This window comes from Mobula hypostoma, chromosome 10, assembly GCF_963921235.1.
Source record: "Mobula hypostoma chromosome 10, sMobHyp1.1, whole genome shotgun sequence".
In the NCBI taxonomy this organism is placed as follows: Eukaryota; Metazoa; Chordata; class Chondrichthyes; order Myliobatiformes; family Myliobatidae; genus Mobula; species Mobula hypostoma.
The window spans coordinates 116971351-117115529 of NC_086106.1; the positions used below are offsets into that span (position 1 = coordinate 116971351).

General features: G+C 42.5%; 3 protein-coding genes across 7 annotated transcripts; 1 reads left to right on the plus strand and 2 right to left on the minus strand.

The window, feature by feature from the left end:
• Positions 1 to 1376: 1376 nt before the first annotated feature.
• Positions 1377 to 50544, minus strand: LOC134353136 (transcriptional regulator Kaiso-like). Of its 5 annotated transcripts, XM_063061080.1 has the most exons (7): positions 50425 to 50544; positions 18633 to 18675; positions 12694 to 13002; positions 12346 to 12505; positions 12025 to 12195; positions 3594 to 5417; positions 1377 to 3512 (listed from the first exon to the last, which is right to left on the minus strand). In XM_063061080.1, the coding sequence occupies exons 3-6, from the start codon at positions 12931 to 12933 to the stop codon at positions 3625 to 3627; spliced, it is 2364 nt and encodes a 787-aa protein (XP_062917150.1). In that variant the 5' UTR covers positions 12934 to 13002; positions 18633 to 18675; positions 50425 to 50544; the 3' UTR covers positions 1377 to 3512; positions 3594 to 3624. The 5 variants fall into 5 exon arrangements, with proteins under 5 accessions (XP_062917150.1, XP_062917151.1, XP_062917153.1 ...); XM_063061081.1 differs by lacking the exon at positions 12694 to 13002 and having other exon boundaries at positions 1377 to 5417; XM_063061083.1 differs by lacking the exons at positions 12694 to 13002; positions 50425 to 50544 and adding an exon at positions 50147 to 50165 and having other exon boundaries at positions 1377 to 5417.
• A 1188-nt stretch (positions 50545 to 51732) lies between these two features.
• Positions 51733 to 90260, plus strand: nkap (NFKB activating protein). Its single transcript, XM_063061449.1, has 10 exons — positions 51733 to 51868; positions 57941 to 58342; positions 65696 to 65776; positions 66328 to 66398; positions 75654 to 75770; positions 78255 to 78300; positions 84406 to 84512; positions 85168 to 85246; positions 87206 to 87355; positions 89776 to 90260. Exons 2-10 carry the CDS (start codon positions 57990 to 57992, stop codon positions 89948 to 89950), a joined length of 1179 nt encoding a protein of 392 aa, XP_062917519.1. The 5' UTR covers positions 51733 to 51868; positions 57941 to 57989; the 3' UTR covers positions 89951 to 90260.
• A 697-nt stretch (positions 90261 to 90957) lies between these two features.
• On the minus strand, positions 90958 to 110511 carry akap14 (A-kinase anchoring protein 14). Its single transcript, XM_063061451.1, has 6 exons — positions 110462 to 110511; positions 109898 to 110012; positions 101942 to 102036; positions 97233 to 97412; positions 94824 to 94876; positions 90958 to 92522 (listed from the first exon to the last, which is right to left on the minus strand). The coding sequence occupies exons 2-6, from the start codon at positions 110004 to 110006 to the stop codon at positions 92438 to 92440; spliced, it is 522 nt and encodes a 173-aa protein (XP_062917521.1). The 5' UTR covers positions 110007 to 110012; positions 110462 to 110511; the 3' UTR covers positions 90958 to 92437.
• Positions 110512 to 144179: the final 33668 nt, after the last annotated feature.

Below are 144179 nucleotides of genomic sequence, written 5' to 3' on the forward strand. Positions count from 1 at the left end.
CACGGCTTCTGGCTTTGAAGTGACCGGAATGCTATCAAGATTCCCAATTAAATGAATTTGGAAAGGATGCAGGCTTATAAATGGAAATCTTTTTAGTATCACATCAACCCCCAAGTCAATTTAAAACTGCTTACATAACAAGCAAGGAAACTGTTCTCAATGGAGTGTTTAATGGACTTCAAATCCCTTTGTAAACACTTAATATTTTCAATCAGCAGCCCTGCAGATCAGAGTAAAGGCAGCAGTTAAATCTGCTAATGAGCCATGCAGAACAGAAATGTCTGTTCAGCTCCTACTGTGTAGAATGCTACGCTGCATGTTTCCTTTCCTGTTGGTTATTCAGTACAAGTCTCTGATATACTTAGATGAAAAATAGAACTACTAATTCTTATGCAGACTAATTGGTCCATTCTAGTGTTTTTCCTCCATGTCAGGCTCCTTCATGAATTCAGTTGTGTTTCTTTGTTTTGTGGCTACCTGCAAGATGGATCTCAAGGCTGTATACTTTGAACACCATACTGATATTAGATTATTATACCATGGTTAATTTCAAATGATTAAATAAATATGAAGAAACATCTCTAGAGAATCTAGCTCATGGATTATTACCTATGGAAGGGAATTAGCAGTTAACATTTCTGGTTGAGACCCTTGATCAGGATTGGAAGGAAAGGTATCAGAAACCAGAACAGGAAGGTGGGAATAAGAATTCTGACATTTCCAGTCCTAGTGGAAGTCAACTGTTTTTTTTCTGCTCTGCAGATGCTGCTGGACTTTTGAGTTCCTCCAGCATTTTGTGTGTGTTGCTCAAGATTTCCAATATCTGCAAAATCTCTCGGGTTCATGAATTATAAGCCCGGACATAATGCTAATGCAACCTACTCGATGATAGGAGGATACATTTTCTCAACATCTAACATGTTTCTTGGTCTTGAAGACTTCTGTTGGGTCATCCGTCTGCCATTTCATTTCTCTAGAAAAGAACATTAGCCTATTCGGCATTATTTTATATATACTGTATATCCCCTTCAGTTAACAGTATCATCCTTGTGAATCTATTGCACCTTCTCCTGGTGACCTGGGGTACAGAGAGATTTTGAACGTTTGTTACACACCAAGAAACACCCTAGCAAAGTGTGTGTGAGTGGGGGAAGGGGTGGCCAATACTGTACATGAGTTCCTACTCTTAACAGCTTCTTGTCCCTTCAAGAGAAGAAAAGGAATATTTTAAATTGAATTACCATCATGGCTACTCTGAAACAACAGGAAATTGTGCATTCGCCATCAGAAGAACATCTGTTGCAATGACATTCTATTTTTTGAATATAAAGTTATTCAAATGCTTTACCAAACCAAACAAAGTGCAGATACGTCAATATATTCTGAAAATTTTATTATTTTTTCATCAAAAGAGCAAATACAATAAATAAACTTACATTCTAAGGCTTCAAATTAAAGAAAATAGAAAAGTGACTTAACAATAACCTATACTAATGAAGAAGCTTTGTTACAACTATATTTACATATTAGTAGTTTTATTATTTTCACTGGTACAAAAGCATTAACCTTGCTTGCACAACAGGACAGAACATTATTACTTTAGAACAACATGGTTTTGCCAATTTGCAGGTAATTCAAAAGAAATATTTTTATGCAAGCATAAAAAGATTTTCTATTCTGCAGTTTTGTTCTAGTCTATGCATGCAAAACTGTTACAAACAAAATGATAGGCTATTCCTTTTACAATATTTATTACTTTTTCTATATGTCAAAAGACTTATGGGACCATGGTTTATTTTTTTAATTAAAAAAATGAAGCAATATATGTACAATATTGACCCATACACTTAAGGGAAGTCAGTGTGCTGATAAGATTTTTTTGCTAAATGGATGTTTGCTACAAAAGACATGTTAAATTATGTTAGCCTACAGTACTTAATGTGAGAGTTTCTATGAGATGCATTACAGAGAATATCAAGAAAGCAAGATCTTTTTGCTTATAACAGTTCACAACTAAGTAACAATAGACTGGGATAATGACGTGCATAACCTCCGTGACATTTTGACCATTAAAATAAGCTAAGCTCAATAATTACTGTCCAGGATTTGTTTTTAAAGCATTTTGGGTGAAATTGCATGTAAAAATGCTGCATCTGTTGTGTTAAAGCCTTGCAATCCCAACTCGCCTGTCCAAAACTTCAGCAAAACATTCATTAGAGCTACAAATAAGTCCTTAGGCATATATGAAAATGATGTTATTACTCTATGCAAATTGAAGCTAGATTTTTTTTAAAAGAACAGAGACTCTCAACTTCACAGTAGAATAAAAACAACCAGGGAATAACATTTGTAAAATTGGAATCCAGCAGATAAAATTATACTTAACATGCATATTTCAGATAATGCAAATATTGAAGATAACTGTTCATTTCTTGAGCTGTTAGATTTAAAAGCTTTCATCCCAAAGTACTGCATTAGCATCTAGTTTAATAAAAAATAATCAACAGAACATAAATCACAGTAATGGCCAGTAAGGAATCTACTTTGTATTGGGTTGTCCATGATGGACTAAACAACTCATAGGTTCCATAATTTTTTCCTGACCCATTTATTTTTCCATTATTCATTCTATTTGCATTAATCCAGTTTAATCAGGCACATTCTTAATTCAAATAACACATTAAATTGTGAAAAGAGTGATTGATGCTGCAAGACCAATGATTACAGAATGAAAGGAAGACGAGCTTTACTGAATTAAACTATATTTCCCTAATGTGGATATAAGCTTGTTATCATTATCTCCTCCCTTCTAAACCTTAAAACAGAATTAAGCCATTGAATCCTAGTGCTGGTAGGAGAAATACTGGTACATCCAACATTTATACAAATTTCACTCATTAATTTTCACCTATTCATCACCACTAACAAAAGTTTAGAATTTAGGCTTGCTCCTTTTTTGAAGCTTTGTTTAATGATATTGCTGCTAATAGTTACACAGTAATCTGGTGGTCTTTTGTGCATCTTCTTTTAAAATGCTAGGAAGTCACTTTAGGAAGAAGGGTTTTGTGATTGGTTTAGCATGTAAAACAGTTTCACGTAATGCGTAGAAAGATGATTGATAAGGATTTGCCAGAACACGCTGAACAGCAGCCTTTTACCTCAGCCCTACAATGTGAAACCCGAAGTGCTAGCACATTAAGTTTCCATAAAATCAGTTTCTGATTAGAAATATGTAAAAATAAACATCTGGGTAATGGCTGCTAGATCACCAAAGATGAAAATAATTTCAATGGTGCACATTGTATATGAATGTCCGTTGACTTCTGGCTACTTCTGACGAAATATCTGCATCTTTGTTCAAAGCCACAGCTACATTTGGCTTCACATTTCATGATGCATTCTACAGGGACATCATCACGTTTAACAGAAATGCTTTTTCTTCGATAAAAAACGACCGTAGGTTACCCACACAATGGTCCAGCCACTGAATCATTTGCCTGAAACACAAAATGCTTAACTGGTCAGTTAGTACAATGCTACCACCAAAGGTTGGCTGTCAGCAGTTAACCTGGCATTGCAATCCATTTTCTTACCATGTTTAGTTCCATCATAGTCTCAATGACTTCAAGCCATTTCTCTGAAGGACTCTGGTATAACAAATTCTAATTCGGAATTGCCATCTAAGGAATTGTATCTGTAAACTGGGGTTCCTTCCTGAGGAAAAATATCATCCCAGCTAGTGGGCTTGCCACCCCCTATGGTTTCCGGGGTCTGCTGTGAAGCTCCTTCATCCTCATCTCCTACATGATACACAATTCCATCATCATTAATCTCGGCCATTGCGCCCGATGCACTTGCAGTCAGGAACCCATACTGCCTGATCTGTAAGGTTTTGCATGGCAGTAAACGGTAAAGTTTTGAATCGGTCTCGTCTTCAGCTGCACTCTTTCCAGTCTTTTTGCTGTGGACGGACCTAATATGTGAAGCCATCACCTGGTAACTGATGAAGGTCTCACCACAGGTCAGGCACTGGTATCGCCGTTCACCAGTGTGAAGGATTTCATGCTTAGTACGATACTCTGCAAGAGGAAACACTTTCTCACAGTAATGACAAGGATATTTCTTCTCCCAGGAATGAACGTTGAAGTGCCTCCTCAGGCTAGTCAGGCATGCATATGATCGCTTACAAACAATACAAACGTAAAATAATCGGCCATCTACAACTAACTCATAATGATCTTGTTCCCTTTTCATTCGTTTTGCATCCGGAAAGTTCTGCTCATTGATGTACATGGGTCTTGAATTATTTATATGATTACTGGAATTTTCAGGCACGATCTGAATGCTTGAGTGGCCTCCACCATCTGATACCTTGTCTCCGATCAGAAGCAAGTTCTTGTCGGGGGATCCAGGCTCTCTGTTCTGCTTCGGTTCACGGTTGGTTAGGTCGTCTTTGTTTGGAACCACGACGTGGTACGTGTTAGGGTTTGTGTCGATATTTGCATAAACTCTGCAACCTTTAGCCAATGTGTCAATGCCAGCCATTTTATCTTCAGTTACAAGGTGGTTGCCATCTTGAGGATAGTTCACATTAGCTGTCTGTGTACTTTGTTGGGTACTCATAGTATTTTGCTCAGTCTCTGGCAACAGAGTGGCATGTTTTGTTTGCGTTCTTACATCATCAGAACTCACTGGTATATTAGGAACAATGATATTTGTTTGCATTGAACTCTTGCTAACTACACTGCAGCTTTGCTTAGGTGGTGAAATTTCACTGCAGAAAATGACATCGTCATTATCCTCTGAGTCTTCACCACCGGGAGAGACATTACTGTTACCATTCGAATCCCTAAACTCTGCACTGTGTAGGGAAAAAGCATCCGTTATTCGAGGTCCTAGACCTCCTTCCTCAACGTGTATAATCAAGCATTCAGGTTCCACTGTTGCATCAGCAGCGATCTTCTGTGAGGTCTCAGCCCTGGAATCTGTCACAGAAGCAGCACTGTTGACAGCTGGTGTTAGTCCTTTTAACTTTGAAAGTGATTCCCCTAAGTCAGCAAGGAATTTTAGCCCCAGGGCCTGCCCAGACTGAATCAACTCACTTGCAAGTTCGGCATTCACACGGATCAATTTGGAGGTGTAGATAAAATTCAGAACCTCTGCAAATACCTCAGCTCTGACGAAGCTCAGTTCGAGGATTTGTCCGTTTACATTGCTAGTGCCGTCGAGAATGAAAAGTTGATGGAAGTAGCTACTAGCAGATGACAAGACATTCTTATGTGCTCGGAATTTGCGATCTTCCACAATTATCGTAATATCACAGAACAGTCCTTGGACCCGCTGCTCATTAAGAGACTTCAACAATGCTCCCGAGTGATGAATGTCAGTTGCACTTATCAGTTTTTTGCTCTCCATAACTATATCAAAAACAAAGATAATATTTCCAATGAAAATGAGTTGGCTGACAGTCTGAAGTTAAATCCTGCTAAACGAACAGATTTATTTCAAAAGTTGTACAACTGTAGCAATAGTAATAGTAATAGTCACTTGTCAAGAGGTTCACAGGAAACACTGGGAAGCCTTTTCTGCTGAACTCCCATATAAAACAGTTTTATTCATTTTACTTGCTTTTAATTGTCTAAAATAAAAAGAATCAATGCAGCATAATATACAGAATATGATGATGCCATTTTTTGAAAACTACAGTACATAATTTTGAGGGCAGGAATATAATCCCACAGGAATACACCAGAATATACGTTTACAACAATCCCATACTGCAATATATTTCCAGAGTTACATCCAGGTTTCTTTTTCTGCTTATCTTGTGGTTAAAACGCTAATTTAAAATGTTTCACTCAAGGATGGATGTTCTCCCAATCAGAGCTGCCATTCCAGTGACATATCTACATTTAGTTTTAATGTCTTTACCCACTGCCAAATCACTGAAGTTCCAGTGAAACTCCTCAGAATCTCTAAACATTTGAAAGAGACTAAGAACGTTAATTTTTTACGAAATAATCAAGATAGGGATTTCTGTTAAACTCCTGAGGGGACAAATTTTCCCTCAATCACTTGTTCGAAAAACAAACTGGAACATCACTTCAATATGAAAGTACGACTTGCAGACATTACTATACTTGTATGTTTAGCTTAAGAGTCGAGAATGAATTTCTACTTCCTTCTAATTTTCTAACTTGCTTTGCACTTCCCATTTGCTAAAATAATGTGAAAGTTAAATTTCTACTGGGGATCACACCCATACATAGTTTCCCTGATATCGCAGACCAAACTTCCAGCAAGAGATCATAAGAATCCCAATAGTTGTGATGCAATATATTCAGATCAAGACAATGAAAAGAGTTAAAAGATGCTTGTTAGGTAAGTAATAAATGGCTATCTGGTAGTACTGATGATAGGTGAGCAAACTCATGAATAGATTGATGTTATGTAAAATTAATGCTAATATACTTCACCTTCTTTGGCACTTAAACCTACACCCATCTTTCTATAATTATACAACTGTTTTCTCCCCATTTGAACAGTTATTTTAATCTGCTTTTGGCTACCAGTTTGTTTTCTGCTGCTGTAGCCCATCCACTTCGAGGTTCGATGTGTGTTCAGCGATGCTCTTCTGCACATCACAATTGTAACACGTGGTTATTTGAGTTTCTGTCACCTTCCTGTCAGTTTGAACCAGTCTGGCCATTCTCTTCTGACTTCTCTCAGTAACAAGGTGTTTATGCCTACAGAGCTGCTGCTCAAAGTTCAAAGTACATTTACTATCAAAGTGCGTATACACTGGATTAAAAAAAACTGACATCATTCTCTGTGAACTATAAAGACCGCTATGCATGAAAATCCTTGATCATCAGTTTCTGGGATACTCAAGCCACGCTGGTCTGGCACCAATAATTATTCCACAGTCAAAATCAATTAGATCACATTTCTTCTCCATTCTGATGTTTGGTCTGAACAACAACTGAACTTCTTGGCCATGTCTGAATGCTTTTATACATCGAGTTTCTGCCACATTATTGGCTGATTAGATATTTGCATTAACGAGCAAGTGTACAGGTATACCTAATAAAGTGGCCACTGAGTGGAGTTCTTGTTATTTTTCTTTCTTCCACATGTCACTTTCTGCTAAAAGCTCCATCCCCTCCCTCACCTGCACATTTTCAGTGTCCATGTTTCCTCTCAGTGCTGCTGCCCCTTATTTTATCGAGGGCATTGTCTGCAGTGTGACAAAGTGAAGCTAAGGGACAGCAAGTGGATGTAAAAAAGAAGCAATATCAGTGCTGCTCCTTCAACTGCGAGGAAACAAACCAAGGAAAACAATGTAGGAAGGGAAAGGGATGATCACAAATAATTTGGAGAAATGAAGATATGTTGAAGTCTGATAAGCAATTTCTGAAATCAGGAGGTAAGAGAAGGCAAACCCGAAGATAGCTGATCTTTGGAAGAGGTTTGAGCAACTGGGCAGAGTGCATCAAACGTGGGATCAATGAGAGGTGCAAGACCATGTGGAATAATGGAGGCAAAAGTATTTCTGAAATATAATGCAGTTAGTTTTATGTCCTAAAACTTCTACAGTGATAAACCACTATCACTACACTTAATATACTCAGGTGTCCATTAACAATTAAAAGCAAGTCAGAATACTGGGCTACAAATGTAATTACATCTCACACACTCCTTAAAACATCGGCAGAAAAAATTATCACAAAAAGCATTTGCTAACTACCCTCACATACTGACAGATTCTGTTGTAAACATCAGAGTGCATGGCACACTTAGTAATGGAGCGGCCAGAGCATGCACGGGTAATATCAGTCCACATGTAATGCCCACTTGTTGGTTCCCTGTGAAATGAATCAGGGAAAAGGTATGGTAGTGTGCCAGTTAGTATAACACTTTACAGCACCGGTGACTGGGGTTCCAATCCTGCCACTGTCTGTAAGGAGTGTGTATGTTCTCTCCGTTGCCATGCAGGTTTCCTCCGGGTGCCCCGGTTTCCTCCCACAGTCAAAAGACTTAAGGGTTAGGATTGTTACTGAGTTGTCAGCAAGCTATGTTTGCGCCAGAAGCCTGGGTTGGGGGCTGCCCCCAGCACAATCCTCACTGATTTGATCTGATGCAAACGATGCATTTCACTGAACATTTTGACATACATAATCCTAGTTTACAGTTTGAATAAAGGATATCTCAGGTGCTCTCTACTCAACAAGAGCAGACCCTCATTTGACTAGAAACCAGCAAGAACTCAGGAATATAGATCTGTCAGAACTGTGTGCTTCCAGAAAGCTCAAAGAAGGGCAGACAGTACTTAGGTGGTGCAAGAAATTTACACATGCTCCTGGAGCTCATGGTGAATTGCAAAGTTTATCACAGCCTGGTATATGAGCATCAGCAGAAAATACTGATAGTCAATACCATCCATCAGAACATTTCCACCAACATGCAGTCTGTCCCTGCCATACATCAGTAGGAACCCTGGTTCACAGGGGACAAGGACCACAGCTCCTCGAGTCTCAGCGCAGGGATATTCGCGAGTGCAATTGTAATCACAGGTGGCACTAGGAGGCCAGAGAAATGCGCACTGAGATCTCCAAAATGAAAATCCCATATACCAGCATTTGGCCAATAACCTTCCATGACTTGGAAATTCAACTGCTTATCCCAATAATGAAATATTGCGAATGTGCCTATCTCCACCAGGCAGTGTGAAAAAATTCCAACCATCCATTTGGGTGATAAAGTTCTTCTTCAGATCCCCTGAAACTACTTAAATCTATGCTCTTTGGTTTTAGAGTAACACACAGAAAATGCTGGAGGAACTCAGCAAGTCAGGCAGGTTCAGTGGAGATGAATAAAGAGCTAACGTCTTGTTCCGAGACAGATCTCTACTTTTAGATGCTTCTGCAATGGGAAAATAAAATTACTATTATTGACTCCTATCTATATCCCTTAGTATACCTCCATCAGGTTTCCCCTTAGCCTTCTCAGTGTGCTGTATGAAATGATAATGAAGTGAGCAGAGCCTTGACATAGAGAAGGCATGAGAATGAGGATGATGGCAGACCATAACTAAGGGAGCCCTCTCTGGACATACTTTCACAGCACAGTTTAAAGCCTCAATATTCTTCCAGGGACCCCACTCTAATAGCACCCACAAGAGGTAAAACAGTCTTTGCCCAAGAGCTGGCAAGAGCTTGCCACATTGAAATGCAGAGCTTAAAATGGTAAGTTAACATTGTATCACAGCAACGTCTGGCAGTGGCCAAGCTCATCAAGTGGAAGTCTCAATGCTATCATCAGTACTCATTCCTTTGAGAAAAAGATCCTCGTGATCACTGTAGATCATAAAACAATTTCAATCACTTAATTAGGAAGGCCGTATCTGAATGTTGGAGGCAATGCGGTGGCCTAGATTCAATTACCACCGCTGTCTGTAAGGAGTTTGTATGTTCTCCCCATGATCATCTGGGTTCCCTCTGGGTGCTCCAGTTTCATAGTCATAGTCATAGTCATACTTTATTGATCTTGGGGGAAATTGGTTTTCGTTACAATTGCACCATAAATAATAAATAGTAATAGAACCATAAATAGTTAAATAGTAATATGTACATTATGCCAGTAAATTATGAAATAAGTCTAGGACCAGCCTATTGGCTCAGGGTGTCTGACCCTCCAAGGGAGGAGTTGTAAAGTTTGATGGCCACAGGCAGGAATGACTTCCTATGACGCTCTGTGCTGCATCTTGGAGGAATAAGTCTCTGGCTGAATGTACTCCTGTGCCCACCCAGTACATTATGTAGTGGATGGGAGACATTGTCCAAGATGGCATGCAACTTAGACAGCATCCTCTTTTCAGACACCACCGTAAGAGACTCCAGTTCCATCCCTACAACATCACTGGCCTTACAAATGAGTTTGTTGATTCTGTTGGTGTCTGCTACCCTCAGCCTGCTGCCCCAGCACACAACAGCAAACATGATAGCACTGGCCACCACAGACTCGTAGAACATCCTCAGCATCGTCCGGCAGATGTTAAAGGACCTCAGTCTCCTCAGGAAATAGAGACGGCTCTGACCCTTCTTGTAGACAGCCTTAGTGTTCTTAGACCAGTCCAGTTTATTGTCAATTCGTATCCCCAGGTATTTGTAATCCTCCACCATGTCCACATGGACCCCCTGGATGGAAACAGGGGTCACCGGTACCTTAGCTCTCCTGGTCTACCACCAGCTCCTTAGTCTTTTTCACATTAAGCTGCAGATAATTCTGCTCACACCATGTGACAAAGTTTCCTACCGTAGACCTGTACTCAACCTCATCTCCCTTGCTGATGCATCCAACTATGGCAGAGTCATCCGAAAACTTCTGAAGATGACAAGACTCTGTGCAGTAGTTGAAGTCCGAGGTGTAAATGGCGAAGAGAAAGGGAGACAAGACAGTCCCCTGCGGAGCCCCAGTGCTGCTGATCACTCTTTCGGACACACAGTGTTGCAAGAACACGTACTGTGGTCTGCCAGTCCTCCCATATTCCAAAGACATACAGGTTAGAAGGTTAAATGTTCATACAGGTATAATTGCGGGCTCACTGAGGCAGAAAGGCCTGTTACCGTGCTGAATCTCTAAATAAAATAAGCTCTTCATTGTATAAAATCATAGTGTTGTATAGGTTATGCGAGGGATTTTAAAGTTCCAAAGTTATTAAAAAGAGCTTTTCTTTCTGGATAAAGATGGCTACTGTATGTGAACCTCCCTGAACCAATACTGTATTGAGTATTGTTTTGTAACTAGACTGCAAGAATTCATGATAAGCACTTCCCCATCAAAAGAAGTTCTGATCTCTTGTCACCTATTGACTGGACACTCTGACATCTGCAGGACAGAAAGTCACCAGTGGAGCACCACCAGAGTTCCTTCGCAAGCACTGCAGTGAGGCTTAAAGGAGGCTCTTCACCAAACTCAATGAAACTTCGACCGGATCAATATATTGCTGACCTCCCCCTTGACTCCTAACAGTAACAAGTAGTAATGAATAAAGAGAAACACAAATCCCCATGATGACACATCTCTGGTTGCCATCTTCTTTCAATGGTCATGTTAAGTGTTCCTTTATTTTACAAATCACAAAAATCAGAGCTAAGCAATTAAACGTCCAAGATTATTATACCTCCAGACAATAACTGCACCATACAATCTTTTACCAATCACCCTTACACATTCTTTGAGTGCTTTTCTCCAAATGGTCTTTATCCAGCCTACTACTTCTACATCTGGCTCCGCACTGCGATGCCAGCCAAGCTAGTGAACCATTGCTGCCTTTCAGTGGAGGAGGTTGCAGATGTCCGTGAAGGGCAGTCACAAGCAGCTCTGGGCCTCGATGGCTCCTCCATGGGCAGGAGTGAGAGTGGTGGGAGCATGAATGAGGTCGTTCTGAGAGAGGACAGCCTATTCCTACCCCATGGCCCACTGACACCCCCCCCCGGGGGCCACTGCGTCAGCCAGCCTAGCAATCAGCTGATCGCAACAGTGCCTTCACGGCCTCAAAGCCCCTGCCAACAGTGGAATCCAGAGCCACGATGGCGGCGGTCTGTGCTTGACTGGCCGCTGTCTGAGCTTCCACCGCAGCACTCAGTCTCTGGGTGGCCTCCGCCTGCGCCGCAATGGAAGCTGAAACTTCCGTCATCAAACACTGCATGGTGGTTGGGTCTGCCAGCGCTGACATGGAACTGGCCACCACTTCCATGCTGGAAAGAATGGGCTCCAGACTCCGTGCAAAGACTTGTGCAAAGTTGCAGCTGGACTCTCCCATGTTTCTTGACATCTCCCGAAGGCTTTCGGGCAGGTCCGACAACGCCCCAAGCATGTCCACGTGCATTTTCATCAGTCTTCGCCTGTATGCTGCCCCGTCAAAATCATCATCTGAGTCCTCCACCGTGTACAATCTTGCCCTCCGGGAAGCTGGTGCTTGAGCTACCCGCCGCCCCTGGCCTGGCAGAGGTCCACACGTACCCAGTGACTCGCCACAAATAGACCTCGCCTCTAAACTGTCCTCCAGAGACCGCGAGGTGCCAGGATCCAAGCTGGTGGATGGGAGTGACAGGTGCAGTGACGGCGTGTCTTCTTCCTCTGAGCCCTGCAGCTCATCAGCTTGGGAAAAGCCGGGCGGTACGTCCTGTGCGTCTGAAATGGGAAACAAACAAAAGCATGGTCACGGTGAGGGAAGGGGGCAGGCAAGGGGAACACATTTGAAGCTTGGTTATTGGGTATAAAATCTCGTGGGGGAGGAGGAAGGGGCTGAAACATGGAAGGATGAATTGGATGGGTGCATACCATCATTATCAATGATCTCCAATCCACTGGCGGCCACTGGAGGTGTGGCATCCCAGCGCATAATTGCCAGCACTCTCTCTTCCAAGCAGCTGAGCCTCTGGCCACGGGCAGGGGCCCCTCTAGACTGTTTCTGTTGCTGGCGGTTGCGAGTAATCTTCTCCTGTAAGAGAGAGTGAAGAGCATTAATGAGCGCGTTTCAATGCAAGAGTGTGAAATGGCCGCCACAGTTGAATAGTTAAATGAGTGTGAGATGTGTGTGTGTGTGTGGGTGGGTGGCAGGTAATGGTGAGTATGTAACTGTAGGAGTGCATGTGGTGGTAGATGGGATTTGTTGCAGTCTCCACTGACCTTGACCACACGTGTGAGGTCATTAAACTTTTTGCGGCATTGGGACCAGGTCCTCGGGGCGTCACTCTGAGCATTGATTTTCCTGGCCACTTCCTCCCACTGGTACTTCATCTCTGTCCTGAAGGGCTTCCTGGGTCCCCTACAGTACAGGATCTCCCGGCGGTTTTCCACCTCTTCCACTAAGATGTCGAGGTCCGCATCCATGAAACGGGGTGCCCGCTCCCGTGCCAGTGCTGCCATTCTTCTGTGCAGTGGCTCCCAAGCTCCACAATGCCTTCCAGCAGTGGTTGGATTCAGTGGTCACCTCCCCTTGAAGAGGTGCAGGCATGACGTCAGTTTCAGCAAGTGTGCAGCACTCACGAAATTACTCACGCTTAACACTCGCTAAAGGGATAAGCAACACAATTCGCTCATCCTAAGCATATGTGCTCATGCATGAGATGTGTGCATGAAAACTATGCACCGATAGCACCAAGATAATCTGGTGCAGTCCCCTGCGTAGCACCATTTTGGCACAAGTTTCCAGGGACAACTAAAACAGGGAATTCGTTAAATTCCTGTGTTTTTTTTACATTGAAACCTAAAGTCTGTATATCTGTGATTTAAAACACAGAACTAAATTCCTTCAGGGGCCCCTCAATCTCTCTCGTGCCTACAGCAGAAGCAGCTGTTTTCACTGCTTTGACTGAGCTTCTGTCCGTTATGGCAGGAGAGCTGAAGGCCTATGGAAATTTTATGCCATGAACATCCCATCTTTTACTCAGACCATGCCAAAGAACTATTTAAACAACATTAATCAGGCATTCTTAAAACATGTTACTAAACACGTAATTCTGCTTACGATCATTCACGGAATCTACTGTACAGTCATAACTAATGAATGAATATTTGCTATATTTGTTACCAATATCGCCTTGTAACCACCTCACTTTTTAATTGCTGTTTTTCTAGTTTTTATTTTTCTCTTTGGGTGTTATTTGACTCACTGCAGCACTGATAGCAGATCATTTTTGTGACTGATTCTATTAATCTGCATTTCTCACTCTATTGTTGTTATTTAGAGAGAGCACAGTAACAGCCCTTTCCAGCACAACAAGCCCACACCGCCCAATTACACCCATATGACTGATTAACCAATACTAACCCATACATCTTTGGGACGAGGGAGGAAATTGCAGCACCCAGAGGAAACCCACACTGTCATGGGGAGAACATACAAAATAGAGACAGACAGGAATTGCACCCAGGTTGTCGGCGCTGTAATAGCATTAAGCTAACAGGTTGTACCGTCCTGCCCAAATCTCGCCTCGTTCCTGCAAAACTCCACTGTTTCTATATCATTCTCGAAGTTTGCCTCTTACTTTCCTTTTGCAAGAAGTTGAAGAGCAATACCCACAGAGATGGATGAGTAATCATCAGAAGAGCATCAGGTGGGAACGGCAGCGCAGATGAACAACCAAGTCAAATGAGCTGAGAAACTCCCGTGACAAAGATAAAGCACTGATTCTTGGATCAGAACTTGGGGGAAAGTAGTCAAAGAACAATGGAGCTTAGGGGGTCAACAATGGAAAGCTGAACATTTGAGGTCGGGGAATAGAACATGGTTGAAAGTCTGAAGATTCTTCTGAACATTTGACAGTTTACAGTTTGAGACAAAGCAATCTGGAACCATGCCAAGGCTCTCTGGCAAAAGAAAGACAGAAAACTGGTAAATTACCTGGTTGCTATAAATTCCACCATTGTATAATTATAAAGAAACATGGGGGAATTTAATGGGGACGTGAGAGGGAATGTATTGACAGATCTACAGAACGTAAAATGAGGGAATAAAACTGATGGGATTTCTCTGGCATTGATGCAAAGGGCAGAGTGGCCTTTTGTTTTGTAATCTGGAACTAAGGAAAGCATGGAACTTCAATGTTCAGGAGTGGCCTGGGCCAGGAACATGGAATCCTTTTTGAATGTGCAGAATAATTAAGGTGGCTAGAAAGGCTATTTCCAAGAACAAATAAACCTAAGAAACATTCATCTGTCACTGGCAAAATAGAGATACTCTGGTACCTATGGCAGTGTTGACAAGAAACAAACCATCTGTTGGGGACATGGAGATGAAGTACAGTAAAAATATCTTTGAATGGAGGTAAGAATCATTTAAGCAGTGGCCACTGCACCTTACGGGAATACACAGCATATTTTAATAGAACAAAATCTTGCATGTCTGAAGAATCTATTTTACATTTTTAAGTTGACATTCATTCTTAAAGCACCAATTGGACTGTCCATCCTGGACAATAAATATTCTGAACACAATAGCTGACAAAACAGTTTTGGACCCTCCCAAGGAAACTCCCAGCATTCCTTTTATTTATTTATTTAGAGATACTGTGTTTCCAGCCAACGAGCCGCAGCGCCCAGCAACCCACCTACTTAACCCTAGCCTAATTACAGCACCGGCCGGCTGGTGGCATAGTGGCATCAGCACCGAACTTCGGAGCGAAGGCTCCCGAGTTTGAATCCAGCTGGCTCCCTTGCACACTTTTCATCTTTGTTGGGTTGAACGTCGAGCTAGCAACTCGGCCTCGTAAAAATAAGAAAGCCTGCTTAAAAAACGCCGTCATGACAGCGTACCGATGACTCCACCTGGAGTTAAGGGCTTTCTTCTTCTAATCACAGGACAATTTACAATCACCAATTAACCTTCTAACCAGTGCATCTTGGACTGACTGTGGGAGCACCCGAAAGAAACCCACACGGTTCATGGGGAGAACATACAAACTCCTTACAGGTGGTGCCCAAATTGAACTTTGAACTTCGGAAACTCTAAATCAGCATTAGCGTTGCACTAACCACTACGCTACTGTGACACCCACAGTCGTCTCTTCAGATGTCTGTCTTCTCTTTCACTCCGTTCTCTCCTTCTTCATGTTCACGCATCACTTTACCTCAGTTCTGTTATCTTTTCACTCCCAGACCCTATGAAACAATTTTAGTCTTTAATTTACTATCTGTTTTGCTAGTTTTATTCTCCTTCATCTCCCATTTTCTCCTCACGTTTCAGTAGCCAAGAAGTTGCTGAGGCAGGTAGGTGAGCCAAGATGGTACACACTCCAGGAATGACATAAAATTCACTTGAGGTGGAGGGATAAACATATCTGGAAGCACTCTTGGTGTTTAAGGAAGAAATTGGGTTAAATTAGGGCTCGGTGAGCATGTTGCCAAGTAAATATTTGTAAAAGAGAGCAACAAAAGCTGAGCATCAAATCAACATAACAGGTGGGAACAGGGTGAAATGAAATAATAGAAAAATGGTTGAGCTGGACAGAAGTGGCAAGTAAATCAGCACTTGTGATCTGCCCTCCTAAAGTATCTGTTCATTCTAAGATCATAAGACGCAGGAGCAGAATTACGCCAATCAGCTCAGTGAGTCTGCTCTGCCATTTCATCATGACTGATCTATAACCCCTCTTAACTCCATTTTCCTGCCTTCTCCCTTTGACATCGTTATTATCACGAAGCTGCATTCAGTCACCGCATTGTAAATATAATTCAAATTTGACTATACAAATTAGGCAAGTATTGAAGAGAATTATAACTATGTATTGATTAGGAGTGAGTGGCTGCACTGGGCCAGAGTACATTGGAAAGGAAGTAGGAATAAACAACGCTTCAAACACTCAGCAGGTCAGGCGGCATCTGATGAGAATGAAAAGAGATTTCATCACATCTAAAATGTTAACGGTTTCTCCTTGCACAGATTTTAACCAACCTGCTGAGTGGCCCCTCTATAAGATACACCTGCTCATTAACACAGATACCTAATCAGCCAATCATGGGGCAGCAACTTGATGCATAAAAGAGGTTCAATTGTTGTTGAGACCAAATATCAGAATGGAGAAGAAATGTGATATAAGTGACTGTGAAATAATTGTTGGCACCAGATGGAGTGGTTTGAGCATCTCAGAATCCACTGATCTCCTGGGATTTTCACACATAACAGTCCCTAGAGTTTACAGAGAATGGTGCGAAAAACAAAAAAAAATCCCGTGAGCGACAGATCTCTGGATAGAAATGCTTGTTAATCAAAGAGGTCAAAGGAGAATAGCCAGACTGATTCAAGGTGACAGTAACTCAAATAATCAGGCATTACAAAAGTGGTGTGCAGAAGAGCATATCTGAATACACAACACGTTGAACCTTGAAGTAGATAAGCTACACCAGCAGTACACCTCACTGGGTTCCACTCCTGTACCTAATAAAGTGGGCAAAGAGTGTATTCCATATTTTAATATCTGGTTTTCCAACCTCCCCGGTATTCGGCTTTTGTCAACTGGAATTCTGCACAACTCAGGTTAAACAATTGAAGCAAATATAAGCAAAATGTCTTTGTGGTGTACAAGAACCACAAGTATGCCCTCAGGGTATGGAACAAAACGACTGGAGTGGATGAAAATAGGTTTATCCTAGTCACTACAGGAATATAGTTGGATTGTTTGGGGGGGGGGGCACACAGATCAGCAAATTCAGTGAAATCAAAATAAAATGGGTGTCAACCACAGCGAATCAGGAGAAACTGAAATATCATCAACAAAACCAAATCCAGCAAATCAACCAAAGAAATACTGTAAATTCATGTATAGGTAATGAATATATTTTCCAAAAATTTACAAACCTTTGTAAGACAAAGAAATTGGATTGTGCGCCACCATTTTTCTTGCCATAATACGATCCAATGTCAATGGAAAATTATATGCAACTGAAAAATTCACAACCTTGTGCAAAATGGATGAAAGCTACGCTTTTTGGTTTGATGTGGACCGTGCCTGCGAACACACAGGAGATGCACAGTGACATCCAATATACTGCATGGGTATGCCAGGTCTATAACATCAGTTACTTATTCAGGGCCCATCTATTTTACAGGCCAGTCGTGCATAAGCAAGGTTTCACAGTGTCTGCTTCTGACTGAAAATATCATTGCTTTGCATTGGTAATATGATTTAGATTTTCTTTAAAGTACATAGTATCCCAATCTTCAGTACACCCCCATTCTCCATCTACAGTACGATCACCAATACACACATGTACCCTTTGCCTGAAATCCACATCACTCCTGGCAAATCTATCAATCCAAGAATAAAGCAGCAACACTATTTCAAGTCCTGCCAAACCATGACTTCCAATTACACACCCCAAATATATTTAGCCAGAAAACTACCAAGCATTCCTCTCCACCTCCCATTATCCCTTCTCAATGATCAGCAATGACCCCTACTTTTCCAAATTCTCCAGCCCTGGGTCATTCTCCCCATGACCTCAAGGAACCTAACCACTCAACTTTGGCCCTACATCAGAGAAGTACATAAGCAAAGGCCTGGGATAACCCTGAGCCCTCCTGTATTGCCCATTTACTGCCCTACAGATTTGCACCTTTAGGCCAGCTATCCAAGATTGACCTATTTTAGTCTGAATAGATTATCATATTCTGTTTCATGTTGCATAGATAAACATAATTTATTTAGCTGAAAAAAAGAAAAATGCACAAAGCAAGGTCACCAATTCATTTGGGACACTGGTGCCAATTGCCAATTTAGGATAGGATGGTTCAGGAAAAAGACATGTACTGAAATTGCTCAGTTTCCCACTACATCTTCACATTTAGCTTTAGATTTCGACCACATTTATCAATTGGTGTATTAATTTGATAGGTCCACATTTCACCACTTTCCAATTTTGGGACTTGCAGCACTTAAGGAGTGACATCTCTGACAACCTTGAGTGAGATCTGAGGCAATGGATACGATCTAGTCTTCTAGGTAATTGAATGTCAACTCATTATTCAGAAAAAGATCCAAGAAATTCTGTACATTGAAATTATTCCCTCCAAATAAATGAACCAACATGTGGCACTTAAGCAAGCAATTATTGGGTTTCATATTTACCTTGTATAATTATTTTCTTAGGTCAAGTTTTCTTTGAAATAATCTGCAAAAAGCACAAATATACTTTAGAGTGTAACTGAAGTTTCCAAAAAACAGTAAAAAGTCAGAAACCATTCTTTTCAAATAAACACTACCATGCTCGCATTAAAAATTGAATTATGGATCAATACAACAATCAAATTCATTCACCTCTCAGCTTATTCTGAAACAATGGTGACAAAGGTAAATTAATTTTTAAAAAACTAAAAGGTTTTCAAATTTCAGTTCAGCTTCTGGGACCATATCACATTTCACAAAGTATAATGTCATTACATTGGATTAATGGACTAGGTTTATTTAAATTCCTGCACTTTTCTTATCTTGGTGATTCCACAGCAAAATCTCAACATTTAAAACAGATTTTACTGTGCCGCGCCTTATAAATTCATGCTTAAAATGTCTTTTGGGTAGTAAAGACGAAGTAAATATTTCATGGTACTTAAGGTAAAACGTGGTTCTCTGGAAAATGGAGATGACTGGAATATCCACTCAGTGGCCACTTTATTAGGTACAGGAGTGGAACCTAGTGTGGTCTTTTGCTGCTATAGACCATCCACTTCAAGGTTCAATGTATTGCGCATTAAAGATTCTCTTCCGCACACCACTGTTTTAACGTGTGGTTATTTGAGTTACTATCGCCTTCTGTCAGCCTCAACCAGTCTCGCCATTCTCCTCTGACCCCTCTCATTAACAAGGTGATTTTGTCCACAGGACTGCTGCTCACTGAATGTTTTTTGTTTATCACACCATTCTCTGTAAGCTCTAGATAATGTTATTAGTGAAAACTCTAAGAGATCAGCAACTTCTGAGACACCCAAAGCACCCTGTCTGGCACCAACACTCATTCCACAGTCAAAGTGACTTAGATCACATTTCTTCCTCATTCTGATGTTAGGTCTGAACAACTGAACCTCTTGACCATGTCTGCATGCTTTTATGCATTGAGGTGCTGCCATGTGATTAGCTGATTAGATATTTGCTTTAACAAGTAGGTGTACAGGTACACCTCATTAAGTGGCCACTGATTGTAATTTCAATATTTTGTTTTTAACTTTCTCCTTCTTGCCGTTCTTCACGCTCTGCTGGGGTATACTTTCAAAGACTAATCACACCACACCTCCTCCAACATACATACAGGGATAATATACCTTATTTGCAAGATGTTTACAGATGTCATGCTAGCAAACAACTGTACAGAGCACTGAAGTCCTCTTGATAAGAGTAGCCATCTCCTCTGTGTGAGCATCATCAATGAATGATATGAAAAGGTAACAATGTAGCCAACGTTTATGTATTGACTCAATAAACTAGAAATACAGGGCTTGTCAGCTAAACAGAGGTGAGGATGGCTGAACAAAATTGCATATAACTTTGAAGAAAAGGTAAGAGCTTTACAATGTTATTTGTAAGGACCAAGAACTGTTGCTCCTGTTCCCCCTATCACCACAGATTATTCCCTCACTCATCAGACCCAGTGTGAAGGATCAGTTCAAAGTCCCAGTTCTGCACCAAGAACTGCAATTGGACAATCACATTTTCACCAGCAGGTACAAAGAAAAATTACCTGCAGAGCCCTGAATGGAACTCTTTTGGGTAAAGAATAGTCAAGCCTAACTGTGCTAGTAGTGCAGTCAAAATCAAAGGAAATACAAGGAAATCCAAACTTCCAGATTTTGGATGGAAACCCCACATACAGTAATTCCCATTGTCTATTTAGATCCCCTCTGATAAAGCCCAACCTATTAACATAGGAGTAAATTTGCTGTAGTTAGTCACCACTTTCTACAACTGATGCTTCAAAGAGACAAAAGATACATGAAGTAAAAGATTAATTTTGTCACATGTACATTGAACCATTGAGTGAAATGTTTCACTTGCAGCAAATCAAATCAGCAAGGATTGCGCTGGGGGCAGCTCAGTTTTGCCACAGTTCCAGTGCCAACGCCAACACAGCACGCCCACAACTTCACAAGCCTAACCATGCCTCTTTGGAACGTGGGATGAAAGTGGAGCACCCAAAGGAAAGCCACGTGGCCATGGGGTAAATGCACAAACTCCTTACAGTCACATGAATCGAACCCCAATCGGTGATCTCAGGTGCTGTAAACCCAAGCACGAATTGCTACACTACCATGCCATCCTTACCTTTACACAGTGCCCTTCATGTAGAAAAACAGTCAGGGTACCTCACCGGTACATAATCTGACAAAATTTGAGGTGAGCGCAAGGGGGCTGTCAATAGAATATTTTGATTTTCTGTGATAGTTAAAGGCATTGCAGCCATGGAGAGGATAAGGAGACAAAGTGAAGAAATTCAGGGATCAGAATTGAAGCAGTACAAAAAACTTGGATAGTAACAGGGCCAAAAGAGATTCCAGGTATAGAGAGGGAACACAAGGCTAAGAATTTCTAAGAGTTTCATAGTGAGGATACATAGGATAGTGAGTAGGAATTAGTGTAGCTGCAAGTACTGAGGTTTGCAGAGGATGAAAGACAAAAAATTGTTCCAAATGCTATCGGAATGTTTATGTAAGGGCATGTAGTTCAAAATATTGTTTCAAACAGACAGATCGGGCAAGTGTGATTTTTTCAGGCATCTCATTCAGTGCTCCAGGCACTTACTCATGTTGCACTGAGCTATGCAGATGTGTCAATTAGATTCTGAGGAAACTGATCTTGAAAGGTTTGGTGTTTCCTGCTCCATAGATGCTGCCTGATCTGCTATTCATTTCTAGTACTTTCAATCATATTTTTGTAATTAGAAGTTCAAATTTATCAACAAAGCATGGTGTATCGTATATAACCTTGAGATTCATCTACTCGCAGGCACTCACAAAACAAAGAAACACAATAGAATCACTAATAAAAACACACACAAGTCCGCCACATATCCAATTTGCAGAAGAGGACAAATCGTGCAAATAGTGAAAAGAAACAGAAACACATGGAACATGAACTGCAGAGTTCCCAAAAGTGATCCACGGCTGAGCCGAATGAAGCCAGTCCAGAAGCCTGATGGCCACAGAGCAACAACTGCTCCCGAACCTGGCAGCGTAGGACCCAAGACTCCTGCGCCTCCCGCCTGATGGTAGCAGTGAGAAGAGACGGAGACCGGTCAAACACAGGCAGACAGCGCTGAACACCTGTTCGTTTTCCGCTCTTGTCCTCGACGATTTTATTCTTGTCTGATGCTTTAATTAGCACGGAGTATTGGGAATGACCCATGCGTTCGCCTTCTGCTGTCAGTCCTCAGTGCAGCGTTTACTCCCAGCAACGGCCATCCCGGCCGTACCTGCACTATTGAGAGTATAGTTTGCCAAATCCCCCAGGAGACGGCAAAAGTGCCAGATTGTTTAGTTGGTTCAAAAGTACATCTTTAAAAGGGAAATTACAGGCTGCAGACTGCAGCAATCATAGTTCAGAAGAAGTAGATCTACTGGATAATCTAGCAGTTTTGTGCGCTGTCCATAAAACGTCACCATTGGTCACCAGTGCCATCTTGCTCCACTTTCACAACCAGCAGTATTTTGGTCTCGTATTCTCTCACTCTGGTTCTTGGGAAAGTGAAGGTAGGAGATTTCAGCCAAAACTGCAGCAAAGCTCATCCAGCGTTTCCAGTTTGAGGGACTGAATGGTATCAACTGGGCTTCCCGCTCTTAATCACATTCAATTAGTCTCATTGTGAGGTGCAGCAGCTTGGAAATTATTTAGGTTATGCTAAAATCACAAACAAGAGTTAATCATTTGAAAAATGCACCTGGTTTCTTATTCCATTACAAGTTTTGACAGAAAAGCAGCTTACGGCACAAACTGAAATCCACATTTTTCCCTAAAACAGAGAACTAATTACTATTTTGAAGAAGTTGCCAAATGCTAGAGGAACTGGACCTTAAAATTTAATAAATATAACTGACAAAGGATTGCTTAAAACATCTGGAAAGAAACTTCGAACAATAACGGGTAGGAAAGCTAACACCATGATAAATAACCACCATCATAATTGCTAAATTTAGTCTATGAAATACAATGGATTCAGATCTGGAACAACTGTTTTTCCTTTTTCCAACAAGAGCCTTCCACTGCACGTTGCCTGGCGACGTACTCATGGCTGCACCTGGCGAGGGGCTTAGCTGAAGTACAGTAGACATGGCTTACATGTTAATAATTTAAAGGTTAAGCGAGTTAGGGCTTTTTTCTTTGGAACGAAGACAGATGAGAGGCAACTTGATAGAGATGTATAGGATTTTGAGAGGCATAGACAGCACCCTTTTCCCCCAGAGTGGCAAAAGCTAATACCGGAGGACATCATTTTAAGCTGAGTGGGGAAAGTCTAGAGATGTCAGATGTGGGTTTGTTTCACAGTGGTAAGTGCCTGAAAGCACTGCAGATAGTAGAAGCAGATACATTAAGGAGATTTTTTTTTCATACTTATTTATAGCATGGTAACAGGTTCCTGCGGCCCAACGAGCTCGTGCTGCCCAATTACACCCACATGAAAATTAATCTACTAACCCATATGTCTTTAGAATGAGAGAGGAAACTGGAGCACCCTGAGGAAACCAGTGTAGTCATGGCGAGAACATACAAACTCCCCACAGACAGTGGTTGGGAACTGAACATAGGTCGCTGGTGCTGTAAAAGCACTAACTACAAACCCCATTACCAGAAAAGTTGGGATATTTTCCAAAATGCAATAGAAACAAAAATCTGTGATATGTTAATTCATGTGAACCTTTATTTAACTGACAAAAGTACAAAGAAAAGATTTTCAATAGTTTTACTGACCAACTTAATTGTATTTGTAAACATACACAAATTTAGAATTTGATAGCTGCAACACACTCAACAAAAGTTGGGACAGAGGCATGTTTACCATTGTGTTACATCACCTTCCCTTTTAATAACACTTTTTAATCATTTTGGAACTAAAGATACTAATTATAGTAGATTTGCAATTGGAAATTTTGTCCATTCCTGCTTGATATAAGACTTCAGCTGCTCAACAGTCCGGGTCTCCGTTGTCTGATTCTCCTCTTCATGACGCACCATACATTTTCAACAGGAGACAGATCTGGACTGGCAACAGGCCAGTCAAGCACACGCACTCTGTGTCTACAAAGCCACGCTGTTGTAGCCCGTGCAGAATGTGGTCTGGCATTATCCTGCTGAAATAAGCATGGACGTCCTGGGAAGAGACATTGCCTTGATGGCAACATATGTCCCTCTAAAATCCTAATATACGCCTCAGAGTCAATGGTACCTTCACATACATGCAACTCACCCATGCTGTGGGCACTGATGCACCCCCATACCATCACAGATGCTGGCTTTTGCACCTTTCGCTGATAACAATCTGGATGGTCGTTTTCATCTTTGGCACGGAGAACTCGACGTCCATTTTTTCCAAAAACTAGCTGAAATGTGGACTCATCTGACCACAGCACACGGTTCCACAGTCTTTCGGTCCATCTGAGATGAGCTCGGGCCCAGAGAACTCGCTGGCGTTTCTGCATAGAGTTGATGTACGGCTTCCTCCTTGCGTAATACAGTTTCAAGTTGCATTTCTGGATGCAGCAACGGACTGTGTTGAGTGACAATGGTTTTCTGAAGTACTCCCGATCTTGCGTTGAGAAATGTTCCTTTTGAACTAACAATTCTCTCACGAGTTTTGGCACAAAGGGGTGAGCCACGACCCATCCTTGCTTGCAAAGACTGAGCCTTTGATGGACACTACTTTTATACCCAGTCACGATACCTCACCTGCTACCAATTAGCCTACTTAATGTGGAGTCTTCCAAATCGGTGTTACTTGAATATTCTGTGCACTTTTCAATCTTATTTTAACTCTGTCCCAACTTTTGTTGAGTGTGTTGCAGCCATCAAATTCTAAATTTGTGTATATTTACAAAATACAATTGAGTTGGTCGGTAAAACTATTGAAAATCTTTTCTTTGTACTTTTGTCAGTTAAATAAAGGTTCACGTGAATTAACATATCACAGATTTTTGTTTTTATTGCATTTTGGAAAATATCCCAACTTTTCTGGAAATAGGGTTTGTAATTGCTACATTACCATGCCACCTCTATATAAGAGTTTAAAAGAGTTTAAGAGAGTTTAAGAAGGATGAAAGAAAAATGGAGGGTTATGGGTTATGTAGGAGGGAAAGGCTACATTGATTGTGGAGTAGGTTAAAAAGTGGGCACAATATCTTGGGCCAAAGGACACTTTCTGTGCTGCGCTGTTCTATATTCTAATTTGATTGTACAAGCAAAAAATTGTTAAGAATTTGCAATCATGAATGCCAACAAAAAAGTAGGTCGTTCTGACTGGATGCTAGATTGAAGAATTTCTTAACAGAGCTGTATTTGCTATGCAGCACTGATTTTAAAACAAATGCATACTTTAAACAGGATGGAAGAAGATAGTACTACTTTTTAACAGAACAGTAAAATCAAAACTTCACTGAGAATGCTGAAATACTATGATATTTTAATTTACTTGGTGTATTATTTAATCAGAAGACCATCTGGTAGTTAAGGAATCTGCAAAGCTCCTAGGTTAGTTTGGTCACTGTTTCAGATTTTCCTTGGTGCTATATGTTGGCAATGAAACTTTGGGTAATTACTGACTATTACTCTAAGGCATGACTTGTATTATAATGGATTTACTTATTTATTGAGACACAGTGTGGAACAAGCCCTTCTGACCCATCAAGCAACTCCAGATTTAACCCTAGCCTAATCACAGGACAATTTACAATGACCAATTAACCTACCAACCGATAAGTCTTTGGACTGTCGGAGGAATCCTGTGCAGTCACGGGCAGAGCGGCAGGAATTGAACCGGGTCGCCTGTACTGCAAAGCTTTGTACTAACCACTACCCTATAGTGCCACCCTATTACCTCACCAGGCCATGAAATTATTTATTTTTCAAGCCTCTAGTCATAATGCACTGGAGGCCTGAAGTAGTTTTTTTTTACATATCAGACTATGATGCACACCAAAAGGCCAGTCACTCTACAGAGAAAAAGTCTTTCTAAACAATCTGCAGTTTCACCTTTGCCAGTCTTCATCAGACCAAGGCACATGCACCTCTTGCTCTTCTCCCCTCTGTCTAAGTGAAAACTAATGACATCTGGCCACCGCAATCGAAATACAATGTAACGTGAAGGCAGGAGAATCGGGTTAAGGGGATAATAAATCAGCCATGATGGAATGCAGGAACAGACTCAAATGGCTGAATGGCCTAATTCTGCTTCTATGTCATCAAGACAAATAACTAACACCCGAGAATGCCTATAATTATTATTTTTCCAATTCCTCCAAGTTTCTGCAGCAAAGTTTCAAGATGGTCAGTGGGAGCCTCCTTGTAGGTCTCCATGCAACTGGGCAATTTGGAATGTAAATGTAAATAGAGAGTACAGGAGTACGCCACATGCATTCAATCTCATATTTTCCTTTTTTTACCTTCTTTATAGGAAGGTATTTCACATTTCAGCAAGTTCTCCAAATTCACAAAAAAGAAACACATTACTTTGTCGAACATTTCAAATGAATAGGTTAAGTCATATTAAGTATTTTAGAACCAGTTAAACACCTATAGTAGGGGGTTATAGTGTCATGGTGTCACAGAAATAGGCCTTTTGACACACCTAGTCCATGCCAAACTATTATTCCACCTAGTTCCATCAGCAGGCACCTGGACCACTGCCCTCCATACCCCTCCCGTCCATGTGCCTGTCCAAGTTTCTCACAAATGTTGACATCAAACCTGCATCCACCACTTCTGCTGGCAGCTTGGTCCACATTCTCACCACCCTCTGGGTGAAGAAGTTCCGCTTAACATTTGACCTTTCACCCTTAACTCATGACCTCTATTTTTAGTCTCACCCAACCTCAGTGGAAGAAAGCCTGTTTGCACTTATCCTATCTATACCCCTCATAATTTTGTGCACCTCTATCAAATCTCAGCCAATTTCTTGTTGGCTCTATGAACTGTATCATCCAACATAATAAAAGCTTCAATGTTGAGTCCTCAATGTTGGCGCACAATGTTGTGCCAAACTAAATAAATTAAGAAGCAAAAGGCCAATTAAACTATTCCCTAATGCCCACACAATGGCCATATCCTTATAATTCCATCATATTCATGTGCCCATCTAAACATCTCTTAGAAGTCCCTAAAGTATCTGCCACTATCACCACCCAGGCAAGTCCATCCCTGGCACCCAACACTCTCTGTGTAAAAAAACTTACAACACCTCACATTTCCTTTGAAATTACCCCCTCTCACCTTAAATGTATGCTCTCTGGGATTAGACATTTCAATCCTTACAGTCAGTTTCCAACTAAACAAAAGGACAACATTAGTCACTCTTCCTGAACCTGATTAAAATTAAGTTTCCCTTAATCAAAAGGGATTATGTGACAAAGTCAGCTGAGGGAATAACCTTGAAAAACTAAAATAATTGTAAGTATCTCAAAACAAAATGTTGCTTAACACAAGACAACTGGAGAAAAATCTTGACAGGACTATTTTTCACTTATATTACTAACTTGGAGTAAATTACATGTCAGACCAAGGTGCACATCCAAAAGCCAATCAAACTGCTGAGAAACGGTATTTCTTAACAATCTGCAGTTTCACCCAGACCAAGACACATGCACCTCTCACCCTTCTCCCCTCTGTCTAAATGCTACCTAGTGAAATCTGCCCACTGCAATCTGAGTAAAATTCAATGAGGAGGCAAAGCAAACAGCATTATGAAGGATCCCACGCACCCCTCATATAAACCCTTCTCCCTCCTGCCATCTGGAAAAAGGCACCAAAGCATTCGGGCTCTCACGACCAGACTATGTAACAGTTTCTTCCCCCAAGCCATCAGACTCCTCAATACTCAGAGCCTGGCTTGACACCAACCTACTGCCCTCTACTGTGCCTACTGTCTTGTTTATTATTATTATTTATTGTAGTGCTTGCACTGTTTTGTGCACTTTATACAGTCCTGGATAGGTCTATAGTCCAGTGTAGTTTTTGTGTTTTTTCTTACGTAGTTCAGTGTAGTTCTTGTATTGTTTCATGTAGCACCGTGGTCCTGGAAAATGGTGTCTCATTTTTGCTACGTTCTGTACCAGCAGTTATGGTTGAAATGACAATAAAAAGTGACTTGACTTGACTTGAGAATGGGGTTGGGGTGCATTGATGGAACGGTGGAACAGACTCGATGGGGCCAAATTCATTCTATATTTTATGAACAATTTTCTAACATCTGAGTATGCTTTAATTCTTCCAATTCCTGCTTTGAATTAGAGGAGAACAGGAAACAAAGACCTCCAAGTTTTAAAGATATGCTGGAGACAGATTTGATGAGTTTAAAAAAGTGTTGTAATTAGCGATCCCTTGACCTTAAAAGGAGTTCAGGAGACAGCCCTTCATATGTGTATGCAAGCATTTGGTTCAGTAGATCAATAAGTTAGTTAATAGGAAGAGTATACCAAGTCCCCTGTTTAATCTAATAAGTAGAGGTATGGCAGGGCACGTTAGACCTACAGAATGCACATTCAGAACAACCACAGTGTCTTCAGCTGGAGATGCTCAACCCACAGTTTATCCAGCTTGAGTACAGCTACATCAGTACAAACTATTTCATTGTTTAGTAGACAGCACGTTTCAGAAAGCGGTCACCCCAAAGGTCAAGAGAGTGCTGACTGAGGGGGTCTGAGCAACTGACATGGAGACAAAGACATGCGTAGTTCAGGAAACCCCCCCCAAGGCTAGCTTACTCTTGGACTAGTATTCGGTTCTGAATACTGATTGCAGAGCATTCTTCTAGGGGTTGGTAGCCAAAGCCAGATCATAGCACCAAGGGTGTCACAGCTGTACATTGAGGAAAGAGAGTTCACAGAAGCAGTAGGTATACGGCATTGTGTAGTTAGGAGAGTGGACAGGAACTTGTAGGGCTACAAATGTAACTCCAGGTTGATATATTGCTTTCCCATTGCCAGTTCCAACATCTCAATGAGCGACTGCAAGAAAATTCTGAAGGAGGAAATAAATAGCTAGAGGTCATGGAGCAAATCAGAACTGTATTTTATAAAGTGAATAAAAGCAATAAGAAGTAGAATCTCAGAAGTAGTTATCGAACATTACTGCACAATATATTTTGCTGATCTTTTAAACTACTCTAAAATCAATTTCCTATTAATTAATGCACTCCATAATTACCTGTCTTTTATTTCTAGGCCTGCTTTTTTCCCTTCTGAAACTTTCCTCAGATTTCTATCCTGCTGTCAACCTGGTGTAAATTCTCCCCAAAAACTGTCCCAGGAAACATTAACACAGTTGAGATGCAGCCCCTTCCGATGTGCATTGTTTTCCACCTGTCCCAGACCCACTCCTATTATCCCAAGAATCCTATTGTCTTGCAGCATCTTTCTAACCAAGCATTCATGTGTGCTATCATCCACTTCTGCAGCCATCGCAAGGGGGGGAGAGGATGCCAGTGAAAATAATCCAGAGATTGTTAAAAAGGCATATGGAGCACTGATTTTCATTAGTCAAGGGACTGAGTTCAAGAGCCACGAGGATGTTACAGCTCTACAGAACCCTAGTTAGATCATACTTGGAATATTGTGTTCAGTTCTGATTGCCTTATAATAGGAAGGATGTGGAAGCTTTAGAGAAGGTTGCAGAGGGCGAATTACTAGAATGCTGCCTGGACTAGAAGTCATGTCTTATGAAAATAGGTTGAGCAGAAAGTATAGTGTACAAAGCAAATGAGCTGAAAACACTTAAAAACACATGAAAGTATGATATTATCACTATTGTGAACATGGCTTAAGGAGTAAAAGGAATGGCACCTTAACATTCATGATTACAGGGTTTTCAGGCAAGAAACCAGAGGGTGCCAATATGGTTCAAGAAACAATCAGAGCCGTGAGAAGGGATGATTTGTTAAAACCCTCCTCAAGCAATGCTACGTGGGATAAACTAAAGAATAAAAAAAGCAGTTCCATTCGGACTGATATATCCTTCTTAGAAGTGTATTATAGACGAGGGAAATGGAACAGTAAATTTGCAGTAAACAGTAACTTCTGGCAAGTGCAAAAGTATTTGGACAATAATGGTGGGGAATTTTAATTACACAGATGTTAATAGACAGCACAAAGGGCACAGAATTCATACGCTGCATTCAGTATAGCTTTCTTAACATCTTAGAAGTAGATAAATTACTGTGCAAGGATGAAATAAATTCCAGAATGTTGCAATAAATAAAGAGCAAACTGCAGGTGCTCTGATCATCATTTTGTAACCCCTCCAGCTAAAAAAAATTATGATGGTAATGTTGTACCTTTGTTTAGAAAGTGTGGAATGGAGTAATTACAGGTAGTTTAACTTTATTGATGGAAGAATTATTGGCAACAAGTTGAAGGAAAAATATAACATTCATTTAAGAAATGCAGATTACCCAGAAACAGTCAATGTGGATTTACTAAGGGGAGTTATTGATCTTTTGTTTCGAGGTAAGCCAGAATAAGCCCTTCCAGTCCTTTAAGCTGCGCTGCCAGTGACCCATTTAACCCTAGCCTAATTGTCCTGTGATTAAACAAGGGTTAAATGTTGGGGGTTGCCAGTGGCACGGCTTGAAGCTTATTCCACGCTGTATCTCGAAATAAAATAATCATGAGACAATCTACAATGACCAGTTAGCGTACTAATTGTACATCTTTGGACTGTAGGAGGAAACCTGCACATTGGGAGGAAACCCATGCATTCCACAGGGAGGATACACAAACTCCTCACAGAGGACTTCAGGATTGAACTACAAGTCCTGATGCCCCGAGATGCCCTATTGTGACTACGGTGGCACCCTATGGCTTACAAACTTGATTAAGTGTTTTAAGAGGTAGTAAGGAAAGCTGATGAGGACAGGGGCTCTGATGTAGTATTCATACATTTCAGCAAGACATATGACAAGGACCTTTAGGCAGGCCAGGCAGAAACGCGAGAGATCTAAGCCACTGACTCAGTAGCAGGTTGCAGGGTGTAGTGATTGACAGTGGGTTTTATGACTGGGAGGATTTTACCAGTAGGTTCAGGTCCTCTGCTCTATGATTAGACTTCAATCATTGATATATGCAACAAAAATTAACATTCTCAAATGGTGCAATAATTGGCTCGCTCATTAACAGGAAGGAAGGCGGCTCTCAACTTCAAAAGATATAGGTGGTCTAGTCAGTGGGCAGAAAAATGTTTAATCCACAGAATTGTAAGGTATTATATTTGGGAAGGTGCACCAAGCCAGGGGATCTATGGAGTAAATGGGAGTAAGTTGAGAAGTCTGGAGGAGGATTCGGAAGGGTATGTCAACTTTAAGGAAGCAGTGAAGGTAGATAAGGTGTTAAAAGTTACCTAGGTTGATGGTCTTTATCAACCAAGACACTGATTTCTAGAGCAGGGAGATTATACTAAAATTATACATAACATGCTAGAATAATGTAAAATATTAGACAAGGCACCATTTGTGTATGGTATACAGAACTGTGCAAAACAATAAGCCACATATAATTAACTAAGGTGCCTAAGACTTTTGCACAGTACTATATTTGTCAAAGTGGAGCGGAGAGTGAGCTAGTAAATCTGGCAGGAGCAAAGAATGTTGGGAATGGCGAGAGTGGAAGGCCGCTGGAGGAGTGTGGGAAGGATGACAGAGAAGGAGTGACAGGGAGGGGTGTGATACGGGTACACACACACCCAGCCCTGATACAACAGGCAAAGTCATTGGACTCTAAACAATTGGTTTACTGATCACTGGTGCTTCCCGCTCCCTCCCCTTTTCCCAACCATGATTCCCCTCTCTCTACCCCCTTCCCACTCTCAGTCCCAAATAGAAACCCACATCAGGATCAGATTTATCAACACTCACAGATGTCATGAAATGTGTTTTTTTTCTGTGGCAGCAGTACAGTGCAATACAAACAATTACCACAGTACTGTGGAAGAGTCTTAGGCACCCTAGGCATATATATGTGCCTAAGAATTTTGCACAGTACTGTACAGTTCAAACCACCACATTGCAGGAAAGATGTGAATGCCTGGACAGGATGCAGAAAATATTTATGAGGACTGGAAAATTTTGTCAATGAAGAAAACAGGATAAATTGCGACTATTTCTTTTGGAAAAAGGAAGGCTGATGGGAGACTTAATCAAAGTGTTTAAATAATGAGAACCCCAGATAAACAGGAAGAAATTCTTCCCTTGGTGAAAATCCATGGGACTTAAAAAATTAAACAAAATGGGAAAAGGATCACAGGGGATGTGAGAAAAATCTTTCATCCAGATGGCAGCGGGGTTCAGTAATTCAATGCCTGAAATGGAAAAATATTCAACTCATTGTCTACTTGAAAAATTATAACTGCAGGGCTATGTGATAAGTGGGTAGCTCTGTTTCAGCGTGGATATGCTAGTATGAATGGTCACAAGTGTTCCCTGATTGTACAAATTTGTGTTCAATCTACCAAGGAGCCTTAGGTTCAACCAAGATGACAATCAATAATAAAGCATACACACTGGTGCCAGGATAAAATGGAAATAGGGTAGGTTAATTAGTCATTGCAAACTGTCCCGTGATTAGGTTTGGATTAATCGGGTTTGTCGGCTGTTGCTGGGGCAGCGTGTTTCGAAGGAGTGGAAGGGCTGACTCTGCACTTTCGCTAAATAAAATAAGTATAAACAGGAGTATAAAAAGTGGCCGAGGGATTTAAAAAGATGAACGATTTTAATCCCTGAATATAGGTTTATGTTCCATTAATTTTAATCATACCTTGTTGCTTTATAATGCTTAGAGTCATAGAACACTACATCACAGAAACAGGCCCTTTGGCCCATTTAGTCTGTGCCAAACTATTATTCTATCCTATTGACCTGCTCCTGGACCAAGGGATTGTTATTTGAATGAGGGTAGTCATTCTTTAAAAGTTAGCCTAGGCAAGAAATCTGATTATGATTACTGTACATCACAAACATGCCTAATCTTGTGCTCACCAATATATGCAAATATGGCTAACAAGAATAAATAAAGGCATCCGTGAGTCTTGCAAGACCATGGATCTGCGCTGGAAAGTCTTCACTCTCCATGGAAGACCGGCAATTGCCCATGCTGCAAGTCTCCCCTCTCCATGCCAACGATGTTGTCCAAGGGAAGGGCATTAGGGCCCATACGGCTTGGCACCAGTGTCGTCGCAGAGCACTGTGTGATTAAGTGCCTTGCTCAAAGACACAACACGCTGCCTCGGCTGGGGCTCGAACTCACGACCTTCAGATCACTATTCGAATGCCTTAACCACTTGACCACGTGCCCACACAACGAGAAACACCTCATACAATTGGAGGTGGCAACCTTTGCCCTAAGATAGAAGCCTCAGGTCAAATGAAGAAATTAAGTATATTCCCCAGCAAAGATGCACTGGGCCTTTTTTATTTTCATGTCATGGTTCACCTATTCACTACCTTTATCAGCTAATTCACTTCGAAATTAGTGCATTTATTTACACTGTAGTCTTGTTTTATGTGATGCAAAACATAAGTTACAGAAGGTTAATTTATATGGGTAACATCTGGTATCCCAAAATAGTCCTTGTGTAAAGTGATCTACACTTGTCCAACTGGACTCAATTCAGAAAGACTCCAATCTGCCAGATCTGATTGGGTATTATTTGACTCACTCAAGCAGATGCTGTTCAAATAAACATCACCTGCATTGAACATAAATGTTCTTACCATTCCAAAATATAATCTTACTCCAAGCTCAAAACCACTAACATTTATTACATAGGACAGAAATGTTTAAAACCTCAGTGGAAGATTTATATCAATGAAATGCCATATCATTTCCCACAGAACTCCATCCGAACACTTCACATTCAGTGAACTGCAACAATCTATGATGCAAGCGAGCAGTGCAGCTTTTCCAAGCACTCTCTCAAATAACATTTCTACCATTATTGCTTGACAAGCACTTAACGAAAGAGAGATATAATGGCTTATTTAATCCCTCATTCAAACAATACCTTGGGCAATAGAGCAATTAAAATACAGGTGTCCCCCGCTTTACCAACGTTTGCTTTATGCCACTTCGCTTTTACGGAAGACCTACATTTAGTACCTGTTTTCGCTAACTGAAAGAGGATTTTCACTTTTACAAAAAAAGATGCCCGCTTTAAACTTGAGAAAGTTTACCCTGAGAAAGACTACCATGACCGTGAAGACTTGCGCGGGCAGGTGTGTGATTTTTTTCTACAAATCGGTTTTGGCTTAATCTTCCCGATTCTGTTTAGTGAAACTACACTGTACATACATTATTTCTACTTTATATAGGCTGTGTATTTATCATATCATTCCTGCTTTTACTATATGTTAGTGTTATTTTGGATTTTATGTGCTATTTGGTATGATTAGGTAGGTTATTTTTTGGGACTGGGAACACTCAAAAATTTTTCCCATATAAATTAATGGTAATTGCTTCTTCACTTTACTTCATTTTGGCTTATGAACGGTTTCATAGGAACGCTCTACCTTCAGATAGTGAGGGAAACCTGCAGACATTCTTAAACTACACTAAAAATGGATTTTCTTAAAAAACCCTAAAATCACCTTGAAAAATAGGCTTCTTAAGATACTAATAGAACACTCTTTCAAAGTTACAACTCTTGGACAAACAGTATTGCATTAGGTTTTCGGGTATCTTCTGATCGTTCCTCTCATTTGTCCTTTAAGACACCACCTACATGTACTGGTAGAGCCTAACATCAAAGACTACAAAATAGTTACACCACTAAACTGCAAATCATTTAGTCACCAAACTAACCCAAAAAAAATTGCAACTAGGACTCTCTTTCTTTGTTAGACCATAATACAAAGGAGCAGAATTAGTCCATTCAGCCCATCAAGTCTGATCCACATCACTTTCCATCTCAAACAATCTGCGGGAAGAACTCAGCGAGTCGAGCGGCATTTACGGGAGGAAAGGAATTGTTGATCTTTTGGGTCATACCCTGTATCAGGTTCTAATGCTACCCATTTGGATTAATTTAAGTATCTGTCATCTAAATTAGCTAGAGGTTCCCCTTCAGTGACGATCAGCTTCCAGAAAAGACATCCAGCCTCACCTTCAGAACAGGTTTTGACTGTGACCTTCCAACCAAGTCATAGAAGTGATAAACATTTTCTACTATCCAGTGTAAACCAAACTGAAACATGCCAGTACCAATATTCCTCTACCCTTCTCAATTACAGATCTCAGACAAAGGACTCAGTCTCCATAAGACCTCAAGACATAGGAGCAAGAACTTATCAACCCTGCTTTAAATATACCCAAGGACTTGGTCTCCACAGCCGCCTCTGGGAATGTATTCCAGAGGTTCGCCATCCTCTGGCTAAAGAAATTCCTCCTTATCTCAGTTCTAAAGGGGTATCCTTCTATACTGAGGCTGTGCCCTCTGGACCTAGACTCTCCCACTATTGGAAACATCCTCTCCATGTCCACTATATCTAGGCTTTTCAATATTTGATAGGTTTCAACGAGATCACGCCCCCATATTCTTCTAAAATAATTCAACAATTTCAGATCAACATTTTTACCTCGTTTCTGCATTCATTCCACATGCCTCCAGCAATTTCATAAAACAGTACAAGAGTATAGGCCCTTCAGCCCCCAATTTTGTGCTGCTCCAAGATCAATGTAAGTAACCCTTCCCTCCAAATTTCATATAATCATTTTGCATGTACACCTCTTCCAGACTTACACCAAGGTACTATTCTTTTTCACTCTGCACTATCACCTTTCTTGTTCATCTCATTCACAGACTTTTCCTTTTTTACAAAATCCCCGTTTTGTAACATTTATTTGAGCTCCATCTCATGTCAGCTCGTATGGAGGTCAGATTGTGAACCACACGTCAACGAGTAACTGCTCAATGGATTGGAGCTTTTCAACCCAATTCCCATCAATCACTTAGGCCATGTCCTGTAGGTCCTTTATTACTGTATATCTTCATTAATGATATGCAATATTGTCACAAACCAGCAGAAATAGATATGAAATTGAGTCAGGTTTTTATAAATAAACAATGAAATTTATTAACCTCTACTCAAAAGCATCGAAAAGTAAACAAACGACTAATTTAAACGGAAGTCAACAGTGTTATGCATCTATAGTTATCAAACAGTCGAACTTAAATACAATTCTTAACAGATCCTACCTTAAGCACAGTATTAAGGTGGTAGTTTAATAAGTCCATATGACTTATGAAATAAATGAGAGGAGTTCCCGAACCTTGCGAGGAAGAAAAGAAGAAACTGCTGATGCAGATTCCAGCCGAGAAATGCCTTGTCAGAAGATACCAGGAAGAGTGAGTTTTCTCAAGGTAACTGACCTTTCGCCGGAAGTGGTCACTGCACAACACCCAAACCATGTAAGGGTTAACAAAATTGCGTGCCACGTATGGATGGTACCAAGTGTCAGTCACCCCTGAAATGCACCGAATGCCACTGATTAACCCCAATCCTTAGGGTTCGCTCAAAAGTTGGAAATTCTTTACACTCTCTCTCTCTCTCTCTCTCCCTCTCCTTCTCCGATTTTGTAACCACTGACTGTAACTCTCAACAAAAAAACATCTACGCAACAAACTGTGGTTTCCCTTTTATACCGGATGGAGCCTGCCATCACATGACATCACATCACATCACCCCGCTATCATGAGACAATTACGTCATGCCCATCATGAGATAATGACCTAATGCTCACCAGATAATTACATCATGCTCACGGGATAGGTAACAATATCGAAAGAATTTCTAACATGCACCAAATTTGCTTCTCTTCAATTTTACAGTTAATTCAATAATTAATGTCTGCACCATTTCTGTAAAAATTCTGGATTACTAATCATTGGATCCACCCTCTAACCACACAATCCATCCACCCAAATCCCAGACTCTGTGCTTGGCAACATCCAGTGGTACCTTCCACTGCTGGAAGCAAGTTCATTGTCTGTCACTTTAAGTCCCACCTGCTTTCTCTTGCTCAAAACCTTGCCGGCACACTCCCCTGTCTTAACAAATCCCTCCGAAGTCCCACCTCGTGATAATGCCCTGGATCTCCTCACTCATTCCGGACTCACAGCTCTGCACTTCATCCTTTTCCTGCTGGGTGCATCAGTTTGCCTCCTTGTGAAATGTGCCAGATCTTTCCTAGCAGAGTGTGAAGCGCATTACTAATGCGAGTTACTGTATTCCAAGTTGGCACTGATACACACAGAATTCATTGCAGGGGCTGGCTTTTCACCAGTGCAAATTTGGATTCATACCACTGTAACTTAACTGTCTGCAGACTTCACATTGAATCACCTCAGTCTTGACTCACACTATTTGCCCATTCCCTCTGAGTAATTCAGCTAACACCTGGTCCTCATATCATCAACCATTCTTAGAGACTTAATTTAAAATTTACGTTTCTTCTGGATTTGCAAACTATTAATTGCCATGATCTGACTGAGCAGAATGGAATGATTCTTAATTTCCGCCCCTTACGTTTAATAAAATCACAATTCACCTGTGCAATGTGTAAAAAGAGAGCTTAATCCAATCACAGTGAAAAGATTCAACTGGAAATTTCATCATCTAAGCAACGAATTTAGTCATCTATGACCAGAAACTGTGCATAAGCGTCTTATGACAGTGAATATAAGACCATAAGACACAGGAGCAGGATTAGGCCTTTCAGCCATTATGGCTGATTTATTATCCCTCTCAACCCCATTCTCCTGCCTTCTCCCTGTAACCTCTGTAGCTAGAATGCACTAAAACCCAGTAGACATCCTATAGCACCACACTGCCAGAACATGCAGACTATATTTTTAAATATTGCAAACAAAAATTGTGTTGAGGTCATATAAAGGCCTGATCACCATTGTGAAGCTCATTTACGCTACAAGTTTATCTAAAAAGCAGCCACACAGGGTCGACTTCATAGGCCCGGCTGGCATACCACAATACTGCTTTTAATTCAGACTGTTCACTGGAAGAGAAATCAGGCTTCAGGGCAAATTTAACCATTTAGGGAAAATGAGAGGTCAATTTTGAGAGCAAAAGCAACAAATAAAGAGGAACAGATCTAGTCCTACCGGTCTATTCTTCACAGGTTTAATAGACAGCAAGGCCAGAACAATTGTCACGTGATTAATAATTCCATCAGCGGCTTACAATAGTAAATAGAACATAAACACAAGAGATTCTGCTAACGATAGAGATCCAGAGCAACTGAATAAGTGAAGCAGTATCTCTGGATGACTAAACAGTGGACTGGAAAGGAAAGGGGAATATGTCAGAATAACAAGGTGAGGGGAGGGAAAGGGGGACAAGCTAGAAGGTGATTGGTGAAGCCAGGTGGGTGGGGGAGAGGGAATGAAGTGAGACGCTAGGAGGTGAAGGGCTGGAGAAGGAATCTGATAAAAGAGGAGAGTGGACCATGGGAGAAAGGGAAGGAGGGACACCAGAGAGAGAAGCTAGGCAGGCGAGGAAAAGAAAAAAAGAGGCCAGAGTGGGAATAAGAGGAGGAGGGGGAAAGATTACCAGAAGTTGGAGAAATCGATGCTCATGCCATCAAGACATGCCAAACAGAACATGCTACAGCCTTTTAAAAAAAAATTATGCCTCGTTGTACAAAAGGAAAAGGTCAAAACCTTTTTGCTATTTTACCAATGAATTGAAAGACTGAATGTCAAGATTCAGTCCCATGTGTGACAATTGCAAGTCACAACAGCAGAACAAATTGACTACTTTCCTAAATCATTGTGGTACTGACAAACTTTGCTTAACAAAATTAGAAGAACATAAGCAATGCCTAAAGTTCAAAGTAAATTTATTATCAAAGAATGTATATGTTACCATTTTCTACCCCAAGATTCATTTTCTTGCAAGCATTAGTAGGGAACAAAAAAAAACAAAATCTATACATGAACAGAAACAGACTGACAAGCAACCCATGGGCAAAAGAAGACAAATTCTGCCAAAATAAAACTGCGAATATGAGTTGGAGGAGATTTGGTATATGGCCAGACTCTCGCAAATGTCTACAGATGTACCATGGAGAGCATTCTGACTGGCTGCATCACTGTCTGGTACAGAGGCACCAATGCACAGGATTGAAAACAGCTGCAGACTCCACCAGCTCCATCATGGGCACCAGCCTCCCCACCATCGAGGCCATCCTCAAAAGGCAGTGCCTCAAGAAGGTGGCACTCATCATTAAAGACCCTCAGCATCCAGGACATGCCTTCTTCTCATCACTGCCATCAGGGAGGAGGTACAGGAGCTTCCGGACACACACACAATGTTTTAGAGTAGCTTCTTCCCCTCTGCCATCAGATTTCTGAATGAACAATGAACCATGAACAATACCCCACTGTTTTGTTCTCTTTCTGCACTATTGAATTTTTAACATTTCTTAATGTAACTTATAATAAATGTTATGTTTTACACTGTACTGCTGCCATAAAACATCAAATTTCACAATGTACATCAGTAATAATAAACCTGATTCTATTTCTAAGCTGTAAAGGGTCCTTGAAAGTGAGTGAGTCTGTAGGTCCCCCAACATCACTCAGCTGGATTTCCATTTGTCCTCTTCTCCTTCCTCAATGCTCCAGTACTTTAAGAATCAATACCCTTGCAACTGCTGCCGCAAACATCCCAGTACAAGCCGAAGATAACAGCAGTTGCGAAATCAAAGGGGAAAAAAAAATAGACTTAGCTTTTCAAAGGATGAGTGGAATTACCATGATTAGTTACAGCATTGCACTTGTTGAGAAGCCAGCCAGTGGTGTAACAGCACCAGACTTCAAGGCCAGTGTTCCCTGGTTCAAATCTGGCTGGCTCCGTCCATGCTACGTTGAGTGTCGAGCTAGCAACTCGGCCTCATTAAAAAAAAACAGGAAAAAATGCTAAAGAAGGGCAAAGTTGCCACCTGGTGCGCCACGAGGCGTGGAAAGAACCAACAACAACAACTTGTTAAGAAAGCTCAACCACCAGACTATGAAAAATGCTGCCAGTTTCTCTAACTGCACTGTATCTGCTCTGAACAAAGCACAAAGCAATCTCCTACATGCTTCGCATCTGTTTTTCTTCAACTGTGGATTCCCCTCCACCATACCTGACAGAGAAAAGAAGTGTCAGACCGTAAGAGATATGAACAGAATCAGGCTATTCACCCTGACTAATTAAGATTAAGAATCTATCAACTTCCACCTTAAATATACCCAATTACATGGCTTCCACAGCTACCTAGAGAAATGAATTCCACAGATTCATCACCCTTTGGCTGAAGGTATTCCTCCTCAACTCCATTCTAAATGGATGCTCCTCCATTTTGAGGCTGTGTCCTTTGGTACTAGACTCCCCTGTTTTTTCTCTCTTAATCTCAGTCCTCTCCTTCAAAGGTTTTTGATGATTAACATATTTGCTTCAGATTTCCAGAATACATTACACATTTCACACATGCCAGATTTATTCCTCGTACCCTTTTATTTCACCCCGTACTATTATCCCTTTTGTCACTTAATCTTTCTATTTCACCTATCACAGACTTTCCATTTTTGTCCTTTCCTCTTTTTCTATCTCTTGTTTGAGTTCCAACCTATCCCAGCTCTGATGAAGGCATCCACCTGAAACATTAGCTCTCAGGATCTCTCACCTAAAACAATATCTCTCCTCACAAATGTAGCACCTGGTTTTCTAAAGCTTTTAGGTTTAGTTTAGAAGTTCCAGCTTCTACAGTATCCTGATTTTGTAGGAAAATGCTCCTTTAGCTACCATCCTCCACTTTTATCCTGAGCAACACACACAAAAGCTGGAGGAACTCACCAGGGCAGCACCTCTGGAGAGGAATGAACAATCAACATCTCAGGACAAGATCCTTCACCAAGACTGGAATAAAAGGAGGTAGGGGAGGGGAAGGAGTACAAGCTGGCAGGTGCTAGGTGAAACCAGGTGAGAGGGAAGGAGATGAAACCAGCAAAGTTGAACAATCCTGAATTGATAAAAAAAATTAATGAAACTAGATTAGCAATATAGCAATCTTAGCATTCCAATAACATCCCAATTTGTGGAACTAACTGAATAGCAATACTAAACTAGCAGTCAACAAAAAAGTCACCCCCTTGACTTACAACCCTCTCAACTAGCCTAAACTAAACAACTAACTAAACATGAATAGGTAATTATACTCATTTGCTTCTACCATGCCCCAACCCAGGTGACAGATTACCATAATAAACGTGCCACAAAATACAAGAGAGACAGAAAATAGATACGTGCCTCCAATGGACAGAAAATAGATACATGGGTCCAACATCACAGCCCGTTAATTATTACACCACAATAATTACAACAACGTACTGCTAAAATAGGAGACAACAAATCTTCAAGGATAAACATCTTAACATTTATACAAATGTCCTCATTCTTTCTTCTTCCAGACAAATCATGCAACAGTCATCCAGGCCAGAGGACCGCAGTACAGAGTGATCACCACTCTCTTTTAGCTCAAAGTCATGAAGCTTCTAGAGCTGAAACTCCTCAAACCTCTGCCATCTGTAGAAGACAGATCTTGGTCCTAGGCCTTTCCAGACAGCTGGTCTTGATGCACACCTGCTGCACAAATCCTCTTCTGTCTGGAAAAAGTTGAATGACTCTTCCCATGATCCATGAGTTTCAAGGCGCTGTGTCTCCTGGGAGGAGATTGCATTTTATACCTGGCCATTTCTGACGTTCTTATAACTGTGGTAAATACTCCTTGACCCACTTCTTGATTATGTACCTCAGAATGATGTCTGAGATATGAAGATCCTTTGCCAGTGTAGCTGGATGTTTAGACTGTTCAGGCATGGCTGCCCCACTAAGCCATCCACCAACTCTCAAGACACCATCTTCACGTACTATATTGAACTTGAAAATATGGCTGTTCCTTTTCACACCTTCCCCCCCCCCCACTTTGCAAACTTGAGAATTCATCTCTTTCTTTGGCAAAACCCAATGATCACCCTTTCAGCCTCCCTGAGCGCCTCCACCGAGAGACAACCTTGGCCAGTCTGATCTTTGGCCTTCGCAGTCTCTCTCTCTCCAAAGAATACCTTTGTTGTTCTTCATCCAAGTCAGACTGAGCAAGAGTGATATTCAATTGCTTCCTCTTCCGAGTAAGAAACAAGAGCAGGTTCCTAAATCTAAGAATCCATGCCATTGTCTTCCTCTAACAGGCCCAAGACAAGAAATGATGAATTATGTGTGCAACTCTTTCCTCTACAATATGGCTTGCCATCGTAGCAGTGGTGAGCTTCATATGATGGATGGAAACTGACTTCAATGGAGCTACCCTCGATTTTCCTATGATAAAAGACTGGGCACCTGAGAGCACTTGTTATGCAACAATAGGTAGGTCACTGCTCCACAGCCAGCTTCGCTTGCGTCTCTGAAGTGGTGTAACTGTGCAGCAGCTTCTCCAAAATTCAGGGGTTTCAAACATCTAACAACCTCAAAGTCTTCAACTGGCAGCGTTCTTCCAGCCAAGCCTTTTCTTACATAGATCTTGCAGGATCTTCTTAGCAGAGACCACTGGACTGAAGATTGCTAACGGACCATAGATGGAATTAACTGTGGAGTTTTCCGCTGGTACTTCAACTGATTCAGTATCTGCCATGATCACTGCTGGTTCTTTTCTGAATCTGGTTATGACTCCAATCAGTGAGCTAGTACGAACAGGTCCCTGTAAAAGCTGAGCATTAAGTGATATTCCCTGAAACGTCACTCCGCAATCAAACAACACAAAGATTCCCTTTTCTGGGATGTTAAATGCCATGATGCGGAATATACCAGACCTTCCCATCACTGTGTTCCAAATCCTCTGCTGGCACTCTTTTGGCATGACCTTTGGTGATGACATCCTTCAAGGAAATTGTGTAGTCAGTGTGAAATGACAAATCCTTCTTAAACCTCTTCCTTCGATTTAGAGTACGCTGTTCAGAATTTTCCTATTCTTTGGCATGATAACCTCTTTCTTTCTCAAAGGTAAACTAATCTGGAAGTGGCCATCCACCAGTTTTGAGGAATTTGTTACCAGCTCCATGAACTTGTGGTCTTCGCTCGACAAACCAAACCTGAGATTCTGTTAACTGTCAGCTTTGGCTGTGTACAGTTTCTTCCATCTCTATGATCTCCTTTCAGTGGCCCATTCACAGTCCAACCCCACACCGTTCTAATTGCATAGCGTCCATCGTTAACACTGCAAATCATTTGCAATAGCTCCAATGCTTCAGGCACATTTGTCCCCATTAGCAGTTCAATTTCTGAATCAACCTCTGGTAAACAGACATGTTTCAGGTGAGACTATCACTGAAAATCCCTGTCTTGGAACATTCCCTTTGTGGTCAAACATACTTTCTTATGTATAGATGTTATGTAGTTCACATAAATTTTAACCACCTAAGCCAGCCACTTCCAATCCTAAAAACAATATAGCTTGTCATGATCTTCTATTGGTCCATGGTACATAACAGAATGTGTGTCCTTTTTTCCTGAGGTTGAGTTTGTTCAGGAGGCTCGCTGTGCAGAACACTGCTGTACTTCCTTGGTCTCGGAAAGCATAAGTAAACACTGTCTTGTTACCCTTCTTAGACTTCACTTGTATGGAACTACGGGTAGTTTACAATCATGATCACCAGCCCTGTAAGGTCATTAGATACCAGGACACTACTCACTGCTGTGTCCAATTCTATCACGGCTTGTTTTGATTCTGCACCCTTTTTGTTAGAGTGAATATGAAGTATGGAGGGATACTCGCTACTGCACATCTTGCATAACAGACACTTCCTACACTCTTTGCTGATGTGTCCTGTACACAAACCGCCAAAGCAGACACCATTTTCTTTTATGGAGGCAATCTTCTCACTATGAGCCCCTTTCTCCAGCTGAGGCCATGCATCCAATGTACGTTTACCCTCACCGAACAGAAAAACCCTTTTGGCAGGCAAGACCATTCCTTTCCATTAGATCTAGGTTCAGTTTTAGCTTTACTTCTCAGTGGCCACAGTAGTGGTAAAGCTGCTTCCTTTAGCGTTAGAATGAAGTTGTGACTTAGCTTGTTCACACCTTTGCTTATTGCAGGTGATATAGTATCCTATGTATTCCTAAACATCAGGTGAGCAGCAATCTTTACTTGTCTTTCAATAGAATCACCAATATCAACGAAAGTAATCTTATGGTTGTGCCTTTCTTGCAGTTCACAGGCCACCTTTCTCCATTTATCCCTAAACATATGGGGCAATTTCTTTACAGCAATCAATATATTGGCAGGCATGTCTAGCTCACACATGTACTGCACTTCTTCCACGGCACTGCAACAGCCACTAAGAAAAAAAGATTGTAGTCTTGAAGAGCTTTCACATCTTCAGGTTTCAATGGTACCCAAGAAGGAGCGTTTTGCATATAGGCAGACACAATTTTCTGTTTGTTACCAAAATGCTCCTGCAGTAAAGCCTTAGCTTTCAGATATCCTTTCTTCAGGGTCAACATGCTGGCAACTCTAGTGTACTGTTCAAGGAAATAGAGGCAATCTCTATAGCTGTCAGTCTTGCCTTCAACACTATTTTCAAAAGCCCTCATGAATGCAGAACATTGCAATGGATCACCCTCGAAGATTTGAATCTCTCTTTAAGGCAAAGATGAAATGTGTTGCTGTTGTACCAATAAGGTTGTGATTTCATTTTGCTTCCTCATCTCAATACTATTCTGACTACTTCTATCTGAAACAAGATGTTTCCATGCTGTAAGTGAATGTCCCCATGAGCACTTTGAGCTGTTGGATATGACATAGCTTCAGAGTACCTTATTAATGCAGGCTGAGAAAACACCCTGAACTATCCCTTAGGGGTTATGTTCATGTTTCACAGACACTTGAGGAACAAATAAATCCAACATTGACATTGAGTGTGTTGTGTTTTCTCTGTGCCTTATCAATATAGGAACTCAAATCATATGACTGCCCTGCTGAGCAGTTCTGGTACTCGCCACACTTGAAGCCCTTAGCACATTAACTTTGGCCACCCGTGCGGCAATTTTTTCCTGCATCTTAAGCTGCTCCTTCATTTTCCGTCGCTGTTCCTCTTTCTCTTCCAGCACATGTTTGTCCTTCAATAATTGTTGCCGTGTGATTAATGCAGCCAAATCAGCCTCCATTTTAATATGTTGCAAAGGAGTTATTAGATATAGAAGATGCTCTGCTCTGCAGCAGAACTTCAAGCACTGACATTTGACAAACTGTCACTGAAGTCTATGTCATCTTGTGGGTTCTCTACTATACACCTAGTCAAAAAAATAGCTTGGAATTTGAAAAGCATTGTCTGATGGAAGGAGAGACACATTAACTTGATGCAATAACATGACCTTCAATCTTTGATTCAACCATTGTTTCCCATCCCCTATGAATGCACTACAATAGTGACCAATGCTTGAAAAACATCAATTCTGTCTTTCCTGCTCGAGCTTGGGAAGTAATGAGATTAGCATGTGATGTTGCTTAGCAACAACTTCACAGAGATCTTTCAGGACCTCAAGACAAGATGGCACTCATAAGGCATTTTTTAAAATTTCATAAGAACAAACCTTTAATTTTTTTCACATTTGTTTCATACTCCTTTTGAAGGCTTTCAATTAGATTAGCCTTAGCTTCAGCTTTAATTCCTCTTTTGCAAGCCTCAACTGCAGGATTGTCGGCACCAATTCCATACTTCAAATCACTCATGTTACTTTCTCTACGCATATGTCTCACAATTAATTCTTTGTTCACCCGCAGCACCGGTGATATTCAATCTGATAAATGTAGTCAACAAACAAGCTGTAACTGCATGCACAGCACTACATATATGAATTGATGGCTTTGTGGCAAAGTTTGCAGATAATATGAAGACAGGCAGAGAAGTAGGTAGTGCTGAGGTAGCAATGCGATTATCTAATTGAAAGAATCGGCAAAAAAGAAGCAGATGGAATACAGTGTGGGGAAATGTATGATAATGCATTTTGGTAAAAGGAACAACAGTGCAGACTATTATTTAAATTGAGAAAAAATTCATACATCAGAGGTGCAGAGGGACTTAGGAGTCCTCGTGCAAGACGCCCAGAAGGTTAATTTACAAATTGAGTCTGTGGTAAAGAAGGCAAATGCAATGTTGGCATGCATTTCCAGGGGAATAGAATATAAAAGCAAGGAGATAATGCTGAGGCTTTATAAGCCACTTGTCAAGTCGTATCTGGAGTATATTCAACAGTTAAGGCCCCATATCTCAGAAAGCATGTGTTGTCACGAAGAGTCCAGAGGAGGTTCACAAGGATGATTCTGGGAATGAGGGGGTTAACATATGAGGAGCAGTTGGCAGCTTTGGGCCCGTACTCACTGGAATTTTGAAGAATGTGGGGGGATCTCATTGAAACCGACTGAATATTGGAGGGACTAGATAGGGTGGATGTGAAGAGGATGTTTCCTATGGTGGAGTATCCAGAACTAGAGAGCACAGCCTCAAAATTGAGGGGTGACCTTTGAGAACAGAGGTGAGAAGGACTTTTTTTTTACCAGAGAATAGTGAATCTGTGGAATGGTCTGCAACAGACTGCAGTGGAGGCCAAGTCCGTGGGTATATTGAAAGGGGAAGTTCATAATTGTTCCTGACTGGGCAGGGCGTTGAAGATTATGGCGAGAAGGCAGGTGTATGGGGTTGAATGGGGTCTGGGATCAGCCATGATGATAGGCTGAATGGCCTAATTCTGCTCCCATGTCTTATGGTCTTAAACCAAACCAAACAAATAGCCTTCAATTCAAACATCAGCAACCAGAATATTTCAGAACTTTAATAAAACAAAGCAACAAACCCTCAGGCAATTCAGCAACGGTCCCCAATGGACAGGCAATGTTGACCATCCAAAACAGTGTTCAAACCACAAATACACAGCATGAATCAACAAAAGGTAGTTTACCTGCAGCAAGCTGTTCCACTTTCGACAAGAGGATCGAGGCAATCCTTTGCCGTAAACTGGTGTTTGTTTAGTATAACTTATTTTTTTGTTGACAAAATGTAGCAGTTTCTTGAAAGCAAACCAAAACCACAGAGAGACTAAGCCAGGCTACTCGACACTGTATGATGTGCTTCCAAATAACAAATTCTCAAATTCGAAGAAGGTACGTTTGAACCTTTATTACAAAACCAGCAAAAAAGAACAATCTTGCACTGATAACAAGCTAACAAAACTAAATTAGTGATACAACAATCTTAGCGTTCCAATAACATCCCAATTTGCGGACCTAAGCGAATAGCAATACTAAACTAGCGGTCAACAAAAAAGTCACCCCTTAGCTTACCCCCTTTCAACAAGACTAAACTAAACATGAACAGGTAACTATACTTATCTGCTTCTACCACACCCCAACCGAGGTGACAGATTACCCTAATAAATGTGCCACAAAATACAAATGTACAAGAGAGACAGAAAACAGATACATGGCTCCAACGGACAGAAAATAGATAGGTGGCTCCAACGGACAGAAAATAGATTCATGGCTCCAATAGACAGAAAATAGATACGTGGCTCCAATAGACAGAAAACAGATACATGGCTCCAAAGGACAGAAAATAGATACGTGGCTCCAATAGACAGAAAATAGATACGTGGCTCCAATAGACAGAAAATAGATACGTGGCTCCAATAGACAGAAAACAGATACATGGCTCCAACGGACAGAAAATAGATACGTGGCTCCAATAGACAGAAAATAAATACGCGGCTCCAACGGACAGAAAATAGATACATAGCTCCAACGTACAGAAAATAGATACATAGCTCCAACGGACAGAAAACAGATACGTGGGTCTCTCACAGCACGATCGTTGCTGATTTGATTTGATACAAACAATTCATTTCACTCTATGTTTTGATGTATATGTGACAAATAAGGTAATTAAAAAATTTATTCCCTTTCTCCTACCAAAAGGAATTACTCAATATAGATCAGCAGCATATGCAAAAACAACAAATTTCAAAGAAATACATCTTTCCTATGAACTATTGTAAGTTTATTATCCTGGATTCATACAAGTGATTAGAGAAAGCATATAACTACTTTATTGCCGTAATCTGCTTTTTCTCAAGGGATTAACAACAATCATTGAGTGCTGACCAACCTTCTAATCTGGCAGCCTTCAAACTTGATCCCAATCTGAAACGTTAACTCTGCTTCTCTTTGCAAAGAAGCTGCCTGACCTGCTGAGCATTTTAGTCATTTTCCGTTCTGTTTCAGATTTCTAGCATCTGCAGTTTTTCAATCTGCATTTTCAATGGGGGCCAGCAGAAACTGTAACCCCTCCCCAGATGGATAGACTTGTTAAACTGGTTTCCCCTCCTCGGCCAAAATCATAATTAGTGCTCCAGCCAGTGCTGTAGCAAAGAAAGGGGTTCCTCAGCAAAGAACTTGGAATCAATCATGGCCTTTCTTTCAGATTTCCCACACCATATTTAAAAAACAAAGTTGCCTTCCTAAATGATTTAGGCTAAGAGTACTGCATAATGGACTTCCTCACTGAAAGTAACTACTCAAAGCAAACTATTAGTCATCATTGAACATTGAATGTTGAATGGCCTCGATAGATTGGACGTGGAGAGGACATTTCTCGTGGTGGAGCAGTCTAAGACCAGAGGATACAGCCTCAGAATACAGGGGCATCCATTTAGAATGAGGATGAGGAGGAAATTTTTTAGCCAAAGAGTGGTGAATCTGTGGAGTTCCTTGCCACAGGCGACTGCAGAGGCCAAGTCATTGGGTATATTTAAGGCAAAGGTTGATAGATTCTTGATTAGTCAAGTCACAAAGGGATACGGGGAGAAGGCAGGAGATATAATGAAATGATGGAGTAGACTTGATGGCCCAAATGGCCTAATTCTGGGCTCCTATATCTTAGGGCCTCAGTCTAATATTTTTAGCACTTGTTCTCAATGTAAATTACTGAGATTTGACTTTATTTCCCTTAACACAGAAAAACTTTACAAGATGATGTTTTTGACAAAAAAAAATGTAAGTGGATATTTTGGGCAAATCTCAAAATCAAAAAAAAGACTTGCAAAAAAAGAATGTTGGAAGAATGGACAACTACACCAAGCTATTAGGGTTCAGATATGCCAAATACTAAAAAACAGGCATAATCAAGAACAATTTTTTAAATTCTAAAGTTCAAGGAGAAAGATGAGACTATGAAGTCACTTGAGTGAAAAAGCATCAGTGGATCAAATGTTAAACCAAAGCTAATGAACAAAGTGCTTGCTGAGTTTAATGGCAAATTGGTCATGTAATTGGACTTGCATATTACATGAATTGAGAAGACAATATTCACAATTCTCCATAAAGTGTCTAATTTGCTTCTGCATATTAAAATAATTACAGGAGTACTCAGCCCTACTATGATCTATGCTTTGTTGAGGTTGGACTAGCAGATTCCTACCCCCTCCAATCTATTTACCCAAAAATGAACATAATTAGCAAACTAGCATATCAATCACTCCACTTACCCAATTAATGACGGATCTATGCACACAAACCAAAATCACATCCCATGCCTTGACTCCCTCCTGCACATGGCAAGTGCTCCAGAGAATTCCATTATCTAGCATAGGCTACTTTTAAGATGGAGACATGTTCAGGGGGATTCGGATGGCCAGCTGAAAGTTACTGCTGAGCGTACGTTTTATGTGAAAGTAACACTGCAGTTAATTAAGATAAAAATAGCTTTTCTTGTCCCCATTGTCTTTTCCAATACCAGTACTCTCACGCCAGTCTTTTTGTGGCAACCCTATAGTTATATAGTTAAAAACAAAACATGTTCTGATTTAAGTGATTTCACTTAAAATTATGTATTTTAAATGTCCACGTTGGTGCACTTTACTGAAAAGTTTTATTTAGGAAACATCTAAATTCTGCAGCAAACAATACCCAGATTTGGAATTTTGTTAATACAGCAGGGACACTTTTGGCACACGTGAAGTACTAAAATAATCATCTGAAGAGGATGTTTCTCCAGGGAGGTGTGTCAAAGTGTTCTGAAACAATTTGCAAAGGAAGATAATGAAAAATTGTAAAATATTTGGAAGAATCCTAAAGTCAATGCCAGTATTTAAAGACAACACCTCCCAAAACAGTGAAAGGCCTAAAGGCTTGTAAGAGATTTACTGATTTGTAAAACATTATAGAAAGGGGAGATTGTGACTGCATATTTTAAACCTTTGACTGGACTTCCCTCTAGTGCCGTCTGCACTGGGGGGGGGGGGTAGTGCACAGATAAAGCTGCAGCCCTGACAGGAATCAACCCCTCCCCCACATACCAGATACCTGAAATCCATGCTGATATCAAACATCAAGAGGCAGATAGTGACAATAGTGACAGGTTTTTTCTCTTCCTGGTTCGGTAGAGGTGGCAGCGCGGCGCCCATCTTCCACCAACGCCACTTTTATCACACCCCCCTCCTCCGCCTCGGCTCGGGTTTCCGAAACTCATTTCCATTGAGACGAAGCAGGCAGGAAGTTGCCGATGATTTAATTTATTATTTTCTTTCGATCCCTTCTCTCTCTTCCCCGCCCTCCCCTTTCTCCTCAATGACTGTACTTACGGTTCCTCTCGGGCCTTGACAAGCAAGCAGAAGAAAGGAAAAAGAAGAAAGGGCCCGTGCTCGCCGGCCGCGCCGCGCTGCCCCGCCGCCGCCACCAACGCGCTCCGCGCCTGCTGGGGGCGCTGGCGAGCAGCCGCCAACGCGCTCCGCGCCTGCTGGGGGCGCCGGCGAGCAGCCGCCGCGCTCCGTTCCTGTGGGGGGCGCTGGCGAGCACCGGCCGCCGCGCTCCGCGCCTGCGGGAGGGCTGGCGAACAGCCTGCCCGTCCACTTCATAGCGGACCACAAGCGCAACTGTGCTTGAAGGAGCCCATGGATGTTACACCGGGCATAACTGAAAGCTACGTGCTTGTTATGGTAATGCTGTTCTACAGGACTGCACGTTAAGCTAAATGCCACAATAATGTGTATCAAATGCAACGAGAAACTATGTATGTTGTGTGCACTTTGGGCTATGTGGTACATGGAATGTGTAAGCAACGAACAACCTGCCGGAGATATTCGGAGACACGGGAAAAACTGCAGATGGTAGAAATCTGGAGCAACACACAGAGGCGCTGGAGGAACTCAGCGCGTCAGCCTACATCTGTCAAAGAAAACGGTTGTTACTATTGGTAACAGCCCCAGCAGATTGGTTGTCGCTGCAGATTCCAGCATCTTCAGTCTCTTGTGTCTCCAAGACTGCAGTTAAAACAAATTGTTGGAAGAACTCAGCGATTGAACTGCAGCTGTGGAGGGAAACGGATGGTCGACGTTTCGAGTCAAGACCCTGCATAAGATCCATCATTTTGACCCAGCAGTATAATTGATTTTGAACGCAAATAACAGGAATTCTGCAGATGCTGGAAATTCAAGCAACACACATAAAAGTTGCTGGTGAACGCAGCAGGCCACAGCATCTCTAGGAAGAGGTGCAGTCGACGTTTCAGGCCGAGAGCCTGACGAAGACCCTGGCCTGCTGCGTTCACCAGCAACTTTATGTGTGTTAATTGATTTTTAAACTTCCCTCTAAAAATAACCATGCAAACCAACAAATTCAAGGGATAACAATTAAAATAAGTCCCGTCCTGTATAGTTTTTCATAATCTCTGTTGTATATCTTCATTTTCCCTTAAATGTTAGGAAGAAACTGAATCTCAACGTGGTATATGGTTACCATACGTAATTTGATAATAAATTTACTTTGGCTCTAATTGCCAACTCCGTGCTACGCAACAGCCCCGGCAAGTGGGCTCACTGCGCACGCGCCTTCTTGCGCGTCGGCGAATCAGGGACGGCAGGGAGCTGGGCCAATCAGGATAGAGGACGACATCCGGGTAACCGCGTTTCCGACCTGTGACCCGCCAGGCAATTGTTGTGGGGGTTTCGTTCGGACGGTCGTCTGTCCGACGTTGTGCTGGACGCTGGCTGAGTGTCGGCGGGAACGGCGAGTACAGGGAGGACGCGGGTCAGTCTCTACACACCTACCTCTCGGGAGGCAGTAACGAGGCGAGGAGTAGCTTCGGCCGAAGGGGGGAGGGGGAGAGGAAAGAGATTTTGGTGGAGGTGGAGGTGGGGGGGGGATATCGGGGCATTGGGAGTAGGCGGTCGGAGGGGGAGATACCGGGGGTGAGGTAGGCAGTTGGTGGTAATGGGGATAATCTCGCACTACCTATAAATGCTCCCAATGGCGGTGCGTCTCAAATAGCCTCTGACAACCACGTCCAGCTCCTGGCCTTCACGTGTAGTTTAGCTATTAAGCCCGGCAGAACTGTTTCTAGACAGAGGAGCAAAGGCGGGTTTCTTGCGCCTTAAAACCAGTTGCTTTGGGTAGATAGCTCTTCAGCCGTGGTTGGCAGCTCACCTAGATGAAGGAAAACTCTGATCTCATACCTCCACTGTCTTGCGGCTGTACCCACTCATGAGGAAGGCTTCGGGAGTAAACCCCTAGGAAAAAATCTGGTACTGGAGTCCCTAAGGCAGTCCTACATTGATTTCAACGCTGACGGGAAACTCCTGCGATGCTGTTGGTGCCAAGCTGTATTGGTCTCTGCCTATCCTTTGGAATCATCAGCTGTGTGGAGAGGGGGAGCCTGTTGCATGGGCATCAGCTTGCTCTTCACATCCTACGGCCCTGGTTTGTCTATCATGTGGACAGCTAGGAAGCTATATCCATGGTCGACCCCGACTAACTGTGGGGGAAACCGGATGGGAGGGGGCGCTGTCATCAGAGTGAGGTGAGGCCAGGGAGATGGGCAGTGCAGGAGATCCTGAGTGGCGGTGGGGGTGGTGATGGCCTGAGGTGAGATGGGCAGTGGGGAGACGGAGGTCCTGCACTGGGACTCCATTAAGATTATCTTGTGGGTTGAACCCATAGTAAGGAACGGCAATGCAAAGTAAGCATTCATTTCAAGGGGACTGGGATACAAAAGCAAAGATGTAATCTTGAACACGAGGAAATCTGCAGATGCTGGAAATTTCAAGCAATACCCACAAAAACTGCTGGTGAACGCAGCAGGCCAGCCAGCATCTATAGGAAGAGGTACAGTCGGCCAGGCAGCATCTTTGTGTGTGTTGATGTAATCTTGAGCCTTGTAAGGCATTGGTCAGACTGCACTTAGAGAATTGTAAACAGTTTGGACTCCATATCTAAGAAAGGGTGTGCTGGTCCTGCTGAAGGGTCTTGGCCAGAGGTGTCAATTGCACTCTTTTCCGTAGATCTTGCCTGGCCTGCTGAGTTCCATCAGTATTTTGTTTGTGTTGCTTGGATTTCCAGTATCTGCAGACTTTCTATTGTATGTGCTGGCATTGGAGAGTTTTAAGAGAATGGTGGGGGGAGGAGGTGTCTCATTGAAACCAACTGTATATTGAAAGGCTTAGCTGGAGTGGCTGTGGGGAAGATATTCCAATAGTAGGGGAGTCTAGGACCAGAGAGTACAGCCTCAGGATAGAAGGACATTGCTGTAGAACAGAGATGAGCAGGAATTTCTTTCACTGGAGTGTGGTGAATCTGTGGAATTCACTGCCACATACAGCTATGGAGGCCAAGTCATTGACTATAAGACAAAGATGCAGAATTAGGCCACTCAGTCCATCGAGTCTGTTCTGCAGTTCCATCATGGCTGGTTTATAACCCTCTCAGCCCTGTTCTCCTACCTCCTTCCATAAACTTTGATGCCCTGACTGAACAAGAATGTATCAACCTCCTCTTTAAATATACTCAGTGACTTGGCATCCAGCCATTCACAGCAATGTATTCCACAGATTCACTCTCTGGCTAAAGAAATTCCTTATCATCTCTGTTCTAAATGGGCATCCCTCTATTCTGCAGCTGTGCCCTCTGGTCCTAGACACACCCACTATAGGAAACATCCACTCTATCCAGGCCTTTCTGTGTTTGATAGGTTTCACTGAGATCCTCCCTCATTCTTCTAAAACTCCAGCTAGTTACGACCAAGTATCAAATGGTCCTCATATGTTAACCCTTTCATTCCCAGAGTCATTCTCTTGAATCTACTCTGGATCTCCAGTTCCAGCACACCATTTCTTCAATAAAGAGCCCAAAACTGTGCACAATACCCAAAGTGCAGTCTGACCAATGTTTTATAAAGCCTCAGATTCACGTCCTTCCTCTTATATTCCTGTGCTTTTGAAATGAATGCTGACATTGTGTTTGCCTTCCTTACCACCCACTCACCTGCAAGTTAAACTTTAGGGAACTCTACACAAGGACTCCCAAGTCCCTTTGCACCTCTGATTTTGGAATTTTCTCCCTGTTCGGAAAATAGTCTACACCTTTATTCCTTCTACCAAAGTGCACTTCCCTACACTATATCCCATCTGCTACTTTGCTTATTCTCCCAATCTGTCCAAATCCTTCTGCAGAATCCTTGCTTCCTCGGCATTGCCTGCCCCTCCACCTATCGTTGTGTCATCTGCGAACTTGGTCACCTGGCAGTCAACCAGAAAATGTCCTCTTTGTTCCCACACTCTACCTGCTGCCAATCAGACAATCTTCTGTCCCGTACTAGTATTTTTCCACTAATTCAACTTATCTTGTGTTAAAGAGCCTCACGTGGGGTTCTTTGTCGTACACCATACACTGTATTTCATCTGCCTCTACTTTGCCTATTCTCCTTGTCCAAGTCCTTCTGCAGGCTCCCTGCATCCTCAACACTACATGCCTATCTTCATATCATCTGCAAACCTGACCACAAAGCCATTAGTTCTGTCGTCCAAATCATTGATGTATAATGTAAAAAGTTGTCCCAGCACAGACCCCTGTGGAACACCACTATATGCTGACAGTCAACCAGTAAAGACCCTCTTTATTCCCACTCCCTGCCTCCTGCAGTCAGCCAATCTTCTCTCCATATTAGTATCTTTCTTATACAGTAATACCATGGGCTCTCGTTAAGCAGCCTCATGTGTGACACCTTGTCAAGGACCTTCTGAAAATCTAAGTAAACATCAGTCTCTGATGCTTTTTTCTCTATCCTGCCTGCTACTTCCTCAAAGAATTCCAACAGATTTGTCAGGCAAGATTTCCCCTTAAGAAAGCAATGCTGATTTTGGCCTACATTATCATATGCCTCCAAGTCCACTGAAAGCTTATCCTTAATAATGGACTCCAACATCTTCCAACCCTGAAGTCAGGCTAATTGGCCTATAATTTCCTTTTTTCTGCCTCTGTCCCTTAAAGAGTGCAACTTTCCAGTTCTCCAGAAGCATTCCAGAAACTAGTGATTCTGGAAAGATGATTAATAATGCCTCCGCAGTCTCTTCAGCTACCTCTTTTAGAACCCATCTGGTCCAGGTGACTCACTTACCTTCAGGCCTTTCAGTGTCCCAAGCATGTTCTCCATCATAATAGCATCTACACTCATGTCTGCCCCACTGACTCTCTAATTTCTCGCATACCGCCACAGTGAAGACTTCTGGCATACCGCCACAGTGAAGACTGACGCAAAATACTCAGTAATTTCATCCGCCATTTCTTTGACCCTCATTACTTCTCCAACATAATGTTCCAGCAGTCCAATGTTCACTCTCACCTCACTTTTCTTCTTTTATACTGTATCATCATCATCATCAGGTACCATGCCCAGTTTGAACTTTGACTGCCATGGCCCACACACTCCTGTTTCGGGTCAAGTGGATCAATTCATTGGTATTCATTTCCAGTTCTCTGGCTGCTGTCTCCACCATCATTTGTCTTTGTCTTCCTCTTGCTTTCTTCCCTTCAATCTTTCCCATAATTACCATGCATTCTAACTCCTCTTTCCTAATCACATGTCCAATGAAGTTACATTGCCTTTTCATGATCTCACACATTATTTCTCTTGTGCTTGCTCTGTTCATGACATCCTCGTTAGAAATTCGTTTCATCCATGATATTCTTTGCATCCTCCTCAAAAACCACATCTCCGCTGCTTCAATTTGTATTCTCGTGTTACTAGATATTGTCCAACATTCTGAGCCGTATAACATAACTGGATAAACGTAACATTTCAGTACTCTGAGGCGGATTGTCATGCCTAGTTTAGTGTTGGTCAGTATATTCTTCATACTCGTAAAGGTGTCTTTTGCCATCCCTATTCTTCTTTTGATGTCCATGTTGCACCTGCCATCTGATGTCACCCAGCTTCCTAAGTAGCAAAAGTTCTGTACTTGTTTTATGTCTTCCCCGTTTATTTTCAGCCTGCAGATAGGATTCTCCTTCTTCTTGGATATCACCATACATTCTGTCTTTTTGTAATTGATAGATAGACCCATTTTTGCACTTTCTTCAACAACTATATCAATTAAGTTTTGTAGTTCTTCCTCCGTACTTGCAATTAGCACAGTGTCATCCGCCTATCTAAAATTATTGATGTTTTCACCGCCAAATTTGATTCCCAAGATGTTTATTTTTTGTAATATTGTTTCACTGTACACATTAAATAAATCAGGGGAGAAAACACACCCTTGTCTAATGCCTCTCTTGATTTTCGTAAACTGACTCACTTCTCCATCTATTCTTACCGCGGCAATTTGTTCCCAGTACAGATTTCTGATTAGGTGAAGGTCTTTTGAATCTAGATCTAGAGTTTTCTGTAATATTTCAAATAACTTATTGTGCCTCACTTTATCAAATACTTTTGTGTAGTCGATAAAACAAACAATCGCTTTGCACTTCAATAGCTCGTTCTGATAGTATCCTTAACATCAATATCGCGTTTCTTGTACCTTTGTCTTTCACAAAACCACATTGTTCTTTATCTGTTTCAGCTTGTATCTTACTTTTAGCCCTTGTCATCAAAATTCTTAGAAGTATCTTAGTAGTATGACTCATTAAACTTATGGTCCTATGTAGTTCACATTCTATTTCTCCAGGTTTCTTAGGAAGAGTGATAAATACTGATTTTTTTTTCATCTCTTCTGGTATTATTCCAGTCTCATAAATGCCATTAATTAAATTAGTAAGTTTTTCAATTCCATAATCTTCAAGGGCGATAATTTGTTCTATTACTAATTCATCAGTACCTGCTGCCTTTCATTTCTTCATCTTATTTATTGCATTATGAACTTCAGATTTTAAAATACTTGGACCTTCAATGTGCTTCTTAATTTCTGGTTTTTTGCCTCGATCGTCTTCAAGCAATTCCTGAATATACTCAGTCCATCTGTTCATAATCTCATCTTTTTCCATGATAATGGTAACCATCCTTTGCTTTCAAACATCCACCTGAAGAACAGAGGAGCTTTTTACCTTATACTGTATACCTGGGGAGGAGAAAAACACTTCTGGTATCGTATTTGATATTTTTGGCTAGCTTACCTTCACAATTTCATCCTTTCTCATGTTTTAGTTGTCTTCTATTGGTTATCTGTATTGATAACCTGGATTATTATAAGTAAAATTCAAGTTATGTATACAGCACTGTGCAGAAGTCTTGGGCGCATTGGTATAGCTGGAGTGGCTTTTACACAGTACTGTAGTAATTTCATGTATTGCACTGTACTGCTACCACAAAAAAAACAACAAATTTAATGGCATTTTTGAGTGATGATAAACCTGACTCTGATATGAGTCTCTATTGTGAACTGAGAGTGGGAAGGGGGCAAGGAGAGTGGAATCAATTGGGAAAAGGAGAAGGGAGGGAGTGGAAAGCACCAGAGAAGCCTTCTGTAATGATTAATAAACCAATTGTCTGGTATCAAATGGCCTTGCTTGATGTTTTAGGACTGGGTGCGTCTACTCCCGTGCTACTCCCTGCCTGTGCCACACCCCTCCCACGGCACTCCTCACTCGCCATTCCCAACATCCCTTGCTCCCTCCAGATTTGCAGACTTGCTGTGCACTCCATGTTGACAAATACAGTACTGTGCCGAAGACCTTTGCACACTGCCCTGTGTGCGTAAGGCTTTCCTGAATAATCCAAGTAAATACATTAATAGGAAAATGGCTATAGTCCTTTAGTTTATCAGGTCAAAAGCAGTCCAAATCCTAACTGGAAATTTTCTTAATATTTTACACTGGTAATATTTTGTTTTACAGATAATATTGAATATAAATGAGCAACATTATTTAAACCTGATGGTCAGCAATGCCTCCTGTGCGTCGGTCAAGGAGCGGCAGTCCAGACTCTTCGTTCATTCCTAAGAGAAGGCGACGCAGCAGCAGCAGTGACAGCAGGTCCTGCAGCCCTCCAGTGAAAAGTAGCAGTCATCATTTGGGACTCAGGAAATCTCCATCAGTTGACCAGAAGCTGAGAAAATCCAGGTCAAGGTCGAGAGAAAGATCTAGCAAGCATGAAAATGGTGTACGTCATTCAAGGTCAAGATCAAGAGATGGGAATTCTCGTTTCTATCATGGCCATTACAATAAGCTTTATATGGCACATTATGGAAAAGAGCAAGAAGATTTACTGCAACAAAGACATGACGCCTTTATTGCCAGGTCAGGCAAGTTATAAATATTTAATGCCGCAATGTGTAGATTTGCCTAGAAAATGTCATTAGTAGCCTTCTCTGTCCCCAAGGATGGTATCTTTAAAAATAAAGACCCATTCTAAATCTCTCCTCCTAAGAGCTTCCTTTTACCATTTGTTCTTGAAAAGAATGAAAGATAACTTTAAAGGTGTAATTTAAAAGCAACACAAGGAGAGGGGGACCTGAGCATTCCTCACTTCTCAGAACGTGAAGTTGCTGACAAAGCCAGCATTCTTATCCTTCCTGAATTGTAGTTAAGTTGCTGGGTAATTGAGAATTAGTTGCCCTGGGCCTAGAGTCATAAATGGTCAGGAAATTTCTCAAGCTACCATTGTAGAATTCAGATTCTTGCCTGTAGATTGCTATTCCAGACCTAGATGAGCAGCTTGTGTATCCTATTCAGAGAGCTGATGGGGCATTCGTCATGTTTTGTCCAAAAATTGGTATTTGAAATGTTTGTTTTATTTAGAGATGCAGTGCGGAATAGGGCCTTCCGGTCCTTTAAGCTGCACCACCAGCAACTCCGATTTAACCTTAGCCTAATAAATGATCATTTATGATGACCAATTAACTTACTAATATGTCTTTGGACTATGGTGGGAAACAGGAGCACCTGGAAGAAGGTCACACTCCTTAGGGAAGATGTACCAACTCCTTACAGAGGATGCTGAAATTGAACTCCAAACTCCGACGCCCCAAACTGTAATAGCATCGTGCTAACCACTACAATACCATGGTGCAAAATGTAGAATTGGAGCAGCAGCCCGCATGTTTATCTTCAAGCCTCAGCAGTGAGGCTTAAACTCAAAATCTATCCTGAGTGCAGCAATTAAGAAATTGGATTCCTTATTGAATCCTGGAAGTTTTATCAAACTTAAATAGAACACCAGTTCAGTCCCATGCGAAGTCTGGTCTAATTCTGGAAACCCGAATTCTGCTTTAAAGAGAATAGAAAGGAATTTACTGACTAGCTGCACAGCGTGCAATATTCCAGTGTGGGGAATTACCTAGGTAGACTGGAAATGGTCAGACCCTAAAAGTTGCGTCACAGGTAGATAAGGTCGTAAAGAGAGCTTTTGGTACATTGGCCTTTATTAATCAACGTATTGAGTATAAGAGCTGGAATGTTATGATGAGGTTGTATAAGGCTTTGGAGAGGTCGAATCTGGAGTATTGTGTTCAGTTTTGGTCACCAAATTACAGGAAGGATATTAATAAGGTTGAAAGAGTGCAGAGGTGGTTTACAAGGATGTTGCTGGGACTTGAGAAACTCAGTTACAAAGAAAGGTTGAATAGGTTAGGACTTTATTCCCTGGAGCGTAGAAGAATGAGGGGAGATTTGATAGAGGTATATAAAATTATGATGGGTATAGATAGAGTGAATGCAAGCAGGCTTTTTCCACTGAGGCAAGGGGAGAAAAAAAACCAGAGGACATGGGTTAAGGGTGAGGGGGGAAAAGTTTAAAGGGAACATTAGAGGGGGGGGGCTTCTTCACACAGAGAGTGGTGGGAGTGTGGAATGAGCTGCCAGACAAGGTGGTAAATGCGGGTTCTTTTTTAACATTTTAGAATAAATTAGACAGATACATGGATGGGAGGTGTATGGAGGGATATGGTCCGTGTGCAGGTTAGTGGGACTAGGCAGAAAATGGTTCAGCACAACCAAGAAGGGCCAAAAGGCCTGTTTCTGTGCTGTAGTTTTTCTATAGTTTCTATGGTTATTCTCCTTTGTGCAGATAAAGCTTAAAGGAGCCTTAACAGTGGTGTTTGAGATCATGAATTATTCAGATAGAAGGAATCCTTGATTGTCGAGAGTCAGTGATAGGAGCAGAGGACACTGGTTGAAATGATTCACAAGAGAGTGTGAATTGCTGCAAAGAATACTTCCACTGTATGAATAAATATGGTTTTGAATTTAATGGCTGGACCATACAGATCCGGCAGGGAATTACATTGAAATAAATTGCAGGAATGTAGGGAAAGCATGGAGTGATGACAGGGAAGCTGTTGGTTTCATCGTTCACAAAGTTTTATACAGTGCTGTTGAAATATATGAACAGTTACATTTGTACAGGTATTGCGTAGCTCGTTGCTTTTCATGCTGCTCCATAATCAGATTCTCATGAAATGAACAAACTTCACCAATTTTAGATAATGCTAAGTACATGAAATTTAGCTTTTATTTGTCACATCTTCATCAAAACATACTGTCAGATCAGCGAGGATTGTGCTGAGAGCAGCTCGCAAGTGTTGCCATGCTCTTGGCACCAACACAGCATGTCCAGAACCTACTAACCCTATCACAACTTTGGAATGTGAGTGAAAACCCATGCGGTCATAGGGAGAAAATATAAACCCCCTACAGACGGGAACAGGATCGTACGAACCTGGATAGGGGATCGCTGGTGCTGTAAAGCGATTGCCCTAACCACTACGCTGTGTTGCCACCCCATTCTGGGTAGAATAAATTATTTGAATGCCTCTGAAAGTGTGTGTCATTTCCCCCCCCCAACTAGAATATCTTTTTTATTGATGTTCATTTGTCAATTTGATTGTATTCCTTTGGTTTTCCATAAGACATAGGAGCTGAATTAAGCCATTTGACCCATTGAATCTGCTCCACCATTCCACTCCTCAGCCCCACTCTTCGACCTTTTCCCCATAACCTTTGATGCCCTGTGAATCAAGAACCTATCAAGCACTGCCTTTATATACACCCAACGACCTGGCCTCCACAGCTGCCTGTGGTAATAAATTCCACAAATTCACCACCCTCTGGCTAAAGAAATTTCTCTGCATCTCTGTTTTAAATGGATACCCCTCTATCCTGAGGCTGTGCCCTCTTGTCCTAGTCTCCCCCACCATGGGAAACATCCTTTCCTCATCTACTCTGTAGATCTTTCAGCATTCAAGTTTTCAATGAGATTCCCCCCCCCCACCCATCTTTCTAAATTCCAGTGAGTACAAACCCAGAGCCATCAAACGTTTCTCATATGATAACCTTTTCATTCATGGAATCATCTTTGTGAACCTCCTCTGAACCCTCTCCAATGCCAGCACATCTTTTAGATGAGGAGCCCAAAGTTTTCCCTATCACTGTTTTCCACAGTGATTGGCAGAAGAAAGCTGTTATCCTTCACTCTGACAGCAATGCTTCTGTCTTCAGTAGCCACTTATGGTTCCAACCCTTGTCTGGATGTCAATGCGGTAATCCAGGTCAGTTTTTTTCAAAAAACTATATCATCACATCCTGCTCTTGATGCAAATTTGGAAAGGATTTCTTCGAGTTAAATTTCCTCTTTAACAGCCAATCAGAGTCTTATGCCCTTCAAACTCAATTTTTAAAGAAGATTACTCAAATTGTAATTGTTGTTAATGCATCAAATAAACCATGTTACACATTTTGTTACATTGTTAATTCCCAGAATCCGAAATCAGGAACAAAGTTGTTTATAGGGACTTCACATAACCAGATAGATTTCCCTGAAAGTTACGGCTTGGATTGATTTCGCAAACACAAGGAAATCTGCAGATGCTGGAATTTCAAGCAACACACACAAAAAATGCTGGTGAATGCAGCAGGCCAGGCAGCATCTATAGGAAGAGGTACAGTCAGCCTTGCGGGCTGAGACCCTTTGTCAGGACTAACTGAAAGAAGAGATAGTAAGAGATTTGAAAGTGGGAGGGGGATTTGTCCCTTTCTGTAATTTCTTGCATTTTTTAAGAGCCCTTCCTATATTGACTCTGTTTCGTATATCTCAAAGTCTACTTTGTTCATACTAGCAGATCACTGACCCTTTGAAATGGAAATAGCACTTCTTAACTTAAGTAAGCCACAGTACATTTTGACAGTTTTGTTTGGCTTCCTGCGATGTTGAACAACCTAGTCTATGTACCCCCGGCTCGTTCTGTCACTTGGATGCCTGGCCTGTACTACACCTGTACGCGTAGGTGCCAGTTTGCAAAACGGTTCGCTTCCTCAGAGCTGTGTATAAGTCAGGTGAACAATGGATTGCAGAAATCCCTGTGAGTGGGGAAAAGTGGCCGGCAGCCAGCCTTGCTGAGTAAATAGAGTCATAGAGAGGTATTATAGCACAGAAACAGGCCCTTCGGCTAATCTAGTCCATACTGAAACCATTAAAATTGCCTACTCCCATCAACCTGCACTGGGACCATACCCCTACTATCCATGTACCTATCCAGACATCGCTTAAGTGATGAAATCGAGCTCGCTGAACCACTTGTGCTGGCGGCTCATTCCCACTCTCATGAACCTCTGAGTGAAGAAGTTTCCCCTTGTGTTCCCCTTAAACTTTTCACCTTTCACCCTAACCCATGACCTCTGGTTGTAGTCCCACCCAACTTCAGTGGGAAAAGCCTGCTTGCATTTACCCTATCTATATCACTCATAAATCTGTTCACTGCACCCATCTCTGCTCTGCTCAGCACAGGACGTAATTATTGCAGGTTAGGTGGGGTAGTGGGGAGAGGAGGCATGCAGAAGTGCCCCATTCCCAGCTGGCAGAAGGTCCATGTTGCCCAGAGCAGCCAGCAAATTCATCCCCATCCAGCCCACTGGGCTCCCAAACACTCATTCATGTATGTGGGATGTCCATAAGTTGGGTGCTTGTAACCTCGAGGAGCTGTATTGTGATACTTTCTCCTACTTTGTTAGCTTATCTACAGCTTCAATGAAATTGGATACTAATGTTATTTTGTTTCCAAGTGTTCTGAATGTATTCATGCCTAGTATTCCAATCTAACTGCACTGCAAGAGATTCTGCAGATGCTGGAAATCTTGAGCAACACAAGATACTGAAGGAATTCAGCATGTCCTGCAGCCTCTATGGAAGGGAATAAACAGTCAATGTTCTGGGCGGAAACTCTTCATCAGGACTGGAAAGGAAGGGGGATGTTGCCAGAGTAGCTCCCCCCACCACCTTATTCTGGCATCTTCCCCTTTCCTTTCCAGTTGCAGTGAATGGTCTCAGCCTAAAACATTGACTGTTGATTCCTCTCCACAGGTGGCACCTGACCTGCTGAGTTTCTACAGCATCTTGTATGTGTTGCAAAGATTACTTTGGACTGGTTTCATGGTTGGCACAGACATTGTGGGAAGAAGGGCCTATTCCAGTATTGTACAATGACCTATATTTACATATTTAATTACAACCATATTTACCTCTAGCTGCAAAGCAAGATGTTCTGCAGATGCTGGAAACCTTGAATAATACACAAAGTGCTGCAGGAACTTAGTATGTCCAGCAGCTAAGGAGGGGAATAAACAGCCAATGTTTCAGACCGAGACCCTGCATCGGGACTGGAAAGAAAGGGAGAACAAGACGATAAGAAGGTGGGGTGGGAAAGGAGTATGAGCTGGCAGTCGATAGTGAGACCATGTGAGGGGGGAGGGGGGTGAGAAACTAGGAGGTGTCAGTTGAAAGAGATAAGGGGCTGAAGAAGTAGGAATCTAATAGGAGAGGAAAATTGACCATGGAGGGAAGAGGGACACCAGAGAGTGGTGATGGGCAAGTGAGGAAAAGAGAAGGGAACCAGAATGGAGAATAGAAAGAGAGAAGTGGGCGGGGGAGTAATTAGCAGAAGTTAGTAGAATCAATATTGACACCATCAGGTTGGAGCCTACCCAGACAGGATGAAGGGTTGCTCTTCCAGCCTGTGTATGGCCTCAATATGGCAGTGATCACTTGCTTAATTTGCACTCCTATACAATAGAATACGCTTTGGTTTATTAACTAGCCAGAATTATCATATCAGGGCAGATCTTTCTAGAATACCTTTAACAAAAGAAAACTAGTTGGAAAGCTAATTTCTCTTTTCTAAATCAAGTAAATTAAAATGTGACAAGTGAACTCCAGTGTCAAATATGAAAGGAAACAATAGCAAAATTTAAGAGGTATTTAGACGCTTGAACAGGTAGGGAATGGAGAGATAGAAACTACATTTAGGCGGATGGGGTAGTTTAAAATGGCACAGACATCGTGGGCTGAGGGGCCTGATCTTGTGCTGGAGTTCTGCTTAATGAGAAAGAAACAAGAATATTGCTGATACAAAAGAGACATTTAAGAGGCTCTTAGATATACACATGGATATAAAAATAATAAAGGTTATGGGCTGCATAGGAAAGAAGATTAAAAGATTAGTTTTACACATACATACAGTGAAATGTGCCATTTGCGTCACTGACCAACACAGCCCAAGGATGTGTTGGGGATAGCATGTAAGTGTCGCCACACTTCCAGTGCCAGAATCGTAACTCATATACCTTTGGAATGTGGGAGAAAAGTGCAGCACCCGGAGGAAACCCATACTGTAATGGGAGAATGTACAGAATCCTTACAGGTAGCTGCAGGAATTGTGCCGGGTCACTGGCGCTTACATGAATTGCTCTGCTATGTGACCATTTAAATAGATCAGCACAACATCATGGGCCAGAGGCCCCATACTATGCTGTACTGTTCTATGTTCTGATATGTGACTTCCATTTGAATGTTCTTGATAGTCTATACCGTATGTTCTGAATGAGTCTCATCAACTATTCTTTCACACACAGCTTATTCAGGGGACATGCTGCTCTTTTTACTCCCAACTTTAACGCTTCCTATTTCTCTATTTATATTTTTTCTTTTGTAGTCCTGCTTTTTCTTTGATGGCGAACAACAGGACTGTACCAAACAATGTAATGGGAGTTCTGGATCCTCCCAGCTCATCTCAGATGTTTTCTTAATTGCCAGGTTTGAATAGAGTAGCATGGCTGGGTAAAATAAAACAGCTTACAAAGCACAAACTCTTGACACGATGTGCAACAAAATTTCAATAATCCACCATCTGATTGTTTGGAAGTCATGAGGATTTAGCACCTGGCTCCATTATACACACCTGAGCCTCATTTCCCAGGATCCATTGAAACATACTGGTCTATGGAGAACTTATTATCCTGCTGTTTAACATGCAGAGAAAGTGAACGAAAAGTGTATTAGTGTGCATGAACTCATCCAAGTTCCAAGCATGTTCGATGAAGAGTGGTACTATATGTACAATTTACCTGGATGATTGGAGACTTACCTGCATGACTTCCTCTAATTATCCCTATAACCGGTGCAAAAATACACTCTATTTGAAAACAATTCAGGAAGACTTGGCACATTATCTGTGGTAGCTTTCATATTCATCAGTTCTCAGGGTTATGCCTGAATTGTAGCTTGATTTATTGGAATAAATAAGTTCAAATTCTTGATATTCATTAGCAACAAACGATTCTAAAAATGTTACCAAACGTTTGTTTTGTGAATGTTTCTTTCAGGCGTCTAAAGGAACGAGAAAGAATTGGAGAACTTGGTGCACCAGAAATTTGGGGACTGTCTCCAAAATTCCCAGAACCAGAGTAAGTCTTTTGCCAATTCAACCAGTTTAAATTACACGTGTGCTTATAGTTTGTAGATTGATTGTTCATTTGTCATCTTCATTTTGGTGTAATTAAATTAATAAATGTGACTCTTTACTGAAACCTGACCAAAAATAGTCAGTTCAAAAGTAATAGAATTCCACTAATGCTTATTAAGCAATATCCCCGTTCTACTATAAACAAAAAGGATCAATAAATTGCCTAACAGGTAAGGTGAATTCTGTGGCAAAAGAAGCGAGCATTAATATTTCAGGTTAATGGTCTTTCAGAGCCCATTTCTAATGGAAGGTAATTGACCAGAAGTGTTAACTCTATTTCTCTCTCCACAGATGCTGCCTGATCATCTGAGTTTTTCTAACATTTTATGTTCTTGGTTCAGATTTCCAGCAGCTGTGGTACTTTGCTTTTGAATTCTATTTGTGTTCATTCTGATAGCAGTATGGAATTTGTGCATTATTTAAATTCCTATGTGAATAAATGTGCCTTATGTTAATTGAAATTCTAGCATTAGAACTTTGCTTTTGTTTTAGCTCAGATGAGCATACTCCAGTTGAGGGGGAGCAAGGCGAGAAGAGCAGCAGTTCAGATTCCAGTGCAGAAGGTAACTGTTCATAACATTATACTGTATTTCCAGGAAATCAACAGGGTGGCCTTGTGATGGGTACTAGAAATTGACAGATAATTCTGAAACTTTCATTTCAGTTGAATCATATCTGGCTCTTGGCAAACTGTTTGCTGACAGTGTTTCTAATGAACAGAAATGTTTCAAAACTAGGATCACAGTGCAGCCTAATTCTTGATATTACTTTTCATTTTCCAAGAATATATGCCAACATGTTTGGATGCATCAGTATAGCTTTACATCCCAATCCTACAGGAGCAGACACTATCTCAGTTCATGCTGTAAGCTCCATAGTAACTTTTAACTTCATACCAGTAATTGTTTTAAGTACTGATATTTCTAGCTCCTGCTTCCCTTTCTATCAAGCTGTTGTTCTCCAGATGATACAATGTAGTAGTTACGCCATGTAATTAAGTTGTACCTGGAATGAGCTTGTTTTATTTTATAGTTATTTAAAAGTACGTACCATGTAGCCGATCAAAAATACTTTTTTCTTTTGTACTGTATGTGGAAATAAGATGGGAAATAACATGAGAAAACTGCTTTGTGAGTGACAAATATTTTACAAAGTGTCTTGAGCAATGATAACAGATTTTTTTTGATAGAAGTTGAAAATGCTGGGCTGACTCAGCAGGTCGAAATGGGACCGAGGGGGAAAACAAGTTAATGTGAAACGTGAGATTCTACACACACCCACAACTCCCACACCTGTGCTGGATGATCTCAGCAGGTCAGACAGTGGCTAAGGAAGGGAATAAATACTCAAAGTTTCAGGCTAAGATCCTTCATCAGGACTGAAACGTTGACTGCTTACTCCCCTCCATAGAAACGAGTTAATGTTTGAGTTTAGTGGTCCGTCATCAGTGCTAAGTATTCTCAGTGTTACTGTTTTTTTTTTGAAGATTTCCAGCATCTGTATTTTGTTTTTTTCTGATCTCTTCATGTATCCAAATCAATCAAGGACATGACAACAAACTTTATAATATGTAAAGTTGGCCCCTATTATTTTTATAAATAAGACTTTTTTTTTAGAGAAATTAAATCTATCAAGGTGTCATTGAACTTTGGACATGTCTTTGTTAAGTGGATTTTAAATATTATTTGATATTTAAATCTGTTTAATTTGAGATATCATGAGACATAGGAGCAGAATTAGACCATTTGGCCCATTGATCATGGCTGATCCTTTCTCTCCCTCCTCGGCCCCACTCCTCCCTTCTTCCCATAGTCTTTGATGTCATGGCCATTCAAGAACCACCTTGAATACACCCAACGACCTGGCCTTCGCAGCTGTCTATGGTAACAAATTTCACAAATTCACCATCCTTTGGCTAAAAAAATTTCTCTGTATCTCTGTTTTAAATGGCCTCTTCCCTATCCTAAGGCTGTGCTCTCTTGTCCTAGACTCCCCACCATGGGAAACATCCTTTCCACATCTACTCTGTCTAGGCCTTGCAACATTAGAAAAGTTTCATTGATGTTCACTACCCCCCATCCTTCTAAATTCCAGCAAGTACAGACACAGAGCCATCAAACATATGATAACCCTTTCATTCTCAGAATCATCCTTGTGAACCTCCTCTGAACTCTCTCCAATGCCAGCACCTCTTAGATGAGAAGCCCAAAACTTTTCACAGTACTCAAGGTGAGGCCTTGCCAGTGCCTTATAAAGCCTCAGCATCACATCCCTACTCTTTTATTCTAGACCTCTTGAAATGAATGTTAACATTGCATTTGCTTTCCTTACCACTGACTAAACCTGCAAGTTAATCTTTAGGGTGTTCTGCACAAGGACTCCCAACTCCCTTTGCATCTCAGATTATCGGTTTTTCTCCCATTTAGAAAATAGTCTACACATTTATTTTTTTCTACCAAAGTGCATGACCATGCATTTTCCAACATTATTTCATTTGCCATTTTTTGCCCATTCTCCTAATCTGTCTAAGTCCTTCTGCTGCCTTTCTGTTTCTTAAACACTATCTGCCCCTCCACCAGTCTTCGTATCATCTGGAAATTTGACAACAAAGCCATCTATTCTGTCATCTAAATCATTGATTTACAGCGTAAAAAGAAGCTGTCCCAACACCGACCCTGCAGAACACCACTAGTCACTGGTAGCCAATCAGAAAAGGATCCTTTTATTCCCACTCGCTGATTGGTAGGAGGCAGCCAGTGCTCTAACCATACTATAACTTTTTTGTAATACCGTGTGCTCTTAACTTAGTAAGCAGGCTCATGTGTGGGAGCTTATCAAAGGCCTTCTGAAAGTCCAAATATAAAACATCCACTGCATTCCCTTTATCTATCCTACTTGTAATCTCCTCAAAGAATTCCAACAGGTTCATCAGGATTTTTCTGTAAGGAAGCCATGCTGACTTTGTCCAATTTTGTCCTGTGTCACCAAGCACTCCATAACCTCATCCTTGACAGCTGACTCCCAACATCTTCCCAACCACTGATGTCAGGCTAACTGTTCTATAATTTCCTTTCTGCTGCCTCCCTCCTTTCTTAGAGTGGAGTGATATTTGCAATTTTCCTGTACTCCGGAACCATGCCAGAGTCCAATGATTCTTGAAAGGTCATTACTAATCCCTCCAGAATCTCTATCATTACCTCTTTCAGAACCCTAGGGTTTAGTTCATCCAGTCTGAGTGATTTATGTGCCCTTGGGTCTTTCAGCTGCTTGAGCACCTTCTCCCTTGTAATAGTAACTGCACTCATAAGAACATAAGAAGTAGGAACAGGAGTGGTCCATCTGGCCTGTGTCGAGCCTGCTCTGCCATTCAATAAGATCATGGCTGATCTGGCCATGGACTCAGCTCCACCTGCCTGCCTTTTCCCCATAATCCTTAATTCTCCTACTAAGCAAGAATCTATCCAACCTTATCTTAAATATATTTACTGAGATAGCCTCCATTGCTTCATTGGGCAGAGAATTACACAGTTTCACCACTCTGAGAAAAGCAGTTCCTCCTCATCTCCGTCCTAAATCTATTCCCCCGAATCTTGAGGCTACGTCCTCTAGTTCTAGTCTCACCTACCAGTGGAAACAACTTTACTGCCTCTATCTTATCTATCCCTTTCATAATTTTATATGTTTCTATAAGTTCTCCTCTCATTCTTCTAAATTCCAGCGAGTACAGTCCCAGGCAACTCAATCTCTCCTCATAGTCTAACCCTCTCATCTCTGGAATCAACCTGGTGAACCTCCTCTGCACCACCGCCGAAGCCAGTATCCTTCCTGAAGTAAGGAGACCAGAACTTCACGCTGTCTCCAGGTGCGGCCTCACCAGTACCCTGTACAGTTGCAGCATAACCTCCCTGCTGTTAAATTCAATCCCTCTAGCAATAAAGGCCAACATTCCATTTGCCTTGATAGCCTGCTGCACCTGCAAACCAAACTTTCATGATTCATGCACAAGCACTCCCAAATCCCTCAGCAAGGCAGTATGCTGCAACTTTTTAACCATTTAAATAATAATATGCTCTTTCATGGTGGATGACCTTGCATTTACCAACATTGTGCTCCAAATGCCAAACCCTTGCTCACTTAAATCTATCTATATCTCTCTGAAAACTCTCCACATCTTCTGCACAATTTGCTTTTCCACTCAACTTAGTATCATCAGCAAACTTAGATACACTATACTTGGTCCCCCCTTCCAGATCGTTAATGTATGTCGTGAACAGTTGCGGGCCCAGCACTAACCTCTGCGGCTCACCGCTCACCACTGATTGCATCCCAACTCTCTGGTTTCCATTAGTTAACCAATCCTCTATCCATGCTAATACATCACCCCCAACTCTATGCGTCCTTATCTTATGGATGTCTTTTATGCGGCACCTTATTGAACACCTTCTGGGAATCCAAGTTAGTAACTTCCATCTGTTCCTGTCTATCCACTGCGCTCATTATATCCTCAAAGAACGCCAGTAAGTTTGTCAGACAGGACCTGCCTTTGCTGAATCCACGCTGCATCTGCCTGATGGATCCATTTCTTTCCAGATGCCTCGCTATTTCTTCTTTAATGATAACTTCAAGCATTTTCTCAACTATAGATGTTGAACTAACTGGTCTGTAGTTACCTGCCTTTTGCCTACATCCTTTTTTGAACAGTGGCGTGACATTTGCTGTCATTCAGTCTGCTAAGACCTGCCCAGAGGCCAAAGAATTTTCATAAATTATCACCAAAGCCTCTATTACAACTTCTGCCATTTCCTTCAGTGCCCTGGGATGCATTACATAGGCCCACAAGTTTGTTCAGCACCACACACAAAATGCTGGTGGAACGCAGCAGGCCAGGCAGCATCTATAGGAAGAAGTACAGTCGAAGTTTCAGGCCAAGACCCTTAGTCCTGATGAAGTTTGATGCCTTCTTTTGTTTCCATAGTTATCCAAGGCTGGCTCTCCCCACCCGTAGCGTCCTTGCTTTTAACTGGAATATACTTTTGTTGAGCACTGTGAAAAATCTCTTGGAAAGTCTTCCACTGTTCCTCAACTGTCCTACCATATAGCCTGTGTTCCCAGTCTACACTACCCAAATCCTCCCTTGTCTCATTGTAGTCTCCATTGTTTAGGCATAATGCACTAGTGTTAGATCAAACTATTGCACCCTCCAATTGTATAAGAAACTTAGTCATATTGTGATCACTCTTTCCAAGAGGATCCTTAACTACAAGATCATTAATTGTACCTGCCTCATTGCACAGAACAAGATCTAAGATAGCACATTCCCTTGTAGGTTCAGTAACGTGCTGTTCAAGAAAGCCATCACGGAAGCATTCTATGAAGTCCTCCTCAAGACTGCCTCAACCAACTTGATTTACCCATCTATGTGCAAGTTAAAGTCTGCTGTTCCATCCTTACAAGCCTCAGATATTTCTGTTTATTGCCTGTGCCACTGTAATGTTATTATTTGGTAGCCGATAGACAACTCCCACCAGTGGTTTTACCCTTTACTATTCCTAATCTCTACCCTTTACTATTCCTAATCTCTACCCGGATGAACATTCTGTTCCTTAGATCTTATATCGTCTCTCACTATCATTCTGACCTCATCTTTAATTAAGAGCGCTACCCCACTTCCCTTTCCTTCCTGCCTATCCATCTTACCTGATATCCTTGGATATTTAATTCCCAATCCTTCCACCCTGCAACCACTTCTCTGTAATGGCCACTAAATCATACCCCTTTGTACTGATTTGTGCCACAAGTTCACTGACCTTGTTTCGAATACTATGGGCATACAAATAAAGTGCCCTTACATTAATTGTGCTTTTAAGATCTTGTAATCTTTTACTGTTTTGCACTTGACCTTCCTTCACTCCACTCTTATTTTTCTCTTTTTTATCTTTTGCTTTTTCTTTATCTTTATCCATATCCACACTTTTCTTGTTTACTTTGTCCATACTTCTCCAATCTTTTGCACCCACCCCCCTACTATCTAGTTTAAAGTCCAATCCACAGCCCTAGTTATGCGATTCGCTAGGATCCAGGTCCCATCGTGGTTTAGGTGGAGCCCGTCGCATTGGTACAGCTCCCTCCTTCCCCTGGTGCCAATTTCCCAAGAATTCAAACCCACTTCTCCCACACCAATCCTTGAGCCACACATTTAACTCTCTAATCTTCTTGACCCTATGCCAATTTGCACGTGGCTTGGGTACTAATCCAGAGATTACCACCTTTTTGGTTCTGCTTTTTCATTTAGTCCCTAGTTGCTCAAATTGCCTCAGCATAACCTCTTTCCTTGTCGTTAGTACCCACATGGACCAGGACAACTGGATCTTTCCCCTCCCACTGCAAATTCCTCTGAAGGTTTCAAAGGTACATTTAATGTCAGAGGAATGTATACAATGTACATCCTGAAATTCTTTCTCTTTCCAACCATCCACAAAAGAGTGGAGTGCCCCAAAGAATGAATGACAGTTAAATGTTAGAACCCCCAAAGCCCGTATATAACTGCCATAACGATCCATTTACCCTTGCAGTTTCTTAACTCAGTCCATAAGGATTCAACATATTCTGATCTTATGTCACATTTTTCTACTGATTTGACACCATTCTTTACCAGCAGAGCCACACCACCCCCTCTGCCTACCCTTCTTTCCCTCCGATACAGTGTGTAACCTTGGGCATTCAGCTCCCAACTACAACCATCTTTCAGCCACGATTCATTGATGGCCACAGTGTCATACCTGACAATCTGTAAAAGTGCAACAAGATCATCTACCTTATTTCTTATATTCCGTGCATTGAGATGTAACACTTTGAGTGCTGTATTTGCTACCCTTTTTGATTCTGCATCCCTAATGCACTGATACTCACCTTACTGGCTGCAATTTTGTCCTATCATCTGCCTGCCCTTCCTGACAGTCTGACTGCATGCTATCTTTGCTTTTTTTTTTAACCATCCGTCCTCTCCTGAGTCCCTTCAATTGGGTTCCCATCCTCCTGCCGAATTAGTTTAAACCTGCCCCAAAAGCTCTAACAAACCTGCCCGCAAGAATATTGGTCCCCCTTAGGTTCAGGTGTAACCTGTCCCTTTTGTACAGGTCATACCTCCCCCAGAAGAGGCCCCAATAATCCAAGAACATGAGGCTTGCCCCCTGCACCAGCTTCTCAGTCACACATTTATTTGCCAAATCATCCTGTTTCTACCCTCACTGGCTCGTAGCACAGGTAGCAATCCAGGAATTACTACCCTGGAGGTTCTGCTTCTCAGCTTTCTGACTAGCTCTCTAAATTCTCTCTTCAGCACTCCATTGCTTTTCCTTCCTCTGACATTGGTACCAATATGCTGCAAGACATCTGGCTGCGCCCTCTCCTCCTCCAAAATGTTGTGGACCCGATCTGAGGCATCCCTGACCCTGGCACCTGGGAGGCAGCATACCATCCGGGTGTCCCAATCACGTCCACAGAATCTCCTGTCTGGTCCTCTGACTATTGAGTCCCCCATCACTACCGCTCCCCTTTTCTCCCTCGGACCCATAACCTGGTCTCTGTGGCATTCCCCTGCAATAGTATCTGAAATGGTATATTGATTCTTGAGGGGAATGGTTATAGGGGTGCTCTGCACTAACTGCCTATTCACCATCCCCTACCTTCTCCTGACAGTCACCCACCTCCTGCAACTGAGGGGTGACTACTTCCCTGCAACTCCGATTGATGATCTCCTCTCTCTCCCATACATGCTGAAGGTCATTCAGCTGCTGCTCCAGATCCCTAACACACTCTTCAAGAAGCTGCAGTTCTGGGTCTCCCAGGACTCCAACATCTAGCATGAAAAACACACAATGGTCATTTAAACTACACTAAGTACCCCTTAAGTACACAGTAAGAAAAAGGGGAAACTTAACAGAAACTTACCCAGAGCCGAAGCCTCCTTTGAGCCACTGCACTCTCCTCCCAACGATGCCCACTCCAACAATGATCGGTCTGCTTGTCCCCTCTGTACTTCTATTTACCCCTCTCTGCACTGCTCCCGTCGCTGATTGGGACACCAGAATGATACCGAATGCACGCAAAGTTATCCTTTTAAAGGAGCGCCCACGACTTGCGAGAAACCGCCTCTCTGCATTGCTCCTGCTGCTGATTGGGACGCTGGAATGAAACCAATGCCCACGAAGCTCTCTTTTTAAACATGCGCCGCTGACCTGTGAGAGATCCCTTCTCTGAGTAGCTCCCCCCCCCCCCCCCGCTGATTGGGACGCTGGAATATCAGTTCGTTAATATTTCAAACTATATATAAAAATAGATTTTTGCCACAATCTAGTTTTTCTTGCTAATGTCCCAGCCAAGAACTATCAAGTCCTTGCTAGGATACAGTTCTTTAATTTCTGAAGCAACACAGAAAATGCTGGAGGAACTCAGCAGCCCAGACAGCATCTATGGACAAGGGTAAATAGTCGACATTTCGGGCCGAGCCCCTTCGTAGGACTGGAAAGGAAGGGGGAAGAAGTCAGAATAGGAAGGTGGCAGGAGGGGAGGAAGAGGTATCGGGTGGCGGGTAATTGGTGAAATCGGGAGAGGGGGTAGGGGTGAAGTAAAGAGCTGGGAAGTTGATGGATGAGGTGAGGGCTGAAGAAAGGGGAATCTTGATAGGAGAGGACGGAGGAGCATGGAAGAAAGGGAAGGGGGGAGAAGCATCAGAGGGAGGTGATGGGCAGGTAAGAAGAGAAGGTGGGTGGAAGAAACACAAATGGGGAATAGTGGTTTAATTGAATGTTACTTCTGGCAGTTTTAATGGTGAGAGCCCACTGTATGATCATAGCTTGGCTAAGCTTGGTTTTGCCCTCCTATTATATCTACATCCAATAGGATAGTGTTTCTGGAGTGGAAACACAGATTTCTTACTCCCTAACTTAACAGCAATGATGCTACTACCACATGCATGACTAAAATCAACTAATGCAGGATGAGAAATCATATTTTGGTTAATCTGCTCACTCGGTAAACCCAACGAGAAATCAGGCAACCCATGTTCATTATAATCAACATACAGTCGGCTCTCCTTATCTGCGGATTCAACCAACCATGGATTGAAAAAAAAATTCCAGAAAGTTCCAAAAAGCAAAACGCACTGAGCACTACACTGAATCCACGCAAATGAAGTGATGTGTAGGTATACCCTGCTGTAGCCTCCCGCCATTTCACAGATCCTCAGTCTCTCTCCAGCACTCGTTGTTTGAGCGTCGTTCACCTCGCGTCTCGTTCGTTTGCTACTTGTGTTGTGAGCGAGAGGAAGGAGTTTAAGGCTAGTAAGGGATGGCTGGCTAGCTAGCTATGTAAAGCGCTATAGCCTCAAGAACTTAACAATCACGGGAGAATCAGCATCAGCTGATGCCGAGGCAGCATCAATGTTCCCAGAAGATCTACGATGGTTGTGTCTGCACTGAACATGTACAGACTTTTTTTCTTGTCATTATTCCCTAAACAATACAGTATAACAACTATTTACATAGCATTGACATTGTATTAGGTATAAGTAATCTAGAGATGATTTAAAATATACGGGAGAATGTGAGTAGGTTATATGCAAATACTACACCATTTTATATAAGGGACTTGAGCATCTGTGGATTTTGGTATCCACAGGGGGGTCTTGGAACCAATCCCCCACGGATACCGAGAGACGACTGAATACCATTATTAAAAAGAATTCATTATTTTTTGTATGGAACAAGGCATATTTAGTATGTGTACATTGGATATAAATCCTCTAATATCTCCTGCAGAGGACAAAAAGAAGAAAAAGAAAAAGAAGAAGAATAAAAAGAAGAAATCAAAAAAGAAAAAGCATAAACATTCGGAAGAAAGTGAATCAGATTCTGACAGCGGAAGTGACCTAACTGGTAAGATATTAGCATTGAACTAGTCCCTCTCATTTATGTGCATGCACCTATTCACACGCTGCTCTGTGTTCTGGGTGTACAGATGCAGGAAAGAAACAGGAATATAGAAGCAAAAGGAAAGAAACAGGCTGCAGAGAGTGAATGGTGTGGGATGGAATGTACTTTGCAATTAGTGCACATGGGGTAGAATTGGTGGTTTGGTGACCTGTAGAGAGTAGTGACCTCAGCCCATCCATTGACTCTGTCCACCCTTCCCATTGCTTCAGAAGAACAGCTAGAATAGTCAAGAACCCCTCCAACCCTAGACATTTGCCACTCCTCGTCCCACTTCTTTAAATGTTCAAGATCCTTTTGTAACCTATCATGACCGTCTTCATATCAGCGATTGTAAAAGGCTTTGCTTAAGTCCATACAGATGACATCCACTGCCCTATCCTCATCTTCCTTTGAGGTTACCTCTTCAGAAAATTCTAAAAGGCTCATCAAGTGGGATTTCACATCCACAAAGCTATGCCGACTCCTCCTTATCAGATTCTGCCTGTTCAAATGTTGACAGATTCTCTCCCTTCCAGTAACTCCATGCCCTTCATGCTGTTGAATAGAAAAGCGTACAAAAAGTAGTCCATCACAGGTAAAGCCCTCCCTACCACTGAGCACATCTTCGAGGAGTGCTGTCGCAGAAAAACAGCATCCATCATCAAGGACCCCCACCATCCAGGGCGTGCTCTCTTCTTGCTTTTTGCCATCAGGAAGAAGGTACTGGAGCCTCAGGACCCACATCACCAGGTTCAGGTACAGTTATTACCCCTCAACCATCAGGCTCTTGAACCAGAGGGGTTAACTTCACTCTCGCCACACTGATCTTATTCTGCAACCTATGGACTCACTTTCAAGGACTCTACAACTTACGTTCCTGATATTTAAAAGTTGCTGGTGAATGCAGCAAGCCAGGCAGCATCTCTAGGAAGAGGTGCAGTCAACGTTTCAGGCCGAGACCCTTCGTCAGGACTAACTTCCTTCAGTTCGTCCTGACGAAGGGTCTCGGCCTGAAACGTCGACTGCACCTCTTCCTAGAGATGCTGCCTGGCCTGCTGCGTTCACCAGCAACTTTTATGTGTGTTGCTTGAATTTCCAGCATCTGCAGAATTCCTGTTGTTTCTGATATTTATTTGTTTGTTTACTATTATTTTTCTGGGTTTTTTTCTCTTTGTTGTTTGCACAGTTTGTTGTCTTTAACGCTGCTTGTTTGTCTTCATGTGAGATTTTTCTTTGATTCTATTGTGTTTCTTCGTATTTACTGTTGACACCCACAAGACAATGAATCTCAGAATAGTATATGTGATATATATGTACTTCGATAATAAATTTACTTTGATGTCATGCTGTCTGGACTGTAGTTCCCTGGCTTGTCCTTGCTGTCCTTCTTAAAGAACAGAAAAGCTAACCACTTTGAAGATGATCAAAAAGAAATGGATGAGTTTTAACGAGTATCTCAAGGAAGATAAGGTAGTGAGGTGAAGAGTTAGAATTTCCAGTCATGGAAGCTGAAGGCATAGCCACTAGTATTCAAGCAATTAAATTAGCAAGATGCTAGGATTAGAGAAAGAATATCATGAAGAAAATTTTAAAATATATTTTTAAGTTGAAGTATAGTTTGGTTGGGGTCCTGTGTTTCTCAGCTAGTGTTTAATGTTTGACTGGGATTTGATCTGAGTTACAATACCAGCTTTGGCGTTTTGGGAGGTCTCAAATTCACGCTCTCTTTAAAGTCCACCAGATTCACTGCTATGTAACGTATCATTTTTAAATCAAGTGTGTTTGTGTATGTCACCTTGGCTGAACAGCGGAGCACTTCTAGTAATTGGCAACTGCACTGCTCCAAAGAGCACTGTATGAAGTAATTCTTGCCCTATGCCATTAGGTTCTACAATGAGTCAACCTATAGCTGGGGAAGTGATGCCCCCCTCCTGTTAGACTGTTTGTAGTCACTTATTTTTTATGCTTTCTATTTCTCTTCTAATATTCATATCTGTGCACTTGTTGTGCTACTGTGATATTGCTAATTTCCTTTGGGATCAATAAAGTATCTTTTTATCTATCTATTAATAAGAGTAACATCCAAGAGTCCAAAAATCGCAACCAGTGTCCCAAGCTTGCCAGATTATCCAAGTTTTACTGTGTTGTGGCAGCCCGCACACGTGGGACTCAAACCGCCATCGGGAGTCGCAGGCAGACACACAGTAGCGAGTTTGGAACTACCCACTCGAGGCGGACCTTCCGAGGACAGTCTGACATCACGTCCGCCCCGCGGGTCGCAGGGGGCCCATGGGAGGGGAGATTTAAGCGCGAGATTTTGAATCAGTAAAGGCATTCTGAGTTCAGCTCTCTCTGCCTCTGTGTGTTTCTTTAGTAGCGTGTTTGCGCGCGACTACATTCACGACTACAGTGTATTAATTACTAAATGTATTTCTTGTATTTTTATAGATAAAGATAAAAAGAAAAAGAAGAAGAAGAAGAAATCCCATAAAAAGTAAGACACTTTGTATCTGGGTCTAGCTTTTATCTGGTTAACCTAATGCAAATTAATATTTTTGACAACTATTTTAATTGTTAGGGAGTCTTAGAGCGTTACAGCACTGACGGTAGTGCGATCACTTGAGTCAAGTACAATGTTCTCCTGAGGGGTTGTCTATTGTTATGACCTTGGGTGGCTGTAGAGGCCAACCTGGGATTCGCATATTCTGTTGCAGTGTCGGCAGGAATAAGTGATGGTCATGGTTAGTGTTTGGGTCTATTGGTGGTTCAGTCCCTCTTGAACAGATTTCCTCCACGTGCATCTGCTGAGTGTAAATATTTTCCCAGTTTTTAGATCTGATGTTGAATTTCCTCAGGCTGATGTTAATGTCCCCCCCCCCCAACTTTCTTTCTCCCTAGGCCTCCTGTCCCATGATCCTCTCATATCCCTTTTGCCAATCAACTGTCCAGCTCTTGGCTCCATCCCTCCCCTTCTTGTCTTCTCCTATCATTTCGGATCTCCCCCTCCCCTTCCCACTTTCAAATCTCTTACTAGCTCTTCTTTCAGTTAGTCCTGACGAAGGGTCTCGGCCCGAAACGTCGACTGTACCTCTTCCTAGAGATGCTGCCTGGCCTGCTGCGTTCACCAGCAACTTTTATGTGTGTTGCTTGAAATTCCAGCATCTGCAGACTTCCTCGTGTTGATGTTACCTTTGAAGTGTTTCAGTTGCCCACCAGGGTCTCGAAGACCTGTCACTGACTTGCATGGATACAAGTTCTTCGACCCAGTGAGTCTAAGTTGACCGTGGTGCCCATGTAGCTTGTCTGAATTTCCTGCATTTGGCTTGTATCCCTCTAAGGTCTGTCACTCCATGTGCCTGTCTGAGTGCTTCTTATACTGTTGGTTCATACTTCCCACAGTGTTTCCTTTCAGTCACTGGACAGATTGAAGTCAAAACAGGAAGGGACAAGATCGTGGAAGGAATTTAAAACTTGTAAAAACTGATGAAATTGAATCAATGAAAAATAAGTTTAACTCCAGTTTCTCAGTCAGTGTGAATTAGGCTTTAGTTGTAAATCTTTAGAGTTCCAATGCTACATTTTTGGACAGATCAACAATTTGAATTTTTATTTTAATAAGAACCATGATTTATATACAGTGGATTCTGGTTAATTGGGACACATCAGGACCAGCACATTTTGGCCCAATTAACCAGCTGTCCCAATTAACTACAGTTTTATGAAAATAGTTAAACATATATAAAAAAGACAAACTACCATTTAACTTAGTAACCAATTATGTATTCAAATGAAATACAGAATAAATCAAAACACTACTATGGTACTATAAAACTGTATTAGTTTCTAATAGTTATTGATGGAGAATTCATCCAGTGGAATTAGTAATGACTTGTGCTAGTTGTGGTGATATACCATACTATATGATACGATAGAAGACAGCTTTATAGAGCAGGCGTTGGAGTAGAGGGAGTCAGAGTAGCAGGGCTTTGGCTCAATGGGGCTTCAGCGATAACAAGTGGAGACGAGGTAAGTTACTTGTGAAGAATAGGGCGTATGTCTGTGAGGCCGGTGTTCTGTACTGGGTGTCAGATGTGGAGACTCCCAGGCTCCCAAACGGCCACATCTGCGCCAGGTGCGTCGAGCTTCAGCTCCTTAGGGACTGGGTTAGGGAACTGGAGATGCAGCTTGATGACCTTCATCTGTCAGGGAAAGTGAGGAGGTGATAGAGAGGAGCTACAGGCAGGTAGTCACACCGGGACCTCGGGAGACAGACAAGTGGGTAACAGTCAGGAGAGGGACGGGCAAGTGTCAGATATTAGAGAGTACCCCTGTGGCTGTCCCCCTTAATAAGTACTCCTGTTTGAGTACTGATGGTGGGGACGGCCTACATGGGGAAAGCATCAGTGGCCCCTACCTCTGGCACAGAGTCTGGCCCTGTGGCTCAGAAGGGTAGGGAAAGGAAGAGGATGGCAGCACTGTTAGGGGGCTCTGTAGTTAGGGGTCAGACAGGCGATTCTGCAAACACAAGAAAGAAACACAGATGGTAGTTTGCCTCCTAGGTGCCAGGGTCTGAGATATTTCTGATTGCGTCCATGATATCCTGAAGTGGGAAGGTGAACAGACAGAGGTCGTGGTACATATTGGTACCAACAACATAGGTAGGAAAAGGGAGGAGATCCTGAACGCAGATTACAGGGAGTTAGGAAGGAAGCTGAGAAGCAGGACCTCAAAGGTAGCAATCTTGGGATTACTGCCTGTGCCACGCGACAGTGAGTATAGGAATAGGGTGAGGTGGAGGATAAATACGTGACTGAGGGATTGGAGCAGGGGGCAGGGATTCAGATTTCTGGATCATTGGGACCTCTTTTGGGGCAGGCATGACCTGTACAAAAAGGATAGGTTGCACTTGAATCCGAGGGAGACCAATATCCTGTCAGGGAGGTTTGCCAAGGCTATTGGGGAGAGTTTAAACTAGAATTGGTGGGGGCTGGGAACTGAACTTAAGAGATGGAGAAAGGGGCAGTTGGCTCACAAATCAGGAAAGCTTGTAGGCAGTGTGAGAGGGAGGACAGGCAAGTGATAGAGAAGGGAGACGCTCAGACCGATGGTTTGAGATGTGTTTATTTTAATGCAAGGAGTATCATGAACAAAGCGGATGAGCTTAGAGCGTGGATCAGTACTTGGAGCTATGATGTGGCCTTTACAGAGACTTTGATGGCTTAGGGGCAGGAATGGCTACTTAGAGTACCAGGCTTTAAATGTTTCAGAAAGGACAGGGTGGGAGGCAAAAAAGGGTGGGGGTGTGGCACTGCTGATCAGAGATGGTGTCACAGCTGCAGAAAAGGCAGTCATGGAGGGATTGTCTACTGAGTCTCAGTGGGTGGAAGTTAGGAACAGGAAGGGATCAATAACTCTACTGGGTGTTTTTATAGACCACCCAATAATAACAGGGACATCGAGGAGCAGATAGGGAGATAGGTATAATAATAACAGGGTTGTCGTGGTAGGAGATTTTAATTTCCCAAATATTGATAGGCATCTCCCTAGAGCAGGGGGTTTTGTTAGGTATGTTCAGGAAGGTTCTGTGACACAATATGTAGATAAGCCTACAAGAGAGGCTGTACTTGATCTGGTACTGGGAAATGAACCTGGTCAGGTGTCAGGTCTCAGTGGGGAGAGCATTTTGGAGGTAGAATTGTGATCACTATCTCCTTTACCATAGATTTGGAGAGGGATAGGAACAGACAAGTTAGGAAAGCATTTAATTGGAGTAAGGGGAAATATGAAGCCATCAGGCAGGAACTTGGAAGCATAAATTGTGAACAGATGTTTTCAGGGAAATGTATGACAGAAATTTGGCACATGTTCAGGGGATACTTGCGTAGTGTTCTGCATAGGTATGTTCCAGTGAGACAAGGAAAGGATAGTAGGGTTCAGGAACCATGGTGTACAAAGGCTGTTGAAAATCTCGTCAAGAAGAAAAGAAAAGCTTACAGAAAGCTCAAAAAACTAGGTAATGATAGAGATCTAGAAGATTGTAAGGCTAGCAGGAAGGAGCTTAAGAATGGCCTCATAAGGGGCCATGAGAAGGCCTTGGTGAGCAGGATACTCCAAGGTATTCTACAAGTATGTGAAAAACAAGAGGATAAGATATGAGAGAACCCGACAATCAAGTGTGACAGTGGAAAAGTGTATATGGAACCAGAGGAGATAGTGGAGGTATTTAATGAATATTTTGCTTCAGTATTCACTACGGAAAAGGACCTTGACGATTGTAGGGATGATTTACAGCAGATTGAAAAGCTTGAGCATATAGATATTAAGAAAGGGGATGTGCTGGACCTTTTGGAAAGCATCAAGTTGGATAAGTCACCGAGTCTGGACAACTACTGTGGGAGGAGACGGAGGGGATTGCTGAGCCTCTGGCAATGATCTTTGCATCATCAGAGGTTCCAGAGGATTGGAGGGTTGCAGATGTTGTTCCCTTATTCAAGAAAGGGAGTAGATAGCCCAGGAAATTATAGACCGGTGAGTCTTACTTCAGTGGTTGGTAAGTTGATGGAGAAGATCCTGAGAGGCAGGATTTATGCCTCTCCAGGTGTTCATAATATGATTAGGAATAGTCAGCATGGCTTTGTCAAAGGTGGGTCATACCTTACGAGCCAGATTGAATTTTTGATGAAGGTAGAGCAGTAGATGTAGTGTATATGGATTTCAGCAAGCCATTTGATAAGGTACCCCATGCAAGGCTTATTGAGAAAGTAAGGAGGCATGGGAATCAAAGGAACCTTGCTTTGTGGATCGAGAACTGGATTGCTCACAGAAGGCAAAGAGTAGTTGTAGATGGGTCATATTCTGTGTGGAGGTTATAGTATTAATGGTAAGACTCTTAGCAGTGTGGAGGATCAGAGGGATCTTGGGGTCCATGTCCATAGGACACTCAAAGCTGCTGTGCAGGTTGACTCTGTGGTTAAGAAGGCAAATGGTGCATTGGCCTTCAATCGTTGGATTGAGTTCAAGAGGTGAGAGATAATGTTACAGGAATATAGGACCCTGGTCAGACCCTACTTGGAGTACTGTGCGCAGTTCTGGTCACCTTACTACAGGAAGGATATGGAAACTATAGGGAGAGTGTAGAGGAGATTTACAAGGATGTTGCCTGGATTGGGGAGCATGCCTTACGAGAATAGGTTGAGTAAACCTGGCCTTTTCTGCTTGGAGCGACGGAGGATGAGAGGTGACCTGATAGAGGTGTATAAGATGATAAGAGGCATTGATCATGTGGATAATCAGAGGCTTTTTCCCAGGGCTAAAATGGCGAACACAAGAAGGCACAGTTTTATGGTGCTTGGAAGTAAGTACAGAGGGGATGTCAGGGGTAAGTTTTTTTTGCACAGTGAGTGGTGAGTGCATGGAATGGGTTGCTGGCAACTGTGGTGGAGGTAGATACAATAGGGTCTTTTAAGAGACTCCTGGATAGGTACATGGAGCTTGGAAAAAAGAGGGCTGTGGGTAACCCTAAGTAATTTCTAAAGTAAGTACATGTTCAGTACAGCATTGTGGGCCGAAGGGCCTGTATTGTGCTGTAGGTATTCTATCATATAGGAGCAGAATTAGGCCATTTGGCCCATCGAGCCTGCTCCTCCATTTCATCATGGCTGATCCGTTTTTCCCCTCAGCTCCAATCTCCTGCCTTCTCCCCGTATCCCCTCATGCCCTGACCTATCAAGAATCTATCAACCTCTGCCTTAAAGCTACATAAAGACTTGGTTTCACAGCTGCCCGTGGCAACAAATTCCACAGATTCACTACTCTCTGGCTGATATTTCTACAAGCTAAATGACACGGCCATTTTATACTCTAAACACTTCTAAAAGCAGCCTCACCTGCTGTAATCAGTTTTGTGGAACTTGGGCTACATATTATAAAGAAATAGTGGTCCATAAACACGAGATTCTGCAGATGCTGGAAATCCTGAGGAACACATACAAAATGCTGGAGGGCCTCCGCAGGTCAGACAGCATCTATGGAGGGGAACAAACTATCGATGTTTCAGGGAGACCCTACGTCAGGGCCGGAGAGGAAGGGGAAGAGTGGTCCATTTAGATTGGTTTGAGGTCAGGGTTAAGGTTGGTTTCTGTACCTGCAGAATAAAAATAAGGAATTTATTCCCATTCCCAGTTCTGTTTCATTCTTTTGAGATTTTTTTAAATTTTTAGATTAGCTTCATTTGGGGAAAGGTAAATGTAACTTGTCTTAATTTCAAATGATAGAATAGGATTCATAAAGAAATCCTTTGTCCTGATCAGGTATGTGCTCTTGACAAGCAGTCAGGTGAAAGCATTGCTATAAATTCAGTAGTTCAACATTTGCCTTTCATTGATTAACGCATTAAAGAAAGAGAAACGCTTATAACAAAACTTTTGGATGCAAGATGCACAATATCACTTTTCCCTCCTCCCTCTCTACCTTTCTGCTTTTTTGTCCTTTCCCCACTTCCACTCTGCTCCTTCCCAAAAAGTCTTAATAGCAGTGAGTTAATAATAGAGAGAAAAATACAATATCTGAAGAAAGCAAACGTTTGTGTTTAATTTAATAGAAAGAAACCAAAGAAAGCAAAAAAGAACAAGAAAAAAGTGTCCGAATCGAGTAGTGACGAATCTGATGAAGAAAGCGCACATGAAGCTATCTGGGTAGAAAAAACACGTAAGTATGTACAGACAACCATCATGTTATGGCAGTTTGACAAACAGAAATTTGCCCTTACAGTTTTCACAGAACACAGACACAAATTCTGGTACAGATTGAAAGTTCACGCTTATGAAATTAGGAAAAAAGAGTAAACGTGGATGTTTTTCACTTTTATTTCTGTGCACACGTGTACAGATGATATTTCTTCATGTTATGCAAAATTGCAAGAGGGACATTTTCAAGGAACGCAAGCACTCCCTCCCCACCCTGTAATGCAAGGGTCATCTTTATTTGGATAGATTTGCAATCAGAATCCATAATTTTTCCACAAAACTTTGCACCGAGTCATATTTATAGGGGCTGGCCTACATAAAATACAATGGATGGTGGGACCTTCCCCAGAAATTGAATAAGTAATTAAATCAGACACCAAATTTAGAGGAGCTACAAATGCAGATAATGGAATGGTTTATCTAATATTATTACTCTCGTAGCTGTAGTGTGGCTGGCAAAAGATAGTGCTGTTTATAGAGCTTGCGTTAAGCTTCATTAGAATGGCATAGGAGGACAAGGTCAGAGGGTGAGCTAGGTGGAAAATTAATGAGATTGTCTCAATTTCAGCCCACTTGTTTAATTAATTAATACCTTGGTGAACATTTTCCTTCTGAAGGTGCACATGAGGAGGACGTGTCTTATGGGCCTGAAGCTCCAAAGCAGCACTCTGCCCAAGATGATGAAAAGCCGCTGAAGTAAGTGATCGCTTTTTCTTTTTAAGTAGTTGATCGTATTTTCTACACTTTTAAATTGAATGAAATTTTTAACACAAATGCAGCAGATACAAACCGCCGGAGAAACTCGGTGGTGAGGCAGCATTTATGAAGGGTAGTGAGAAGTCGAGTTTTCAGGCTAAGACCCTTCATCAGGGCCGGGAGAAAAAAGGGTGCAGAAGCCAGAATAAGAAGGGAGGAAGGGAAGGAGCACAAACTGGCAGGTGAAAGATGTGTCCAGGAGAGGGAGAAGGTAGTCTCCATTTTAACACAAAAGATTTGATTTTAAATTGTAACTGGCACTGAATGGTACCTTACCAGTGTTATTTAAAATACTGTCACAGAGACTCGAGACTTTAGTAGTGGATGGCATCCGTCTGTCTGGAAGACGGCGAGTGATAATCATGATCACAAGCCCGGGCAGAAGGTATGGAGATCCTGAGATGCCCAGTCGTCAAGATCCCCTTCTCGGCCTCACCAGTGTAGTCCAAAGGAAAGCTTGTGAGGCAGTATGTTTGGCACCAGCTTGGCTGCCGGAAGGATGTTCAAAGATGCCCAGCCGCCGTAGGGGCTTCCCTTCAGATTTGCTGTCTGGGTTTACTCCCATAGGCCTCGTCTCTCCCAGGGCTGCCCACCAGGCAGTGGGGCTGTTTACCCATAGCTGGGGACTGGTTCATAAAGCACCGGGGCGTGTACGCACACGAGTGGGCCTGCCTGTTACGTGTGTGGGAGCCAGACCTCCTGCCTGTCCTCTTTAGTTCAGCCTGGGTCTGAAAGGAGTTTGGTTTCTGTGTGTCGCCAGCGAGGAGGCACTGTATGAGGCTGGCTGTTGGAGAGGCTCTGTACTGGAGGAAGAGATTTACACATTTGCTGTCCTTTTTGCAAGACTGCTAGCCAGCGCTGGAAGCTGAAAGTGAGAGCGACAAGCACTACCCACTACACTACCACACTAGTCACGTCACAGCAACTATTTTGACACCTCAGGAGACTGTACATACAGCAATTTGGAGCAAATAAAGCAAACTGGTGGAGAACTTAGCGGGTCCTGAAGCGTCTTGACCTGAATCGTCAACTGTCCATTTCAGTGTAGTCTGCTGCCTGGCCTGCCGAGTTCCTCCAGCAGCTCATTTTCTTTTCTTTTAAAACACTGACAGTTTCCCTTGTTCAGAGGTAGGTTTTTGCGGACGGTTGGGTTCACGGGGTAGTGGTAGAGGCAGATACATTAGGGACACTTAAGAGACTCTTAGCTGGGCACATGGATGAAAGAAAAAGTGGAGGGCTATGTAAGAAGGAATTGTGAGCCAGTGGCGTAGTGGCAGCTGCACTGGACTTCATGGTGAATGGTCCTGGGCTTGAACTCAGCCAGCTCTTTGCACGCTTTCCATCCAGGCTGGGTTGAGCATCGAGTTAGCAATTCGACCTCGTCAAAATACACACCAGAATGCTAAAGAAACAGCAAGGCTGCCAGCCAGTGTGCCACAAGGCACGGAAAGGAACATCAAGCAAAATGTGGGAAGCAAGGGTTAGGTCATGAAGTAGGTTAAAAGGTTAGCACAACATTGTAGGCTGAAGGGCCCAAACTGTGCTGTAAGGCTCTATGAAGAACTAAAGTTCATTACTCACGGGCCGGCTGGTGGCACAACGATATCGGCGCCGGACCAGAGAGCGAAGGTTCCTGGGTTGGGAACCAGTCGGGTCCGCTCCCGAGTACACTTTCCATCCGTGCCGGGTTGAGTGTCGAGATCACAACTCGACCCTGTAAAATAAAGGGAAAATACTGCGAAATGTCTGTGTGAGGAGTGGTGAGCCACACAGTCTCTCTCTCTCACTAGACACCTCGTAAAAGCCATGAAAAAGACATCATCACGGACTCGCACGCATGCAGGCACACGCCAAAAAAAAAGTTCATTACTCACGCACTTAACCATCTCTGTCTTCTAGTTACGGTCACGCTCTGCTTCCTGGTGAGGGGGCTGCCATGGCTGAGTACGTGAAGGCTGGAAAGCGAATTCCACGAAGAGGTGAAATTGGTCTGACAAGTGAGCAGATTGCTTCCTTTGAACATTCTGGTTACGTAATGAGTGGAAGCAGGTAAGAAGCTTTTTCTAACAGTGCACTTCAAGTTTTAAGTTCTGTTTTAGGTTTTGATTTATGTTCTGTAGAATTTATAAACTTGGTGAAAGGAAGAAGGGAAAGTATCTATTACATAGCTTCTCCGAGGATCATCGCTTTGTGTGGAGAGGCCTGCGAGTTGCTGAGATCCCAAGAGCAAAGCCGTCTGAAGCTTAGCTCCTGGTAGGGTCACCCACTGCGGTAGGATCAAGTGGGAGGGTCTCGACAAAGAGTGATCCTCAGTGGTGGAGATGGCAGATGATGACGACACATCACCGCGGCAGCGAAGGTGGCGGAAGGCTGCAGCAGTGAAGGGCACCCAGTCATCTTGGGTGCCATGCCACTGGATCCTGACCCCAACCTGTCAAAGACTGTGTAGTAGCTGCATGTGCATCACCCTCCACACGTGAAATAAAGTTATGCACGTGCATTCGCCGTTGAGGGAGCAAACCCTTGGAAGAGTATTATCAGCTTGACCGAGTGATGGCAGTACTACTACTATTACATAGTCGTAGGATTTTGTATTTTCACCTAAAAAAAAAGGACTAAACTCATCCTGAGGGTATACCAAGTGAGGGTCACCTGTTCAGTAGGAAGTTGATGAATTCAGTGGAAAATAAATACTTTTAAGGCCTTATTGAGGTGCAAGTTCTTCTGCAATGAGGAGATCAATCTAAAGGGGTTTGAGTAAAATCAAGGAGCAACTAAGGTAGTAAATAAAAGCTAGTGATACAGCCGGTTAAGGAAGGATCACCTTTGTCAACTAAATTAGCTGCTGAATCTGTCTTGGATCTAAAGGTTTTAGAAAGGCGACTATAGTTTCCCGTGGAGTTTCTGCTTCAGGAGGTGGAGTTGTTGCAGAGTTCTTGATTGTAATTCCCCAAGAAATCTGCATCTGTATCTGGAGATTGAGATGAGTGTCACCACACTTCTGGAACGAACATAGCATGCCCACAACTCACTAAGCCTACCCTGTACATCTTTGGAATGTGGGAAGAAGCTGGAGCAATTAGAGGAAACCCACATGGTCACAGGGAGAGAGTATAAATTCCTTACAGACAGCGGTGGGAATTGAACACTATTTTACCAATTGCTGCTGTTACAGCATTACACTGCCGTGTTGCCTGTTGTAGAATTTCTGCTTCAGACCAATACTGCAAATGCTGGAGGAGATGGGAACACTTTTCCGCCTGGGAAACTGCACCTCAGTAGACATGTCAAGGAAGGAATTGCAGAATAGGATTTTTTTTCTCTCGGTTTTGGTATTTACATTTCTCTTCAGGTATTAAACCCCTTGCCAAGAGCTTTCCATTGAATTTTATTTAAATTGGCTTATTGATCTCCACCAGTACCCCATCCTGCCAAATACCCACTCTTCAACTTTGCATTTGTTGGAACTGTTGGAATCATTTTTAAAATGTTGCATGTCTAGGTGCCCTCCATTAATATCATTAACTTCTCAATTTCTTGCATTACAATATGCGTGCAAATTATGTACAAAGTTATGAAAATGATGACCAGCTTTGGAGCCTGGGTGATGGATTTGGATAGAGAAATAGTGCTACACTAAGTCTTTGTTTTTAAATTTTATTCAGAGATACAGCTTGGTAACAGGCCCTTCAGGCCCAATGAGCCCACAAAATAATCTGCAGATGCTGGGGTCAAAGCAACACTCACAACACGCTGGAGGAACTCAGCAGGTCGGGCAGCATCTGTGGAAAAGATCGGTCGACATTTCGGTCCTGATGAAGGGTTCCGGCCCGAAACGTCGACCGATCTTTTCCACGGATGCTGCCCGACCTGCTGAGTTCCTCCAGCGTGTTGTGAGTGTTCCAATGAGCCCACTCTGCCCAATTACACCCATGTGACCAACTAACCTACTAACCCGTATGTCTTTGGAATGTGGGAGGAAACCAGAGCACCCGGAGGAAACCCACACAGTCACAGGGAGAACATAGAAACTCCTTACTGACAGCGGTGGGAATTGAACCTATCGCTGACACTCTCATAGCATTACGCTACTGTGCTACCTCAAAACCTCTGGATGGGCTTGTTATGTGGTTTTGTTCATGATATTATCTAAAACAGACACAATTAAAACTCCTGTTTGCATAAAGCATATAAGGTTCTAAATTGTAAAGTTTGCCACTAATTTTATTGGTTAATTTGTAAAGTGCCTGTTTAATAAAACTGAGCTGTAAAATAACAGATGAATGACTGGATCATACAAATAAAGTAGAAATGTAAGAATTTAAGCAATTGATAAGTTTTCATTGACCATTTTGCTTCTAACGTGCATCCAGTTATGATTGGATATTAGTCATGATTTTATTCTTTACCAATGTGTGAATAATTGTGACATTTAACCCGACTCGAGTTTTGCCTTTTTTTGTGTTCAGACATCGCCGAATGGAGGCTGTGCGTCTCCGTAAAGAGAACCAAATTTACAGTGCCGATGAAAAGAGAGCCCTCGCTTCGTTTAACAAAGAGGAACGGCTAAAGAGGGAGAACAAGATCCTTTCTGGTTTCAGGGAGATGGTACAAAGAAAGACCAAAGGCAAGGAGGAGAAATAGAGATCTAATTTTTTTAAACAGCTTCTATTTAAAACCTGGGAATGCGCAGCAGCAGGTCGATCACCTGATTGAGTTCTGTTTTTTTGATGGGTGCTTGCAATGCTGGTCATTTTCAGATTTTTTTACCTTCATTTTCAGCATTTAAAATGTCTTTGATCAAACCCTTAATATAATCTGGATAAGCTCTTAATATAAGCTTGTTTTCACTGTAGCTGGTTCAAATTGAATGTTAATATTGTAAACTTCAAACCTTAAATTTCCTATCACCTTTCTAGTTTTGTATAAAACAACTTAACAGTGTTACCTTGATGTAAAGTTATGATATTAAAATGTTTAATATAGATTGGTATGTGATGGATGATTTTTCTGTATTCTACTCTTCATTAGAAGTCAGGTGAAGAAAAAGTCCTTCACAAACACTTGCACTGCACGGAGACCCCAGCAACTTCGAAGTAATTTACAACAAATGGTTGAGATATAACATACTGATTGCGATAACCATAATTAAGATATACTGCTTAATTAAACATACAGTAAGATTAATCGTTAACTAACTGGAAGTCAGTACAGAGCTAGGTAAGTTTAGGGTGGTCATAGAACACAACAACACAGAAATAGGCCCTTTGGCCCACTAAGTCTGTTCCAAGCTGCTCGTCTGTCTGGTCCCATCAACCTGCACCTGGACTGTAACCCTCCATGCCCCTCCCACCCATGTACATTCTGAATGTTGAAGTCAAACCTGCGTCCACCACTTCTGCTGCTACCACCCTGAGTACCCCCTCAGGTTCACCTTAAATATTTCATCTTTCACCCTTAACCTATGATTCTAGTTTCCTCCAATCTTTGTGGAGGAAGCCTCCTTGCATTTACTCTGTCTATAACCCTCAATTTGTATACTTCTATCAAATCTCCTTCCCCTCATTCTCATAACCTGTTCAACCTTTCCCTATAACTCTGTTCCTCAAGTCCTGGCAACATCCTTGTAAATTTTCTCTGCACTCTTAAAATTTTACTGATAACTTTCCTGTAGGTAGGTGACCAGAATTGCGCACACTACTCCAAATTTGGTCTCAGCAACATTTTATACAACTTCAACATTACACCCCAACTCCTCTACTCATACTTCAATTTATGAAGGTCAATGTGCCAAAAGCTCTCTGTGACACCACAGTGATGAAGATTGATTTTGCCATGCTAGTAATATGACCAAAGATGGCATTTGATGTTTAGAACATACTAGAGCATTATTTGTTGTTACCTGATCAATGATTCAATCAAGTGTCTAAAATGAACACTTGATAAACTGATTTCCCCTCAAAATATACCAGTGATGCCCAGTGGGATGGAACAAAATCAAAATGGATGAGTAACTATTTCACTGTGGTTCTGCACTGTGACACTTAACCAAAAAAATACTTCTCAAGAAGATGCTCATTTGGAAATGAATTTGTTCCTGTGGCCAATAATGTCTTCAGTTACATCAAACACCAGTTTTGAAGCTACTTTTGTATATGAAACTGCTATTGGATCCTGGTTTGACCCAGGCTTCTCAGAAGTCAAGAATGAGACATAAAACTTACTTCATGATAGTTTATTAAATGCTTAGAGAACAAAGGGATTGAGAAAGCAGAGTCTAGTAGCATGGGAAAGCAACCAAGGCAACATGGTTTAGCCTTCCTATACCAATTTAACAGTAATAAATACCATTCAAATTTTGTAGACAAGGGTTAACCAATCAGATAGCCCCTATTCAGAAAAATGTGATACCCAAGAATCTTCCAGAATAATATGGAACTGTAACCACTAGGAGAAACACTGAACAACTGCAGATACATAGCTAATTATATAAAAATACAAACAAGCATAAAGCTAATCTACAAGAAAAATAGCAATTATACAATCTAATCCAGCACTGGTTTATTAAAAAAATATACTGAAATATATTCCATAAATTAATTTATTATACATTAATTTTGAAAATCATGCAATATATTAAAAAATCTAATTTCTTTGATGGCTCGATCAGAGAAACTATTGAGGTGGGTTGTTGCTGAGATATTTTGTTTGATTCGTGGTCTATGGTCCTATATCTGAGGACTTGAATTTACACTGACCTTGTGTCTCCATGCTAAGGTAAGGAAATGGATATTTGTCACAGAGAGGCAGCTGTAATGCTTCCTTTTAAACATGTTCAGGTGACAATTACGTGTGGTTCAGCAGGGGTGCTCATTTATTTTGGTGAGGTACGCTAGAAGTCTTGACATTGCATTCAAGAACATGATGGCACTCTCAAAAAGAGATTGCAAATGTTTAATAGCCTGCTGTCATTCACATCAAGATTCACAAATAGATAATGGGAATCGAAGTGAAAAGGGAGCAAAGAGCAACTGGAGACTATTGAACTATCTGTGTGTGTAAATCATAACTTTAAAAGTAAAATCAGAATACAAATCAGCTTTGGGTTCTTCCAAATATTCACAATTCAAACTAAAATTCCACTTGCTCCATTAATAGGATTTTGCTTTCGATGATGTCTTTTAGCCAGCTTTCTTTGAATCTTGATTGGCCTGGTCTTTAAAAACAAAATAATACACTGCTTAGTTCTCTGCTTTTAAAACCAAAGTGTTTCAGCATAATCCTCGTCTTAAAATATCCGATCAATTGAAACATTTCTGAAAGAAACTAAATCATTTTCGCCTGCTGTTATTGTCTTGAATCTGATTAGCAAGAGCAACTACAGCTATTATGAGGAACTCTGACTAATTTGCAAACCATAAAGCTATTTCCACCCATCCATTGTTGTACAAGTGGTCTCAAATATACAATCATCATGTTTAATTTCAGATATTACAAGACATCTTGGTTATTTAGGTAGTCCAACTACGTCAATTCCCCTTTATTTACTCACCTGTTTTTAAGAAATAAAATTATTCCTTCTAAAGATTTAACAACTTTACCTTAATAGAACTTTACCAAGTATTTGTCAATAAACGTTGAGCACATTAGCTGTCAGTCTCTAATAATGACATCTCAAACTAGAAATTCTATCATTAAACACAACTATCAGGTTCCTCCTCCTTCAGCCTATTACCTTTTCCACCTATCACCTTCTCGCTTAGGGGTTCCCAACCCGGGGTCCACAGCATAGGACCCCAGTCCTGAAGAAGGGTCTCAGCCTGAAACATCGACCGCCTCAGTAAGGAAACAATTTCACTTCTTCAATAAGTTAGGAACCACAAAATATTTGAAGATACCAACAATTATCTTGAATGTTACAATGAAAATGATGGTTTGGAGGATGCAATCGTCTAAAGCATTGTATGAAAGCAGTCCATTATCTGCTCTGGATGTCTGCACTAATTTTGTTCATTTACAGTCAATCAAAAGAACACGGCAGTGTACACTGGATTAATTCCTCAGCTGAAACTATTAGGAACTAATACAAGTTTTATAGTACTGTTTTTCATTTACGTAACTTGTTATTCAGTTAACCAGTAGCTTGTCTTTTTTATACCTTTTTAACTATTTCCATGAAACTTTTGAGTAATTGGAGCAGCCGCATAATTGGGCCAAAATGTACTGGTCCCAATGTGCCCAAATAACCAGAATCCACTGTGTTTAAAGCAGAGGTTGATATGTTCTTGATTAGTAAAGGTGTCAAAGGTTACAGAAAGAAGCCAGCAGTATGGTGTTGAGAGGGATAATAAATCAACCATGATGGAATGACATGCTGCTCTTATGACTTATGATCTCATACTAAATTTATCTGTAAATTATCTATAACAATGTTATAATATTAGCTTGGGAGTTTAATTTTGCCTTCAGTCAGAATAGTCTAATTGTGGTATCTGAAGTGGTTGAAGTGGCTTGGAAGTCAGCCTTCTTTTAGTTAATTATCACTGAGTAAGTCATTGATTCCTTTAAAGGTGTGTACCTCTTTATACAATCATGAATGACCCTATTGATTATATGTGTAGTATGAAATTAGTTCATGTTAACGAGGATAAATGGATAATCAGAATCCAACTTTAGTTGATTGTGAATGCAGTAACTAACTTCTAAATCTCTCCTAATGAAAAACAATTTATTACTGATGAGGCTATCAGTTTAAAATCCATGGGAATGGTCAATGATTTTCAGGAAAACTATCCATGGTGCTAATCTGTACCCTTCTGTATTTAAAGGGAACTCTAAAGAATAGATGGATTAGTAATATACAGCTAGGTTATGTCTGTACTCCTCAGCCCACAAAGAGAAATTACAGATCCATGTCCTTTGGCCCATCTAGTCTGTGGCCAATCTGTTATTCTGACTGGTCCCATCATCCCACACCCAGACCATCACCCTCCCCTCCATGTACTTACCCAAACTTCTCTTAAATGTTGCAATCAATCCCACATTCACCAATTCCACTGGCAGCTCTCACCACTCTGAGTGAAGAAGTTCCCCCTCAACATTTCATCTTTCACCCTTATTCGATGAGTTCCCGTTCTAGTCTCAATACACAACTCAACCGCAGAGCTCCAAATCTGTGAAAGCCTTGAAATGGAGCTGGTCATGGGTGCCAGATCCTTGGCATCAGTATTTGCCTTTGTCAGTCACACTTGTGTAGAAAAGGAGCTCGGGAGAGAGCAAACAGTGCCACCAATACAATGGATCCCACTCACGTGTGATGTCGCCTGGCCCATGATCGACAGAGCTGGCCACACCCATCCCACCAGTGGCTCATCAGCTTGTCACATACACAGCACAACTCCATGTGCAGCTTATCCTCAAAGCTGCCAACCACTAGCTGCTAACCTTGACACCCACAAATGTATTCTGGAAATGAATTGAAAACACACAGTTGTCAGAAATTGAGTAAATTATCTACCTGTGCAGAAGTCTGTTTGATTCAGAAAAGTAGTAAACTTCAACTGGAAAAACCTAAAAACATTCAGACGTTAACATTAGTTAAGTAACTGATGGATCCATTTCAACAATACAAAGAAAAATCACTGAATTGTTCACATTTCTGTGTGTGCTACTACTTTAGTTTAATCCTTCAGTTCTTCAGCAACACTGTGCTTCAGGAATTCACACGAAGACAGAGAATTTTAGGTTATTCAGCGTATTCTCACCAGCGCAATATATTGCATCGACTGAAGGATCCAGAGATAAAAGATTATTTTCTCTTTTTTTTTTGCAAAGCTGAATTGAAACCCCCAATTCCGAGCACTTAACACTTAGCAATCAGTGTTTCATCACTGAAAACATGAAGATATCGAACAGTGGTTCACCGGAGGACTACAAATCTCCATTGAAGCTGCAGGCTTCATAGAACAGCACAGGCCCTTCAGCCCACAATGTAATACTAACCCATATAAACATACTGAATGGTCAATTTAACCCTTCCCTCCTATAAAGCCCAAGGGCCTCCATTTTTCTTAAATCCCTGTTCCCACCTAGGACCACCTTAAGTGTCCCTAATGTATCTGCCTCTACCGCCAGTCACAGCAGTGTGTTCAGGGACCCACCACACTCTGTGTAAAAAGCCTACCTCTGATATCTCCACTCACCTTAAATGGATGTCCTCTGGTATTGACCATTGCCGCCCTGGGAATAAGGTGCAGGCTGTCCACTCCCTCAAAGTCTCTCACAGTCTTATACACTTCTACCAATTTGCCTCTCATCCTCCATCGCTCCAGAGATAAACTCCAACTTGTCCAGCCTTCACTCATGAGATATGTTCTCTAGTAAATCTAGGCTTTACCAATCATGGGAAATCATATATAAAAATATCACATATCACATACCAGATATCAGATCATTATCAGAAGTGCGGCATACGCAGTACCTCCAGCATTGCCAAAGACCCCTCCCATCCTTCCCGCAGTCTCTCTGACCCCCTGCCGTCAGGCAGCAGGTACCACAGCCTAAGAGTGAGAGTTGTCAGACTGGGTAACAGCTTCTGCCCCAGAGCTGTTAGACGTCTTGACACCCTGCTGCCCCCCAGCACACATACACACCCTGTCTGAATGACCAGCCACTCCACCCCGCACCCACAACTGCCCAACTCACAGTCACGCTCTCAACCTGCTCTGATCACTTTTCATCTCTTATTGCTGCCGTTTCACATATTTATACAACTGCTTGATTTATTCGAATAACATCAGTAGCATGATACTGTCTTACGCAAACGTGCACCCCACACGTTTTGTCAACCCGTCAGGCCATGCCACTCAGGGACTTGTGCTCATATTATTTTGTGACTCTATGTGCTGGATCGTAACTGCGTACGTTGTGTGTGACTGTATATATGGTGTTTTGCACCTTTGGCCCCAGAGGAACACTGTTTTGTTTAATTGTATACGTGCTTGAATGGCAATAAACCTGAACTTGAAGTCACCTTGGGACACATTGTAGTCATCTCACTGGCAGTAAGCATTGATCGTCAGCCTTTATCTCCACTCGAAAGGTACATTTCAAGAACTAAAACCTTTATAGTTTAATAGTTAAAACACTGTCCTCAGGCCTGTGCTCGGTCACTAAAGGTTTAAACACTGATACAAAATCAATACCATTCCGCCAGTTGACTAGAGTCTGATCTCAGATCTGTGACAGGTTCCTGAAGTTTGGACTCTGAACCCTTGTAGTGGTTCCAAACAGTTTTGACACTGGTCCTGCCTCAGTACTTGATCCTCAACGGTTTACGCACTAATCCCAGGTCAATAGTGAATCTCTATGAGTTTAGGCACTGATCCAGGTTCATAGTGCATTGACAGAGTGAACCTTTTCCCAGGGAGGTAATGGCAGTGGAACGCACTGTCTGGGGTGTTGGTCAGAAGTTGATACAACAGGGATATTTAAGAGGCTCCTAGATAGGCATGGGGACGTAAGGAAAATGGCGGGTTGTGGGCTGTGCAGAAGGCAGGGGTTAGATTGTTCATGGAGTAGATTTATTTAGGTCGGCACAGTATTGTGGGCCAAAGGGCCTGTACTGTTCTATGTTCCATGTTGTCATGTTTTCAGTGCCTTAAGTTCTGTGGCTAAAGGCACTGTTCCCAGCTCTGTAGTGAACCTGCAGGTCGACACAACGTACCCACAGTGTTCAACTGGTGTGCACCAACCTTTCTTCTCCCAGACAGCTTCGCCAGATCGTGTTGGTCTAACGAAGAGCCAACAGATATAAAGCCCATTCCCCCTCACAACCCCACGATCCACCTTCGACATCTAGCCCAGGCTGGTGTTTAAAACCAGACAGCTCATCTATTGTGCGGACGTTCTCCACGCTCTTACTCACAGGTGATTTAACTTTTGAGATTTCAACAATGAAGTAAGTGGAGGCTGTTGCTCGTGGGATGGGCTTCCTTCGTGTCGGAATACTCCACCGCACTCGATAATGGTGACGGATGTGGTACTCCAGTTCCTCTTCCCTCAGGTAATCCAAGCAGTGCAGCCAGCAATCGGAGAACTCCCATGCCTGTTAGAGTACAATATCATTCTCATTACAGTATGAGTCTGACACATCAACTCTTTATCCAATTCCATAGATTCTGCCTGAACCGCTGAGCTCCTCCAGCATTTTGTGTGTGTTGGCTTTGGATTTCCAGAAACCCCCGCAGACCTCCTTGTGTTTATGATTAATTTAATGTCTTAGAAGCAATCTTTATGACTTCTCATTTAAATTTGAACAGACTTGGAGATCTTTTATTCAATATTTTTATTTAATGTAATATATACCCTTCTTGTTTTTTTTACTGTTTTTAATGGAGGTCGGGATTGAGGATGTGATTTTAAGTTTAACTCTGTTTGGTTTCAAGTTAGCCCATTGCTTTGCTTTGCTTTTAGTCAGTTGCACGGTGGGTTTTTTTGGGGGGGGGTTTCCTTTTCTCTATTGATATATATATAAAATTAGTATACTATTATGTTACCTTGGTATGTTATGTTTAAATTACATTGTAGTTTTTTTTTGTATTAATATCTTCTGTAATTTTATTATATTCTAACAGTGTATTAGTGTCTATATGGCTTACCTTTTTGTATACTTATTTAATAAAAAGATTTAAAAAGAAAGATTAATTTAATGTCAGGTTTGTAAGCTTGTTGTGACTTGAATTGGAGTTGTTTTACTATTGTAGCAAGATATATTGAAAAGCTTATCTTATTTATTTCCTCAGAGATCCAGCACAGGAACAGGTCGTTCCAGCCCAATGAGACCACAACGCCCATTTGCACCTCTGTCACCATCTAACCTGCTAATCCATACGTCTTTGGGATGTGCAGGAAATCCACACAGTCACGGGGAGAACATACAAACTCCTTACAAGTCGGAGTGGGAACAGGTCAGATCATTACACCGTGCACTGAGGTAGAAAAAGGTGAAATGGTACCTTGCAGAATAAAGTGTAACAGCTACAAAGAAAACGCAGTGCAGGAAATCAATAAAGTCCTAGATCAGAATGAGGTAGACAAGTGAGGCCAAGAGTCCAACGTCATAATCAGGAGACATTCAATAGTTATATAACAGGGGGTAGAAGCTGTCCTTGTGTACGTGTTTTCAGGCCTTTGTATCTCCTGCCTGATGGGGAGGGGAGAAGACAGAATGTCCAGGGTAGATGGGGTCTTAGAATTATGCTGGCTGCTTTATTGGGAGAGCGAGAAGTATAGACAGAGTCCATAGAGAGGAGGCTGGTCCCAGGGCCGAGGTGAACTGTCCACGACCGTCTGCAGTTTCCTGTGGTCGTGTGCAGAGCAGCTGCCATACCAAGCCAATACGCATGCAGACAGAAGGCATTCCACCGTGCTCTGATAAAATTGGTAAGGCTCACCCAGCCTCTGACCACATGCAGTGCCTACTCAAGCTTTCATTCGAACTGAATTGAATTGACCTTGTTTCTTACATCCTTCACATCCTTACATGAGTAAAAATCTTTGCGTCTCCGTCTAAATGTGCAAAGTGCAATCATTGTAATTTATAATAATTTATAATAAATAGAACAGTCAATGTAACATAGAAATACATTCAAATCAGTGTGAGTTCATCAGTCTGATGGCCTGGTGGAAGAAGCTGTCCCGGAGCCTGTTGGTCCTGGCTTTTATGTTTCCGTGCCCTTTCCCGGATGATAGCAGTTGGAATAGATTGTGGTTGGGGTGACTCAGGTCCCCGATGATTCTATGGGTCCTTTTTATGCACCTGTCTTTGTAAATGTCCTGAATCATGGGAAGCTCACAACTACAGATGTGCTGGGCTGTCCGCACCACTCTCTGCAGAGTCCTGCGATTAGGGAAGGTACAGTTCCCATACCAGGCAGTGATACGGCCAGTCAGGATGCTCTCAGTTGTACCCCTGTAGAAAGTTCTTAGGATCTGGGTGCCCATACTAAACTTCCTCAACCATCTGAGGTGAAAGAGGCACTGTTGTGCCTTTTTCACCACACAGCTGGTGTGTACAGACCACATGAGGCCCTCAGTGATGTGGATGCCGAGGAACTTGAAGCTGTTTACTCTCTCACCCCCAGATCCATTGATGTCAATTGGGGTTAGCCCGTCTCCATTCCTCCTGTAATCCACAACCAGCTCCTTTGTTTTTGTGACATTGAAGGAGAGGTTGTTTTGTTGATACCACTGTGTCAGAGAGATGACTTCTTCGTTATTGTTTGAGATTAGGCCAATCAATGTAGTGTCGTCGGCAAAATTCTTATTGATTAGGAGAGATTAGCATTATTTGTCATATGTATATTGAAACACTGAAATCAAACCCACGTCCATTTCAGCTGACAGCTCATTCCACACTCTGTCCACCTTCTGAGTGAAAACGTACCCCCTCAGTTTCCCCTTAAACATTTCTTTCACTCTTAACCTATTGTCTAACCTCTAGTTCTAGTCTCACCTAATCTCAGTGGGAAAAAAAGCCTGCTTGCATTTACCCTATGAATATCCCTCATAAGTTTGTGTATACATTTATCAAATCTCCCCTCATTCTCCTACGCTTTAGGGAATAAACTCCAAACCTATTTAACCTTTCACTATAACTCAGGTCCCCAAGTCCTGGCAACATCCTCAAAGGTTCTGCATTCTGTTTTCTTTTTAACGCCTCTCTGCAGAAACTGTCTGAATGGCACACAAAACAAAAGCTATTCACTGTCTTTTCAGTACAGGTGACAGGAAGAAACCAGTACAGTATGGAGTGACTGAGTCTTATTCGCAAACACGAGGAAATCTGCAGATGCTGGAAATTTAAGCAACACACACAAAATGCTGGTGGAACGCAGCAGGCCAGGCAGCATCTAGGGAAAAGAGTAAGCAGTCAACGTTTCAGGCTGAGACCCTTCGTCAGGACTAACTGAAAGACGAGATAGTCAGTCCTGACGAAGGGTCCCGGCCTGAAACGTCAACTGTACTTCTTCCTATAGATGCTGCCTGGCCTGCTGCGTTCACCAGCATTTTGTGTGTGTTGCTTGAGACTTATTCGATTAATTAGAACTGGTGAGGTTCGATAGCACTAACACTCAATTCCACAGTTCTCTACCATTAGCCGTCCTGGTCAGCAGGGGAGATGATCGGAAACACAACAGGTTTTGCAGATGCTGTAAACCTTGAGCAACACACACAAAATGCTAGATGAACTCTGTAAGTCAGGCAGCATCCATGGAGGGAACTAGACAGTCAACGTTTCGGAACAAGTAACACACATAAAAGTTGCTGGTGAACGCAGCAGGCCAGGCAGCATCTCTAGGAAGAGGTGGAGTCGACGTTTCAGGCCGAGACCCTTCAGTTAGTCCTGACGAAGGGTCTCGGCCTGAAACGTCGACTGTACCTCTTCCTAGAGATGCTGCCTGGCCTGCTGCGTTCACCAGCAACTTTGATGTGTGTTGCTTGAATTTCCAGCATCTGCAGAATTCCAGTTGTTTCGGAACAAGTCCTAGGTCTCGTCCGGAATATTTATTCACTACCTGACTTGAATTCCTCCAGCAATTTGTGTGAGTGTGTGGGAGAGAATAGATTAAGCTATCTCAGTTTGTTAATGCATAGCTATTGCTGGCAGAATTTCAGATGGTGACGAGAGAGCGTACAGGAGCGAGATAGATCAGTTAGTTGAGTGGTGTCGCGGCAACAACCTTGTACTCAACGTCAGTAAGACCAAAGAAAAAATGTGGACTTTAGAAGGGGTGAGATGAAGGAACACACACCAATCCTCACAGAGGGACCAGAAGTGGAAGGACTGAGGAATTTCAAGACCCTGGGGTGTCAATATCTCTGAGGATCTAACCAGGACCCAGCGTATCAGTGCAGCTACAAGGAAGGCCGTGGCTATATTTCATTAGGAGATCTGGTACGTCACTAAAAACACTTGCAAATTTCTTCAGATGTACCGTGGAGAGCATTCTAACTGGCTGCATCACCATCTGGCAGGAAGCAGAGAGGGGGCTACCGCACAGGATCGAAATAAGCTGCAGAGAGTTGTAAACTTAGTCAATCCATCATGGGCACGAGCCTCCGTAGTATCCAGGGCATCTTCAGGGAGCAACATCTCAAAAAGGCAGCGTCCATCATTAAGGACCTCCAACACCCAGGACATGCCCTCTTCTCATTCTGCCATTGGGGAGGAGGTACAGGAGCCTGAAGATACACACTCAGCAATTCTTTCCCCTCTGCCATCTGATTTCTGAATGGACATTGAACTCATGGGCACTACCTCACTACTGGTTTTATTTCTATTTTTGCTCTACTTATTTAATGTACATACTGTATATAATGCAATTCACATTTTTCCAATATTATGTTTTGCATTGTATTTAACAACATAAACCAGTGATATTAAACCTGATTCTGATCTTTCCGAGACTGACCACGGAATAACCGAGCTTGAGGTCTATATAAGCGATATTCCGCCAAAGGATGTCACTGACAAGGGGTGGCTGATAAAAAAAAGATGGGAAGGTAGAAGCCAAAGGAAAATGACAACAAAAAAGAGAGCGGAAGTCCATTATCAGCACACAATAAACTTACAGAGATATATTCTTCGATTTGTTTTGCCCCAATGGCAACAGTGAAGTCCTTGCACGTGACCCATTGGACGTTACCGATTTGATAAGGGCTTTTTCCTTACAAAAGAGAGGAAGATTGTATAAATGGTCTGAATAAAGAACTGTCTGATGACATGAGTGACACAGAATGCTAATTTAGGAACATAAGAGTGCTTACATTTGAATGCACACTTTTATCAAATTGATCCATGCATGTGACCTATTGGACATTGCGAATTTGACAAGTGCTTTTTCCTTACAAAAGAGAAGAATATTGTCTAATTGACACAGTTGGAGCCTGTTTATGCCAAACTGTCTGCAACAGCATGGTTCTGGAAACCGTGTTGAGACGCATACAGTACATGCTGGATTATTACAATGGTGTTCAGAGTATGAACGTACCTGCTGTATTTTAAATATACTAGACAACAAAATGGGTGATGGGGTGCAGACGCATCTCTATCAGGTGAGGTGTAAGGCGCTCCTTTCCTCCGCTTGCCTGCAGCCCACCCTTGGCCAAGGTGTAGCACCTGCATAGCGCATTCCCCCGACCCCATCAAAAAAAAAGTTGTTGGTCTGCAAGGACATTAAGATGCAGTGGAGGAACACTACCCACTGGCACATTCCAGGCTGCAGCAGCACACGCTGAGGGAACGAATGAAGCTGGGTGCGGCTACTGCAAGGACTCAGTGGGGAAGGAGCACAGTACGGGGTTCTTCTACTGGAGAGGAGGGGCCAGGTTGGAGGAAAAAAACCCTCAGTTATAGTGGTAGCTAACATGCCGTCCCGGAGAACCACACGAATGGCAATGGTGCTGGTGATGTGTACGAGTGCAACAGAACTGTATGAAAGGGCGTTCAACAGTTTATTCTAGTAAATATTCTTTTATTATGAATAAAGTTTATTTTGTTTTTAAAAATCTACACGTCTCCATTTTGTAAACCCATGTCCTGCCGATTGGAATCTTCCCAAAAGCTTTGCAAAGACACCGTCCTTTCCCTGACAAACCTCTCCAGAACCTCATGCAGGAGCTCCCTAAACAACCTCTACCTTTCCATTGTTCATCTGCTCCCAGGTTTTTGCTGCACAGCATCAGAATTAGCCCTCACCCCAATTAAATACTTTCCCATGCCAGGGGCTTGTATCCTTGTCCAAGGACATGGTAAAGTTCGCTGAAACGCAAGACACAAGACTTTGAATAATAAGACCATAAGATGTAGGAACAAAGTTAGGCTATCTGGCCCATCAGCCCTGCTCCACCGTTCCATCATGGCTGATTTATTATCCCTCTCAACCCTATTCTCCTGCCTTCTTCCCATAATTTTTGACATCCTGACTATTCAAAAACCTACCAAACTCTGCTTTAATACCCAATGACTTGGCCTCCACAGCCGCCCATGGCAATGAATTCCACAGATTTACCACCCTCTGGCTAAAGAAATTCCTCCTCATTTATATTCTAAAGGGGCATCTTTGTGTTCTGAGGCTGTGCCCTCTGGCCCTAGACTCACCCATTATAGGAAACATCCTCTCCACGTCCACTCTACGAAGGCCTTTCTATTTTCAACAGGTTTCAATGAGATCCCCCCTCATTCTTCTAAACTCCAATGAGTACTGGTCCAGAGTCATAAAAAGCTCCTCATACGTCAACCACCAAAACTGCTCACCATACTCCAAATGTGGTCTGACTAATGACCTATAAAAGCTCAGTATTACATCCTTGCTTTATATTCTAGTCCTCTGGAAATGAATGCTAACATTACATTTGCCTTCCTCACCACTGACTCAACCTGCAATTCAACATTCAAGTACACTCTGATAATCAAACCTTCATGTTATTCCTTAAAACTTAATTGAGGCAATTATTTTTAAAACTAAACAATTGTGCACATGCCACTTCAGGTATTTCGAGAGTATAATAAAAGCTATGTAAATAACATCACTAAATTATATAAGGCTCGTGTCCATCTCCATTATAAGACCAAAAACCATAGGAGAAGAATTGGCAATTTGGCCCACCAAGTTTGCTCCGCCATTTCATCAAGGCTGATCCAATTTTTCTCTCAACACCAATCTCCAGCCTTCTCTCTGTATTTCTTCATGCCCTGACCAATCAAGAATCTATCAACCTCTGCCTTAAATATACTTAAAGGCTTGGCCCACAGCTGCCTGTGGCAGAGAACTCCACAGATCCACCACCCTCTGGCTGAAGAAATTCCTCCTCATCTCCACTCTAACATACATAGAACATAGAATAGTACAGCCCAGTACAGGCCCTTCGGCCCACAATGTTGTGCCGACCCTCAAACCATACCTCCCATATAAGCCCCCACCTTAGATTCCTCCACATACCTGTCTAGTAGTCTCTTAAATTTCACTAGTGTATCTGCCTCCACCACTGACTCAGGCAGTGCATTCCACGCACCAACCACTCTCTGAGTAAAAAACCTTCCTCTAATATCCCCCTTGAACTTCCCATCCCTTACCTTAAAGCCATGTCCTCTTGTATTGAGCAGTGGTGCCCTGGGGAAGAGGCGCTGGCTATCCACTCTATCTATTCCTCTTATTATCTTGTACACCTCTATCATGTCTCCTCTCATCCTCCTTCTCTCCAAAGAGTAAAGCCCTAGCTCCCTTAATCTCTGATCATAATGCATACTTTCTAAACCAGGCAGCATCCTGGTAAATCTCCTCTGTACCCTTTCCAATGCTTCCACATCCTTCCTATAGTGAGGTGACCAGAACTGGACACAGTACTCCAAGTGTGGCCTAACCAGAGTTTTATAGAGCTGCATCATTACATCGCGACTCTTAAACTCTATCCCTCAACTTATGAAAGCGAACACCCCATAAGCTTTCTTAACTACCCTATCCACCTGTGAGGCAACTTTCAGGGATCTGTGGACATGTACCCCGAGATCCCTCCGCTCCTCCACACTACCAAGTATCCTGCCATTTACTTTGTACTCTGCCTTGGAGTTTGTCCTTCCAAAGTGTACCACCTCACACTTCTCCGGGTTGAACTCCATCTGCTACTTCTCAGCCCACTTCTGCATCCTATCAATGTCTCTCTGCAATCTTTGACAATCCTCTACACTACCTACACCACCAACCTTTGTGTCGTCTGCAAACTTGCCAACCCACCCTTCTACCCCCACATCCAGGTCGTTAATAAAAATCACGAAAAGTAGAGGTCCCAGAACAGATCCTTGTGGGACACCACTAGTCACAATCCTCCAATCTGAATGTACTCCCTCCACCACCACCCTCTGCCTTCTGCAGGCAAGCCAATTCTGAATCCACCTGGCCGAACTTCCCTGGATCCCATGCCTTCTAACTTTCTGAATAAGCCTACCGTGTGGAACCTTGTCAAATGCCTTACTAAAATCCATATAGATCACATCCACTGCACCACCCTCATCTATATGCCTGGTCACCTCCTCAAAGAACTCTATCAGGCTTGTTAGACACGATCTGCCCTTCACAAAGCCATGCTGACTGTCCCTGATCAGACCATGATTCTCTAAATGCCTATAGATCCTATCTCTAAGAATCTTTTCCAACAGCTTTCCCACCACAAACATAAGGCTCACTGGTCTATAATTACCCGGACTATCCCTACTACCCTTTTTGAACAAGGGAACAACATTCACCTCCCTCCAATCCTCCGGTACCATTTCCGTGGACAACGAGGACATAAAGATCCTAGCCAGAGGCTCAGCAATCTCTTCTCTTGCCTCGTGGAGCAGCCTGGGGAATATTCCGTCAGGCCCCGGGGACTTATCTGTCCTAATGTATTTTAACAACTCCAACACTTCCTCTCCCTTAATATCAGCATGCTCCAGAACATCAACCTCACTCATATTGTCCTCACCATCATCAAGTTCCCTCTCATTGGTGAATACCAAAGGGAAGTATTCATTGAGGACCTCGCTCACTTCCACAGCCTCCAGGCACATCTTCCCACCTTTATCTCTAATCGGTCCAACCTTCACTCCTGTCATCCTTTTTTTCTTCACATAATTGAAGAATGCCTTGGGGTTTTCCTTTACCCTACTCTAAAAGGACATCTGTCTATTCTGAGGCTGTGTCCTCTCCCACCGTAGGAGACACATCCACTCTATCAAGGCCTTTCACCATTCGATACGTTTCAATGAGGTCACCCATCATTCTTCTGAAGTTTAATGAATACAGGCCCAGAGCCATCAACCGCTCTTCATATGACAAGCCTTTCAATCCTGGAATCATTTTCATAAACCTTCGAACCCTCTCCAGTTTCAGCACATTCTTCCTAAGATAAGGGGCCTAAAACTGCTCACAATACTCCAAGTGAGGCCTCACCAGTGCTTTCTAAAGTCTCAACATCACATCCTTACTTTTATATTCTAGTCCTCTTGAAATGAGTGCTAACATTGCATTTGCCTTCCTCACCACAGACTCAACCTGCAAATTAACCTTTAGGGAATCCTGCACAAGGACTCCCAAGTCCCTTTGCACCTCAGATTTTTGTATTTTCACTCCATTTAGAAAACAGTCAACGTTTTCATTTCTTCTACCAGAGTGCATGACCATACACTTCCCAACACCGTATTCCATCTGCCACTTCTTTGCCCATTCTCCTAAACTCTCTAAGTCCTTCTGTAGTCTCTCTACTTCTTCAAAACTATCTGCCCCTCCACTTACCTTCACATCGTCTATAAACTTTGCAACAAAGCCATATATTCTATCATCCAAATCACTGACCAATAACCTAAAAAGAATCGGTCCCAACACAGATCCCTGTGGAACACCACTAGGCATCGATAGCCAGCCAAAAAAGGCTCCCTTTATTCCCACTCTTCGCATCCTGCCAATCAGCCACTGCTTTATCCATGCTAGAATCTTTTCTGTAATACCATGGGTTCATAGCTCATGTGTGGCACTTTGTCAAAAGTCTTCTGAAAATCCAAGCACACAACATCAACCAATTTTTCCTTATCTATCCTGCTTGTTATTTCTTCAAAGAGTTCCAATAGATTTGTCAGGCAAGATGTTCCCTTGAGGAAACCATGCTAACTATAGCCTATTTTATCCTGTGCCTCCAAGTACCCTGATACCTCATCCTTAATAGACGACTCCAATGTCTTCCCAACCACTGAGGTCAGACTAACTGACCTATTGTTTCCCTTACTGAAGAATGGAGTGACATTTGCAATTTTCCAGCAGGTCGGGCAGCATCAGTGGAAAAGATTGGTCGACGTTTCGGGCCGGAACCCTTTGTCCTGATGAAGGATTCCGGCCCGAAACATCGACCGATCTTTTCCACTGATGCTGCCTGACCTGCTGAGTTCCTCCAGCGTGTTGTGAGTGTTGCTTTGACCCCAGCATCTGCAGATTATTTTGTGTTTGCAATTTTCCAGTCTTCCAGAACCATTCCAGAATCTAGTGATTCTTGAAAGATCATTACTAATGCGTCCATTATCTCTTCAGCCACCTCTTTCAGAACCCTGGGATGTACACCATCTGATCAATCTACCTTCAGACCTTTCAAGTTTCCCTAGAACCTTCTCTCTAGTTATGGTAACTTCGCAGACTTCATGCCCCCTGACACCTGGAACTTCCACCATACTGCTAATATCTTCCACAGTGAAGATTGATGCAAAATACTTATTCAGTTCACCCACCATTTTATTGTCCTCCATTACTACCTCTCCACCATCAATTTCCAGCGGTCCAATATCCACTCTCGCCTCTCTTTTACACTTGGAAGAAATTTTTGGTATCCCCTTTAATATTATTGGCTAGCTTACTTTACCTTCTTAATGACTATTTTGGTTACCTTCTGTTGGTTTGTAAAAGCTTCCCAATCCTCTAACTTCCCCTGAATCTCTGTTCTATTGTATGTCCTCCTTTTGGCTTTTATGTTGGCTTTGACTTTTCTTGTCAGCTATAGTTGTCTCACCTTTCCTTTAGGACACTTCTTCCTCTTTGAGATGTATATGTCCTGTGCCTTTCGAATTGCTTCCAGAAATTCCAGCCTTTGCTGCTCTGCCGTCATCCCTGCCAGTGATCTTTTCCAATCGGTTCTGGCCAGCTCCTCTCTCATGCCTCTAGAATTCCTTTACTCCATTGTAATACTGATACATCTGACTTTAGCTACCCCTTCTCAAAATTCAGAGTGAATTTGATCATATTATGATCACTTTCTCCTGAAGGTTCTTTAAGCTTAAGGTCTCTAATCTATTCTGGTTCATTGCAAAACACCCAATCCAGAATAGCTGATCCCCTGGTGAGCTCAACCACAAACTACTCTAAAAAGCCATCTCATGGTCACTCTAGAAAATTCTCACTGCAGTAATCCAGCACCAGTCTGTTTCCCAATCTACCCACATATTGAATTCCCCAATGACTATTGTAACATTGCCCTTTTGACATGCATTTTCTATTTCCCGTTGCAATTTGCAGGCCACATTCTTACTTCTGTTTGGGAGTCTGTATACAACTCCATAGGGTCTTTTTACCCTTGCAATTCCTTAGTTCTATTCATAAGGATTCAACACCTTCCACCTTATGTCAACTCTTTCTAATGATTTGATTTTATTTTTTACCAACAGAGCAACATCACCCCTTCTACCTTAGACCATAAAGATACTGGAGCAGAATTAGGCCATTCAGCCCATCGAGTCTGCTCCAGAATTCCATCACAGTTGATCCCAGATCCCACTCAACCCCATACACCTGTCTTCTCCACATATCCTTTGATGCCCTGACTGATCAGGAACAATCAACTTCCACCTTAAATATACCCATGGACCTGGCCTTCACAGCTGTCTGTGGCAGAGCATTCCACAGATTCACTACTCTCTGGCTACAAAAATTCCTCCTTACCTCTGTTCTAAAGGGTCGCCCCTCAATACTGAGGCTGTGCCCTCTAGTTCTGGATACTCCCACCATGGAAATCATCCTCTCCACATCCACCCTATTTAGTCCTTTCAATATCTGGTAGGTTTCCGTGAGATCCCCCCGCATTCTACAGGGTGTATCCTTGGACATCAACATGGGCAATAATATACCAGCATCGAGGATCTCTTCAAAAGGCGACGCCTCAAAAAGGCAGCGTCCGTCATTAAGAACCCCCACCACCCAGAACATGTCCCCTTCTTGTTGCTGCCATCAAGGAGGAGGTACAGGAGCCTGAAGACACACACTGAACACTTCAGGAACAGCTTCTTCCCCTCTGCAATCAGATTTCGGAATGGACATTGAACCCATGTACACAGCCTCACTACTTTTCCTCTGATTTTTTTTTTGGTCTCCTTTTGCACTATATATTTCTCCCTATAATTCATGTTTTATTGTGTATTATACTGCGCTGCTGCTGAAAATCAAGAAATTTCCATGGCATACAGGACTGTGTAAAAGTCTTAGACACATATATATAGCTAGAATGTTTGCACAGTACTGTATTTGTCAATGTGGCGTGGAGAGCGAGTTTGTTAGTCTGGCGGGAGCAAAGTATGTTGGGAATGGCGAGGTTGGAGCGCCACGGGAGGGGTGTGGGACAGGTGGCAGAGGAGTGTCAGGAATGGTGGTAGCATGGGGTACAGACCCAAGCAGCTCTGAGACACCAGGCAAGGTCATTGGATTCCACACAATTGGTTTATTGATCATTACGGAATGTCTCCCTGGTGCTTCCCGCTCCCTCCGACTTTTCCCAACCACGATTCCCCTCTCCCTGCCCCCTTCCCACTCTCAGTCCACAATAGAGACCCATATCAATATCAGGTTTATCATCACTCACATATGTCAGGAAATTTGTTTTTGTTGAAGCTGCAGTTCAGTGCAATACATAAAATCACTACAGTACTGTGCACAAGTCTTAGGCGTCCTATATGTGCAGTACTGTAGGCAAGCGACGTTAAACCTGATTCTGATCTTGAACGTGTATTTTTTTCCTTACCCTCTTTTATCATCTGTTGTTCAAGATAACTTTTGGCTTTTTCCAGTACATCTATTACGATAGCTTTTGCCCGTTTCTGCAGCATTGCGTTAACAAACTCCTCATCCATGGTGCCCTGCTGGGATTACAAAAAATCTTTTGCACGATTACATTTAACCAAACGAGTTTATGGGTGAAGTAATTTCGCTGTTTTTATGCTCCAGAGACCCACCTCTTAAATTAAGTTTTAATTTTTTTTAAAGTAATGGCCGTGGTCCAACAGCGCTACGTTGCTGAAGTGGCTATTACTGAGTGGTACGGTCCGCTCCCCGGGAATTCCATGTGAGCAACCTATCCCGGTTACGCAAAGTAACAACGGTAACCAGGGCGACGCCAATTTCCACCAATAGGATGTCTCCAACGTTGGACTCACAGTGAAAACAAATTCGATGATGTTTAATAAACTAAGTTCTGCTAAAAGATCTTAGCCTAGAAATTTAATCCCCTTGCATATATATGTATTCAATTCAGTTAAATAATATTCTAACACTAACTTGAAAGCATTAGATGAATGCATTATATTACCGCTTCACGAAGACCTTCCGCGGACTGTCGGCATATGTTGCTGTTACTGAGTGGTGCGGTCCGTTCACCGAGAATTCCAGTCAGCGGCGTAGTAACAACAGTAACCAGGGCGACGCCAATTTCCACCAATAGGATGTCTTCCACGTGTAACAACATTGAATCAGAACCATTGACTCTGGCAACGCGCACAACTTGGCAAAGAGGGCGTTAAAGAAAGAAAATATGGAAATGCACATTAGTATCAGTAAAGCAGAGGTTAAGTGTGTAATCTGGGAAAAAGTCAACCGAATGTGGCAAGAAAGATGGGACAGGGAGGGGAAAGGGAGGCATTTATATCAAATACAAAAGAGTGTTGCAGTTACTAGGGTAGGTAATGGAAACAGAAGAGAGGAAATTGTGTGGACTAGGTTAAGGCTGGGGCACTGTGCATTAAACAAAACATTGAAAATGATAGGGAAACACCAGACAGGATTCTGTGAGGAATGTCAGGAAGAGGAGTCAGTAGAACATGTAGTTTTGTGTTGCAGGAAGTATGGGATACAGAGAGTGATGATGAGAAATAAATTAAGGGAGTTGGGGATGCAGGAATTCACATTAAAAGGGTTGCTGGGCATGGGTGAGAGAACACAAGTCTGGGTATTTTTAGCGTTTTTAAGGGGTACAGGGGTTTTTTATAGAATATGACGAATAAACAGGAATAGGATACTAGGATGGTCAAAGATGGGAGGGTGAAGTGTAGGTTTGTATATATGTGTGTGTGCGCGATTGGGTGAAGGAATTTAGAATGTATGTCTAGTGCACATTCTGGAGCAGAGGGTGGCGGTAATGCACCATTAAGCTGGATGCCAACCGCCGTAAAGCAAGATACAGACAGACAGAACACGCACAACATGCTGGAGGAACTCACCAGGCGAGGCAGGCAGCATCTATGGAAAAGAGTACAATCGACATTTCGGGCCGAATGCTTTCTGCAGGATATAGAAGGGGCTCGGCCCAAAATGTCGACTATACTCCTTTCCATAGATGCTGCCTCGCCTGCTGACGTACGCCAGTATTTTGTGTGTGTTGCTCGGATTTCCAGCATCTGCAAATTTTCTGTGGGAAGGGAAGGGAAGAAATTATTATCAAAGTATACGTCACCATATACTACCCTGCGATTTATTTTCTTGCAGGCCTTCACAGTAGAGCAAAGAATTGCAATAGAATCATTGAAAGAAATACACACAAGTACTGACAAAGAACCAATGTACAAAAGAAGGCAAACTGCAAAAAAAAACATACCCAAATAAATAAACAAACAAATTAATGAATAGATGAATAACTAGCTAGATCAATAAGTAAATAAATAATACTGAGAACATGAGTTGTAGAGTCCTTATGTGGAATCCATTCAGAGTTGAGGTGGGTGAAGTTACCTACACTGGTTCAGGAGCCTGGTACTTGAGGGGTAATAACTGTCCCTAAATCTGTTGGCATAGGGCCTAAGGTATCTGCTTCTTCCTGACGGCAACAGCGAGAAGCGAGCATGGTGGGAGCCCTCGATGATTGATGCTGCTTTCCTCCGACAGCCCTATTTATAGAGGTGCTCAATGTCGGGGAGGGCTTTGCCTGTGATGGACTGAGCTGTATCCACCATCCATATGGTTTGTAGGATGTGAGAACTCATGTTCTCTATTTATCTATCTATCTATCTATCTATCTATCTATCTATCTATCTATCTATCTATCTATCTATCTATTTATCTATCTATCTATCTATTTATCTATCTATCTATCTGTCTATGTATCTATTTATCTATCTATTTATTTATCTATCTATCTATTTATTTATCTATCTATCTATCTATCTGTTTATTTATCTATTTATCTATCTATTTATCTATCTATCTATCTATTTATCTATCTATCTATTTATGTATCTATTTATCTATCTATCTATTTATTTATCTATTTATCTATCTATTTATTTATGTCTCTCTATTTATCTATCTATTTATTTATCTATCTATCTATTTATCTATCTATTTATCTGTCTATCTATTTATTTATCTATCTATCGCTTTATCTATCTATTTATTTATCTATCTATCTATCTCTATTTATTTATTTATTTATTTATTTATCTATCTATCTCTTTATCTACCTATTTATTTATCTATCTATCTATCTATCTATTTATTTATCTATCTATCTATTTACCTATTTATTTTAGTTTTTCGCACAGTTTGCCTTCTTTAGCAGGTTAATTGTTTGCCAGTTTTTTTTGTTTGTGTGTAGTTTTCCATTGATTCTACTGCATTTATTTGTTCTACTGTGAATGCCTGCAAGAAAATGATATGTACCTGTACATACTTTGATGACAAATTTACTTTGCACGTTGAACTTTGAAAGGGCAGCACAGTGGTGTAGCAGTCAGCGTAACACTATTACAGCACCAGCAAACAGCGATCGGAGTTCAATTCCCGCTGCTTTCCGTAAGCAGATTGGACCTTCTCCCCATTCCCCCGTCGGCTTCCTCAGGTGTTCGGGTTTCCTTCCACATTCCGAAGATGTACGTACACGTTAGTGTTAGTAAGTGTGGCTATGGTACATTGGTGTTGGAAGCATGGCGACACATGTGGGCTGCCCCCCAGAAAACCCTTGGGCTATGCTGGTTGTTGACACAAACAATCCATTTCAATATAGGTGTGACTAATAAAGCTAATCTGTTCTTTGTTTACTGGTGTCAGGTAAACGAATTGCAGGGTCTTCCTCAGAATTATTTGTTACTGAGGACTCGCGAACTTACACATGGCTACATCATTTTCTGCCCATATCATTGTGTCAAAATGCTCGTCAAGGGCTATTCACCAGGCTGGTATGTCTCCCCAAGGTTTGCATTTCTGTCTTCCCAGGGTCACCTTGTCACTTTATGGTAAAATCCACAGACGGCCTCCTCTGCCTAAGCACCTCCCTACCATTATATTTCCCCTCGGTGAAGTAAACATGTGCACAGTCTTTGTAAGGCATTGGTCAGACCGCACCCAGAGTATCCTGAACAGTTTTATAATCATATAACCATATAACAATTACAGCACAGAAACAGGCCATCTCGGCCCTTCTGGTCCGTGCCGAACTCTCATCTAGTCCCACCGACCTGCACTCAGCCCATAACCCTCCAATCCTTTCCTGTCCATGTATCTATCCAATTTAACTTTAAACGACAACATCGAACCTGCCTCAACCACTTCTGCTGGAAGCTCGTTCCACACAGCTACCACCCTCTGAGTAAAGAAGTTCCCCCTCATGTTACCCCTAAACTTTTGCCCCTTAACTCTCAACTCATGTCCTCTTCTTTGAATCTCCCCCACTCTCAATGGAAAAAGCCTATCCACGTCAACTCTATCTATCCCCCTCATAATTTTAAATACCTCTATCAAGTCCCCCCTCAACCTTCTACGCTCCAAAGAATAAAGGGAGATCATCAGATAGTGAAGAACACCCAACAGTACTCAAAATGGAATATTTATTGTTGATGGAGACGGCCTACCTGGGGGAAGCAACAGTGGCCGTGCCTCTGGCACAGAGTCTGGCCCTGTGGCTCAGAAGGGTAGGGAACTGGAGAGGATGGCAGCAGTAAGGACTCTACAGTCAGGGGGACAGATAAGTGATTCTGTGGACATGAAAAGGAAACACGGATGGTAGATTGCCTCCCAGGTGCCAGGGTTCTTGATGTTTCTGAACATGTCCACAATATATTGTAAACAACCCCAGTTGTTTACAATATATATTAATAACTTAGACGAGGGAATTAAATGCAGCATCTCCAAGTTTGCGGATGACACGAAGCTGGGCGGCAGTGTTAGCTGTGAGGAGGATGCTAAGAGGATGCAGGGTGACTTGGATAGGTTAGGTGAGTGGGCAAATTCATGGCAGATGCAATTTAATGTGGATAAATGTGAGGTTATCCACTTTGGTGGCAAGAACAGGAAAACAGATTATTATCCGAATGGTGGTCAATTAAGAAAAGGGGAGGTGCAACGACACCTGGGTGTCATTGTACACCAGTCTTTGAAAATGGGCATGCAGGTACAGTAGGCGGTGAAAAAGGCGAATGGTATGCTGGCATTCATAGCAAGAGGATTCGAGTACAGGAGCAGGGAGATACTACTGCAGTTGTACAAGGCCTTGGTGTGATCACACCTGGAGTATTGTGTGCAGTTTTGGTCCCCTAATCTGAGGAAAGACATTCTTGCCATAGAGGGAGTACAAAGAAGGTTCACCAGATTGATTCCTGGGATGGCAGGACTTTCATATGATGAAAGACTAGATCGACTAGGCTTATACTCACTGGAATTTAGAAGATTGAGGGGGGATCTTATTGAAACGTATAAAATTCTAAAGGGATTGGACAGGCTAGATGTAGGAAGATCGTTCCCAATGTTGGGGAAGTCCAGAACGAGGGGTCACAGTTTGAGGATAAAGGGGAAGCCTTTTAGGACTGAGCTGAGGAAAAACTTCTTCACACAGAGAGTGGTGAATCTGTGGAATTCTCTGCCACAGGAAACAGTTGAGGCCAGTTCATTGGCTATATTTAAGAGGGAGTTAGATATGGCCCTTGTGGCTAAAGGGATTGGGGGGTATGGAGAGAAGGCAGGTACAGGGTTCTGAGTTGGATGATCGACCATGATCGTACTGAATGGCGGTGCAGGCTTGAAGGGCCAAATGGCCTACTCCTGCACCTATCTTCTATGTTTCTATGTTTCTAATATCCTGAAATGGGAGGGTGAGCAGCATGAAATCGTGGTACATATCGGTACTGACGACATAGGTAGCAAAAGGGAAGAGGTCCTGAAAACATCATACAAGGAGTTAGGAAGGAAGCTGAGAAGCAGGACCTCAAAGGTAGTAATCTCAGGATTACTGCCTGTCCCACACGACAGTGAGGAAAGGAATAGAATGAGGTGGCAGATAAATGTGTGGCTGAAGAATTGGAGTGGGGACAGGGATTCAGATCTCTGGATCATTGGGACCTCCTCTGGGGCAGGTGCGACCTGTACAAAAGGGATGAGTTGCCCTTCAGCCCATCTAGTCCATGCCAAACCATCTCACCTGCCTAGATCCATCGACTTTTTGCGGGATTGCTAGAGCTGTTGGGAGCGGATTAAACTAACATGGCAGGGGGATGGCAACCAGTCTGATAGAGCTGAGGATGGGCCAGCAGGCTTGCAAGTAGATGATGTAACATGTGTTATGAATGTAAGGAAGGACAAGCCAATGACTGGGTACAACTGCAGACAGAGCAAAGAGTTAAATTGTACCACAGAGACAAAATTTATGAAGATGAAGAATGCAGGACTGAAGGAGCTGTATTTAAATGCACGTAGCATTCAGAATAAGGTAGATGAACTCATGGCACAATGGAATTGGTCGGTATGATTCCATCTTTGGAAAGAGGTGACATAGGGTAGAGAATGTCGAATCTTTGTGGTTGGAGTTAAGAAACTGCAAGGGTTAAAAAAATCATTATGGGAATCATATATAGGCCTCCAAATTGTAGCCAAGAAATGGGGTTGAGATTGCAAAGGGAGCTGGAAAGGGTATATAATAAGGGTAATGGCGGACTTCAATATGCAAGGGGATTGGGAAAATCAAGTTGGTGTTGGATCACAAGAGAGGAAATTTGTTGAATGCCTACGGAATGGCTTTTTAGAGCAGCTTGTGATTGAGCCTACTCAGGGAAAGGTTATCTTAGATTGGGTATTGTGTAATAATCCAGATTTTATTAGGGATCTTAGGAGGCAGTGATCATAATATAATTGAATTCATACTGAAATTTGAGAAGGAGAAGAATAAGTCAGATGTATCAGTATCGCAATGGGATAAAGGGGCATGAGATAAAGAGGCATGAGAGAAGAGCTTGTCCAGGTGTATTGGAGGGAGATACTGGCAGGGATGACGGCAGAGCAGAGGTGGCTGAAGTTTCTGGGAATGGTTCACAAGGCACAGAATAGATATGTCCCTCAGAAGAAGAAGTTCTCAAATGGCAGGGATAGGCAACTGTGGCTGACAAGGGAAGTTAAGGACTGCATAAAAGCCAAGGAGAGGCCATATAGTGTAGCAAAGGTGAGTTGGAGGTTGGATGATTGGGAAGTTTTTAAAATCCAATAAAAGGAAACTGGGGGGCCATGGGGAAGGAAGGGATGAAGTGTGAGGGCAAGCTGGCCAATAGTATAAAGTAGAATACTACTTTTTTCAGTTATATAAAGAGTAGATGGGAGGCGAGAATTGATGTTGGACCATTGAAAAATGATGTTGGTGAGGTAGTATTGGGGTACAGACGAATGGTGGATGAACGTAATGGGTACGTTGTGTATATCTTCACTGTGGAAGACACTATCGATGTGCCAGAGGTCCATGATTGCCAGGAAGCAGCAGTGTGTGTCATTATTATTTCAAAGAAAAAATGTGCCAGGCAAACTGAAATGTCTTAAGGTGGATAAGTCACCTGGACCAGATGGACTACATCCCAGAATTCTGAAGGAGGTTGTACTTTGAACTGTACTTTTGAAAAGAGAGAGAGAAAGAAAGAGAGAGAGAGACGAAGACTAACTTTTGGAGTGTCATTTTAAGGCACGGGAAAGAACTGGCTAACATTTGGATTTCTGCTGAGTTGGAGATGGCACCGAGCAGCTCATAAGTTGCCATGGTGACCGAAGGCGGCGTTATTTGATGGACAATCGATGTTATGATTTTTCGGCAGTGTGTTGATACTTCTCAAGGACAGTCGCCTGCTAGTGCATTTCTTACACAGAGAAAGGAAGGAGGAGTTATTTGAATGACAGTTGATGGTCAGTACAGTGAGATAAATAGGAGGTCAGATGATATAGACCTCAGACACATGTTTTGGACACTGAGTGAGCTTTGTTGTGCCCTCAGAAAAAGTGGGTTTTTGGAGGATCGATCAGGCAGATCAATCAGTGGCCCTTGCAGTGAAAAGAAAAGGCAGTGACCGATGGGGAGTTGTCCATGTGTCCACCCTTGCCTGGGTGATAGCTCCACCACAGGAAATCGGTCCCCTTTGTTGTGGTCACAGTCGGTGACTTGTAAAGGATTTTGGAGGACAACAAGAAGATTGACGGCAAAAACTCACCTGAAGACTCAAATCTCTCCCTCTTTCTCTCTCTCTCTATCACTACTCAACTCAATACCACGAACTGAACTGAGCTGAACTTTAGTCACTATCGTAAAACTGTATCTTTTTACCCGTAGACTTGAAGAAGCTTCGTTTTTCATATATATTTCCACATTTACTGATATACTTACTTATATATAATCATTGCTAACCTGTTTGATTTATCTACATTTATATTACTGTATTGCGTAGTTACTAATAAATATTATTAGTTTTTAGCAATACTGGACTCCAAAGTGTTTTCTATTTCTGCTGGTTCTTTATTCCCATCACGGGGTACGTGACACTTGATTCTGTTGTGGTTCTAGAGGACTGAGCAATTGCAAATGTCACTCCACTTTTTAAGAAGAGAGAGTGGCAAAATAAGGGAAATTGTGGCCAGTTGGCCTGGCCTCTGTGGTTGGGAAAGAGTTGGAGCCCACTGCTGGGGGTGGGGTTTCAGGGTAATTGGAGACTAATGATAAGATAGGTCAAAGTGAGTATGGTTTCTGTAAAAGGAAATCTTGCCTGACAAATCTGTTAGAGTTCTTCAAGGAAGTAACAAGCTGGGTGGACAAAGGAGAGGCAGTGGATGTCATTTACTTAGATTTTCAGAAGGCATTTGATGAGGTGCCTCACATGAGGCTGCTTAACAAGATAAAATCCCATGGCATTACAGGAAAGATACTGGCATGGATAGAGGAATGGCTGACAGGCTGGAGGCAGTGACTAGGAATAAAAGGGGCCTTTTCAGGTTGCCTACCAGCATCTACTGGTGTTCCTCAGGGATCAGTGTTGTGACCGTTACTTTTCACATCGTTTGTCAATGATTTACACAGTGGAATTGATGGCTTTGTGGCAAAGTTTGCAGATGATACAAAGATAGGTGGAGGGGTAGGTAGTGCTGAGGAAGCAATGTGATTGCAGAAGGTCTTAGACAAATTAGAAGAATGGGCAAAAAAGTGACAGATGGAATCCAGTGTTGGGAAATGTATGATAATGCATTTTGGTAAAAGGAACAATAGTGTGGACTGTTATCTAAATGGGGAGAAAATTCAAATATCAGAAGTGCAAAGGGACTTAGGAGTGAAAGACTGCCAGAAGGTTAATTTACAGGTTGAGCCTGTGGTAAAGAAAGCAAATGCAATGTTGGCATTCATTTCAAGGGGAATAGAATATAAGAACAAGGAGATAATGCTGAAGCTTTATAAGACACTAGTCAGGCCACACTTGGACAGTTTTGGGCCCTATAGCTCAGAAAGGATGTGTTGTCATTGGAGAGAGTCCAGAGGAGGTTCACAAGGATGATTCCAGCAATGAAGGGGTTAAAATATGAGGAGCGTTTGGTAGCTTTGGGCCTGTACTCACTGGAATTTAGAAGAATGTGTGGGGATCTCATTTGAACCTACAGAATGCTGAAAGGATGAGATAAGATGGATGTGGAGAGGATGTTTCCTATGGTGGGAGTGTCCAGAACTAGAGAGCACAGCCCCAAAATTGAGGGGAGACCCTTTAGAACAGAGGAAAGGAGGAATTTTTTTAGCCAGAGAGTAGTGAATCTGTGGAAAGCTTTACCACAGACTGCAATGGCGTTCAAGACCGTGGGTACGTTTAAGGTGAAAGTTGATAGTTTACTGATTGGTCAGGGCATCAAAGGATATGGGGAGAATGCGGGTGTACGGGGTTGAGTGGATACAGGATCAGCCGTGGTGGAATGGCGGAGCAGACCTGATGGGCTGAATGGCCTAATTCAGCTCTTACTGTCTTATGGATGTTGCCTGACCTGCTGAGTTCCTCCAGGATTTTGTGTGTGTTGCTGTCAACATGAAATGCTAACTCCCATTCTCTTCCCACCAATGCTGCCCGACCGGCTGACTAGTTCTCGCATTTCCAGTTTTCACCCAAGTGTGGTCATGTCCATGACTTCTAATCTTGCCACCTGGCAGACAGAATTGAATTTCTTAAGATGCTGAGTTTCTTCTGCTGGTTTTCCCAATAAGAGTTTATACTTTATCACATAACAATCTGTCTAATCTAGTTAATTCCCAGTAATGCAAATGATTAATTTATAAAGAACAGCAATAGAAAACAAAGAAAGTTGATGAAAATAAAATCAAGTTGTATGAACAACCCACAAAATGCGGGAGAAACTCAGCAGATCAGGCAGCATCTATGGAGGGAAATAAACAGTTGGTGGGTCAGGCAGAGACCCTTCACCAGGACTGTGATGTTCAAGGTCCCAATATTCATCATGATATCAGGATTCATGCATGAACTTTAAATTTCAATCTTTCAAATTGTACATGACCATATTTGGCAAAACATCAACTTATTCTGGTCAATACACTAATTTGAACAGTCATTATGCCAGGGGATTATCTGTGCTCTTGCCTTTAAGCAATTTGCTTATTTTATGATATGATGCAATTTCCAAATATGGTGAAGTCCTCTGGTGAATACATTTATCAACAAGGATGTGTTCAAAAAGGTTGGAAACTATTGAATGGGAACTATTCAAAGCCGAAGAGAAATACAATGGCCTGTTCAATAACCAAGCTTTTTATTTCCATTTTGAAACTAAGCTCTTGACTAACGTGGTTTCAGTTCTCATTGAATATTGTTCTTATTTGCATCCATTGAAAGATCTAAAGCTCACAAGTTTTGCGGAGCAGCATGTACTTGGTCCATTGGTGCACATCTACTTCACTCCTTCATTAAGGCTGCACAGGGATTAAGGAATTGAGCAATAGAAAACATGATCAATTGCATTGTGTTATGAGGAAGAACACTTATAAATAGTGCTCTTTTCCCTCCCTCGTCCTCCCGATCTGCCCATCACCCACACATTCCTCCTACCCGTTTCCCTCTTCACCTCCTTCCTTTTATTCTATGGTTCACTCTCCTATTGGATTCCATCTTCTCCAGCCTTTTGTCACTTCCACCTACCACCTCCCAACTTTCATTTTACCCATTCTCTGCCTCTCTCACTCGACCATTAACCTCTCTTCACCTGGCTCCACCTATCATTCACCAGCTCTTCCTCCACCCATTGCCCCACCTTTTTTATATTGGCTAGTTCTTCCCTTTGTTTCTGATTCTGATGAAGGGTCTCAATCAGAAATGTTGATTGTCCATTTCCCTCCACAGATGGCACCTGACTCGCTGGGTTCCTCCAGCATATTGTGTGCGTTTTCCAGCATCTGCAGAATCTCTTCTGCCTCCATTAGTGGTGTTCAGATGCAATAAAACTGAAAGATATTTATTCATTTTGCAATATCATGAAAGATCCAATGTAGTTTTGAAGAAAGGAAAGATTCAATAATAATCCAATCAATCATTTTGGAAAGCCAGATTGCAGTCATTTTTAGATGAAGCCTCACTAATGATACATTGCTAAGTCCTAGTGGTTTGCAAAGACATCTGATGTGAAGAAAAATATTATCTAAGACAAAATACTCAAAGATTGCTGTGGTGATCAGAAAAATCAGTTACAAGAAAGGGTTGGTGAACCCTTTGCAATGACTGGGTTTTCTGTATTAACTATTCATAAAATGTGGTCAGATCTTCATTTAAGTCACAATAATAACAAACACAATCTGCCTAAACAATAACACACAAAGAATTGTGTGTCTTCTCATCAATACTGACAACACCACTTAAACAATCACAGTCTAGGTTCAAAAAGTATGTGAACCTCTGGGATAACGCCTCCTACAAAAGCTATTTGGAGTCAAGTTTTCCAATCAATGAGATGAGATTGGAGGTGTGGGTTATAGAGGTGCCCTGCCCTATAAAAAAAGACACACAAAGTCAAGTTACTGACAGAGCCTGCTCTTCCCAAGAAAAATCTGTTTATGTGCACCATGCCTCGATCAAAATAACTTTCAGAGATTGTAGAGATGTATGAAGCTGGAACAAAAGCATTTCTAAAGACCTGAGTGTTCATCAGTCCACAGTAAGAGAAATTTTCTGAAATGGGGGAAACACAGTACAGTTGCTACTCTCCCTAGGAGTGAGTGTCCTGCAAGGATCACACCAAGAGCACAAGGTGCAATGCTGAAGGAGGTGTAAAAAAGAACCAAGGGTAACAGTAAAAGACCTGCAGAAATCTCTAGAACTTGCAGAAATCTCTAGAACTTGCTGAAATCTCTGCTCATGTGTCCACTATAAGAAAAGTACTGAACAAGAATGGTGTTCATGGAAGGACACCACATAGGAAACCACTGCTTTCCAAAAAAAAAATTGCTGCACGACTCAAGTTTGTAAAAGATCGTTTGGATGTTCAACCATGCTTCTGGGACAATGTTCTGTGGACAGAAGAGACAAAAGTTGAACTTTTTGACAGAAATGTATTTCTCTGGCTATGTTTAGAGGGAAAAGGGCACTGCACACCAAAAGGAACATCATGGTTCGGGTCTGCTCTGCTGCCTCAAGGCCTGGGCAGCTTGAAATCGTTGAGTGAACAATGAATTCAAAATTGTATTAAGACATTTTACAGGAGAATGTCAGGGCTGTGGTCCGTCACCTGGAGCTTAATAGAAGTTGGATGATGCAACAAGACAATGATCTGAAACAGAAGAGTAAATCACCAACAGAATGGTTTAAAAAGAAGAAAATTTGTACTTTGGATGGCCAAGTCAGAGTCCAGACCTTAACCCAATTGAGATGCTCTGGCATGAGCTGAAGTGGGCTGTTGATGCAAAGTATCCCAGAATACAGTTTTCTATGGAGGAATGGTTTAAAATCCCTCCTTGCCATTGTACAAATCTGATCACCAGCTCCAGGAAACGTTTGGTGGAGGTTATTGCTGCGAGGATAGACAAAGGAGAAGCAGTTGATGTTGCATACTTCCATTTTCATAAGGCCTTTGACAAGGTACCACACATAAGGCTGCTTAACAAGCTGTGAACCCATGGTATTACAGGAAAGATCGTAGCATGGATAAAGCAGTGGCTGATTGCAGGGGGCAAAGGGTAGGAATAAAGAGAGCCTTTTCTGGCTGGCTGCTGGTGACTAGTGGTGTTCTACAAGGGTCTGTGCTGGGACTCATTCTTTTTATGTTATATGTCAATGATATGGATGATAGAATTGATGGCTTTGTTGAAAAAGTTTGCAGACGATACGAAGATAGGTGGGGGGCAGGTAGTGCTTTGTTGAAGAAGTTCACAGACGATATGAAGATAGGTGGAGGGGCTGGTAGTTTTGAGGAAGTAGAGAGTCTACAGAAGGACTTGCTTTGTTGCTTTGGATTTCCAGTGCCACTACAGAATCACCACTACAGAATCTCTTGTGTTTATAACCAACCTGATTCTGATTGTAATTCTGGTTCTTCCAGCTCTGTATCTAAGTGGCTACCTTCACGTACAGTATGAGCCTAGCTGTGAGCTGTGTGGACCGTCCCAGAGAATAGTCCAAGATATGTGAACCCAGGTTTCCAGTAGCTTATCAGGCTGAGATAGAAGCCTGAGGTGATTCCACCATCCCCTACCATCCCATTTATCTGATCTCATTGCTTATCCCAATCAGAATAAAACACAAACTAATCACAGCTTGCAACCAAACATTTAAGCTGAGAAAAAAACTATTTACTTCAATATTTTAATAAATCTTGAACTAGAACTCTTTGTTGAGATGAACAAAAGCATAAATGAGCCATACTCCACTGTTGCCATGGAGATTTATTAAATGAGTTATCTGAGTGTCTAAGTTTCAGTTTATATGCTATCAGTGCACAAAAAAAAAACATTTCCACATTTATTTTCACCACAATATAGTTAAATGTAGAAAAATCTAAAGGACTAAAAGCTAATGTAGTCTTGTTTAATGGTGGTATTGTTCCTTCACCCTTTGAAGTTACTTGATTAATTGTGTGTTAATTGCAAATATAATTATTCCTCGGTTCCATTAAACCAATTGAGCCAATAGATATCACAATTATGCAACCATCAGAAATACTTTCTGTTAGTCTGAGATATCAAATAGAGGATTCATTCATCGTGTCTCCTTGGAGTGAAGCACGTGACAATCAGCCTTTTGCTATGGCACCAGTAATGCAGAAGTGAAGATGGAAATTCAGGGAGACATCTAATGAAGAACAACTGTGAATACTTTATTCCAAAGGATAAGAGATTTCCGATTGGTTGATACATTACTACAATCATTAAAAATTAGCTTTAGTTGTCTCATATCCATTGAAACACCAAAGCATACAGTGCAATGCATTGTTTGTGTCAACGACCATCATAGTCTAAGGATGTGTTCCATTGTGTTCCCCCGACCACTTATTTGTCCATTCTCTTCTCTGCCCATTGCCCATTCTTTGCCAATCTGTCCAAGTCGTTCTGCAGACTCCCTGCTTCCTCAACACTACCTGCCCCTCCACCTGTCATTGTATCCTCTGCAAACTTGGACACAAAGCCATCATTTCTGTCATCCAGATCATCGATACATAACGCGAAAAGCAGCAGACCCAATTCCGACCTCAGAGGGACACCACTAGTCACCAGCATCCAAACAGAGTGTTTCCAATAAATACATTTTCACTGAAAGGCAGAATGCACTGCACTGCTCAGTAATTGCTCTTTTTAAACATGTTTTTATGTACTCTTAGTGTAGATTGTGGAAACCACCATTGTGGTGAAGCTGGATTCATAAACACATCAACTAAGTTTATTGGTCTAACTAAGTGGCTTGGGGATTGAAGGGAAGTCCAGGAATTTATTTTAAAAATTAGTATTTATTTAGAGATACAGCAGGAAACAGACCCTTCCAGCCCAACGAGCTGCACTGCCCAGCAATCCACCTATTTGTGAGGCCTCTGTTGGTCAAGGTCGACCATGGACATTGTGTCCTAGCTGTCTAGATATGCAAGCCTGGGCAGTACCATATGGAGAGCAAGCTGGTGTCCATGGAGCAAACAACACCCCCCCCCCCCAACGCATCTGATGAACCCAAAGGAACTGCAGAGTTTGGCACCGGCAGCATCACAGGAGTTGGCAGTCAACGTTGAGCTCAATGCCTGAGACACTCCATCTCAAGGTCTTCCCTCTGGGGCTCAATCCTGAAGCCTCCCCGCTGAGTGGGTAGAGCTGCAAGGCAGCAGAGGTTTGAAAGCAGAGTTTTCCTTCTCCTAGATGATCTGCCAACCACGGCTGATGAGCCCCATCTGCCCAAAGCGACTGGTTTGAAGGCACCAGTAACTCACCTTTGCCCCTTCTCCTGTCAGTAGAAACGGTTCGGCCAGGCTTAGTAGTTAAGCCACGGGTGAAGGCAGGAGCTGGACTTGGTTGTCAGAGGCCATCTGAGGTGCACATTATTGGGGGCATTTAATAGATAGTGGGAGCTAGTCCCCATTACCACCCCTGGCTATTACAACCTAAAGGAACCCCAGCTATTTAACACTAGCCTAGTCACAGGACAATTTGCAATGACCAATTGACCTACCAACCGGTACATCTTCGAACCGTGGGAGGAAACCAGAGCACCCGGAGGAAACCCACATGCTTATGGGGAGAATGTACAAACTCTTTACAGACAGTGCTGGAATTGAACTCCTAACGGTAGTTTAGCAGTTAGCGTGACACCCATTGAAGAGTAGGAAACAGCAGTCTTTACTTTTGATTATGGTCCTGGAATTAGAGAAAGGGGTTAGTGGGCTGGACAGATTTCATGGAGTTGGTTCATAGTGGAGGACGAAGGAGAAAGTGGTGATAGGGTGGTGTGGGGATAAGATGCTGGACTTGCACCTTCTAATTTTTGTCAGTGGAAACTTTTAAAAGCTGCAGGTGCTAGAAATCTGAAATAAAATCAGTTATTACTAGAAACACTCAGCAGATCAGGCAGCATCTGTGAAAGGAGAAACAAAAGTAATGTTTTAGATTGAAAACCCTTAGTCATGAATTCAACTGGAAATGTTAAATCTCTTTTCCTCTCCATGTGTATTGCCTTTGGCAAAGGGCCAGAGTCAAAGTCTCATTACATATTTGTACATTCATTACCAATTGGGGATTAAGACAATGTATGGTCAGTTGATATTATACAGGCTATTCAAGAAACATAAAATATGTAACTTTTTATAATACTGTTTACACTGGTCAGTGAGTCCAGAGGTCAGGCACCCAATATCTGTGAGGTCTGGGACCACGGTCCGGGGTCAGAGGCCTGGCGGTAGCCTGTCCTGAGATTGGAGGTCCGTGTGTGTGTGTGGGGGGGGGGGGGAGTGGGGATGTAGGAAAGGGGCTTGTTTTGCTGTTGTTGCTTGTTATATGTTGCGTTCTGTGTTGTCCTGTTAACATGCTATGTTGGTGCTAGAACGCGTGGCAGGCTGCCTACAGAACATCCTTGTGTTTGTTAACCCAAATGGCACATTTCACTCTATGTTCCAATGCGCGTGTGATAGATAAATAAATAGGTCTAATCTAAAACTAAAGTTTAATTATGTTTGATGTGAAGTGATATCTCTGAACCCACACAGATTCACACAGACACAAGTACTTTACCTTTCTCTGCTTTTATTTTAGTTGAGGATTTAATTATCAAATGACAATGTTACTACAACCAACAGCAACCGCAGAAGATGAGAGCAACAATTGTCAGCCAGTGCCTAGTTTCCATATAACAACTTCTCAAAGTATTTTATTTGGGAGGCAGAACTAATGTCCAAGGTGCAGACATCACTCTCCCTACCAATGGTCTTCTTCGATGATGGTTGACATGGATTGTTTGCCGGTGCTGAGGAATTCTGACTGTATCGCTGAAGCCAGAGACCAGCATCTCAGGAACCGCTTTTTTAAGTGTCAACCTCAAAACACAGTTGTTAAAGAGAGATATTTTAACGACAATTCTCATGGAAATCTGCCCAAGTACAACTGTAACATACATCTCAGTCAGTCCTATATTTCATACTGCAGTTGTATCATTCATACGTGTAAATTATAATGTACACTGTAGCTCAGGTGGCCTTTGCCTCTAATCGGAAAGTCTGACTTCGGAGTCACACTCCATCAAGCACAAAAATCTGACTTGATACTTCAGCATAGCTCTGAGGGAATATGGCACTGTTGAAGGGAGCTTTTAGAATCTGACATTTCCAAAAGTTCTCTTCTGGAAAGTGCTACGAAAACAAAAACTTCACACGATTTTAAAACTTCCTCACCCCAGGCAGCTAACCTGATCAACTATTCTAGTTACTCCACCCACCCCCTCTATTACCTCACTCACTGCACTGTAAACACGTTAAACATCTTTTTTATAATGCTGTTTACATTGTAAATACAGGCTTTTAAGTATTTATGCAGAGTTCATTCCATATCCATCCTTTGACCTCTAACTTTGTATTTTATATAATTCTTTATAACTGTTGAATATTGTTGTTTCTTGCTGCAAGCAGGGCTAACACACTACAGTAAATTTCTAATTTTCTTCAAGATGCTGTCTTTCAATTGATTCCTTCAGCAGCTGTCCCAAGTGGATGAAAACAACCCATACACACTATTTCAAAGAAGGGCCGGGGGTTTTCCTTAGACAATATTTATCCCACAAATAACATCAGCAAGAAACAGGTATCACGAACACATGAAAATCTGCAGAAGCTGGAAATCCAAAACAACACACACACACAAAATGCTGGAGGAACTCAGCAGGTCAGGCAAACAGTTGAAATTTCAGGCCAAGACCCTGCGTCCTGATGAAAGGTCTCGGCCGAAAACACTGACTGTTCACTCTTGTGCAGAGATGCTGCCTGACCTGCTGAGTTAGTGGTGGTGTTAAATTACATCTCTCACATTGAAAGTGAACTTTTACAAGTACGAATCAGTTTTATGTAAAGTTTAATGATTACTAGACACTAAAGAACATTAACTTTGATCTGTCTCTTTTATTCCTCTTATTCTGTCAGGGCTAATTCCAGGAAGCGTATTTTTAAGGTGATTGGAGGAAAGTCAGAGGGAGATTTTTGACACAGAGAGTGGTGGGTGTGTGGAATGCCCTGCCAGGGGTGGTGGTAGAGGCTGATATATTAGGGAATATTTAAGAGTTTCCTACATAAATGGAGGGCTATGCAGGAGGGAAGGGTTAAACTGATCATGGAGTGGGTTAAAAAATTAACACCGCATCGTGGGCTGAAGGGCCCGTACTGATGTTTGATATTCATTCATTCTTTCTTTCCCACTCTTCGTTCTGCTCTCTACACCAGAAACTGATCCACAATTTTAATGCTTGCTTTTACTTCGGACTCTAAGCTGCTCACTAACTAGTCAACATGGTTAACAAGCTTTCACTGTTCATACAGCTCCTGGATGCTGTGCGTAAGGCACCATGACCTCAGTGGTAGTCAGACAGTACCTTGCTATGTAAAGCCCAAAGGAGCTCGAAGCTGTGCTACTGAGGGCAAAGTCAAGGCTGATTTATACTTGTGCGTACGGGCTACACTGTAGGCCTGATTTATACTTTTGCGTAGCTCTACGCAGTAGCGAGCATGTGTAGTTGTGTCTGCATTGCTCTGCAATTCACTGCCAAAACGCTAGTTGGCGGTGGGGTTTCTATGCCACTGTGTTGAGTTTCTTCGTGAGAGACCTGGACGAGGAAATGCATTTCAAATATTTTCGGATGTCAGCAGGTAGATTTGACGATTTGTTTCATCGTCTCCAACCATTTATTTTGCATCAGTGTACAGACATGGCGGAGAAAAGCAATGGGAAATGCGTAGGAGGAAATGCGATGCTACCAAGCGGACCAATCACATTTGTTGCGGTCTGCGTCACCGCAACGCGTGAGTTACATTTTTGGGGAGGTGCACGTCACCCTACGGCGTACATTTGACGCACAAGTATAAATCAGCCTTTAGGCTAACACCACAAAATGTGTTCTTTCAGAAATAGGTCATCATTAGGTTTTAGATCAAAATGCTAACGATGCAATTAATGCTAATAGTGTGTTTGGTTTAGTAATCGTAGGAATGGGTGGGAGATAGATCTATTAGCAATAGCCACACTTCAACTAACCTCACCATGGATGGTCCCAAGCCTGGCTAAGGAAGGAGGACGATTGGGCATGGGTCTAGCAACCCCATCCTGTGAAAGCCCAGAGCTACAGAGACGGCCATAGAAGATCCAAAGACCTCTCCCCTGGGAGAGGAAGGATACACCAAAAAGATGGGTTACACCTGGGGTCCACACAAAAGACTGGCACGGGACAGAGGACTCTGTCACGCTGCTGTCAGCAACCAATTCCCTAGTACGTGTGATGGGATTCGGTTTTTTAAAAAAGTAAGTACACTTAACTAAATCAATTCCCATTACTGAAGTCAATATTAACTACAATAGTCTGTACAGACTGGTCGCTTAGTTGTCATTATCTCTCCTGTATGAGGTTATGAGGGTATCACAGACATGTTTACTTTTTAACAAAATTCTTTCATAAATAACCTTACAGTTTTTTTTACCACAAACACGAGCAATTCTGCAGATGCTGGAAATTCAAGCAACACACATCAAGGTTGCTGGTGAACGCAGCAGGCCAGGCAGCATCTCTAGGAAGAGGTACAGGACCCTGACGAAGGGTCTCGGCCCGAAACGTCGATTGTATCTCGTTCACCAGCGACTTTGAAGTGTGTTGCTTACAGTTTTTTTTATATTCTCCTAACTGCAACTTGAATTAAATTTGTAAATTTTGACAATAATCAATTGCAACCATGATTTCTGTTGCCTTCCTGATCAACGCTTGCCACTCTCCTTGCCAGGGGCTGAGTCGCTGTCCTTTCGGGTTCCTTTGCTGCAGTAGTGGGATCTCCCTTGGGTGTCCTGCGGCCCTGTGCTTGGCAAGTGCACCACACTACTTCCGTGGAAGTCATTCCTGGGCACTGAAAGAACATGAATACAGTGTTAGTCACTGGAAATCTACCTGCTGCCATCTGTAAGGAGATTGTATGTCTCCCCGTGACCACGTGGGTTTCCTCTGCGTTCTCCAGTTTCCAAAGGCATGTGGGCATGCTATGTTGGTGCCATAACCATAGCAACACTTGCTGGCTGCCCCCAGCACGTCCTTGCTGAATTGATTTGACGCAAACGACGTATGGTGCCAACGTAGCATGCTCACAACTAACCTTTCTACTCTATGCTTCGATGTTTCGATGTACATCTCACAGAGTCATAGAAAAGTACAGCACAGAAACAGGCCCTTCAGCCCATCTAGTCCATGCCAAACCATTGCCTACTCCCATCAACCTGCACTGGGAACATAGCCTGCCATACATCTACCATCCACGCACCTATCCGAACTTCTGGATAGATACATGGATCTTAGAAAATTAGAGGGCTATGGGTAACTCTAGGTAATTTCTAAAGTAAGTACATGTTCGACACAGCATTGTGGGCTGAAGGGCCTGTATTGTGCTGTAGGTTTTCTATGCTCTATGTTCTAATATTGGGAACTAACATCTTCCCAACCACTGAGGTCAGGCTAACTGGCCAATCATTTCCTTTCTGCTGGTTCCCTCCCTTCTGGAGTGGAGTGACATTTGCGATTTTCCAGTTCTCCAGAACCATTCTAGAATCCAGTAATTCATGAAAGATCATTACTAATGCATCCGCAATCTCTTTCAGAACTCTGAAATGTAGTCTGTCCGGTCCAGGTGACGTATCTGCCTTCAGACCTTTCAGCTTCCGAAGCACCTTCTCCTCAGCATTAGCAATGATAATCACTTATGCTCCTTGACACTCTCAGACTTCTGGCATTCAGCTGGTGCCTTCCACAGTGAAATCTAACACAGAACGCTCATTCCGTTCCTCCACCATTTCTTTGTCCCATCTTACTACCTCTCCAGCATCATTTTCCAGTGGTCCAATACACATCTCTCTTTTATTCCTTATCTGAAGAAAAAACTTTTTGTACCTGCTTTTATATTATAGGCTAGCTTATCTTCATATTTCATTTTTTTTACTCTTTATGGTTTTTTTGTTGCCTTCCATTGGTTTTTAAAGCTTTCTAATCTTCTATTTTACCAGTAATTTTTACTATATTAAATGCCCTCACTTTTGTTTTTATGCTGTCTTTGACTTTCTTTGACAACCACAGTGGCCTCATCCTCCCTTTAGAATACTTCTTCATTCTTGAGATCTATCTAACCTGTGTTTTCCAATTTGCCCCCAAAAACTGTTGCTGTCCTGCCATCATCCATGCTAATCTCCCCTTTCCAATCAACTTTAGCCAGCTCCTCTCTCATGTATCTTTAATTCCCTTTACTCCACTGTAATACTGATACATCTGATTTTATCTTCTCCATCTCAAACTGCAGGGTGATTCTATCATATTATGATCACTGACTCCCAAGGGTTCCTTTACCTTAAGCTTCCTAATCAAATCCTGTCCATTACACAATGCCCAATCCAGAATACAGCCCTAGTGGGCTTAACCATGCGCTTCTCTAAAAGGCCATCTCGTAAGCATTCTACAAATTCTCTCTCGTGGGATCCAGGATCAACATGATTTTCCCAATCCACCTGCATATTGAAATCCCCCATGACTATCATAATATTGCCCTTTTGACATGCCCTTTCTGCATCCTGCTGAAATTTATATCCCACATCCTGGCTACTGTTTGGGAGCCTGTATATAACTCCCATCAGGACCTTTTTACCTTCGCAGTTTCTTAACTCTACCCACAAAGATTCTACATCTTCTGATCATATGTCACCTCTTTTTAAGGATTTGATTTCATTTTTTACCAACAGAGCCACCCCAACCCTTCTGACTATCTGCCAGTCCTTTCAATACAATGTGTATCACTGGATGTTAAGCTCCCAACTATGCCCACAACATCATATCTGCAAATCTCTAACTGTGCTACAAGATCATCTATCTTATTCTGTATGCAGCATGCATTCAAATTTAGCGCCTTCACCCCTGCGTTCATCATCCTTTTCAATTTTCGCTTCATCGCACTGACTGCAATTTTGCCCTATCACCTGCCAGTAACCCCTTACAGTCTCACAACATACTGCATTGACTCGTATACCAACTATTCCATCTTCAGCCTGATCATTCAAGTTCCCATCCCCCTGCCAACTTAGTTTAAACCCTCCCCATCAGCTTTAGCAAACCTGCCTGCAAAGATATTTATCCCCCTTGGGCTCATGTGTAACCTGTCCTTTTTGTACAGGTCATACCTTCCCCAGAAGAGATCCCAATGATCCAGAAATCTGAAATCCTGCCCCCTGCATCACTTCCTCAGCCACTCATTCATCTGTATTATCACCCTATTCCCGCCCTGACTAGCACGTGGCACTGGGAGTAATCCAGCGATTACTACTTGGAGATCCTGTTCTTCAGCCTCTTCCCTAACTCCCTGTACTCCTGTGCAGGACCTCGTCTCCTTTTCTACCTATGTCGTTGGTGCCAGTGTGTACCACGACCTCTGGCTGCTCACCCTCCCTCTTGAGAATATTCTGCAGCTGTTCTGAGACATCCTGGACTTAAGCACCTGAGATGCAACACACCATCCTGGCTTCTCTGTTGCGGCCACAGAATCTCCCCTCCTTCCCTCTAACCATCAGGTCTCCTATCGCTATCGCCTTGCCTGGCTTTACCCTTCCCTGCTGAGTGTCAGAGCTGGCCAAACTGCCACTAACTTGACTGCTGCTGTTGTGCCCTGATAGGTGATCTCTACAGCGGTAAACTGAAGGATATATTTGTTGCTGAGGGGAATGGCCACCGGAAAACCAGACACTAACTGCTTACTCCCCTTAGGTCTCTGAGTGGTCACCCATCTACTATCTGAAGCCTGCACTCTGGGTGTCATCACCTCAATGAAAGACTCATCTATGAAGTTTTCAGACTCCTGGATGGTCCTGACTGCCTCCAGCTCCAGGTCCTTGATATTGTCAGTCAGGAGCTGAAGTTGGGTGCACTTCCTGCAGATGTAGTCATTAAGGAGACCGTTGGATACCCTGAAATTCCACACCTCGCAGGAGGATCATTCCACTGCCTGAACTACCATCCTGCCTACACTTGTTATGCCTATAACTTCTTAAACCTAAGTACTAGCTGTTGAGCCAAAGCCTAACCACTCTAACACTATCCACTCACACAATGGCCACTCTACTTCAAACTCCAGAAACCACTTTGAAAATTCATACAGCAATTGTTGCTTTGAGTTCTTGCAATCATACCCCAGCTCCCTGTGGATTTATTTTCAATAATCTGGCATTCATATTAAAAAATATGGCATTTGAAAATATAGTTAATTAAAATTATAAATAAAAATGTCAATTATAAAGCAAAAGCTAATACAGTAATTAAAATAATGTCAAATAATTTCACAAAAGGAATATTCACAAGGATGTTTGGCACAGGATAAAAAACTAAAGTAATTTCTCCATATCTGTGTTCTAAATGGACATCCTTCAATCCTCTTGTCCTAGACTCCCCTACCATGGGAAATAACTTCTCGTGAATCTTCTCTGAACCCTCTCCAATGTCAGTATACCCTTTCTAAAATAAGGAGCCCAAAACTGCACACGATACTCCAAGTGTGGTTTCACAAGTCCGTTATAGAGCCTCAACATCACATCCCTGCTCTTATATTCTATACCTCTAGAAATGAATGTCAACATTGCATTCGCCTTCTTCACCACCGACTCAACCTGGAGATTAACCTTTAGGGCATCCTGCACAAAGACCCCCAAGTCACTTTACATCTCTGCATTTTGAATTCTCTCCCCATCTAAATAATAGTCTGCCTGATTATTTCTTCCACCAAAGTGCATGACCATACACTTTCCAACATTGTATTTCATTTTCCACTTCTTTGTCCATTCCCCTAAACTATCTAAATCTTTCTACAGGTTCTCTGTTTCCTCAACACTACCCGCTCCTCCACCTACCTTTGTATCATCGGCAAATTTAGCCACAAACCATTAATCCCATAGTCCAAGTCATTGACGTACATTGTAAAAAGCAGCGGTCCCTACACCGACCCCTGTGGAACTCCACTGGTAACCAGCTGCCAGCCAGAATAAGATCCCTTTATTCCCACTCTGTTTTCTGCCGACCACCCATGCTAGTAACTCCTCTGTAATTCCATGGGTTCTTATCTTGCTAAGCAGCCTCACGTGCGCAACTTGTCAAACGCCTTCTGAAAATCCAAGTACAACACATCTACTGATCTCTGTCTTCTAATCTGCACAGAAACGGGATTCTGAATTCTATTTCCATGATATCTGGGGAAGGTGGGCAAAACGTGACCCTGTAGCTGGACTTCGCGGTTTCTTGAATCCCTCAGCAGACTCTTCTGTTTGCTATCACGGAAGGTCATGGAGAGGTCGCTAAATAGTCAGAGTGCCAGCGGTTCCAACGTTAACCACTGTGATCTGTCCCTGCAGTTGATTTGTGTGATTGACTTCCAAAGAATTCATACTTTTGTGAGGCTTGGCTACACTGAGGTGCTACATAAATAAAAATCGTCGATAATGTTGAAGGAGAACTCCATTAATTATTTTGTTATGAATGTAATCGAAGTGCATCGTCGCCATGGTAATGTAGCGACACTATTTCAGCTCGGGGTGTTCCGGGGTTCAGAGTTCAATTCCAATGCCGTTTGTAAGGAGTTTGTACGTTTTCCCTGTGACCGTGTGGTTTCCTTCAGGTGCTCATTGGGTTGGAGGGGCCTAAAGCGCGTTATATCGCTTCTGTTGATTAAAACTAGCTAAATGATGAAGGGTCTCATTTCGAAACGTAGACTCTATTCCTCTCCATAGTCGCTGCCTGACCTGCTGAATTCCAGTGTGCGTTACTGACCTGCTGAATTCCAGTGTGCATTACTGACCTGCTGAATTCCAGTGTGCGTTACTGACCTGGTGAATTCCAGTGTGCGTTACTGACCTGCTGAATTCCCGTGTGCGTTACTGACCTGCTGAATTCCAGTGTGCATTACTGACCTGCTGAATTCCAGTGTGCGTTACTGACCTGCTGAATTCCAGTGTGCGTTACTGACTTGGTGAATTCCCAGTGTGCGTTACTGACCCGGTGAATTCCAGTGTGCGTTACTGACCCGGTGAATTCCAGTGTGCGTTACTGACCTGGTGAATTCCAGTGTGCGTTACTGACTTGCTGAATTCCAGTGTGCGTTACTGACCTGGTGAATTCCAGTGTGCGTTGCTGACCTGGTGAATTCCAGTGTGCGTTGCTGACTTGCTGAATTCCAGTGTGCGTTACTGACCTGCTGAATTCCAGTGTGTGTTACTGACCTGCTGAATTGCAGTGTGTGTTACTGACCCGGTGAATTCCAGTGTGCATTACTGACCTGCTGAATTCCAGTGTGCATTACTGACCCGGTGAATTCCCAGTGTGCGTTACTGACCCGGTGAATTCCAGTGTGCGTTACTGACTTGCTGAATTCCAGTGTGCGTTACTGACCCGGTGAATTCCAGTGTGCGTTACTAACCTGGTGAATTCCCAGTGTGCGTTACTGACCCGGTGAATTCCAGTGTGCGTTACTGACCTGGTGAATTCCAGTGTGCATTACTGACCTGGTGAATTCCAGTGCGTGTTACTGACCTGCTGAATTCCCAGTGTGAGTTACTGACCTGCTGAATTCCAGTGTGCGTTACTGACCTGGTGAATTCCAGTGTGCGTTACTGACCTGCTGAATTCCAGTGTGTGCTACTCTGGATTTCCAGCATCTGCAGAGTCTCTCGCATTAAGTAAAATCTTAGTAATTCTCTGCTGTGGTGACGTGCGGTAAGTGGTTTCTATTATTTTGAGAATGTTTTTCTAGTTCGTATTTACACTCAATTGGAAATTGCTTTTCTGTTAAAGCCGGTAGTTTGAATGTCCCACCGATTCAAATTGGCAATTCCGATTTCAGTAGAGCTCTCGGATGTGAGTGCCGCCGTTGTGGGGCGACGCGGCTGTTATGAATCATATTGAAATGGTAACATCCCAACCAAATTCTGAACTTCAGTTAAGCGGCGATCACGGTTTTCTCAGCGTTTACATCAACTTCAAAAAAATTGTCCCGTCCACCGTCCGAGGTAGGAAAACTTCACCGCTGTTCACAGTTTTCGTTTCTGGCTCCCCGCGTTTACTTGGTATCAACGAAAAATCTAACGTAGAGCCATTATTACGGAGACGAACGGCGCGCTGTTTCTAGAATAGGTTCATTGACTTAAGAGTAATGGTGCACAGAATAAGATCCCATTCGGCCCACGGTGCCCTTGCTAGCTCTTTGAGCTCTTCCAATTAGCCCCGCGGGAGACGCAATAGACTGCAGACTGGGGCAACAGAATATCACAGCACAGGACAGGCCCTTCGGCCCACGATGCCGTGCTGACCTTTTAACGTACTCAGTCTCACCCTTCCTTCCCCCGTAGCCCTCCATTTTATATCATCCCCGTGCCTATCTAAGAGTCTCTAATGTACCTGACACTACCACTACCCCTGGAAGGGTTTTTTAAAACATACCTCTGACTTTCCTCCAATCACCCCAAAATTATGGACTCTTGTATTAGTCATTTCCACCCTGGGGAAAAGTCCCTGGCTGTCCATTCGTCCATGCCTCTTACCATTTTGTACGCCTCTGTCAAGTCGCATCTCGTCCTCCTTTTTTCCAGTGTGAACTGTAGCTGGATCAGCCTATCCTCATAAAACACGCTCACTACTCTAGTCAACACCCGGTAAATCTCTTCTGCACCTTCTCTAAAGCTTCCACACCCGATGTAGTTTCGGTTCGAGACTCTGCGTCAGGTTCACGACCTGAAACATCACCTCAAACACGAGGACATCTGCAGATGCTGGAATTTCAAGCAACACACATCAAAGTTGCTGGTGAATGCAGCAGGCCAGGCAGCATCTCTAGGAAGAGGTACAGTCGACGTTTCGGGCCGAAGGGTCTCGACCTGAAACATCACCTGTCCATTTCTCTCCACAGATGCTGCCTGACGTGCCGAGTTCTTCCGGGACTTTATTTCTTTCGCCGCTTAGCCCCCACTCCTCCCGACGCTCCTGCAATGGGACCCCAGACCCCAGTTTACTGTTCACGTCGACTCTCACCACTTAGGAAGGCTGTTTTTGCCTCCGTTTGGTCACTCTGCTCCTTGCGGGTGGGTCTCTCCGGGGTAGAAGACGTTTTCAGACTGGACACAAAGGTGGAACAGGTATCGAAGTCCTTGCACACTCGGTCCTGGGTGTAGGTTCGCTTCGCTTTGGACGGGGTGCACCCCATGGCGCTGACCTGAGCCGGGCTGTTTAAATAAACAGCGATTGATCGTTCAGCACTTCACCGGGACCCATTGAATACCAGGACGTTACCCCGTCCAGTCCAACAGCCGTTAGATGATGATAAAATACCGGCCGCCTGTCCAACTTTCCCAAGCAGACAGAGAGAAAAAAACCACGGAGGATTTTAATTCCCGTATCTCCGGCTTGGTGGGGAGACGCTTTGTGTTCTCAGCTAACCGAGCAGTCGCTTCATCTCCCCACCTTAAGAGCGAAATTATCTCATCGATGGTCATTGAGCTGGAAACCGGCTCTTCGGCCCAACCCGCCTGTGCTGACCGAGTTGCCTACCTGAGCTGGTCGCATTTGCCACTTCCCTCCGAACCTTTCCCATCCATAGACCTTTCCGAATTCCTTTTAAAGGCTGTGAGTGTACTCTGCTTTTTCCTGCGGCCGTCCTTTATACCTACAGACACACACAAATTTCTTGCTCTTTAGAATTTGGAATCCACCACCTGAGAGGGTGATGTACCCCGATTCTCTAAAGGGAAGTTGCAGCAGAAACAAATGGGGGGAACTAACTTGATTTCTTGTCCAAAGAACTAGTATACACTAGATGGGCTGAATTACCTCTTCCTCTGAACTATTCTTTATTACTATTAACTACTTATTGTATATCTGATTAACCTGATTGAAACAGTATAAAAAGCTGAAGAGGCCATCCTGGGAGTAGACTGGGCCAATGTTTGGAGCTGTGTGTCCACAGGGATTAATAAAGACCTCATTTACTCAATAGGCACCACTTGGTAGGTTGCATAAGGTTCTCATAGCCGGGGGCGGGGGACTAATGGGGATGAGTTCCCACTACTTACTAAATGATCCCATCTCAAACAGCCTCTAACGACTAAGACCAGCTCCTGGCCTTCACGTGTGGATTAGCGACAAAGCCTAATGGAACCGTCTCTGATGGCGCCGTAAAACCCGGTCACTTTGGGCAGATGGGGCTCATCAGCCACTGTTGACATCTCAGCCAGGAGAAAGAAAACTCTGATCTCCTACCTCCACTGCCTTGCGGCTATACTCGTTCATGGGGAAGGCTTCGGGAGTCAAGCCCAATGGAAAACGTTTGGGGCTGGAGTCCCTAAGGCAGTGATCAACACTGACTGGCAACTCCTGTGACACTGTATCCGTCTGTGCCATTCCTTTGGATTCATCGGCTGTGTGGACAGGAGGAAACCTGCTGCACGGACAAGAGTTTGCTGTCTATATCCTACTGCCCTGGCATGCATATCGTGTAGATATCTGGGACACGACATCCATGGTCGGCCTCGATCAATGAAAGCCTCATCACTACTTGGTATCCAGTGAGTCATTTTTGGGAGCATTTAAATATATACTGTTCAACTGTTCACCTCTTATTGATTATCAAGATTTTAATAAGTGTTAAAGTTGCTGAGATTTGTGGGAATAGTGTAAGAGAATATTAGGCAAATACAGAGAAAATTTACAAGGAGGTTGCCGGGACTTGAGGGCCTGAGTTATAGGGTAATATTGAACAGGTTTGGACTTCATTCCCTGGAGTGCAGGAGAATGAGGGGAGATTTGATAAGGGTAAACAAAATTATGAGGGGTAAAGACAGGGTAAATGCAAGCAACTGAGGTTGGGTGAGACTAGAACAAGAGATCATGGGTTAAGGGTGAAAAGTGAAATGTTTAAGGAGTCGGTGGAGGGGGGGAGACTTCAGAGGGTGGTGAGAGTGTGGAACAAGCTGTCAGTGGAAGTGGTGGATGTGGATTCGATTTCAGACTTTAAGAGAAGTTTGGATAAGTACATGGTTGAGGTATGGAGGGTGACTTTCCAGGTGCCGGTTGATCGGACTAGGCAGGATAATATTTTGGCATAGACTAGATGGCTCAAAGGGCCAGTTTCTGTGCTGTCAGGCTCTCTGCCTCTGTAATAGTCCAACATTCTTCAACACCGCACTGCACATACAGATTTGGACATAGGGAGGTATGTCTAATCAGAGCACAAAAGATGGCTCCTTTCAAACCCCAGAATATTCTGAGTCCTTTTACAGAGAGAACCACATCAGCTTTTGATGTGTAGTTGATGAAAGGGACATTGCAGTCAACTTGCACAGTAAGGACCATCACCAGCCAGGGCAAACCCCCTTCTCCTTACTAGCATCTGGGAGGAGGTACCGGAACCTGAAGACGTTGAATGAACATCAGATTTCTGAATGGTCCATTAACCAATGAACACACTTCACTATTTTACTCTCACTTAACATTTCTTATGGGAACACAGTTTTTAAAAAATGTATTGCACTGTACGGCTGCCGCAAGACAACAAATTTCACAACATATGTCAGTGATAATAAACCTGATTCTGATGTCACATTGACATCAAGAGAGAAATATTAGCCAAGACACGGGAGCAAATTCTCTTGCTCATCTTTAGATTAGTGCATATGATCTTTAAGCTTCTCCAAGAAGGCAGAGAGGAAGAGCCCTGTTTAATATTTCATCAGATGCACAGCACTGCCTGTCTACGCTTAATTGCTTGAGTATCTGAAGGGGGGACTTGATCCCATGACCCTTGTTTGCCCAGAATGTTAATAGCATCTCCAGTTCTTTGTTACTTTGCATGACTCCAGAAGAAGATGGCACCAGCGAAGAATGAGACCAATGGTGACATCCTCCAGATGGTTCACAAAACTTCTTTGTTTATGTCTCCTTGGTGGGGCTGAAGATGTGCAACAGCTTACTGCTGGATCGTAAGACAAAAGAATCAACTAAAAATGTTACTTATAACAGCTTTCCTGAAGCAAATTGTGGTGAACTATTACCACAGAGAGTGAAGGGGCAGGCGAAGGCGAGGCTGGTTCAGGGGATGAACCCTGCTGGGTTATTGCAAGGGAGTCACAGATGGAGCTGGTGGTATCACTGCCGGAGGTGGAGTGAGCTTTTTGGTGAGGAGTCAATGCAGAAGAGATTCAATGCCCATCCACTCAGCCTGGGGATCACTCCGAGCACAAGCCGATTTGGTGAGATCAAAAGCAGCTTCAGGCTGGGCGGCCCAAGCATATAGGGGAGATGGGATCTGGGTCCTAGAACATGGCACTGTCTGGTGCTTGGACAATTTAAACATCAGCCCGGTTAGACTGGAAGCCCGAATGTTGGGAACAGAGGCAAGAGCTGGGCTGATATAGTTCGCTCTCCCACGAATGTTCGTTCCTTTCTCCGCTGCGTTGAGACTGTGAACTCATCCAGCTGCTGGGCACTTTTGCTCCTCTGGTGTGATGGGCTGGCGACTGCTCCGGGAGCAGATGTGGGACACAGTCTGGTTCAGAATGCTCTTGACTTGCTTCTGGCGTTTGCATGATGTGTGTGTGTGTGTGTTTCCCCTTTTTCTCTGCAGTGGTTATATTGTTTTGAAATTGGGTTATTCAAGTTTATTGCTTCGTAGCTGCTGGTAAGGAGACAAATTTCAATGTGTATGATTTATACTTCGATTAATAAATGTGCTTCGAATCTTTCAAATGTGGTTCTGCTCCTGTTGGAGACTGTGATTACATTTTACTGTTGGAGACTGTGATTACATTTTGGTGGTGGGTGTTCTGTGTGATTTGCTGCTTTGCTGTCTCTGGGGGTGTTCCGTGATTTTTCAAGTGAAACATGTGACCTCGAGGCTAAGAAGCCTACAGATGCAAGCCCATGATCGACTCCATTTCTCACCGATCTCACTGATTTAAAACGTTGAGGAAGATTAAAATTATCGAGGCAAGTGCAGAAGGCAAGTGGGTGTTCAGCGCCGTCTACCAGTCTCTTGCTTGCTGCTGCCGGAGGAAGGTGTCTGTGTGTGATGTTCTTGCTCACTGATCCTGGGGGAAAGTCTCTGTTCGAATGTTCCCTCTCCCTCTCTCGCTCACTGCTCCTGGGGGGAAAGTCTGTGTTCGAATGGTCTCTCTCTCCCTCTTGCTCACTGCTCCTGGGGGAAAAGTCCCTGTTCGAACGGTCTCTGTCCCTCTCTCTCTCACTGCTCCTGGGGCAGAAGTCCATGTTCGAATGGTCTCTCTCTCCCTCGATGTTGACATAGAATGATGCCAGAGTCCTGGGTCTTGGGCAAGGTTTATTTGACGTGGTTTATGGATGGACTCTGTAGTTCCTATTATGATGTTTTACTAGACACTCCTTTTTTGTTGCTAGTTTGGGTGATTTTGAATCAGGGTAGCTGCAGATAAAGAACACTGAGCTGAACTGAATACGTCTGGACTCCTTTTGTTTTTGTGTTTTATATTCTGCTTTTTGCTTGTCTTTCTGTTGCCATTTGCGTGCAGGTGGGGTAGGGTTGACCTTAATCAGGTCCCATGTTCAAATTTTGTTTTGTGGCTGTCTGGGAAAGATGAATGTCAGGGTTTAATACCACATACATAGTTTGATGATGAGAGTACTTCGAATCTTTGAAAAGAAAGCCAACGACATAAACCCAGTGGAAGTTTTTATACCTCACTGAGAATAATTGTAACTGGGCTTAGAAAGGAGATGAAAACTTAAAGAATTTTTTTTAACCATGAATGAGTCAGCAAAATACTGTTGCAGGAATCTAATAGCAAAACAATCCAACAGGTTTCACAAAAGGTTTGCAGTCTTGTTCATGGAAGCATCAGGCATAGAGTATCAGAAATGGTCTGCAGAAAGTTTCTCATTGTGGCATTTCCCAGCCTGAGCAGAGACTTCCCAAATGACGTCCCCTTATCAGTGCCCAAACATGCTGGAGTTGTGCCACAGTCCAATGCTTATCTGTATGCCATCAACCTGGAAAACCAGTACAAGGTATGTTTCTGCTTAATGGAGGAGTTACTGCCTCCAGTAAAAGTTGCTGCAATAACATATTCCTGATTTTCTGCTAAGAGAAATGTAATATGCTTCTATTGTAAGTCTAATGAACAGGGACAAGTCCATCATTCAATGGAATATATCAAGCTTTCTCACAGAGTATAAGAACAAACGAGTGAGCCATATTTATGCATTAGACCAGCTGCCTGCTTGCTGCAGAATTGAGATGAAATGAGCTTGGCCAAATCACAAGGTTAGAATGTTCAGTTACCATACGTTTGTGGATTGCACTGGGTGGTGGTGGCAACCTTGATCTATTCACTCACTGTTTAGGACATGAGCAGGAGTGACAAGGCCACCATTGATTGTCCATCCCCAGTCATCCTCGAGAGGGTGCTGGTGGGCCACCATCTTAACTGCTTTAATGCTCCTGGTGAGCTACCACCACAGTGTTGTTGGTAGGAGGTTCTCAAATTTAGAGCTAGTGATGTTACTTTCCATTTCCCTGGATGAGCACAGGTCCAAGAATGTCAACACAATCCCGGAAAATGCAAACCATTGGATTAGCAAACCCCGCCCACCCCAGATATTCTCTCTCCTCCCATCGGGAAGAAGATGCTGAAGGCTGAAAGCATGTGTCACCAGGCTCGAGGAGAACTTCTACGCCATTGTTAAATGGTTCCCTAGTATAAGATGGGCTTCCAATCACACAATCTACCTCATTATGATCTGGCAATTTATTGTTTATCTGATCTGCACATTCTCTGTAGCAGTTGCACTTTATCCTGCATTTTCTTATTGTTTTATCTTGTTCCACATCGACACACTGTGTAATGATTTGATCTGAAGGAACCGTATGCCAGACAATCTTTTCACTGATAATAATGAACTAATTTCAATGCACCGCTCTGAACATTACTTCTCTCGATTTCGCCACAACCAACAGTCCAGCATCCCCTTGTACCCCATGGTGGCAGCTTTTAGTATTCAACTCCTCAGACTAGAATCAGCAATCATCTACTATTAACTGAGCCATAGACAGCACAAATATCACAGAGATGCAATTGCTTTTTTCAGTAGAGAGAAAATATGGAAATATAGCTTAAAAGCAGGGGTTCCAAACTTGGGGTCCACAGACCCCTTACTTCATAGTATTGACATAAAAAGGTTGCTTTAAACACAGATTTTTATACCCATCCATTTATTACCTGGAAAATGTCTATGATTTCTTGTTTCTATAGCTTGCCTCAATGAACTGGACAGCTGTACTAACACGATAGCCTGGTTGTAATCTTATTTTATTCCGAGATGCAGTATGGTTACAGGTCCTTCCAGCCCAAAGAGCTCACACTACCCAATTACACTCCTACGACCAACTGACCTACTAACACATATGCTTTGGAATAAGACCATAAGACAAAGGAGCAGAATGAGGTCATTCAGCCTATTGAGTCTGCTCCCCCATTCCATCATGGCTGATCCTGGATCCCACTCAACCCCAGACACATGCCTTCTCACCCTATCCTTTGATGCTCTGACCGATCAGGAAATGATCAAATTCCACCTTAAACATTCCCACAGACTTGGCCTCCCCCACAGCCTGTGGCAGGGCAAGCCATAGATTTACTACTCCCTAGCTTAAAAAAATTCCTCCTTACCTCTGTTCTAAAGGGACACCCCTCAATTTTGAGGCTGTGCCCTCTAGTTCTGGACACCCCCATCATAGGAAACATCCTCTCCACATCCACCCTGTGTAGTCCTTTCGACATCCAATAGGTTTCAATGAGATCCCCATGCATTCTTCTAAATTCCAGTGAGTACAGGCCCAAAGCTGCCAAACACTTCTTATATGTTAACCACTTCATTCCCAGAATCATCCTTGTGAACCTCTTCTGGACTCTCTCCAATGACAACACATCCTTTCTGAGATATGGGACCCAAAACTGTTAACAATACTCCAAGTGTGGCCTGACTAGTGTCTTATAAAGTCTCAGCATTAAGTCCAAAACAGCAAGGTCAAAATTGCTCTTTTCTAATGCAAATTTTGTCAATCATGAATTTATTCTATTGTTTTTTTTATTTCAGTGCTTTAGAAACCCACTAACTACTGTTACCCACTTAGACACATCTCCCCAGAACAATTCCACCTTGGTTGCATGGGTCCTCCTGCGTCAGCCTGCTCCACTGCTGTTAAGATTGTGTATATACTATTATGTGATAATAGATTTAAAAATCTAAATGGAAAATCACTCTTCTGGAACTCTATCACTGTTGGTAATAAGTCTGGTAATAAATAGACAATCAGTGGCCACTTTATTAGGTACACCTGCTCAATAATGCAAACATCTGATTAACCAATCATGTGGCAGGAACTCAATGCATAAAAGCATGCAGACGTGGTCAAGAGGTTCGGTGGTTGTTCAGACCAAACATCAGAAATGGGAAGAAATGTGATCTAAGTGCCTTTGACTGTGGAATGATTGTTGAAACCAGACAGGGTGGTTTGTGTATTTTTGA

Excerpts from the sequence above, each read along its gene's own strand:
- LOC134353136 (XM_063061080.1), bottom strand. The coding sequence starts at position 12,933 with ATGGCAGCACTGGCACGGGAGCGGGCACCCCGTTTCATGGATGCGGAC. Across the intron at positions 12,506-12,693 it reads ACCTCACACGTGTGGTCAAG|GAGAAGATTACTCGCAACCG; the intron begins GTCAGTGGAGAC and ends TCTCTCTTACAG. Across the intron at positions 5,418-12,024 it reads TATTTGTGGCGAGTCACTGG|TTATGGAGAGCAAAAAACTG; the intron begins GTACGTGTGGAC and ends TTTTTGATATAG.
- nkap (XM_063061449.1), top strand. The coding sequence starts at position 57,990 with ATGCCTCCTGTGCGTCGGTCAAGGAGCGGCAGTCCAGACTCTTCGTTC. Across the intron at positions 58,343-65,695 it reads CATGACGCCTTTATTGCCAG|GCGTCTAAAGGAACGAGAAA; the intron begins GTCAGGCAAGTT and ends TGTTTCTTTCAG. Across the intron at positions 66,399-75,653 it reads TTCAGATTCCAGTGCAGAAG|AGGACAAAAAGAAGAAAAAG; the intron begins GTAACTGTTCAT and ends TATCTCCTGCAG.
- akap14 (XM_063061451.1), bottom strand. The coding sequence starts at position 110,006 with ATGGATGAGGAGTTTGTTAACGCAATGCTGCAGAAACGGGCAAAAGCT. Across the intron at positions 102,037-109,897 it reads ACAACAGATGATAAAAGAGG|GAAAAAGCCCTTATCAAATC; the intron begins GTAAGGAAAAAA and ends CTCTTTTGTAAG. Across the intron at positions 92,523-94,823 it reads TCAAACAGACTTCTGCACAG|ACCAGGCCAATCAAGATTCA; the intron begins GTAGATAATTTA and ends TTGTTTTTAAAG.